This window comes from Muscardinus avellanarius, assembly GCF_963383645.1.
Source record: "Muscardinus avellanarius genome assembly, chromosome: 2".
NCBI classification, from domain to species: domain Eukaryota; kingdom Metazoa; phylum Chordata; class Mammalia; order Rodentia; family Gliridae; genus Muscardinus; species Muscardinus avellanarius.
The window spans coordinates 173,381,551-173,525,729 of NC_137787.1; the positions used below are offsets into that span (position 1 = coordinate 173,381,551).

At 36.5% G+C, this 144,179-nt stretch overlaps 1 protein-coding gene across 6 annotated transcripts; it reads right to left on the minus strand.

Annotated features, from left to right (window-relative positions):
* Positions 1–12,460: 12,460 nt before the first annotated feature.
* RBM26 (RNA binding motif protein 26) lies at positions 12,461–92,596 on the minus strand (the record flags this gene model as incomplete). 6 transcript variants are annotated; one of them, XM_080688784.1, is made up of 22 exons in its annotated part: positions 12,461–12,550; positions 14,090–14,203; positions 22,466–22,552; positions 25,448–25,648; positions 29,472–29,576; positions 30,587–30,754; positions 32,928–33,002; positions 33,814–33,939; positions 40,526–40,597; positions 41,654–41,785; positions 42,432–42,596; positions 45,881–46,040; positions 47,336–47,447; positions 52,846–52,986; positions 53,557–53,697; positions 54,160–54,399; positions 55,154–55,414; positions 57,012–57,229; positions 58,245–58,333; positions 63,020–63,156; positions 63,804–63,922; positions 92,526–92,596. In XM_080688784.1, 22 exons carry the CDS (start codon positions 92,594–92,596, stop codon positions 12,461–12,463), a joined length of 3,024 nt encoding a protein of 1,007 aa, XP_080544910.1. The 6 variants fall into 6 exon arrangements, with proteins under 6 accessions (XP_080544910.1, XP_080544909.1, XP_080544908.1 ...); XM_080688783.1 differs by having other exon boundaries at positions 41,654–41,776; positions 52,846–53,001; XM_080688782.1 differs by having other exon boundaries at positions 52,846–53,001.
* Between the last annotated feature and the right edge of the window lie 51,583 nt (positions 92,597–144,179).

Genomic DNA, 144,179 nt, shown 5'->3' on the forward strand with positions numbered 1-144,179 from the left:
ATGAAGTTAATACACTAATACAAACCAGTATTACTCAAATTAGTAATACTCAAATTAGCACTCAGCAGTACTCAAATTAGTACACTAATACAAACCAGGTGTTTTGATTATATCCCAAGTAGGAAAACTCCCCTTCCCCCTTGTTAGGCACCGAACCTGGGGCAATGCTGTGGTATGGCATACCTAGGAACTGCATAGCCCTCAGTGTACAAATCTGAAAGTTGTCCATTTTAATTGGGTAAAAGTAGTCACAAGTAAGTTATGTAGCATAGCACAGCAAGTATCTCAGAACCTTGAATCTTGTCATTAGATCTGAAGGGACTTGAAACTTGACACGTGAAGGGTATTTAGATCTGGGGTATGGCTTATGTGTCAATATAAGTTGAGCGTAAGTGCTCTTGTGGCAGGCAAGATAAAAAGATAGCTGGGCACAGTGCCATACACCTATAGTCCAGGTATTCAGGTCGAGGCACTTGAGCCCAGAGCTCAAGACCAACATGGACAACTAGCGAGACCTGTCTTGAAACAAAACAGAGTATCTTGGAATCCACTCTGATTATCACCCGGAACTTGAATGTTTCCCGTGAGGGACACAAGAGGGACTCTAAACAGATACACTCTTGAATACAGTATGATTAGTCTTTTAATGGCCAGTAAAGATTATCAGTTGAGAAAAAAAAAATGACTAGTGGCTTCCAGGTAGCCTGGAATCTAAAATTAGAACTTTCACAAATGCATTCTATGTAACATAAGCTCCCTCTTTCCACTCTTGGCACCTCAGAGGGCTCTATTCTTTTGTGAGCAATCCCAAATTGGGTGCTCTCTTTTCTTCAATGATTATCATGACAAAACAAAAAGCTCCACTCCTTTAGGTTCACCAAAATATGGTTGGGTATGTTTCTATAAAATGTTCAACATTTGCAGTTTCTATCCATTTAGTTTATTATGACAAATATGGATGGCATATATGGTGGCTATCATAATTAACCATATCAGTAGTCAAAGATATTTTTGCCAAGAGGTACCTTATTATTTTTTGCTGGCATTACCTCAGATATAATCACCATCAACTGCCAAAGACCATCCTATCATTCCTTAATTTTTGTTAACTTAATATTGTAAAAATATATATATAAGCCGGGCGTGGTGGCGCACGCTTGTAATCCCCACGCTTGGGAGGCAGAGACAGGAGGATCGCGCAGGTTCGAAGCCAGCTGCGCGCGCTGGCTTATGAGACCCTGTTTCCAAATAAAAAAGTATAAAAAATAGGTCTGGGAGTGTAGCCCGGAGGTAGAAGGGCTTCCAGGAACCCCAGGTACCACCAATATATATATATATATATATATATATATATATATATATATATATATATATATATTATATATATATAAAATTGGCATGTAACCCAACAGACTTGATAGTTTCCCATTTTTAACTTCAAAATCACAAAAACACTTGTAATTTCTAAGTGTTCCTTCATGCCACCTCTAGTATTATTTTTAAAATCAAGTCTGGCAATGGTTTTTGACATTATGAATATTCACCTGCACTTGACACCCTGTAAAAATTACTAAAAAAAAGTCTTTGGGATAAACATTTAAGAATGTATTAAGAATAGCAAAGGCCTTTAAAGGCTTTTTTTTCTTTTTGGTCTGTAATTTGTACTTTATTCTCATCAAGAAGTATCAGTTGGCCGGGCATAGTGGCACATGCTTCTAATCCCCGCGCTTGGGAAGCAGAGACAGGAGGATCGCGCAGGTTTGATGCCAGCCGCGCTGGCTTAAAGAGACCGTTTCCAAATAAAAAAGTATAAAAATAGTTCTGGGAGTGTAGCCAGGAGGTAGAAGGGTTTCCAGGAACCCCAGTACCATCACCAAAAAAAAAAAAAAAGTACTATCAGTTGACATTTCATTAACTAACCCAATGTCTTAAATTTGAGATCTCCCACACTGCATACCACATGTAAGAATCTTCAGAGCACTGAACACAAAATGTATTACTGTATGCTTCAATAACAATTTAGACTTATAAAAGTGAATGGAAAGACAGAATAACTTTGCAGTTAACATCACACACCCTCAAATAAAGAATTTGTGCCATACGTCATATCCAAAATGTTCCCATTTCCACTGAAGTAATAGCATTACCATCCACATGGAAAGATCAGGATATGCATTCATGGTTGGCAAGGAATTTTCTTTTCAGTAGGATGTATTTTGTTTACAAACTGGCTTGTGAAGAAAAATATAGAACTATTGTTTTCCATTATTTTTCTTCTTTCATAGTCTTTCAGCTTTCATGTTTACGTGTCAATGTGCACTTTGTAGGAAAAAAACAAATATTCTTTCTAGAGTTTGAAATTTAAAATATGGAGATTCTTTGGCTATGAATCCTTGTTTGGTAGTTCTAAGAATTCTTATACTTAATATGGCATTAAAAGTGGGAATGTCGCTGGGCATGGTGGTGCATGCTTGTAATCTCAGCACTTGGGAGGCTGAGATAGGAGGATGGCACAGGTCCAAAGCCAGCCTCAGCTACTTAGTGAGGCTCTCAGAAACTTAGTGAGACCCTGTTTCCAAATAAAGTATAAAATAGGTCTGAGAGTGTAGCCTGGGGGTGGAAAAGCCCCTGGGTTCCACCCCCAGTACCACAAAAAAAAGTAAAATTTACCATATCTTTCAATACAGACTAGTTCATAAACTTTCCCTTAAAAATGTATTAAAATGTCATAACAAAATTATTTTTAAAAATCTGCAATTCCAAGAAGAGGATTCTACTATGGTATACAAAATCGCAATGACTATGCGTTGTAGAAAGTATTTAACAGTATCACTGCCACATCAGAACTTACTTTACCAAGCATAATATAGCTCGTACCCATAATATGAACATGCAAAGAAAACTAAACTTAGGTTAAATAGTGAAATTACCTAGGTGTGTCTATGTAATCAGCTTTGTAGATCAAATGCAAAATGTATCACAAATTTTAAAGACGCATACACTTTTGACCAAGCAGTTCTAAGAATGTGTTAAATAACCAAAGGTACAAAGACCTCCAAGAATGCAACATTGCTTGAAAAAAAAAAAGGGCCTAACTGCCCCAAATGAAAACTGATCCATGACCTTATAATTCATACAAAAACAGAAGTACTCTCAAAAATGGTATAAACTTACATGTGAGAAAGGCTGCAAAATAGCATGAATATAATTCCATTTAAAAAATGTCCAGTGACCCTTTACAGATGGCTACCCCTTCTTATACTATTTTCTTAAAATTTTCTAGCTCACCTACAATGACACATTACATGTTATCTTTTTAAAGGAGTAAAAAGGGAAAAGTTCATTCTTTGTGAAGAAGTATTTTTTGGCTTGTATGTAAGCTAACAATATAATCTGAAAAATATTCCATATGGGTTGTCTGGGTGTGGGGTGTGAGGGAGGAAGATAGGCACTTTCAATGAAAATGTCTTTTAAAAAAAAATTTTAGCATAGTCTGTGTCACAAATAGAAGCCAGGTTACCACCAACATTTCTTAGCCTATGTAACAAACAGCAGAAAAACATATTTGTAATAAAATACAAAAGTATTTCATACTCATAATAAAATTAAATATGAAATGAACATGCCGAGTGCTGAAAGAGTAGAAGAAAATATCAGATGAAAATTGTATCTGAATATCTGAAAAGTTTAAATAGCTTTGGGATTTTCTGACACTGTAAGCACTTCATATTTAATTTCACTTCTATAATCCATGGCATTCCTTCTTTGACATCAGTGGTTCCTATTTATTACTCAACATGTTTTTTGGCTACCAAATGGAATAGAGAAAATGTCCAGCAGTAAAAAGGCAGGAATTAAGAATGAGTAATGAAGATTTGCCTAGATGTGAGGAGCCAATAAATCTGACTTAAAACTTAGAGAACAGAGGTGAAGAGGAGAGAGAAAACGTGGAGCCACTTCTTTGTATAAAACAATTTTCCAAATTCTCAACTGTAATGCATAACAGATGCACACCTTTCGTTAATATAATTGATGTGAAATGTAGGACAATTCTAAAACACTAACAACTGTTTTTAGTAAGACTATTTTATTTAAAAAATTTTCAAAATATAAAAATAATAAACATTATGATATTTAACAAACAAAACATAATTCAACTATAAATAAATAAAAATGTTGACAACCCACATAAACCATGTAATACTATAAACATTCTGAGCATACAAGAGAAGTTTTCTAGTTCAAGTTTTGCCCTTTTCAGTTCAAGTTTCATCACTTTTAAAAATAAACAAAAAGCTGCTACAGCTTAACCAGTTATTTTCGCTCCATTCAAAGAGCAGGGAATTTTCCCCCCATGCCAACACACATTCATGAAATGAGATACTTATGGGCACAGGTATTAAGCACTGAAACAATCCAGTCTTCAGACAAGAAAAGATTCCTTTGGTGTTTTTAGATTCAGTAGTCCACAGAAAATGAGTTAAACCACTTAATTAAAGGACATCTTGTGCCAGACACTATGTTTTGAAGTAGTTATCACACTCAAAACAGGTTCAGGATTCTGAGAATCAAAAGTAAACATCTATGAATGCTTTGCTGATACTTGAAAGTAGAATCTTAAGGACATTTACTAAGGTGCTGGAATAAAATTTTAGGGACAAAACAAAAACTTCAAAAAAAAATCAACGCAAAACTTATACAATGTAATAATTTACCTCTGGATAAATAACTCATCAAATATTCTGTAAATATTTAAGAATTACTGTGCCTCCTGTGACAGATGGAAATTTAAAGCAGAATAAGACCACATAATATTTTAGGACTAGAAAAGTTTCCTATTTTAACTATGAGGAAACAACCAAGCTTGAATATAACTATACCTTTTAGTGTCTTAGTCATTAATAACTTTCCTCTTATCAAAATAACATTTTTTCGTTTGGGAAGTTGGGCACATTTGTGTAATTCTGCATCATTTCCTTAAATTATGAGATGTTTCTAATAGACTGGGCTCATAACCTGACTCAGCACAGACCAGTTTTATAATTATGCTGCTAGATTAGAATAAATCACAAGCAATCACAGATTACCTAGCAAAGTCTACACGACAGGTTCAAAAATGATATTGAAAGGTTCTGTAGCACCGACTTTTTCCTAAGACACTTGAGGGGCCTGTATCACTTTAAAGTATTATTTATCTGTAAACAAGACCAAAAATATTCAGTTGATCTGTATTTTGAGCATAAATATTTATAAACTCTATTTAAAAAAACAAATATAGCATGACTAGAGTGGCTAAGAGTGTAAAATCTAATTATATTGAAAAATATAAAGATATATAAAAGGCTTCCATAATGCAATCATGCAGAGGTAAACTGCTTCGTTCAATTACACAAAATTGATTCTGTACAGTTATCTACACATAGCTCCATGAAAATGCTGCTTAGGAAATTTTTTTAAAAATGAGAACCTTATCTTTAATCAACATATGAGGACTTAAATATGTAACTGATCAACTGGATCTCAAAGCAAATTTTAACAAACACGATCTTAATGAGAATCAAATCAACTTGACTTTTGATTCTCAATAGCTTGTTGGATTTTGTGTGTAATTTAAAACCCAAAGGGGTAGAATCCAAAACAAAATAAAGTTGACTGTGGTAGCATATGTTCTACATCCATTAACTAAAACTGTTAACAGCAGGTAGGGTCTCTTCACACAGGGTCTCTTCACACATTTTGGGTTCTAACCTAGCAGCAAAACCACTATTGTAGGGGGGAAAAAAAAAAAAATCCTTCCTTTAAAACAAAGCATACCAAATAAGGGAAAATATTTATGAACTCCCTACAGCTATCTGCTTGTCTGCAAATATGGACCCTAAAAATAATAAGATCTAATAATAATAAAAAATGTCTTCTAGGCTACTAGGTAATAACTATATTAGAAGATCTTCCAAAATACGACTTTTCCTTTAAGCATACTGTAAATAACCAATGTGGATCAAGATAGTTAATTTACATAATGAGTGATATGTTCATTACATTCTTTTTATTTTTCATGAAGACAATCACAATGCATACTCAAGAGGAAAAAGTATAGTCGGCTTTGCACACAAAAAAAAGAGGGAAAAAAGGCTGGCTAGAATGAACAACAAAAACTAAAGTTGAATAGAATCATCAGTATTAACTTGGACTTTGCTATTCAAGAGCTGCTATGAGTGTAATTTCTGATTTCTCAAATACCTAATAAAACAATGAAGGAATGAATAGTCAAATTTATTTTGTGAAAACATTTTTATGGTCCCCTTTATGAAAAGGATTTTTTCAGTCAATATTTAAGATGAGGTTTAATTATATTATTTATAATTCTAAGCAATATTGCTCATAAATAATTTCTACATACACTTTTTAAAATAGGTGAAAATTAAAGTATTAACAATGTTACAATATAACACTATTCCCCCTTGCTTTTAAGATTGTCTTTGATGTCTTGATTACAAGTGAAGAAAACATAAAAAACTATAAATTGAGCATTTAATAGATTTTTTCAATATTTATAATCCACAGATTATCAATTATTACTTGGAAAAACCAAATTGTTGGTTCTGATAACCTAAGAACCTTTTAAAACGTTCATTTGGGTGTTCATTTGGGTTAGTGGCCTTGACAATGATATCAATAAGTATAATCGTAAGAGGCAAGCTGGTATAGTGTGTTAAAAATATTTTAACATCCGTTCAAATAAGTGGCTATCCTAATCTTAGAAACATATCCTAAAACCAAACCATGTTTAACTTATTAATTCATTTTCTTCATTCTAACTTGTTCACACTAATAAACACACTATCATGGCTTTATAGACTTCCCAGACACCCTTCTCAATTTGGCTTAAACTAAATGTGTTTCATATTAAGAAACTAAGTTTCTTCTTAAGGTGTTTAGAAAATAATGGCTCTAAAGTAAAGGGAGAAAACACTTATGAATAAGGTCACACAGAGCACAAATTCAGATATACTTTTGGACTCAGATGTATTCTTAGAGAACTGTAAAGATGAAATGCTAATTATAGTACATGTAAACATCTATTCAAATTGTTAAAGGGTAACACAAAATGATAGGATGGTATTATCATTAACAGTCATCTCCAGACAGGAACAGGTCTTGTTCTTGTAGTCACAAAGCTAAATTCAGGCAATGATGATTTCTCTCTGCTGGAAAAAGAGAAAACTATTAAAAAACAAACTAACAAAAAATTTCTTTGAAAGCAACAAATCTACAAATTAAATCATATAAACTACTGCCCAATTTTTTAAGCATTAAAATAATCTACTTGAGAAAGGAATCAAAAAGTTGCGCATAAATTACAAAAAGGATTAGCTTTGAACTAAAATGATTCTGACAAAAATTTCTCTGCACCTTGCTTCCTTGAAACATCAAGCTGCAAAAAAATCACAGCTCTGCAACATGGTTATAACTGAAATTCTCAGGAAATCTAGTAAATGATCAAATAGCATATTTTCATAAAGGTGTGGAAGAGGGAAAGAAATATTAAAAAATAATAAACTCAAGTCATTTTAAATAAAATTAAAGCAAAACCACTTTAATTTACCTAAGATTTCAAAGTAACCATTTAATTTCCTTAAACTCCAGATGATCATTTCATTCTTCATAAAATTCTATACTAAGCACTCATTTCAACAAAATAAAAATGCATTTAAACGAGGCAGTGTCTGGTGTGTAAAGGAAGGCTAACCTTGGAGGATGGAAAGGTTAAGTGGATGAGGAAATAAATGAGGGAAGGATTTAGGAAAGAGGAAACATAAAAAGCTGATACAAAAAAAGGAAAATTAAAAAATGCTTTGTTACAAAATGCTGTCAAACTGCAGAAAGTTTTCAAATTAGATGTTTTATCTAAATAAGTATGATATTTTCATTAGAAATTACTGAAAATGGCAGTCATTTTAATCAAATTTTTCTTCCTAGGACTTTTTAGGGAATTATGTTAAAAGACTGTTTCATCCATAAGCAAATAATGACCAGAGAAAAAAAATAAACTACTCTTTTCTAAAAAGTCTGTATACATACCTTAGAGCAACTAGTCAATATGAGGGTTAACAAAATAAATTCCTGATATCTGGGGAAAGATCATTTTTCTTTCTGCCTTATAAATCTTTTACACTGTCAATTCTACATTAAGTTTCCATTTTTAACTTATAGAATTTTAGAAGGAAAGTACTGAAAGACCAAAGAGTGAACTACTTTAGTGATCCAGAGTTTCATGTAGGATACTCTTGTTTTATAAGGCTAACCGACATCTGTAAGAGGAAAAAGCCTTACAAATATTTTATAAATTATACAAGGACTAAAACTAATTTCTACAAATAGATTATATTATGTGTAAGGAAAATATAGATTGATAAAATTTGTATGACACGCTAAAACAGCCATTGATACTTCAACATACCAAACCAGCAAGCGTACTTTTTATATGAACCCTATTACCCAATAGAAAGTGTTCCAAGATTGAAAATACAATACCCTCCCCTACTACACCCCCCCCCGAAAAACCAGTCAGTAACAAAATACTTCCTTGAATTTTGAAGTTTAGCCATACTTGCACAAGCAATCAGCTACATAATGAAACTAAATAATAAAGCCTTTTTTGTCTTTAAAGTACTGGTTATTACATGTGTTCATATTACAATAAAACGAAAGCTATGGAACATTCGCCCATTCCTGAAACACATTTTCATTAAATGTTTCGCTATGTGTTAAATGTTTAATTTTTAAAAGATTACAATTATCCAGTAACATTTAAGACAACACTGTTTAGAGACACACTGAGAGAAATATGTAAAATGACAATCATCCCTTGAGGTAATCCTAATCAATCTTTTAACCAGTTAATATGTAATTTCCTTCAATTTTTGTCCTGTAAGTAGATACCTACATTGTCTTTGATCCTTCTCCCAACTCAACCTGGACAACCCAGATGTGCCCAATATAGCAAGAAACTTGTTAGAGGAGTGACTGAATTAAAAATGTTTCTGCTTTAGCATACTTTATAAGGAAAAAGTAAACTGAAATGAAAAGAAGAATTTAAATCCATTTGTGGGAGAAGTGACTAACTGCATTATAGACAAAAACTTTCATTCTTGAACACTGGGATTAGAAGCAAAAATTCTAATTGGGAAGTAGGAAGCACTTGAATATAAAAATTAATCTATGATCTTAATAGGTTGAAAGAAATCTGTGCTGAAATACACAAGGATTGCAGATAAATCTTATATGAATTATCACAACCAAATCTAAGTTGTTTCTACTGATATGATAGAAACAACAGATAGGAAGAATTGATTTATATACATTGCTTTAGAGTAAATACTAATAGAACATCAGGGAAACTATAGATTTGAAAGGAGGAAAATCTAGTCCAATCCCCTTCATTTTATAGACAAGAAAACAGTCCTAGATAAGGTAAGAGACTTGTCAAAGGCTACAGTTAGGTGCAGAGCGAAGACCATAAGTTAAATCTCTTAAACCTTGTCCAGTTTTCTACACTAGGCCATCTTTGGTTAAAAAAAAAAAAAAAAAAACTGGGGGGATGGACTAGATTGACTACCAGCATTTCTAGTCACACACTCTAATAGAACCTAAGAGCTATTTTCTTTACCCTTGAAATTAGATTTAATACTTCAAAACATTTATGCTGTACTAATTATTAAGGAAATTCCCCCAAAACTACCTGTATATATCTCCATCAGTACTTGTAACCCCTCTGATGAGAAATTTTAACTATATCAATTGGTCCTAGTGTCTGAGGAGACCTTCATAAGAGATTCTTGTAAAATTGATAAGAATTAGCAAGGGAGGTAATTGTCACCCCACTACTGGAGATTTAAGTATGCATTCATTCATTATTTCATCCAACACACATCTGAGTGCCCACATGAGCCAGGCTTTATGATAAGCACAAGAGATAAAAATATGAATAAGACATGGTCCCCTTCCTAAAGGAGCTTGTAATCTATTGGGGAATAAAGACATATAGACCAGATAAATTATATTACAACATAAGTATTATAACAAGAGATATGAACAAAGTGCTGTATTAAAAGGGAGGATCAAAGTTTGAACTGCCTAATGACCAAAAATCAACTAATTTTGTGCAATAGCTCTTTGAGGCAAGAACTACTATGTTTACTATAAATATAACCTCATGTTAAATAATTTAAAAAGAGGCAGCAACATAGTTAAAAAGGAAAAAAAAAAGGCACCATAATCAGAATACCTGTATTCAAATCTAGTTGTTCCACTTGGAGCTATGATTATGGATAAGTTAACTCCATTTCTATTACCCTAGGTTTCCTTATCTGTAAAATGGGTTAAAACTACTTCAAAGGGTTAACTTAAGTCTTAAATAAGAACATATGAAAGTACAACATATAAAGTATGAGTATTTCTAAACATGAAAAATTAAAACATACTTGTGTTTTGACTCATTCAAAGCAACATGGCTTAAAACATTTTAAGTTCTAGCACACTAGAAAAATTTATGCTATATAAATTGATTAGGCTGTTTACAGACTGAAATAAACAAGGCAGGTAATTTCAGTTACATTTTATAGGAATATTACAATAATTTTTGAAATAGGCTAAAATTCACTATTCAAATTATAAAGCCAAAAATCAGCATGGAGATTTAACTGGCCTTTGAAAGATTTACTTTCTTTATAATACCTGTTTGGTGTAAAGAGAAGAAACGTGAGCCTCTGCCAATTTGGCATCTTTCACGACTACTAAAAAGAAAAGAAAAAAAACTTACCTAATGAATCAGAATAGCACATAGTCAACATACAAGAGATTACATAAAATTACAGATCTAAGTAAAGTTTTGGGCTAAAATTAATATTTTGACAACTGAAATCTGAGTTTGAAATTTTAATTAAACATGTGGGCCAATTACGTATATTCCTATGAAACAACCATAATGAATATACAACTTTAACCCCAAATGTAGGGGGGATAAAAAGAAAAAGAATAGCAACCACAAGTTACTCCATTGGCAGCAGACCAGGACAGTGGTGGAATAAGTCTTACTGTGAGGACCTCAAAAGTGATTTTCCAAAAATATGATTTTTAATATTATCACTATAATCTCAAGAAAGGCAGAACTACTTGCAATAAAAATGATGAATTTTAAAACATAAATATTATCTCCCACCCCCTCATTCTACAAAAAATATAATTTTTCCTGAAAACTGCTATATCAACTTTCAATGATCATGTTCATTTGCCAGAGATAATCCACTTAAAAATCACAATATTATTGCAAATGTCAAAGGATTTTTATACAAGTATAAGAAATGCACACTTAAAATATCAGACTGGAACACTTACCAAACAGTGTATTCCTAGTATCTACAGTACATTTCTTTATTCATACATCTTCAAATGGTCAAGTTTTCTTTCATACATCCAAAATGTAATATGATGTTTTCTTATTCACCAAATGTTAGCTCTACTTGAAGTCTGGGTCCAAACTAAACAGCCTGCTTTTAAATTTTAAGACATCTGTTGAAAATTTATAGGATCAAACCAAATTGAAGTGGTATAAATTTTAAACATTGGATTGTACATTATTGTAACGGTACCAGTAACCATTATTAAGAATAAGTTAGTGATTATAGCTCCTTTTGTGATAATTGGGGGGAAGGGCAGATCACCATCTGGAATGGTCTATTTTTTTCTCTTTTTTTTTTCTCTTTTTTTTTCTTTTTTTTTAAATCAAGGAACATTGTCTTGGACTTTTTTGTCACTTTTTTTTCTTTTCTTTTCTTTTTTAAAGACCATTCCACTTTATTTTTAACATCCAGATGCATAAGGACTCATATGTAAAGCAGTCATACACCATTATCATTAAAACCCATGTGGTAAAATACATACACAAGTCCAACAAAAGGCTAATACATAGTAAAGCCTAAGCATACTACTATGTAATATTATGAATACATAACTTGGAGACTTTAGTTAGAGTACTATGTTATCTATTCATTTTTTTTAAAACATTCATTAAGATTTTAAATGCAAATTCATTCCTTATTTGGAGTAAAACAAAATCCTCTAAATTATAACAAGTATTGGGTCATAAGTTTTCAGAGCTATTCATTAAATTACAAAGAACCCAAGAATTCTGTAATGTTCAGTAAAAGTATGTAATAAAAACATTGCATATGTTCTAGTGTGATGTCTTTAGCAACTGTTTACTGAAATAAAATGCAAACATCAATCTTTCAAAATACAGGATCAGAAGGTAGTTTTCTTCTCTTTTTTTTCTATTTGTGAAATCCATCTTCATCACATTTTACCAAAAATTGTTTTTACAAATATGTAAAAGTACATTAGATAATACTAATGAAACACAGGTAGAGTTCTAGCATATGCCGATCAATGATCAGTCAAATCATCTTCTCCAAGAACGAGATTCATTGTCCTCTTCTTCTTCATCATCATCTTGAAGTAATGAGTCATCCACCAAAGACTCTTCCTGAAACTTTAGGTTAAAATGTATTTAGGAATTTACCCAAAAAAAAGAAAAGAAAAGAAAAAAGGTGACACTTTTAAATACTGATCTGAGTTGAATACAAAGGTATTTCTATAGCTACAACATTAGAGAAACAAAAAAAAGCAACCTTTATTCATCATTTCTCTATAGTATCTAATCCACTGCGTGCATGAAACAGGCACTAAAAAAAAACCAAACGAAGACTCTGAACATGCCACTTCTGTTATCTTTGATGGCCTCAAAATACTAAATACTTATTTAAAAAAACAAAACAATTTCTCTGACCCTGTTTAACTCTGAACACTAAGTCAATTAATGGTTTGTATAAACTTCTACCAAGATTTATACTTTTCTGCTATATGTAACAAACATTTTCTTTTATAGCATATTTTTCTTTTTTTACATTCCCTTCATAAGTTTCTCAGACTGCTTTTCCAAACTTTTCAAAATACCTAATACCAGGAGCTCTCCTCCTTTTCTCCCCATTCAATTCAAACTCATTGAAGGACAAAGGTATAATCTAAAACATAAAATGACAAATCATGTATATGAGTTTCAAATATACATTTTATTTTTGCATTAGACTATGGATATGAATAACATCCTTGAAATCCTCTTCAAACAAAATGAAAAGCCATTATGAAAATCTAACAAAGGTAAAAGAATCATTTAGTTTCCTCGCCTTACCTTTATTTAACTTCTTACTTTTCCCTGCAGTTTTCTTCATGATTAACCAACACAGACTTGCTTACTTACAAGGTTTTCATTTTGAAGGGCTCTCTCACTACTGTTCTGTATGCCCACATCTTTCAGCAGACTAACTGCTGTTACCCAAGAAAAATGAACTCCTCAAAACCTAACCTGAAACTTAATAGTTTGCCTAAAATACCTCTCTTAACTGTATTCCCAGCCCCGGAACTTTGTTGTGGCCCAGCCTCACTGTCAATTCCTCCCTTGAAGATCCTTCTGGATAGAACAGCACTCCTTTCTTAAGGTTCCCACAGCATGTTGTTCAAATCTTTATTCAGCAAATTAGCCTGCCTGTCACTCTAATTCATTTCTGATGTATCTGCTACCACTCTCTCCAAATTATAATATGCTCCTTGATGATAGGGACCGTGTCTTATTCATTTTTATTACTACGAAAGAATCTACCATATAGCAGGTATTCAATTCTAATGAACTAAAATGATAAGTAAAATTTTAAAAAGCTAGAATGTTAATACAGCAATTGAGTAGGATAAGCTAAAACTTAAAATTTCCTGTGGATAAAAATCTAGTGATAATTATTATCTTGTAAGAATAAATGAAAATTGACTTTCATATATTCTCTCTCTGGATTAGCAATCAGCACTTCTCATTAATCCAGAAAATTTGAAGTTGTCTGCATTTATCTGATATCCCTTGTCTGGAATATGGCTCAGGTCAGAAATAAAAGTTTTATGTTAAAATCACAGCCATAAAAAATAACATTTCATATGTAAACTATAAATAATTTAAAGGCAAAAACATGCGAAAAAAACATACTTCCTCTTCATCAGGCTCAATTTCTTCTGTTTCCACAGCTGAAATATTAGTTATTGGTTTATTCCATGCCAGTTTTAGATCCTGCCCTTTGAATCGAGCTCCATGAACTGCAGCCTAAAATAATTAAGAACATTCAAGTATAGAACATTAATAATTTCTAGAGAAATAATTTTAGTGTTAATATTGAAATTAAAATAGCCAAATTCAACTGGAGACAGCTATCCATTTGCTTTTTTGTCATTTACTTTTTGCTATTTGTTATAACTTACAATTTATTCTTTATGGTATTTTATTTCTAAAATAAGATTAGTGATTCAAAATACTTTTTTTTTTTTTTTTTTTTTGGGTGGTACTGGGGTTCCTGGAAACCTTCTACCTCCGGGCTACACTTCTAGACCTATTTATTTTATACTTTTTTATTTGGAAACAGGGTCTCTTAAGCCAGCGCGGCTGGCTTCGAACCTGCGTGATCCTCCTGTCTCTGCCTCCCAAGCGTGGGGATTACAAGCATGCACCACCATGCCTGGCTTAAAATACTTTTTTATTTTTTTTGGCGGTTTTGGGGGTGGAACCCAGGGGCATTCGACCTCCGAGCTACACCCCTGCCCTATTTTTTTTTTTTTTAATTATTTTGAAACCAGGTCTCACTGAGTTGCAGAGGGGCTCACTAAATAGCTGAGGCTGTCCGCGAACCGCGATCCTCTGGTCTCAGCCTCCTGAATGCTGGGATTATAAGCATGCGCCACCACGCCTGGCTCAAAATACTTTTAAAAAGACAATTTCTTATAATTGAATAAAGCTGTTTTTTCTATTGGCCAATATTTGACTAGAAGAAACATGTCTATATGTTTACAATATAATGAAAGCTACTATTTAAGGCAACAATCCCAAGGCATTTCAATATCTTGGCTTAGTTTCTGAAGAAATGTTTCAATTAGGACCAAATGACAAAACGTACTGTATTTTGTTAATTTACAAATAACAATACAGTAAATATTAACTAGAAACCTCTAACAAAATTGTGTGTGTGTGTGTGTGTGTGTGTGTGTGTGTGTGTGTGTGTGTGTGTTACTGGGGTTCCTGGAAGCCCTTCTACCTCTGGACTACACTCCCAGACCTATTTTATATTTTATTTGGAAACAGGGTCTCTTAAGCCAGCGAGGCTGGCTCCAAACCAGAACAATCCTCCTGTCTCTGTCTCCCAAGTGCAGGGATTACAAGCGTGCACCACCATGCCCGACCTCTAACAAAACTTTTGCATCCAAAATGCCATACTATTTTCAAATTACATCAAATCTTCATAACTATCATAAAAAGTCTAAAGTATAACTGACACAAAATATAAATATCTCAGTAGAGGGAAGGAAGTACCCTGAACTCTTCTATTTAAAGCATATTATTATCTACAGTGCTTTTATAATAAGAAATGAAAAGAACTTAATTGAAGAAGTAGCCACATTGTCTGGTTTGGAAACAGAGCATTTAAATTAAGGTAACATGAATGATCATAAATCAATGTTTGCAACATACTGAAATAACTCATTGGTTACAGAAGATTTAGAGTACAATCTCAAAGCTCAGCATAATGTGAAATGTAGAAACAATTATATATTCAGTGACATCTGAACATGACCTGAGTGATACTAAAGTCTCCAGGTATAAATTTATATCTGCTCATATAAATTTATAATAAATTTAAAAGATTTCATGCCTATTAAAATGCAGCTTGCTAGGCGTGGTGGCACACGCTTGTAATCCCTGCGCTTGGGAGGCGAAGACAGGAGGATCACACAGGTTTGAAGCCAGCCGTGCTGGGTTGAGAGACCCTGTTTCCAAATAAAATATAAAAAAATAAGTGTCTGGGAGTGTAGCTTGGAGGTAGAAGGATTTCCAGGAACCCCAGTACCACAAAAAAAAAAAAAAAAAAAAAATTGCAGCTTGGAGGTTTAGTTCATGGCCTCATCAAAATGTAACAAAAATAGAAATTTTTTTAAAAAAAAATTATGCACATTTAAGTTCAGAAACAACTTGTAATTTCTGAGCTATAACCATTACATAAAAATATATCATATTACTCTAATTAATTCATGCAAATGCCTACTCATAAAACTTTTCACTCAAGTAAAAAATTTAATTCAAAAGCAAAAAAGTTAAGACTTTTTCTACAATAAATTCTTAACATTTCTAACTATATACTTAATATTCAGCATACACTTCACACTTACAATGGGAGCCTACAACTTTCTACAGTTTCAATTTTTAAATGTTTTGCAAAACTAGGTATATTTAACTTAATTTTGTTCCATCTAAAACTTTTGACTATTAAGCTAGGTAAACTTATTAAGAAGCTTACTAAGAAACTGAGATTCTGCTTTTTGAAGATATAAATTTGAGAAAACTGCATATTTCTGATTTTATCAGAAACATTTACTTTCCATATTTACTTTCTTTTTAGTAAAAAGTGTTTTTAACAATTACTGAGGAGAAAGTTTTAAAAAAACAAAGTTCAAGCCGGGTGTGGTGGCGCATGATTGTAATCCCAGCATTTGGGAGGCTGAGACCAGAGGATCATGGTTCGCGGATAGCCTAAACTACTTAGTGAGGCCCTCTGCAACTCAGTGAGACCCTGTTTCAAAATTAAGAATAAAAACTTGGGCAGGGGTTGTAGCTCAGAGATAAAATGCCTCTGGGTTCCATCCCCAGACCTGTAAAACAAGAAAAGAAAAGAAAAAAAAAGTTCAAACAATTCCTTCTGCAACTCACCATTTTGTTATTGTAAAAATTCAAATTATAGGTCACATACTATAAAAACTATAATCCATGGTTATCCTATCCCTGAGAAAGATAACCATTCTATGAAGAGTTTGAATAAAGCTCTAGAAATACTTTTACACACACACACACACACAAACCTACACACACTAAAAGAATTTATGTACACAAGTATGTAAATATGAAAAAGTAGTTTACTGGCTTATAATTTATTTCACTAACCCATTTACAGATAGTTTTTGATACCCATACCAATAAATCCATCACATTCCCTGACTATTTATATACCATACTTTTTTTTTTTTTTTTTTTTTGGTGGTACTGGCGTGGAACTCAGAGGCTTTCTACCTCCAGGCTATACTCCCAGACCTACTTTATATTTTATTTAGAAACAGGGTCTCACTAAGTTGCTGAAAGCCTCACCAAGTAGCTGGGGCTGGCTTTGAACCTAAGCAATCCTCCTTTCTCAGCTTCCCAAGCATGGGGATTACAAGCATGCACCACCAAGCCCGGCTTATATATCATACATTTAATATATAACTAAAGGAATTTCTATAAGCATGAACAAGTCTGTGTAGTAGTTGTATATTCTGTGTGACATTCCATGGGAATAAAATATTTATTCTTATTAAAGATCTAGCCTGTTCTCTTTTTCACATGGAAAATTCATATTCATGGCAACATTTCTAACTAGATTTTTGTTTATAATACATGTTTTTATTACAAAGAAAAGAGTGGTGGTTGTTTTTCTCTTTGGTTTTTACCATAAAGAAGCTCTAAGTTTTCTTGTAATGAAATTGATTAGCATTTTCCCTTATGAATAGTGTACCATGACTTAAAAAGCTCACCATACAAGGTTATGTTCAGAAGTCCTATACTCTTTTACTAGAAGGCGGGGGGGGGGGGGGGTTAGCCAATTTAAATTCATTTAAATATTTAAAAATTAGATGTAATCCCTTATTTTTTTTCACACAGCTAATCAGTAATCCCAACACCATTTACTAAATATGATCTATTTTCTGATTTTAAACATCATCTTTGTGATTCTCTGAAATTTTTATATGTACTTACATCTGTTTCTGAATTCTACATTGTTTTCTTTGTCAGGTCTATATCATTAAACATTACTTTTAATTTCGTAATGAATACATTATTCTTCATACTTTTCAAAATATTCTTAGTTATTTTGATGTTATTTGTACTTGTAATCTTTGGAAAATTTTAGCCAAGTTCAGTATCATACTATCTTAAGTTGTTGATAATACAGTAGAGGAACCAGATCAGTTTTGTCTAAACAATATACTATGTTCTGTGGCAGTGCTTTGAGATCTGAATGCATTTCATTAAATTGTACTTTAAAATATAAAGTTCACGCCAGGCGTGGTAGCGCACACTTGTAATCCCCGTGCTTGGGAGGTGGAGACAAGAGGATCGCGCAGGTTCGAAGCCAGCCGCGCTGGCTTAAGAGACCCTGTTTCCAAATAAAACTATAAAAATAGGTTTGGGAGTGTAGCCCGGAGGTAGAAGGGTTTCCAGGAACCCCAGTACCACCAAAAAATTATATATATATATGTATATTTCATAATCCTTTGTAAAATGTTAACAAAGAATATTATTTCTGATGTGCTTTATAATATGGCTACTTAAGCAAAGTAGTGTTGTCATAAAGGTGCAAGTAAGGCTAAATATAAACATTAATAAAATAGAGGTAATAATCTTAGATGAAGATATTTTTTCCCATCTCAATGTAAATACAGTTAATCGAAGCCAGGTGTGATGGCACATGCTTGTAATCCCAGCATTTGGGAGGCTGAGATAGATCACGGTTTGAGAAAAGTCCCAGCTACTTAGTGAGGCCCTCTGCAACTTAATGAGACCCTGTTTCAAATAAAGAAGAAAAAATAGGGTTGGGAATGTCACTCAGAGGTAGAATGCCATTGGGTCCCATAGTCAGTACCTCAAAAATTAAATAAAAATTAAAAAGTTGGAAAAAAAAATAGGACTTTTAAAATAAACCACCAAAATACCAAACGGTCTTAGTAAAATTTCTTATCTAATCATTTCTACAAATAGGTTTTGGGGTAGACATTAAAAATCATTAAATCCTTATAGTTTCATGTTGATTTTATTAAGCTTTAGTATTTCTGATATAAAAAAAGATAAAAACTCTCCAATTACTCTTCATAAAAACATGCATTATTGCTGGACATAGTGGTGCACACTTGTAAACCCTATGCTTAGGAGGCTGAGACAGGAGAATTGCACAGGTTTGAAGCCAGGCTCAGCTACTTAGTGAGGCTCTCAGCAACTAAGACCCTGCTTCCAAATAAAATATAAAATAGGTCTAGGAGTATAGCCTGGAGGTAGAAAGCCTCTGGGTTTTGGTGGTACCCAATTCAATTCCCACAACACACACACACACACACACACACACACACACACACACACACACACACACAATGTGCACACGCGCGTGATCTAATTTTCTAATATGCAGTAGGATCTATGGTTTTGCTTTCCACAGATTGTCAACCTTGATCTGAAAACATTAACGGGAAATTCCAGAAATAAACAATTCCTAAGTTTTAAATCGATTATTCTAAATAACATGATGAAATCTAATGCTGTTCTACTTCAAACTATCTAGGATATGAATCACCCTTTAGTCCACAGTATCCACATGCTGTATAATACCTCCCCCATGAGAAATCACATTCATATAACCTTTCTTCCAGGGTGTTTTAATTGTTCTATTTTTTATTACTGCTGTTAATTATCTGTAATTTCAGGCATCTAAGGAGGGAGGGAAAGAAAGTGGTGTACTGGTATGTATCATTCCTTGATATGGGGGGCAACTGTATAAAAAGCTTAGAAAAAGTTAGGCACACACCCTAAGTATCTCACAGGGTTGTTTTTTTTTTGTTGTTGTTGTTGTTGTTGTTGTTGTTGTTTTGTGCTGCTGGGGATTGAACTCAGGGCATTCTACCTTTGAGCTACACACCCCCAGCCCTATTTTGTATTCTTTATTTTGAAACAGGTTCTCGCTAAGCTGCGGAGGGTTTAAGTAGCTGAAGCTGTCTGTGAACCTGCGATCCTCCTATCTTGGCCTCCTAAGTACTGGGATTACAAGTGTGTGCCACCTTGCCCGGCTTTCCTCACAGGTTTTGAATCACTAAAATCCTCATAACTACTGGAAATTGAGAGATTTGTGACAAAAGAATAAAATTCTTATCTTTTGGTATAAAGAAACAATACTCTCTTCGAGTTTGGGGCTATAGTTTTTATCTTTGGAACGATTCTTATAAAATAGAAACTTAACCATCCCTATTTTGAACAACAAAACCTATTTGGAACAACTTAACCATCCCCATCCTAACAACATACAGGGGAAATTAAGAGTAGACAAAGTAACACTCGTTATGGGTGTGACTACTTCTTTCTCTATTTGGGTACCTATTTATCTGTATTATGTTGATATAATAAGCAGACAAAAAAAACAAAAGAAAAGAATGAGTCATTTTCTAACTAACTACACTTAAATCATAACCATCTAGCTGAAATACTTTAACCTTTTCCCTGGGAAAAATTTCTCAAATATTGGTTAAAGAAAATAATTCACTCAATCATTTAGAACAATGATCCAGAAAATAAGAAGAACGTAGTAATTAAAAATAAAACCCTGGCAAAAGTTGACCTTTTCCCTGGGAAAAATTTCTCAAATATTGGTTAAGGAAAATAATTCACTCAATCATTTAGAACAATGATTCAGAAAATAAGAAGAATGTAGTAATTAAAAATAAAACCCTGGCAAAAGTTGGGGCTATAGGTTTTATCTTTGGAACGATTCTTATAAAATAGAAACTTAACCATCCCTATTTTGAACAACAAAACCTATTTGGAACAACTTAACCATCCCCATCCTAACAATATCAGGGGAAATTAAGAGTAGACAAAGTAACATTTGTTATGGGTGTTTGGGGCTATAGGTTTTATCTTTGGAACCCTTTTCAGAAAGGCATATTTCTATTTTATAATATAGCTATTTCTTAAAAGAGATATTACTAAAACTACCTATCTATAGACTGAAAATCATCATCACTGAAACTGCCATTGAAAGGAAGCCTATTCCATACTTGTACTTGCCAATACTTTTGAGACACAAGTATGATTAAGTTCAACTTTTTTCAATATAACATACATACAAGTTTATAAAAAAGTTTTCAACTCATACCAATTATAAATTAGTTTTTACTTTCATAAAAGATCTTTACATAAAAGATTACTCAAAACTAGATTTTAAGGCTGAGGTATATGTAGCTCAGTAACAAAATGTGTGCTTAGTATCCTTGAAGTGGTAAGTTCAAACCCCAGCAGCAAAAATAATTAAATCAAACACCTACCCCCCCATTCCTATTCTCTGAAATAATCCTCTTGCCACCCCCCTGTACCTCCTGAAATTAGATTGCTCTAGGGCTCCAGCTGAACAGTTTGTAAGACTTAACAGATTCACAGTCTCCTATTTGTTACAATGCCAGGAATCTCCTACCAGTTAAGCCTTTAGCAATGTTCCACTATGTGGGCAAAGTATTCACTACAAAGATGATAATTTAGAAAGGCACGGTAGTACATGCTTGTAATTCCAGTAATTGGAAAGCTGAGATAGAAAGATAGCAGGTTCGTGATCAGAGTCAGCAATTTAGTAAGATCCACCCTCAAAAAAATAAAAAATGGGGCTGGGGGTATAACTCGAAGGTAGAATGCTCCTGGTTCCAACCCCCAGAACTGCAAGAAGGAAAAAAGAAAAAAAAAGAAAGAAAAAAGAAAACATTTTTCAAAACTTACTTAGATCACCATCAATTTCAAATGTTTGAAAAGCCTCTTACTTTTCTATTTATGTAAGGATAACTGTCTGGAAAACTATTTTGTCCTTGGAGCAGTAAGAATGAATTAGTTATCTTGTTTCTATACAATTCCTTAAGAAAGAACATACAAGGCTACAGAGGCTCCCATGAATCCTGCACATCTCATTCCCATTTTCCCTTTTAAAGGTATTTTTAAACACAAATGAAGTCAACAAAGTACAGATATTTGTACTCGGTCTTTGGATCTCAAGATAAAAGGTTTAAAACATCTGTATTGAGAATACTCTTAAAAAGCTACAGCTAAATATCATATCATGGGTAGAAAGTAGTAGTGGTAGTGGTCTATTTAGAGGGGCATTTTCACGTATGGACATTTTCTTTTTTTCTTTTGCCTTAACCTTTACTAATCTATCTGCCAAAGAAGACTTTGTTCTGGGCCAGCAAAAAAGAGAAAAGTGGAAAAAGGAGTAGGCTTTATCTCCTATTTTAAAAAAAGAAAAGGCAAGGATTCCTAGTGTCCAAGTAATATATTTTGACATTTAACTTGGTGACTAATTATATACTTTCTAATATGTTATCCAGAGAACTGCCTAACTGCATCAAGACATTCCCTTGTAAGCATATTTTACTTCAAATAATCTACCTATTGTCAAGATAGTTATTCAATAATTTTTAAATTTACATTAAAACTTAAAATGTTATTAATCACTTAAATTTTTTGATAAATTATTTTAATACTTACTGCCTCTGCTTCTGCTCTTGTCTTGAATGTAATTACTGCATGAAGTGAAGAGTCATCAATCTGACAATCTTCAATTTCACCGTATTGCTTTAAATTAAAAAAAAGTATTTCCTCCAAATAAATATTTTGAAATATCCACAAATTCCAATCACATTAAAAACATTAAAATATTAATGGATATATATGACCCAAAATACATAATAATTCTTACTGGTTAGCAGAAAAGAATGGAGAATAACTCATTTCATTTTAGTACTTGATATTTCCAGAAGAGGGGGGGTGTCTTATCTTCTAATCTTAATTCTAATTCTGTATTTTCCAAAATTAGTAAACATAAGATTCAAATTAAGTATTTTTAAAATGAAGAAAACAATAGTCAAAGCCTGAGTTTCTTACTAACCGTTCTATTAGAAATACTGCTCCAATCCCAGGCATGCTAAGTTTACTCTTAGCACCAAAATGAATTCTCAAAACACAATGCATTTTTGGTATCATACCCAAAAGATGTGAGAAAAGATTCAGTTATTTGAGTAATTTCTACCAAACTAATTAAATGCATCACCAACATGAGACCCTTGGCTTTTTGATTAAAAAGTTTAACACTCATCATTTTTCGGGAAACACACACACACACACACACACACACACACACACACACCTACCTTTATAGACCATATGCTCTTTTAATTTATTTTATTTTATTTTATTTTTTTGGTGGTACTGGGGTTCCTGGAAGCCCTTCTATCTCCGGGCTACACTCCCAGACCTATTTTTACATTTTTATTTGGAAACAGGGTCTCCTAAGCCAGCGCGCGCAGCTAGCTTCGAACCTGCGCGATCCTCCTGTCTCTGCCTCCCAAGCGTGGGGATTACAAGCATGCGCCACCACGCCCGGCCCATATGCTCTTTTAAAACATTCAAAAGCTAAACACATTACCTTATGACTGTTTTTAGTTTGTTGTATTTTCCCCCAAGTGTTGGATTTTTCTACAACAGCAATTTTTTATCACATAAGATTTTAGTCCTTTATCAGTATTTTCTTACCCCAAAATTAACAATAACCATAATATTAAACACACACACACACACACACACACACACACACACACACACACGGAGAGGGAGAGGAAAAGGGAGAGGGAGAGGGAGGGAGAGAGAGAGAGAGAGAGAGAAAGGGAGAGAGAGATGGACAGACACAGAGACAGAAAGAAATGGACTATAGAGCCACTGAGATCTTCACTTTTCCAGTTATTGGTTATAGAAACCAAACAAGTTATATTTTACCTTCCTAATATCTAAAATAGGCATAATAAAGGTACCTACCTCACAAGAAAATTCAAATAATTTCTAATACAGTGAGTTATTTTTGAGGCAATTAGAATAACACATACCATAAAATAACTGTTTTGTTATGACTTTTACTATTATTACTGATCCCAATGAATAAATTATTTTGTTAATAATAATATGATTAACAAATAATCCTTTAATTAATGTTAGGGTTTTTCCTGATATCTCTCATGTGTTCATATCACAGGATGAGATATTTTAATCTATATTTTTATTTAAAACTGTTAATTTTAAAATATGACTTAACACTGCTAACTTTTAAGTAGAGTTCAAATCTCTATATGCATGTAAGGATTTCTATTTAGAGGCTGAAAATATTTCTCAAACCAAAGCAATCTTACTCTCACTGAAGCACAATCACAACAAACTCATCTTGTTTGTTTGAATTATTTTAGCATACTCATTTCTAGCTTCATGATTAGCTATCTGTGTAATTATATGCAAGGCAAAGTTATTTGGATCTCCTTTCCTTTGTAGAAGTTATGGAAGTGGGGTGCATAACTGAGCCAGATTATTTCCAAGCAAGTTCCTTTCTAGTTCTGATTCCTTTCTTTACCTCTTGAATCCATCAAGCACAGGACTTTCCAGATTCCTCATCCTTAAATATTAACCATTTCAGTTATTTTTTAAACATGAAGCATTTGTTTCAATATCTCCTTATGTCTTGATGAATTCTCTGTTAACTGCAGCAAGCCTGGAATATGATTGTAACGCTCACCTATCTGTCAAGATCCCAGCTCCAGTTTTACTACCTCATTAAGCTTTCCTAAATTGCTTTCTTTTCCAACATATACCAGTGTCAAAGATACTTCCCTAAGTTACGGAAGTGCCCATAGTGTCTAATAAACTAAAATTGACTCTAAATTATGTTTGCAGTTTACTTTAACTGTAATGTGCTAAACCAATACATATAAAAGTCTTAAGGATAAAGAAGTGGTTAGTTCCTTCTTAGGAGCAATTATATTACGGTATTGAGTGTAAAACAAATGCTTTGGGTGATACCACTAAGAATCGCAATATTTAAGATGAAAGTGCAGAAAGATGGGTGTAATCTTCTACATCTGCACATGAGACTGAAGTTCAAGTCAAATAATGAATAAGCAGGGATTAAATCTCCTTTTCCTTTCTTAACATCAACCTAGTACCATTAGATAGGCTCTCTAATTATATCCTTTCACTGATTATGGCAAATTTAAGATCATATCAATGGTTCTCCTGTTTCACTTCTAGTCAGTTAGATCAAAAATGCAATATTAACAAAATTCCATTTTAAGTTTTTAAAAATCTAAATTGGCTCATATCAACTGTTAAAACTTTTCCATAAAAGTAAATATCAAATAAAACTAAACTACAAGATGACCGTCTCTGAAATGAGTTTAAATCATTCATTTCACAATATCTGAAGGCCTACTAAGCCTAAGAATTTTTTAATTTCTTCCATAACTAAACAAAAAAAATCCTGTAGTTCTACTTTATAAATAGGTAACAACAGATTATAGATTAATAAATTCTTCTGTTCAGATCAACTAATTTAAATTACTCATGTCATTTTTATAATTTCCTCTAATTATATCAACTGTCATTTCCAACAATGATTATCAGTATTTGTTTTGTTGAGTAGTTAGAAAGTACCGCAAAATGAGGAAGAAGATCTTCTCGATCACTCTCTGTAAATGCAGAAATCTCCAATGCTCTGGGACGATGATCCACCACAGCATGACCAGGGACACCTCGCCCTCGCCCTCGCCCCCTGCCTCGGCCATGAGCTGCACCTCGCCCTCTTGAATGAATTCCTCTACCTCGACCAGATGAAAGAATGCCTCGTTTTGCAGCCTAGAAGAGATCAGAAAGACAGGTTAAATAATGGAATCACACACTTGCTGATATCTTTTATCTGAAATCCCTATGATCAAAAAGTGTTACAAATTTTTGAGTTTTTAAATTTTGAAATATTTTCACAGATTTTACTGGCTGAACATTCCTAACACAAAAACCCAAAATGGATTTTGAAGCATTTTGTATTTCATTATTTTCAAAGTAAGAATACTAATCCTACTTTAACACAAGTATTAAAAAGAGAAATCAAACTTTTATGCAATGTAACATCATATTCAAATAATGCCCTATGAAAAGATAACAAGTTAAACTGAGATTTTAAATTTTAAAGTGAAAAACTTAAGGTAGCTAGTGAATTTAGACAATAATATTAAGATTCTGAAAATACTAAACGTGTCTTTTTCTACCATGTTCCGGATATACCACAAAAAGAACACCACCCCTGAATTTCTTAAACAACATACAATGTTGAATGTTCCTTCTAAAACAAGGTTAATACAAACACATAATATTACACAATCAATTTACATACACAATAAATGCCATTTCCCTGTTACAACTTTCAAGTATAAGGTTTCTATTTCTATGCCTGGTAACTTCTAAACTGGTTGAGTTTAATGACTATAATCTTAGTACTTCAATGGATGAGACAGCACTGCAGGTTTAAGACCAGCCTCAATAACTTAGTGAGACTCTCTGTGATCTAGTAAGACCCTGTTTGAAAACAGAAAGTAAATAAACCTGGGGTATAAGAGGTAGATCACCTCTGAGGTTCAATCTCCGATACTCCCCCCCCCCCCCGAAAAAAAACTAAAAAGCTCTCAATAGGTCAATAACTGAGAAGTTAGGTAATGTTATCTTAAATTTATCATTTTGATCATTCATCACTAATATCATTATAGAAGCAAAGTAGCATATTAACTTATATTCCATCATATCACTCCATGAGTAATGCACTATTTCCTCTTTCCACTTGCTCCATGAAGAACTTTACTCTCAAGAAACTTGAATCCTAGAGGTTTGGAGATATCAAATCACTTAATTTATTTAACTATGAGAGATGACTCCAAAAGTGAGCAAATACTTTAAAGATTTGACCAGAACTTTAAAGATACACAGTGAATAACCAACTAGAATCAATGTTCTTTGGAGGTGTTTTTTGTTTTATTCTCAACACCTAGATTATTAGCTGGCAGATCTGTACTAAATATTTCAACAATAGATCAGATAATAATTGAAAAAGAAATAGATGTAGGTGTTTCTGCAAAACAAAGACACTAAAACTAAAAGGAACAAGGTTTTCCAAAGAATAGATAAATCCAATGCAGTTAGATGGCCTGATATATAACTTTAAGGACCAGGTTAAGGAGTTTTATTTTGAACCCAAGATCCATGAAAAGCAATGAAAAGATCATATACAGTAAAACAGAATGATATAATAAAATCTGTATTGAAAATTAGATTGTGGATACACTTAGGAAGAGAAGAACAAGATGAAAAGCCAATCAGTATAATACCTGGATATGGAAACTGAAAGAAAGGGATCAATTAAGACTTATTTCTGGTTTGGTTAACTAGATAGGAGCAAACTAAACACAATTTTGAACATGCTGGTGAGGATATCAGACATTCAAGTGAAGATGCTAAGTAATCTCTACTAGTATAAATATTTTAATATCTTCATTTCAAGACAGTTTTAACATTACTAAAACTAATCATCTAAGCTGGGTGTCACCCCAGTTACTGGGAAGCTGAAACAGGAGGGTCACGGGTTGGAAGTCAGCCTCAGCTATTTAGTAAGGCCCTCGGCAACTTAGTGAGATCCTGTTTCAGATGAAGAATAAAAATAGAATAGGGGTGTAGCTGAGAGGTAGAATGCCCCTAGTTCAATCTCCAGTATTGCAAAAAAAAAAAAAAAGGGAAAAAATCATCTAAAAGCCAAATAGCAATGCTTAATAAAATTTAAGCAAACAAACAAACAAAAAAATAACCAAACTCATCAAAGCAGAGAAAAGAATCATGGTTACTAAGAGCTGTGGTGGCATGGGGAATGAGATCAAAGCGTACAAAGTTTAAGTTAGAGGGGAGGAATAAGTTCTGGATTATCTATTATACAGCATGGTGACTACATTAGATAATCTATATATGAAAATTGCTAACTTGGCCAATTTAAAAAATAAAACAATAAAATCCAAATAAACTAACAGTCAAAGATTTATAACAGATCAACATATAATAAAGCATACTCTAAGAATTATATCTCAAATAGTTTTGAAAAATAAATTTGTGCAAGCCTGTATATTTACTTTGTATTTTTGGAGATTCACAAATTAAAAGCCTCTAAGAAACATTTTAAGTTTTATGTATTTATTTATTCTGTGGTGCTGGGGATAATATAATCCAGGGACCTTCTACCTCTGGGCTATACTCCCAGACCTATTTTATGTATTTTTTGGAAACAGGGTCTCACTAAGTTGCTGAGAACCTCACTAAGTAGCTGAGGCTGGCTAAGTAGCTGAGACCTCCTGTCTCAGCCTCCCAAGTGCTGGGATTATAAGCATGTGCGACCACACCCGGCTAAGAAACATTTTTAATGTAATGTAACCTTTCCCAAATTTATGGAACTTTGGCCACTAATCTCTATTAACAACTGAAGAAAATGCTGTGATGAATGAATACACTCTGGAAATTACTACATTACTGACTATCCTTGAACTAAGTAAACTAATCTTGAGCCATCATAAAAGAAAAACAGAAAATATCAATTTGGTGTTTTGCTTTATCACAATAAAGCAGCAAAACATGGATTAATAGAGTATTTGGGTAATGCTATTGGTTTATTTACTAAAACTACAGGCCAGAATTCTGTTTTTCATGCTACCAACAATGACATAGGAGAAAACAAAATTTGCATTTTAACATAAACGAAAACCCATTTAAAACTTAGTATCCTGGATAGTACACACAATGCAACCAGACCAAGGTTCTAGAGAATGCAAATGTATGCAGGTTCAGAACATCTATACCTTCCTGATTCTCAAACTAGAATCTTAAGTCCAGTCGCTACAAGTCAAGCCTAAAATTCCCACATAGCAGTACAGAAAGGACTGCTAATGAAAAATCAAAACAAAAACAAAAGCACACTGTTAAGAAACTGGAAAAAAAAAAAAAAACACATACTGAGACTAAGCAAAATAATCTAAAAAATTTAAATTGTCAATGATGAATATAGAAGGTACCTAATATACATTAATGCAGCTTTCCATTCTTCAAAATGTAATTCTAATTTTTAAATATATTTTTGCTAAATATTAAAAGTTCTCATGCCTTAATCTAGGGCTCCATTTTGCTAGTTTCTCTTAAATAGCAATGTAAATTATAAGAGTTTACCTGTTTCTGTTTTAGAAACATCCACAGCACCACCTATAGGCAAAACTTAAGTAAACATGTTTTTCAATATAGTTCACCACTAAAACTCTGATCTTTATAGCAAGTTAATAATTCCCTTATATATGTGAAGAGCATCCCTACAGAAATACTTAAAAAGCTTTCAGTCCTAGGGAGGGAGGGCGCACACACACACAAAATATCAGAAAGGGAATAAAATACAGTAGAAATGGATGCATTTGGGTGTATGGGTAGAGTCAAGAAATAAGATTTTCTATAGTAGTTTTGAAAATAATCTGTTAACCTCTTTCCTATATCAAACAAATGCATAGGGAAGTAAATAATGAATGACTAGAAGGAAGAATAAACATTTTCAAATTAACTACTACATTTGTTTTTTTAAAGTATATTATGTAGGTGTGATGAAACATACTTCCAGTTGTAATTCTGTATACTTTCTCCTAAGTTCAGTGACTTCCTCTCCAGCCTGCATCTTCTTATATAAATCAAGTTCTGTGTCAAGCAATTCTTTCTGCATCTAAAAAACAGAAATGAACGCTTTAGGCGACTACAGTATCTTGCACTGGTACAAAACTTTTCTTTTACCAAGAAATTCTATACAACCCCATTTAATCTATGTATTTATTTTCTATCTGTAGTACTTCTTCTCTAGACCAAGACATCAACCACCTCTGGGAAAGTGTTTCTTAACTTGATGTTATTTCCATTGATATCATTACTAGAATTCAACTCTACAGTAGCCAGAGTAAGATTTCTGTGGATTGATATGGAGTCATGTTTGTGAACATGTGTAGAAACAAGAATATAAGGTGGCTGTGGTGGCACATGCCTGTCATCCCAGTACTTGGGAGGCTGAGACAGAAGGATTACAGTTCATGGCTAGCTTCAGCTACTTAGCAAGGCCCTCTGCAACCTAGTAAGACCCTGTTCAAAATAAAAAATAAAATAGGGCAATCGGTGTAGCTCAGAGGTAGAATGTCCCAGGTTCAATCTCAGTACCACACATATACATGAAACACACACATGCACCCCCACATACATAAGTACTTTAGAAGGGTAAACCATCCAAACACCAACTATAAATATTGTATGACCCTGTATAATCTTTAATCACTGACCATCAGAAATTACCTTGCTCACTTATTTGTATCTAATAGATTATCTGCTTTTTCCCCTTTTCTAATCAATACATTCTGTACAATGCTGTTAGAAGGTTATCATTAACTATCTTTTGTATCACTACTTAATATAAAGCTCAAATCCCTCAAACACTCAAGTATATATATCATTTTGTCCTCAAGCAACCTTTTCAAAATATCCCTATTTAATTTCCAACTATAATTCTAATGGATTCAAAAAATTAGTGGTTTGTTTGTATTTATCTACAGAAGAATGATATATATATAATAGATTATATATATAATAGATTTTGAACAAATAGTGTTACTAAAATAAAACTGAATCTAAAAATATAGTGTTCAATGCTTTTTCAAAGTGGTATATGAATAACAACACAAATAAAAATACCTGAGTCTTGGTTTTTATACATTTTGGAAGACAGCGTCCAGGAGAAGTGGCTTTAACTTCATCTTTCAACTTGGTAATATTTTTTGTCAAAACCTCTAAAGTCTTCATTATTTCTGCTTTATCTTCAGACTTCATTGCTTTATTTTTCTCTAGTTTTGAAATTAACATCTGCCAAATTTTTAAACACAGAAAAATCTTAAATTATCTGCTTCAAAAAAGATTTCTGCTTCTACCCTTAAGGCAAATACAGAAAGTAAATATGAAAATAAACACTACTACTCTTAGCTAACAAGTACTACATATCTATAGAAAGCAGACAGGCTTAGTGATGCTAACTATATCTCAATTAAAGTCTTGATACTGGTTACTTTGAGAAGAATTCTACTACTTTGTGGCTTTCTTAGAACCTAAATTTAAAGCACACAACAAAAGAAACTGAATTTACTCCCTGAAAATTTAATTTGAATTAACTTTTTAATGTTCAATGCTTTTTCAAAGTGGTATATGAATAACAACACAAATAAAAATACCTGAGTCTTGGTTTTTATACATTTTGGAAGACAGCGTCCAGGAAAAGTGGCTTTAACCTCATCTTAAATTGCTAAATTGTTAATCTGAATCAACAATTTTATTTTCTAATTCATTTATTATGCTTTCTATGTATTCTCACTCCAAATGTAGTCATTAAGCAAGAGAAAAATTTTATGCCCACTTTCACATAGCAAGATGTTGTAAGTAATGAATATACAATTACTTTCTTTGTCATAGAGAACAATAATTAGCCTAAGAACAAAATCCTCAACATGGACAGGAAGCAAAAAGCAATGTAACATGGGGTGGGAGAAACCATACAGCATTACAGGTTTTCTAAATTAAGATGACTTTCTAAATTAAGATGGCTCTAGTTTTTGGTGTGAAGCATTGTGAGTTTTCTTTATAAAGTACATCCAAATTTAAATTAGAAAAGACATACATTTCTAGCCAAAAATGTATTTGAGTACTCTGCTATAAACCTTTGTTAATTACACATAATCATGAAGACTAATTGTTATAAATAACAGTACTATTGTCCAAAAAACATGTCAGCTGCATAATGTCTATCACTTAAATGAAGATATAAAGAAACAGTAAAATTAATTTCATAACATACTTTAAAATCTCAGTATTGTGACACACACTTGTAATCCCAGCATTTGGGAGGCTGAGACAAAAGCATCATGATTTGTGGATAGCACCCGCTACTTAGTGAGGCCCTTTGCAACTCACTGAGACCCTGTGTCAAAAATAAAGAATAAAATATGGGGCTGGGGGTGTAGCTTGGAGGTAGAATGGCCTTGGGTTCCATCCCCAGTACCACCAAAACACACACACACACACACACACACTTTACTTAGCCTAGTATATTCAAAATATATTTCAACAAATTGAGACATTTTGCAACATTTTCTTGTTTAAATTACTTTTTTTTTTTTTTTTTTTTTGGTGGTACTGGGGTTCCTGGAAGCCCTTCTACCTCCGGGCTACACTCCCAGACCTATTTTTTACATTTTTATTTGCAAACAGGGTCTCCTAAGCCAGCACGCGCAGCTGGTTTCGAACGTGCGCGATCCTCCTGACTCTGCCTTCCAAGCGCGGGGATTACAAGCATGCGACACCACGCCCGGCTAAATTACATTTTTAAAATTTGATGTGTAGCCTGGCATAGTGGCGCACGTTTGTAATCCCCGCGCTTGGGAGGTGGAGACAGGAGGATCGTGCAGGTTCGAAGCCAGCCGTGCTGACATAAAAGACACTGTTTCCAAGTAAAAATATAAAATAGGTCTGGGAGTGTACCCGGAAGTAGAAGGGCTTCCAGGAACCCCAGTACCACCAAAAAAAAAAAAAAAAAAAAAAAAAATTTAAATTTGTATTTTACACCTATGTCTTAATTTGGACAAGATGCATTTCAATTCATGATTGTCAGCTGTAGCTACTGACTACTGTATAGCACAATACTAGAGCATCCCAAAACAGTAAAGAAAGGTACAGATCAACACAGAAAGGTTCCATTTATCACAGATCAAACTACTGTGTAGCAAACACAGTTTAATGAATACGATCTTATTTGCACTTCAGTTGATAACCAGAGTTCCATTTTAAAATATGCACATCACTTGATCCTCAATACAAAATGTTGATAATATGATAAAATACATAAAGTTGATGAGACAGTATCATGGTAACCACTTCACATTCACCATTATAAATTATAGTAAATATGCTTTTCAGGACTACTAGCTAAGTACCATAAGATTAAATTTTCTATTAATTAGATTTATGAATTCTAACTTTAATACTTTACCTTCTGAGTTTCAATGTGCTTTTCTAAAATTTCTTGTTTCCTCTTCCTTACATCCTGCTGAAGTTTTAGTGCCTCCTAGAGTAAGGGATCAAAAATACAAGAATATTACTAAAGTAATTAAATAATTCAAGAGTAACTGGTTGTAATATAGTTTAGCAACAAAAATTATATGCAAAATTAGCCTATGTAAAACATGTATGTATGTAAGTTTAAAAAATTATTCTGGAGCTGGGTGTAGTTGCCCAGGCATGTAATCCCCACAGTTGAGAGACAGAGACAGGAGGATCGCACAGGTTCAAAGCCAGCCTCACTGGCTTAAGAGACCCTGTTTTCAAATAAAAATATAAAATATGTCTGGGAGTGTAGCTCAGAGGTAGAAGGATTTCCAGGAACCCCAGTATCACCAAAAAAAAAAAAAAAAACCACACACACACACACACACACACACACACACACACACACACAAATATATATATATATATTCCAGAGCTGTGCATGGTGGTGTACACTCATAATCCTAGCATTTGGAAGGGAGACTGAGACCAGAGGATCATGGTTCACAGACAGCCTCAGCTACTCAGTGAGACCCTCTGCAACTTAGTGAAACCCTCCTGTTTCAAAGTAAAAAATAAAAAATAGGGCAGGGGATGTAGCTCAGAGGTCAAATGCCCCTGGGTTCCATCATCAGACCCTTAAAAAAAAAAAAATCACTCCGGGTAACTTTCTATTAAAAAAGTTAATATTTATTGCTGCACTATAAAAGATAAAAGTTCAATAGCATATAATATAAATCTTTTAAACTTAGTTTTACTTCGTGATAACTTACATGCACGTAAAAGAAAGCTTTTCTATAGCAAATGCTGTGCACTATACTACCTGCACTTACCTGTTTTTTTTTCTGTGCTTCATTATTATCAACTGCAGGAGAGGAAACAAGTAAGTTTTTTTGTGCAGCCTTCAAAGCAGCTGGATTATACACCGTTTTTGTTAGGCCAGTAGATGTAGACAATACCTATCAATACAAATTCAGTATCTTAAAAAATGTACCATGTGTTCATATTTTCCTACATTCTATATTTGATGGAATTTGGCAATAAAACACTTCTGACAAAATTTAGCACATTGAACTAAATTTATTAAATACTTCTAGTATAGTTACTAAATCACATTTGGTGATTTGATAGGGAGGATATGAATGGGAAGTAAGCCTTAAAATAAAAAATTCAAATTACCAAATACCTATGGGAAACAAAAAGCAAGCATAAACATACAAAAATATCAAATTAAGAATCAACATAGCCAGGCATGGTGACACACACCTGTAATCCCAGTACTGGGGAGGCTGAGACAAAAGAATCACAGGTTCAAGGCCAGCCTTGGCAATTTAGCAAGACAATGTCCCTAAACAAAAAATAAGATATGGCTGGTGTAGCACAGAATTAAAATATTCCTGGGCTCAATTCACAGTAACAAATGGACTCCTTCAAAAAGACCAAAAAAAAAAAAAAAAAAAAAAAAAAAAAGCTATTATTATCTCTTAGAAAATGCTAATTACTATCCATAAAAACTAAAGCAAAAATTACACCCCAAACCAAAAAGGATGTTGTCCTTTAAACAACTTAACACAATCATTTGCAATATTTGCAATTAGCAGTTCTGAAATAAGTATATTCAATCTCCATTCCTTTGCCAGTAGTGTTCCTTTTCTTAAAGGAACACTTTTCTTAAACTCAGCTCAAGTTCAGCATGACATAATCAAGATCTCCCCTAAAGCCCTAATCATTTCTCTCTTCTACCCAGGCCCTTACATGAAATTTTAACGCCTTCAGCTATTAGGTCAAAATGCCATTAGCTGTTTTTAGCTGGCATTAGCTATTTGGTAAGAATGACTTGATGATATATTACTGTATATTTCTTTCTCCCTATGCACACTATAAGGGCCTTGAAGAAAAGACCATGTCTTTTTCCTCTCTAATACAGCAAATTAGGACATTACAATAGGATCAAGTATCTTTTTGAGTTTCAGTGTGCTCATCTATAAAATGAAGAGGTTCAATTTGATGGCATCCTAAAGTCTTAAAAACCCCAAAGCTTTCTCCTTGAGATCAGAAACTTATTATTTTGTCTGTTCACAGATATATCATCTATACACTGCTAGAATAATGCCAGGGTACATGATAAATACTCAATAAACAATTTTGCACTAAATTTGAAATGCTTATAGGTCAGAGTAAACAGCCATATCTACAAAAGAGTTCATTTAAAATCAAATTTATATGCTGCATTTTACTTCATACAAAAACAAAGCAGTATTTAAAAGAAATGTATGGGGAGGGAAAGAAGGGGGTATAACCTGGAGGAAAGTGCTCTAAGAGTTGTCTGCATATATTTTTCTATTGCTCTATGCCTCCATATTATGTATGATTACAATGCACCAAATAAAAGTATTTTTAAAAAAAAACAAAAAAACAAAAAAAGTGGTTCCAAGGAGTGGTTGGTTACTGGTTCTTAGAACCGAGGGATCTCTTCAGAAAGATCTATAAATCTATAAAAAGTAAACATGAAACCATGTGTGTGAACACTGTCACTTTCCAAAGTAAAACACTGCTTCTAAAGTCTTACAGGAGTTCATGGACTAAAAACCAACTACACAATTGGAAGAGTATCAATGAAAGAAAAAATGCCCTACCTTTTAGCTACTTTAACATCTAAGAATATCAGATAAATAGCAATCGGAGACCACATCTTAACATTTTATCAAGAAACTAGAGAATAACACAAAGCTTAGGTCAGAATGTCTAAGCCTCTAAATGAAGTAAAAACTAGAAAACTCTAATTATAATTATACTACTTCCATACAGCACAACTGATGTTAGAAAAACAATGATTCTTAATGCACCAAAATTTGATTGGTAATCTCTTCTATGATGAAAACGAATAGTCAGTCAGGGATCACTAACAAACATAAAATTGTTGTATTCATTAAAATATGGAGTGAGCTGGGTGTGGTGACAGCCATATTACCAGTACTTAGAGAACTCAGACAGGAGGATCATAGGTCAAGGCCAGCCTCAGCAAATTAGCAAGATCTCAGCAACCTAAGGAGATCCTGTTTCAAAAAAAAAAATTAAAAGAAAATTAAAAAGGGCTGGGGATATGGCTCAGAGGTAGAATACCCCTAGGTTCAATCCTCATTACTACAGAGAAAAAAAAAAAAGTGAACACATTTACTTCACAATCTAACTTCAATCACCATTCTTCTACCCTAACTTAACCATACCACAAAATACAAAACTGTATGACTTAAAGCAGAGAGAATAGGCTGGCACAGGGGCAAACTGCCTGTACTTAGTCCTTGGGAGGCTGAGAGAGGAGGATCAAAGGTTTGAAGTCTAACTCAGCAGCTTAGTGAGGCTCTCCGAAATTTAGCAAGACACTGTTTCCAAATAAAAAATAAATAAGAGAGCCAGACATGGTGGCACATGCTTGTAATCCCAGCATTCGGGAGGCTGAGACAAGAGGATCCCGATTCGCAGCCAGCCTCAGCTACTTAGTGAGGCCCTCTGCGACTCAGTGAGACCCCGTTTCAAAATAAAGAATAAAAAATAGGGCTGGGGGTGTAGCTCAGAGGTAGAATGCCTCTGGGTTCCATCCCCAATACCGTAAACAAACAAACAAACAAACAAAACAGGGGGGCCTGAGGTGTAGTTTGGAAGTAGAATGCCCCTGGGTTCAAACGCAGATACATTCAGTCCCAAAGTAGACATGTGCTCTTTCTTATATGTAGAAGCTAGAAAGTAGATGCATGTTCTCTCTTATATGTATGTGGAAGCTGCTGAGATACTTGGCAGTAAAGGCAACATCAGATAGATTAACAGAGACTCTAGGGAAGTGACAGAAGGTTATTAGGAAAGGAGGAAAGGGGAAAGTCATAAAGAATGCAATAGTAGAAATAATGCTATGAACTTATACAAAATAGCCAATTCCAGTCCCAAGTTGGAGGGCAAATAAGTGTGCATGCATTTTTGTAGTAGTATGGATCCTATATGATGTAAAATTACAATGCACTCAAAAAGAGAGAGTAAAACATGTAAAGGAAGAAACACAAGATAATCTGTTGAAAAGAGATTTTGAGTGTACTGTTTTCTTCATGAGGAATTCATAGCAAAAGTTAAAAAGTGGTAGTGCAAGCCTGTAATCCCAGTACTTGGCGTTGCTGAAACAGGAGGACTGCATGTTACAGATTCAAAGCCAGTCTCAGCAATTTAGCAAGGCTTTCAGCAACTTAACAAGATCCTATTTCCAGAGAAAAATTAAAAAGGGCTACAGATGTGGCTCGAGAGGTAGAATAGGTTCAATCCCCAGCACCACACACACACACACACACACACACACACACACACACACACACACACACACACACAAAACTATTGGGACCAAAAAATATTTATAATCAAATTAAGTTGGAAACACTGAATATTACAACTGTCTTCCTGTGTCAAATATAATAATTGTAGTGAGAAACTCAGAAACAAAAAAAACCCCATGTAATCACTTTATTTATTTATTTATTTATTTATTTATTTATTTTTGTGGGTCTGGGGATGGAACCCAGGGGCATTTGACCTCTGAGCTACATATACCCCCTGCCCTGTTTTTTATTCTTTATTTTGAGACAGGGTCTCACTGACTTGCAAAGGGCCTCACTAAGTAGCTGAGGCTGTCCGCAAACTGTGATCCTCCTGTCTTAGCTTCCCGAATGCTGGGATTACAAGCGTGCAAAACCACGCCTGGCTTACATAATTTATTTAATTTAGCATTTCTCCAATTTCTGTGAATAGTTAACACTCCTTTTCAAAGGACCCTTAAGGTTTGGTATTAGACTAAGGAATGCTACTTCAAAATGAATAAAATTATCTAACAAGAATGAGATGACTCCTAATCTTAAAAATGCCATCAGAGCCCAGACAATGGCCTTTTCAAACAACCTTCTCTATTTTACAAATGGGCTTATGTGTGTGCTATAACTTTTACATACTAACTTTATTTCTAGAGACTTTACTACATTCACTTATTAATCCCTACTACTTGTGAATTCTTTTATATTGTCTACATACACAATCATATCACCTGTGAGTAAACAGGTTTTTTTCCTATGGTTTATTTCATTTCTTCATTTTATTGTATGTATTGGTTACACCCTCCAGACACAATCATATCACCTGTGAGTAAACAGGTTTTTTCCTATGGTTTATTTCATTTCTTCATTTTATTGTATGTATTGGTTACAACCTCCAGTGTAATAATAGGGAAAAAAGAAAAAAAGGGTGGACATCTTTTTTTCTTCTTGAGGAAGGATGCATCCAATGTTGTACCACTGAACAAAATTTTGGCTCTAGAGGAATTTTTGCATGTATTTTCCATTGAAGCAATGAAATTTTTCTCTTATCCTTACCAAATGTTTTTTACTGACGTGATCATACAGGGTTTTTTGTTTCCCCCTTTCCCTATTCCATTAATGTGGTCAATTAAACCAATTTTCTAATGGTAAGTTAACCTTGAATCTGTGGAATCAACGCTGTTTGGCCATGATATATTATGTCTTTTATATATCAATGAACACTTGCTAATACTGTATTTATGACATTTGTGCTCATGTTCATGAGAGATATTGGTCTGTAATTTTCTTCTCTTATCCTTGTTAGGTTTTGGTACCAAAACTCAGATGATGAATTGAAAAGTATCATATGCTATGCTATTAAAATGAATGTCACCAATACCTCTTAGTTTCCAGGATAAAATTATGATCCATTAACACTTTATTTTACTCCCTATGTAAAATATTACCAGACATAATTAATGAGTAAATGTAATAAAAAAGAAAAAACTTTTTCCTCATGGATAATAAAAGAAAAAGATATTTTGTAAGTTATTTATTACAAAGGTTATTACAAATTACACCATCCAAATATTACAAACTAAATATTTGATACTGCTACTGTAATCGCACAAACTAAGCCAAAGAAAAATTGAAAGATGGAGACGTATCACATGGACAAATTTGGTGGTTTCATGAGAGAATGAGATTTTCAATCTTTAAAGAATGACTAGAATTTAGTTAGGCAAGGAAAAATGCAATCCAAGAAATTACCACCAAAAATAAAAATGGAAAGAAAAGAAAGGGGAGGGAGGGAGGAAGATAGGAGGAGCAAGGGAAAATAAAGCAATAGAAAATACTCCCCATAGTAGAAAGGTAAAAGCAAAAGTAACAGAACCACAATAATAGAGGTATGACTGGACTGTGAATCAGGCAAAGTAATTTAGCTGAGAAATTCAAAAAGTTGCTATAATAAATTAACATTAAAATAAGTCTGACAGTAGGATGGTGACAATGTAAATAGACAAAAGGAATTTCAAACTGCCAGCTAAGACACTGTACCCAGAGGCCAGGGACCTGAAGGTTGGAGAGAAAAAGAAATGGACTAGACATACAAGTTCACGAGTTTGAGGTGTTTTGATTACACAACTTCGAGAATGATGGTACTACCTCCAGAGCTGGGGACTAGGAGAAGTTAATTTGTGTGGAAAATAATTCATTTCAGGCATGCTATAGCTAAAATGCTTAAGAGGAAGGTCTTATATACAGATTGGAATTCAGATTCAAGTTCAACAAAGCAAATAAGGAAAACAAAGTATACTGAAGAACAGTTATGACAGCAGGTCAGTTATATCACTGAATGTTTTGTTTACCTTCAATAGAAATTTCCTTTATAATCTTCAGAATATAAAGCACCAAGGACTAGAAATAGGAGACACAGATTCTAGTCTGGCTCAGCCACTCCCAGTATATAGAACAAACCATAAAACTATTTGTACCTTGGACTATTGAGGGTTTATGATTATCCAATTCTAGTATTCTGTGAATTCACAAAACTCAAATAATACTAAAGATCAAAAATAACACATCTACACAGAAGACAAATCTATAAATGGTCTTAACATAATCTGCATTTATCACCTCATTAAAAAAAATAACACAGCTGTTAGTAATTTTTTTTTAAAAAATCTTACTTTTACATCATCCCTTACCAGTTACAAAGTACTTTCAAATAAATAGTTTTATTTAATCCTCACAAAACCCCGTGGGCAAGACAAACATTACCATCACCATTTATCAATGAGTAAAGAGATTCAGAAAGGTTAAAAGCGCTGCCCAACATCATGCCGTTAGTAAGTGAAAAGCCAGGGCTCAAACTTAGGGAAAATTCCTAGTTCATGGCTCTTGCTGTCAGGCTGCCAGAGTTTTCAAACAAAAATATACAGTGTCTCTCAAGAACATAAATATAAAGGAAAAACTAACAAAAAGAATGGAGCACATAGAAATAAAGAGCCAAGTATTAAAATGCTGATGCAAAAAGTAAAAGAAAAATAAGCTAATATTTTTCATTATTAGCGAATGAAAAGTAAAAAGGGAAGAATAAGAGATACGGATACTATTAAGAAGCAGAAATTTGAAACTATGAAAAAAATTAAAAATTAAGATGCCACCTGAAAACATTTACGAAGCCAAGACAAACACATCATGCTATTCTTCTTACCTTTTCAGTTGCTGAAACAGATGGCTTTGATACAAAACCCAACCTGTCCTTCACAGATAATTTAGTTACATTCTAAAAAAATTAAAATGGACATATTCAGTGTTTCCCCAAACATTATATGTCTGTTGGGCTTTTGAACATTCTGATTTTACTAATATATAGTGAGTCTGAGTATAATTATGTTAATTACAGAATCTTGGGCCTTTTAAAAGAGAGGGAGGACAGAAAGGGAGGGAAGGATGTATGTGGAAAACCAAAAGTAAACAGCTTGCAATATTACTAAATCACAAAAATTACAATGAAGAAGTATGAATCAGGTGAAGTCCCTTTCACTATTAACAGGAAATCATAAATTCTTAGAATCCTATGTTAACAAATAGAAAGTTTGCATATTTTAATTTGGGTTTGAGTAATTATAATGTATGCCTGCTTCTAAGCTTAAAAGTAAGTGTCCCATATACCTAATAGGTAGCATCTATTAGCTACATTAAGATACTACATTCTAACTCTATTTTACACAGAAAATACTGATACATCGTAAGAAAAAGAAAAGCTAAGTTTTAGAAACTGAGAGTGTAGAAACAAGATACCACCACTCAATTGTGGAAGGAAGTGGGAAGGGAATCACACATGGAGAAGAGAATCCCAGAGTCAGGAATAAATAAGTGATGCAAAGTTCTGAGCAAGTTGCTAAAAAGTACCTGAAAAAGTACAATATCAAAGCACGTTTAAACTGATGTGTTAAGCCTTCTCTTCCCAAAAGATTTTGGTTCAGTCCACTACACAATTATCTCTGGAATAGAATTCTGACTAAATAAAAAGATGATGGGAAAGTGTACTGAACTTCACTCTTCACGCAGTTCTGCAGAAATATATCTCCTCTACACAGTAAAAAAAGAATTTTTCTCATAAACAAGATTAACTAGAAAGAAGAATTTAAGATTCAAATACTATACAGGAAAAGTAATGACAGTGAAAATGCTATGGTAAAACAGTAACTTATAGGTGGTGCTCAAATATGTAAAGGTCTTATTTCTGTGTAGAACATATATAATTAACTATGATTCAAGTCACCAAGAGAAACTAAATTACTAAGAATCTATTTGATGGGTAAGGACTTCCACTTACCTGAGGAAGATCTGAACTAGCACTCTGGGCTTCTGCCGGCTCAATAGTACTTGAAGGAACTGGACCCAATCGCTCTTTGACTGACTGCTTCACAACAGGTAAAATGGGCTGCTGGACTAAAGGCTGCATTACCTCAGAATGAGAAAAAAGAATTTAAACAAGCTGATTAGTTCAGGATCATGAAAAGTATCCTTTGTTATTTTGTATTGAATTGCCCATGCACAGAAAGTTTAAAACCTGTATCTTATAATAAAAACCCAACTGACTTCAAATACCTTCACACATATACATTTTATTTCCACGAAATGACTTAAAAAGTACACGAAAAAAATTGAAATCCATCCTTCATTACCTTATGTTTTAAAAATTCCTATGATATACCTCTTCAATCAATCAGTCTAATGTTAAACTGTTCACTGATTCACTGATCGGGAGTGCAGAGAAAGGGAAGAAGTGAGAGGGAGGGGACAAAGAATTTCAAGATGCAACTATAGTCTGAATTTATGGAAAATACATAACAACAATTTACTGAGCACCTTCATATCTGCCAGGGACTGTCCTCTATGCCTTACACTTATCTCACAATTCTCTAGAGTGGAGAGTAACTTCAAAAATTAAATGAGTGAATAGGGTAGAGAAGTAACTTTTTAAAGTTTATTCAGTTCATAGTAGTAATGCAGAATCTGAACTTGATCCCTCTGATTTCAATCCCCCTACTCTTAAACACTACTTTAAGAACTCTCTAAGAAAGCATTTAATTTCACAGAAATCTCTTTACCTTTGGGGAAGCAGTCTGCAACTGCTGGGTGCTTCCTTCTCTGTGCCAATAAACCTTAATAAAGCGATTGTTTAATACTGCTTCTGTACTTGATATTGCTTTCTTTGCTTCTTCATATGTTGCAAATTGTATGAGGGCACCTTCAGGATCACCATTAAAAGCAACCTAAGATTTAAAATATTAAGAACAGTAAATTTCTAAAAGAATCTGTTGCTTCACACAGTAAAATTCCCTAAGATGTAAAATAATGGTCTTTCAAAGTAATACCCATCATTCTGCTTTTATATCTCTACAGTCTACTTTTATCACAGGATAAACAGTAACCAAAGACTGTTCATGTTGTGAAAAGAGCCTCTTATATGCAAAGGAAGAGAATGCTGCCTGCATGAATGTTACATACAATTTTAATACTGACTTATGAGAAATAATTCCAATGTGTCAATGAGTGACATGGCCAAGATGGACACAGTAGGAAAGAAGTAGCAGACTACTTTGTATGGGGTAATCTACAATTAAAGTTACAGGGGAAAAAAGATATGTACACAAAATACATAAGTATCAATGACATTTCTGACACAAGAAAACAAATTCAATGAGGAGTATGCTTCTAGAAATTCATATAATAATTGAAAAACCAAGAGTTTTCACTCCAAATCCTTCAGTAATAGCAATGTATTCCAAACTGTAGCACAGAAACCACAGGTAGTATGCAATAAAGAATCGAGATTAATAGCACAGTCTGAATCTAACTGCCTGGCTCAAATCTTGACTCTCCATAAGCAGAAGCAAGTCTTTTAACTTTGCTATGTCTCAGTATCCTCTTCTAGAAATGAGAAAAACATTACCCACTCCTTAGCTGTGTTTTAAGAATCCAGTAATAATTCACATAAACAGAATAAGTATTCAATAAGCATTAGTTATAATTATAAGAGTAATTTTAGATTACATTATTTTTGGGGTGAGGATACTGGGAGTTGAACCCACAGGTACTCTAAAGGACTCAGCTACATCCACAGCCCTTTTTATTTTTAGAGACAAGATCTTGCTAAGTGGCCCAGATTGGCCTTGAATTTGCAATCCTTTTACCTGAGCCTCCCAGATCACTAGGATTATAGGCATGTGCCACTATGCCTAGATTACATAGCATCAATTATTCACCAATGTTTAATTAGAATGACACTAAAAGAATTTAATTTTGCAAAACATCTATTTTATAAATAATGCACGTATTATACAGATACAGCGAAAGAAGCAACAAATAGAATATAATCAACCTCAATTGTAACTGCATAAATGCAAACAGAAAATAACAGTTTCATCTCTAGCTTTGAAACATGTTTTAAATTAGTATTAGTTGTATAAGAAAAAGAATATTCAGAGATTTTTTTTTCTTAGCTATTGGGGATGGAACTCAGAGACATTCTACCTCCAAGTTACACTCCCAGCCCTGTTTTTTACTCTTTATTTTGAAACAGGGTCTCACTGAGTTGCAATGGGCCTCACTAAGTGGTAGCTGAGGTTTTCTGCGAACTGCGATCCTCCTGTCTCAGCCTTTCAAATGCTGGGATTACAAGCGTGCGCCAACACGTCTGGCTGAGAACACTTTTTATATATAGATATAAATGTAGTAGAGCAAAATGAACTCAAATAAAAAGATATTAAGAGATATTCAAGATTAATAACTACAGGGTAATATGCATACTGTTGGCCCATGATTGTTTTTAAGTTCATGTGTGTACACAAAAATGTGCAACAAAGAGACCAGCACATGGGAAATTATAACAATAATTTTATATGAGTAGAAGAATATAAGGAATACAGTAAACTGAAAAGAAAATATTTTCTCTATATTTTCTATACATCTTTATTGTCCTACATTAAATAATCATGCATTTTTCCCTCTCCATTACTTTTTGTTTTTGTGCATAGTACTAGAGATTGAAACCAGGGTATTGTACGTCCATGCTACTCTCAGCCTAATTTTACTTTTTTATTAGAAAACAGGGTCTTGCTAAGTACTAAGAGCCTTGCTAAGTTGATAAGGCTGGCTTCAAACCTACACTACTCCTGTCTCAACTTCCCAAGTACCACCTCCATTACTTTTTTAATGGCACTTTTTAAATTGCAAAAAATTTAACTACCATTCTAGGACATGCTATGTATCTTTAAATTTATTTTTATTAAATTATAAAGCCTAATTATTTTAGTTGAAAAGTAAACAGTAAGAAAAAAATTATTTAAACACTTTCTACATATCATAAAGAACCTCTCAATAAAAAGAACCTCTGGCCGGGTGTGGTGGCACACGCTTGTAATCCCCATGCTTCGGAGGCAGAGACAGGAGGATCACACAGGTTCAATGCCAGCCACGCTGGCTTAAGAGACCCTGTTTCCAAATTTTAAAAAAAGTATAAAAATAGGTCTGGGAGTGAAGCCCGGAGGTAGAAGGGTTTCCAGGAACCCCAGTACCACTTAAAATAAAGAACCTCTCAATTTTTATACAACTATGCCAAGACCTACTTTTATGTGAAATAAGTTACATTGCCATTTCTTTCCTGAAGAATGTTTAAATGTGGCAAAGAAAAAGTAAATGTTTGATTACAAATTATATAGTATTTAGACCCCCAAATTATCTGGTAAGTGCATCCCACATAGAAGCAGAAATAAATCTTACTTGAGAATTCTGCTGAAATGATCTTGAGAAATTCAGGAACTGAAAACTACTATTAGATTTTACCGATTTATTTGCTGTAACTTCACAATATTCTATTAGGTAAAAAGTTTATGTAGATATTATCTATCAAAGCCCTTGACTTTAGAAAGTAAACAAAATAATACAAAACAAAAAAATACATTTTTCTAGAAGGTAAAGTTTTGTTTCATGTCTGCCATGGGTAGGATATGGTTCTACTGAGTCCCCCAGGACTTCATATGTTGGAGATATATTACTGTGGTGATGCTAGGAGGTGGGGTAAATCCTTAAGAAGTAAGACCTAAGGGGAAGCTATTTAAGTCACTGCAGGATCGCCCTAGAAAGGACTAAGGGATCAGAGAGCTCTTTTAGACCCCTGAACTTTCACAAGAGTGAACTGACCTCTGCATTGCTTTCTGGCTTCCTGTTTTGAGATGTAAGAAGCCTTCTTCTACATGTACTCTCAACCCTTGTGACACTATCTCTACCTTTAGGCACTCACAGAGATTTAAACCAATGGCATCATCTGATTTGGACTTTCATCTCTTAAACCTATGAGTGAAATATACCTCTTCTATACTTAGCCTGCACCAGGTATTTCATCATTAGTAACAGCAAATGGGCTAATATAATGTCCAATTCCAACTTAGAAATATTAACAAACTTTCATAATATTTCTTAATAAAAGGGTTTTCTTATTACATTAAGTTCCCTAAATAATTAAGCAGAAATAAGAGAATCATTTTATCACTCTTACCTGTAAGTTAACCAATGTTCCAAATCGACTAAAATGTTCATTAAGCTTGCTGATATTATTTAATTCTGGAGGAACTTTTCTAAGCTCAAGTTTAGTATTTTCATTTCCAAATTGGACCTTCTTCTGGAAGCCTGGGCTGTTTGTCCTATTAAAATTTGGTCTGTAAACAAAAACAAGTTGACTCATACATTAAAAATAATGACCCCTCCCAAGAACAAGAGAGTAAAGTTTTACATGTAAAATGAAATGTCCAAATAAATCTAATTTCCCCCAAAAAACTCAAAGTACTACTAAATAGATAAAAAAGATATTTAATTTTTTTTTTGAAAACAAAGTATCCAAATACTCTAAGAATTCTTCATGAACACTGAGAAGACTTGTGTCATATCACTTGCTATCTTCCACATTTCCAATCTGCTTTTTTAGATAGAAAAGTACCCTCAGTTAGTCATTTGCACATACAGCTTTTGCTTCATCTGCAATAGTTACCATACTAAAATGTATTTTTACAACTTTGGTTAAAATTTTAAATTTAATTTTTTTGTGGGTCTGGGGATGGAATCCAGGGGGCATTCAACCCCCTGTCCTGTTTTTTATTCTGTATTTTGAAACAGGGTCTCACAAAGTTGCATAGGGCCTCACTAAGTAGCTGGGGCTGTCCACAAACCGCGATCCTGTGGTCTCAGCTTCCCCAATGCAGGGATTACAAGCATGTGCCACCACGCCCAGCTTAAATTTAATTATTTTTGATGCAAGGAATAACTACCTCAATCTCTTTCTAGCTTAAAAAAAGAAAAATGTATGCACCATACATTTGATAACTACAGAAAAGAACAAAGCTGGCCCAGGGAGGTTACACTGTTTGCAGAAATTAAATAATTAGTCTAAGAGCCAGAACGAAAAACTACTTTTATTAAATATTACAGCTCAAATGGGAACTTAGTTTCTCCTTTACACATGAAAATTAACAAATGAATCATCACATCCTCCAACATTCTGATTCCTTACCCTTTCTATAAAGCCCTCCTTCACAACTCAGTACTTGTCCAGCCTTTCCACTTGCCCCCAAAAGAGTCCTCTCTGGCTCCTAAACAGAAAACTGCCTACATGCTGAAGTCTCTTCCCAGATCAGATCCATTATCTTTTTCTCTAATGATAGGGGGCTCAAAACATGGCAAAGTTAAGCATTTGGTTGTTTCTTTTGAAGAATGAAGAAAAGGAAAGAGGAAAAATTAGGTCCTCAGCCGCTACAGTGTTTTTATAAGAAAATACCTTTCTAATATGAAACAATGAACTTACAAATTTCTAGAAAATGACTTTGATGTTAGTTGGGTATTACAGAACATAGTAATATAACTTTAAAAAAAAAAAAAAAAAAACACTATTAGGTCCTACTACAGTAACAATCCCCAAAACAGTATGCAATAAAATTCTTCAATTTCCCCGTCAGCTTACTTATCAAACCAAGTCTTCTTTGTAGGAGCTCCAGGTTCCCCAGAACCTATGGTTCTTTTCCTTGATTCGGAGTCCACTACTATCCTCATACTGCTTTTATTCGGAGGCTTTTCTGTGTCAAAAGAAAATATAGATTAATATTTTCTGTTTATCATAGCTATGGAAAAGCTTTGGCTTTTTATCCAGACGTGTGTATGTTAAAACAAATGAACATCCGAATATAATAATCCAAGAGATTTTTACTCTATTTCAAGTACATTCCTTCATTTTACACTCATATATATAAGAATCAATAATTCTCATGTATTCTTAAAAGAAATACAAATGGTCTTTAAACATTAAGTGTACATCATCATTAGCAATCAGGGAAATACAAATCAAAGCCACACCAAGGTTCCACCTAACTCTAGATAATCACCAAGAACACAAATAATAATAAACACATGAAGTATTGTGTACATGTATGTCCTATTATTCTATACCTCATTATGATGTGTAACTACAATGCATCAATAAGTCTATTAAAAATAAAAAAGCCAGATGGCAATCATCAGGAACACAATAATAAATACTGGTAGGGATGTAGGAAAACAGAAACTCTTATACACTGTTGCTGGAACTGCAAACTAGAACAGTCACTATGGAAATCAGCATAAAGGTTTTCTCAAAAGAGTGTAAATGGAACCTCTGTATGACCCAGCTGTACCTCTTCTGGACATCTTTCCAAGGGAACTGAAATCAGAATATTATAGCAATACATGCATTCCATGTTTACTTACAGCAGCACAATTCACAAAAGAGAAATTATGTCAACAAATGAATGGATAACAAAATTGTAGTATATACACATAATGGAATTTTATTTAGCTATAAAGAACAAAATTATGTCCTTTGCAAGAAAATGGATGAAACTTGAGAATATTGTGCTAAGCAAGATTAGCAAGTCTCAGAAAGAGAACAGTTATATGGTTTCTCTCATGTGTGGTAGCTAAACAGAAACTGGGAAACAAGAGAGACCTCAGAAAAGTAGAGATTCCAATGGAGTGACAGAAGAGCTTTAGGGGAGCAAGAATAGTGAAATAAAGAAAGTAATAGTTTAAATAATGCTAGTATAAGAAATTACCAATGCCAATCTCAAATGACATGTAAAGGGAAGGGGAAGGAGTGGGGTGGGATCTAGAATGAAATGTACCAAGGGTTGTGTGCACGCATATTCTCATTCTATACCTCAATATGATGTATAATTATAATGTACCAATAAAAGTATAAAAAAGATGTGATTTTGTAGGCTATTTCCATGTAACCATTCCAATCTGACATTACTCTCACCAAAATCAATATATAAATATACACTTGAGGCTTGAGTTCAGTTTTGAAAACAAACGCACAATCAATCTAAAGGATTCGCATTTACCACTAACTCAATGGCCTCTAAAACCTAATAAAGAGTTGTGAATAAAGTGAGCTGCTCATTATAACCGCAGTATGGTAACAGTGAAAGCATACTAGATTTGAAAAGAAAAAAATTCAAGACTAATGCAATACAAAATAACTATAAGTATCTCCTACTTTCAATATTTTACACATTTCACAATAAAATAGCCTTGGTACAAACTTGCTTTACTTTCACTTTCAAATTTTTCTAGGTGTTAATTATCTAGAGACATGGGCCCCAAATCAATGTCCTAAGGCCAGATGTTTTCCTCCATATTATATATTTCTATCACTAGTACTTCTCATCAACAAATAAAAGCTTAACATTATAGTTCAAAGTACTCCATTTTATTTTAAGAAAAGGAAAAGCTTATAAAGCCACTTCCCACTTCAGCTACCCCTTCTTCTCTCTTGCAACCCCATGGCCATTTCCTAAGAGATGTCTAATGTTTACATTTGGCTAACTGGTGGCTTCCTTACCATCCACTTCCTCAGGCACTCACCAATTCTCTAAAAATTGGCAACTGCTTCCATTACTGCACTAAACTACTCTTACTAATATCACTGATGTCATAGTTTGTTGCTTAAGCCTATGATTACTTAGGCCTTCTACTCGACCTCTAAGTATTTGCTGCTACTGATCTCCTTCATTTTTGCCAGTGATTTTCAGGAGTAGCAGACATTCATCATCATCATCATCAGGCTTCATTCATCTTTACCAGTGATTTTCAGGAGTAGCAGACATATGTGGGGAGGTGGTTATTAGAAATACACAAGGCAAAATGTTTTAGAACAGACTTGAATCAAGCCTACAAATTCTGGTATGGCTTCTACCTCCCTTTATCTCTACTGTTACTACTGTGACAAAAGAAAGCTAACATTCTACATATTTTTTATTCAAAAATTTTTATCTTCTAGTGTGCTATCATGGACCTGAGGCTTTTCTACTCAAATAATGAGACATTTCTACTCAAATGACTCATGGGCACAACAATTAAAAACTTCCAAAACTAAATGTATCTTCCTTCAGCTCTGTTGTTTTTTCCCAGTGAGTATTATTGCCTGCCCTAACTATTCAGGGCCCACAATTCAGTAAATTATAAATGTTGTAAGTTATTTCTCATGACCTTAAATCTTCACACTTTCCATTTATAAAACTGGTCCAGCTCTATCAACTTTGTTCTAGAATTCTTCAAATGCTTCAGCTGGTCTTTTCTACTCCCTCTACAGCCCTTTCTTTTTCTGTTCCAGAAAGAGAGTTCTTTTATTTTCTCAAAAGTATCATACAGTGTATGTGCTTTATCTACCCTTGCTCTGGCTAATTTATCCTACATCTTCACAGCATATCAGGTGGAAAAATTCTGTCTTAGCAACAGTGACATTCACTGTGCAAGGAGCAGTATCAATGAAACTTTCCCATGACCAGTTCTCCAACAAGATTTTTGACCTTATTCCTGTTTCCCAAGCCTGGTTCACTGGCCCTTTTTGGAGAATCTTTGAGCTATACAGTATCATTCTTTACTTTAGCATGGTGTGTATCTGAAGGCAAAGAGAGATAGTAATTATGTTTTTTCTCCAGTAATTGAGAAGAGTTTGTTGTAACTCTTCTTTAAAAACAAAGAAGCAACTTCCTCTTGGTATAGAAAAGCAAATGTATATAATAGTTACACATACTCTGTTTTCTCACCAATATCCTTTTAGTGAATTATTTCTCTGCTTAAAATTAAGAACTGGTTGTACTGACTGCAAATGGCAAACTATTTAACCTTTCCTCCTGCCTATATGCAATCATGGAAGCATCTCTCAAAATTCTGCACTTCAAAAATATAGAAAGAACTATCATAGATCCTACGTCATTTGTACATTAGTGACCCCAAAACATCAAAGAGCCTAAAAAAAAATTATTATTTACTTAATGTTAACTCTCCATCAAGACTTAAAGTATAACACATAAAAGCATACCACGCAGTAGTCTATGACAAAAAAATTTAATGTGCTACTGGAAATACCAGTCAGTGTCCAATCAACAATAGTAAAAGCTTTGAGTATATCTGTCACAATCCAGAACAGTAAATTTGAAATCTAAATAAGGAAGAAATGAGAATGTATGGAGGAAGAAGACTGAAAAAAAGATAGGAAAATAGAAGTATAGGTGATCCTCAATTTAAATAGGTTGCTAAATCAGATGTTCGGTACATTAAAGTCAAAATTAGTAATACAGAATAATTTCCAATTGGGTCACAAAAATAGTACATGATAAAGCCAGGTGTGGTGGCACGCGCTTGTAATCCCCGCGCTTGGGAGGCAGAGACAGGAGGATCGCGCAGGTTCAAAGCCAGACTTGCTGGCTTAAGAGACCCTGTTTCCAAATAAAAATATAAAAACAGGTCTGGGAGTGTAGCCCGGAGGTAGAAGGGTTTCCAAGAAGCCCAGTACCACCAAAACAAACAAACATCAACAACAAAAAATAGTACATGATATACCTAAAGAACAGTATGGCTCTGTAACACAATAATGCTATGAGAAAAGGCAATTCAAATTTCTAATAAGTTTAGTTTGGTTCAATTTTGTAAGTAAAAATAAAAACATAAAACAGTTTTTAAAAAAATCAACATAAAGACACCAGATATTTACCTCCCAATAAGATCACTTTTTTAACCTTGTAATTATATGCACAAAAAGTTGAAATTATCATAACTTTCAGCTCCCTTATGGTAAGAATTAAATGTAAGGGGTTTGAGCTCTCTCTTTTCAATCATAACTAGAAATCAGCATGGCATTGGAATAGGTCTAATAAATGCTAATCTGTAGTGGCATATGCCACTCCAGCAAGGTTATTAAGAGATGGGTTAAGGTCCGAGCTCTTTGTAAGAGCAAGTAGTATTATTATGATAAAAAGGAAGTAATTGATAAGAGTGACCTAAGGAACAAAAAAGATTCATAAACTAGACAGGTGGGAGACATGCAAAGGAAGGGTAAATATCACAAACAGCAACAGTCTTCAGTGACTAGTGTTCAATTACTGCAAGAAATTTTTACAAGTCTTTTTCCTACTCTTGCTAATGGTAATTCCAAGAAAGCATCGAAGTGAATTTAAGATATATGTGAAGGAAGAGGTATACACATTAGATGTCCTGTGATCTCAAAAAGGATATAAATTTGAATTAAAATATTCCATACATTCACATCACAGAAAATCAATTCAAATATTCAAAGATGCTCAAACTAAAAAAAAAAAAACGCAAAATATTAGTCATCATAAGTTTAATAAATTCACATTATGCCCTGTTACGTAAATTAGATTTTTATTCACAATCAATGAGCCTGGATTTTTAATCTGGCTAGGGAAGACATCAAGAAAAGACTGGAATACAAATGGATTTTTAAAGATAATTGAGTTCATTAAGGAAAAGGACATATTTTTACTAGGCCCCATCATAGTCTGTTATGTCTGAAAATCCCTCATTTCTCTGTATTGAATGTTATCTGAGGCAAATGCTTCATCTTTCAAATTAATGTAAACTCTCTCCCCTTCTAAACCTTAACTAGTTTATATCTCTAGCATAGCCCTTTTGCTGTCCTGGTTATGTCATCAGTCTAAACTATTTAAAATTTTAACAAAAAAGGTAATTAATCACTTCCTAATAAATAATTCCTTTCATTTCAAAATACTAAAGGCAAGCCAATATCAGCTTTTAACATGTCAAAAGTAAACAAAAATAATGTGTCAAGCAAGTCTGCTAATAATTTCATTAATAAAAGTAGGGCATACTTTAGAAATTAAAACATTAATCCTAAATTTTACATTAGCCAATTAAGACTAAAAGGAACAAAATATAAACATACACAAACACACACACATACACACAGAGATACCTGAGAAAAACATACTTTTGAGAAATTTCCCTCTTGAATAGTAGAATAAAGTATCTTAGTACCACAAATATGAAACTATAATTTTTCTCTCATGAGAGTAAAGAACTTAGAGAGCAAACAAAATCACTAACCCTTACATGACCACAATAAAACACATATCATGAAAGTGGTAAAAAGAAAAAACACACCACAGTACCTACCTCTTGGTGGCAAATCCATATCCCCTGATGTTAGTCCTATCAAATTCGGCCTTTGTGCATGCACTCTGTGTCTATACATAGGTCTAGAAGTGTTCGTTATGCTTGGGGCTTCAGGATTGTAGCCATCTGTATCATATGTATCTGGTAATACAAAAACTGTAATTATAAAACTCTAGTTGGCAATTTTTTAATACTAGTAAAAAAATAAATCATAAAACATTACTAATAACAAGTTTTATGTGCACTAAAAGTTTTAAAAATAAAGAAATGTTATTAAAAGTAACAGTTCTCTTAACCAGAACTGAAGGATTATTTAATGTTCATCAAGGCTACATTGTATTCTATGTAATTTTAGTAAGGAAAAATTAGTTCTAACAAAGAATTCTCTAAATATCTTTAAAATTCTTCATCTAATACCGTGCTTTAAAACTGTATTACAAACTGGGTGTGGTGGTGCACACTTGTAATCCTAGCATTTGGAAGGCTGAGACAGGAGGATTGCGGTTCGAGGACAGCCTCAGCTACTTAGTGAGGCCCTTTGCAACTCAGTGAGACCCTGGTTCAAAATAAAGAATAAAAAAAATAGGGCTGGGGATGTAGTTCAGAGGTAGAATGCCCCTGGATTCCATCTCTAGTACCGCAAAAAATAAAAATTAAAAGTTAAAAAAAAAAAAACAGTGTTACATTAATAACATAGGGCTAAAACTGCACCTGCAGTAAAAAGAGAGGGTGGAGCAGGAGGAGGCTGATGATGAATGCCAGTTGTTACTACAGTAGGAACAGAACTGGTTGCAGAGTTTGGGGGCGCATCCATGCCAGATGGCTGCAGAGGAGGAAGTGGAGGTGGTGGTCCTGTCAAAACCAAAGAATAAGAAATATCATCTGAAAGCAAACAAATAAAATAAATTATTATACATCAAAACATGATATTGTCATTTACCAAACTATAATATATTCTACAAATGCCATGCTTTTATAACTAAATTAGTTTTCTCTGGTACGTTATCCTCTTAACGTATTCCAAAAAAGGTTTCCTTAAGCTGTAAAGAACTATGGGCAGATGGGACACATTGGTGATGTACATAATTCACAGGGCCATTCCAATCCATAGTATCTGGTTTGGCATAGGCTGCAAGATATAAGTATATTCCAAATTGGAGTATATTGCTTAGCTCTGTCAGCATTTATGAGACTGATTTAGGTATTTTTTTTTAAAAAAAAAAAGCAAGCATCAAATTATCAATTTTATAAAAAAAAAAAAAGACTATGAATGGGCACATAATTAGACACAGGTAAACAAACATATATACTGACCTGTGACAGGTGGGAGACTGGGTGGTAATGGACCTGGAGGTGGCACTGGGGGTCTGAGATTCACCGGTGGAGGTGTAAGAATTGGTGGAGGTGGGGGGAGTCCAGGAGGAGGCGGTCCTTCAACAACAGGAGGCTGTGCTGGGAAAGGCAACATGCCAGGAAGATTCACATCTTCTACAACTACTGGATCACTTCCATGATCAAAAGGGCACATGTCTCCTCTCATGCAAAAACCCTTTTCTAGGAAGAAAGAAGAATTAGAAAGAAATGTGAAAAGCATTAAAAATATATATTGCCTCTAAGCTAACAAAACTAAGATGTTTAAAAATATTAATCTTTTGAATACTGGACAAAAATATAACTATTTTGCAAGAGTCGCCTGTTCATCTCCAGTAACATAAATTCTAATCAAGTGATCATATATATCTTAACACACACCCAGCAAAGTATCACCAAATTATAGTAAGTATACCCACAGCTATCAAATGTCATAAAATTTACATATAATTTTTGGCAACCTTTTCTCATTAAAAATGTATCCTTCATTTCAATCTCTCAAAACTAAAAAATTATAATTATGGCTTTAGTACTACTTTTAAGACTTTTACAGTAATCCCTTAACTTTTCAATTCTCTTATAAAAGTCTTACATAAGTAACATTTATATTTCTAGGTCCTAGTTAACATTCCAATAATTATTCATTTCTAAAGAAATTTTGTCAAGAATGTTTTAGAAGCAAGATTCCTTCAGAAATAACTTAGGTATTTACTCTTATTGAACAAACTCCAACAAGACTTACATGCAAATAAATACTTTTAAGTTGATAATGAATATATAGTGGTGACTAATGAAAGTATTACAGAATTCATGAAATGATAACTTATTTTTCACTATTTCTAGTATCAGAAGTCTTGAATAACTGTAAAACCTAAATTTATAGGACTTAAGCTGAAAATGTTAATTCACTGATTCCTGAAATAGTTCAAAGACTTACCATCATAGTCTCTACACCGTTTCTTTGGCATGGGTGGTCTTACATAGGAGTTATGGTCCACCTGGTCTTCATGAAATTCAGACCAACTTTCAGTAGTGTTATTACCATGATGAGTAGGCGCAATTACAGTAATGGTGCTACTCAATGTAGGTACAGGATAGTGGCCAGAAGAAATATTAGGTACCGAAGAGACTGGAGTATAATTATTTTCTAATGGATCTGTTCTATCCAGGTCATATTTCGGTTTTACCAGATCTCTTTCTACAACAAAATATAAATGATTATCAAATTATCTCTATTTGAAAAAAAAAGTCCTAGACCTAAGAAAGAATATTTTTGAAAGAGAAACAATTTAATTTTACACAATCCTTTTATTTTAAAAAACTATGCAATAGATTATTTCAAGATAAGCTGTCTTTTTAATATGAATTATAAAACTAAACATGAAGCTGCTATACTTAATGAGTTTTTCCATAGTGTTTTATTTATAGAAAATAGAAATAATCTTCTTCACTGTAATCCTAGTGTGTATAATTGCAGCCCACAAAACAGAACATTCAATAAAAGTATGGTTATTGTTCCTGTGGTGAATATTTTGTGGTCATCATTCTAAATGTGTAATGTTTTATAATAAACACTATGAATAAGAAAATGGATAAGCAAAAAGAAATAAAAGGAATTCATAGTAAATTTTAAAAAACTAGGCTATATATAGTTCCAAGAAAGAGAGAATATAAAGATTAGGTAAGTATTATGTGAAGACCAATATAGTACATCACAGTGGAGAAAAATACTGTAAGAAAAGAATATAAAAAGAAAAAGAATATAGGACTTACACAAGCACCATCAACAGAATTAAGAGTAGCAAAACTCTTAAGTTTGAGTAAATGTGTTTTACTAAAGATGATTTAGTTGCTTTGCTCTAATATCTACTTTCAATAGTATATAGCAGAAGTAAAATTATGTATGTTGGAAATGATATGCTCTTGCAAATATCCATAACTGAAATAAAAATTTAAAACTTTTTGTAGTTTCAAAGCACTGGATGATGTCAGAATCTGAATAACAAGTGTATAATGCAGCAAGCTATGATATATGTATCTACTTGTGAAACTACTACCGCAATCAAGATGATGAATATACCTATTACCACAAAAGTATCTAATATCCCTTCTTATCCATTTTCCTTCACTTCATTTCTGGCAACCAATGATTTGCCTTATGTCACCAGTTTATATTTTCTAAAATTTTACTTGCATGTGATTTTTTATATTCATGTAAACTTTAATCTGGCTTCTTTCATTCAGTATTAATATTTAGGAAACTGATCCACTGTTTACATGTATCAACAGTTCTTTCTCTTTTATTTATGTTACAGTATATACCACAATGTGTTTATCTACCTATTGAAGACTTGGGTTGTTTCTAGCTTCTGGCTATTACAAATAAATCTGAAATGAACATTTGTATGAATCTCTATGTGAGCATATGCTTTCAGTTCTTTTAGACAAATATCTAGGTATGAAAAAGGTGGGTCATTTGCTAGATTAGATACAGGTTTAACATTTTAAGACTCTGCCAAAGTGTTTCCTGAAGAGATCCTTTATCTATATTCTCTCCAACACTTGAATATAGTCTTTCACTATAGCTATCCTTCTAAATGTACAGTGGCAATTATAGTTTTTCATAAAATAAATTTTTAAGAGATCTAAAAAAAATTACTGACCACAGAACACATAAAAATAGAAAAAAATTAAGATAACATTGGCAAAATGTTAATTTCTAAAAACACTTATATATGAAAGTTTAAAGAATGTGAACAAAAACATATATATATATATAACACACACATACTTACCCCTGCTTCGTGTTCTGCTTCTGCTTCTAGTCCTGCTTCTGTCTCTATCCCTGTCACGAAGCCTCTCTTTACTCCAACTTCGACTCCGACTCCTGCTGTAACTGCGACTTCGCCCGCGTCTTCTATTGTACCGGTCTCTGTATGAATCTCTCCGAGGAGGGTTTCGATCATAATCTCTTTTGCGAGAACGATCATCTTTTTTCCTTTCATCACGACTTCTAAGAAAAGACATGATCACTTTTATGTAAATAATGCTAAAGCTGATGGGGGAAGAAAATCACTAAATACAAAAGTTGTATTTAATTCTTATGATGCCATGGGTTCTTTATCCCTGTCAGAATAGAAATATCAGAATACATCAGATTTTTATTTTTTGTGGCCCTGGGTATGGAACCCAGGTGCATTCTACCCCTGAGCTATACCCCCAGCTTTTTCTTTTACTTTTTTATTTTGAAACAGGGTGTCATTGAGTTTCAGAGGGCCTAAGTAGCTGACGCTGTCCATAAACTGCGATCCTCCTGTCTCAGCCTCCCAAATGCTGGGATTACAAATGTGCACCACCACACCGGGCTAGAAAAATTTTTAAAAAATTATCTTAATCCTTTGTCTTACACACAATGACATCTATATAACTGGAGAGGTATAAAGACAACCATCTCTTCCTATATATTACATACAGCACATATAGTTTTATTGGCCTATATCACATAGATTATACCCTAAACACTTTAGAAAGCCCTAATGAAAAAATAATTTAATCACACTAAAGGTAATCTTCAAGCAAAAAAAAAAAAAAAAAAAAACCATGATTCCACCGGAATTAAAACTTAGAAATAAAAATAAGAAGTAATATATTTCAAATATTCTCTCATTCTCAAGTCATACCAATCTGATCTACATTTTCTTTGTAGAAAAGGACCTATAAAAGAGTAGATTTTACTTGCCCCTATGCAAAAGGTGCATGCTTGTAATCCCAGCATTTGGGAGGCTGAGACGAGGATCGCACAGATTCGAAGTCAGCCTCTGCTACTTAGTGAGGCCCTTTGCAACTCAGTGAGATCCTGTTTCAAAAATAAAGAATAAAAAATAGGGCTGGGGGTATAGCTCAGAGGTAAAATGCCCCTGGGTTCCATCCCCGGTACAAAAAAAAAAAAATAATAATAATAAAATATATATATTCATATAAAAAACAACCAAATTCTAAACATAAGTAAGGATCAATGAATCACTCACCTATTTTCTCTGTATCGAGAGCTTGACTGGGGAGGGCTGTGATTTAGCCTTCTAGAAAACTTTTTCTCCCGTTCTTCCTCTTTTGTGATCTGATACACAAGACAAAATGTGTACTAGTTAAATAAGAGGTATACCTTGCCATGTTACTATTTCAGTAATTTTAATACTGATTTACATAACAAGATCAAAAGTATCATCTTTTATAGTTACAATAATCAAATTCTCTACCAAATTTAATCATTTAATTTAATATAATGGAGAGCTTAGTGAAAAATAAAGTGAATAGTAAAATTCATAAATGTTTGCTTTAGATAATAGTGGTGGAAAAACGTTTAAGTAGGTGTTCTCATTTTGACATAATAGAAAGACAATTTTATTCTGACTTCCCAAAGGCTAACATACATTCATGTCTTGATTTACATAGTTCATCTCACACCAAGTCACTTTTCTAAAAAAGTACTTGAGGGCTGTGTATCTAGCTCAGTGGTAGAGTACTTGCTTAGCATGCATGCAGCACTGAGTTAGCATGCATGCAGCACTGAGTTCTAACCTCAGCACCTCAAAAAAGAAAAAAGATACAGAAAAAAAATATTTAAGAAAACAGCATATACTGTAAAATAGTTCTCAAGTTTCTCAGCATCCCATCAGCTATATATTTCTGTCTCCTACAGGAGATCTTCATTTATATTATAGAATAGAATGCAACATTAGGACACATTCCCTTGATTAGTGCTAATTTTTCCAGATTGTACCACCCAGACCTGGTTCAATAGAACATTAATAAATGATTTTAAAAACTAGAAGTTAAGCAAACACAGGCAATACCAAATAATAACTCCCATAAATATGCTATGGCTTAAGATTATGAATTTCATATAAAAGTCCTGTTCCAAAGCAGATCATTTAGAAACAGGGTACACATGTTTCAGTTTACACCTACATTTCCATCATCCCTTTTTTAAGAGGCCTCTCAATGTAAAAGGTGTGGCATTTGAATAAATTAAATGGAAATTCAATCAAAAGACCAAACTAGGAAAAATACTCTATAAAGCCTTCTTTCAACAGTTTGCCCTCCCCACTCCTGCTTCTTTTTAGTAAAGTATTTTTTCTCTTCTCACTCCAATTCTCCTCCCAACCTAGACAAAAAATTGGGTACTAATATAACCCTCTTGATGTACTTTTTCCTTTCTATTTACCTCAATATATTCTTGAGAGCAATTTATGTTAACAGCCACCTTCCACAGTACATGCCCAAAATTCCACCACAGTATTTTAAACGTAGACTGGCACCTGGGATTTTGACAATCTTCTTTGTTCTTAGCTTATTTTTTAAGGGGTTCTTTCTTTTGTCTTTTTGGAACCAGGAATCGAACCCAGAGGGCTGAACCTGAAACGCAGGCATTTTGCCACTGAACTATATCCCGGCTCCGCATGCATTTTGAAAATTCTAAAAGATAATCAATATCCTCCAAAATTGGTCAAGAAAACTGTGAACTACACTGTACAAATAGATATAAGACTAAGACTTTACCACTAACTTGCTTTGGGGAAACAGTTCTTCTCAAGGCACATACTCATTTACTCAGTAATATCCAATCAGGCATGACAGCACATACATCTAGTCACAGCTACTGGGGAGGCTGAGGCATAAGAATCACCTAAGCTAGCAAGTTTATAACCAGATTGGATGACATAGTGGTACCAACTTTTCTTTTTTTGTGTGATATTGGGGATTGAACTTAAGAGCATTCTACCTCAAAAGCTGTATCGCCAGTTTGTTTTATTATTTGAAAACAGGGTCTCACTAAGTTACCGACAGCCTCACTAAGTTGTTGAGGCTAGCTTTGAATCTACAGTCCTCCTATATCAGCATCCTAAGTATTAGGATTGCAAGCGTGTGCTACTACACCTGGCTAGTGATGCCTATTTCAAAAGCCTTTTTGAAGAAAAATCTCGAATTGATGAAAACTTCAATGAAAAAAGCTTACATAAGTTACTATACATCTCTATGTGTCACAAGCAATTGCTAACACAGCATCTACTGTCTTTTCCTAAAACATTACCTATACTGTTATGTATGAAACATGCTCATTTATAAAATTACATGAGTTTTCCCCTAAAGATAAAACTGACTGGGATGTCATATGTGTGGAGATCATAGTTAGGTATAAGAAATATACCTATATATACGTAAATATATTCAGAAACATAAAAATACATTTGGAAATTATTACAAAATATTTTAACATCTACATACAATTTCATAATAAACGATACTGCTTATATAATCTGGGAAAATAGGAAGGAAAAAATACTACTGAGAGCCATCCATGGGCCATATACTATGCCAAGTACTATATATACATTATTTTACTTATTCTTCACTACAACCCTGTAATATTCCCATTTCACAGCTAAATAAATGTTCAGAGAAGAAATGTTTTCAACATCACGAAGCAGTGACCGAGAGAACCAAGACCAGTTTAACCCAAAGTCTGATCAAATGCCAGTGATGCAACTTAACTCTCAGTGATTATTTTCTCTGAAATCACAATCTTCAAACACCAAATTGAGAAAAAATGAACTACTATACAACTACTACATAAGAGAAAACTGGGCATGGTGGCACACGCTTGTAATCCCAGTACTTGGGAAGCTGAAACAGGAGGATTGCAGGTTCGTAGACAGTCTTAGCAACACAGCAAGACAATGATTCAAAAAATAAATATAAAGAGGTGAGGCTCAGAGGCAGAACAACTCTGGATTCAAACTTCAGTATTACACACACACACACACACACACACACACACACACACACGATAAATGGAGAATAAAATGCAGATAAAAATTCTTAAAACTTTTACAATATTAAGTTATTTCCATGGCCCTGTGAAGGTCCATGGCTTGAGTACCTTAAAAATATTTGACTAGCTGGGTGTGGTGGTACACGCTTGTAATTCCCGCGCTTGGGAGGCGGGAATGTAGCCTGGAGGTAGAAGGGTTTCCAGAAACTCTAGTACCATCAAATAAATAAATAAATAAAAATGTTTGACTACCTTAAAAATTGTCCCCCACTAAATGCACAAAAGATAGAAGCAAACAAATCTACTATCTAGTTATTTTCATAAAACACAGTAAGAGTCCATGCCTATACAATACGGTGCAGAAGCCAGGCACACTTATTATCTCAGTGCTTGGGAGGCTGAGACAGAAGGTTTAAGGCTAGCCTATACTAAGACACTGTTTCAATAGAAAATAGGACTAAAGGTGTAATTGGAGGTAAAATGACCCTGGATTCAATCCCATATATCACATACACACGCGGTTACTGTGCAGAAGAGTTAAAAGTTAGGCGTGGCTGGTGTTATAGTTTGGATGTGGAAATGCCCCCAAAGGCTCCTGTGTTGAAGACTTGGTTCTCAATGCAACAGTGTTCAGGAATGGGGCTTGAGGAAAGTGATTGGAACATTAGGGCTCTGCACTCTTCAGTGGACTAATCATTTCTGGCTTCATAATTTACATGGGCTATGGAGGTGGTAGAAACTGAAGAAAGCCCACCTTTCAATGAAGGAGTGGTACTGGAGCACATGCCCTTGGGAACTATATTCTGCCCTCAGCCCCTTCCTCATGCTCTCTGTGCTTCCTAGCTACTCTGTCACTCCCTTCCACCATGTTTTCTCTCACCTTGGGCCCAAACACCCAGTCAGACAACATGAGCTAAAACCTTTGAAACCATGAGCCAAAATTACCTTTCCTCTTCTCAGCTGTTTTTCTCATGTATTTTATCTCATAGACAAAAAGCTAACGTAAACTAGCTTCTACCATCCCTGATTTCTTTAGGATTCCCACCATTTCCTGATTAAGAATGGCTGGGCCAGGCATGGTGTTGCATGCTTGTAACCACAGCATTCAGGAAGCAGAGACTGGAAGGTCTCAGTTTGTGGACCGCCTCAGCTACCTAGCAAGGCCCTTCACCACGCAGTGGATCCTGTTTCAAAAATAAAAAGACTAAATACGAGGGCTGGGGGTGTAGCTCAGAGGTACAAAAAACAAAAACAAAAAAGGACTATGTCTGAATTGTTTGTGAACACAATATGGTTTATGCTAAATATTTGCTTTCTTCTTCAAAGTCCGGAATTTGGTACATTCCAGGCAGAGAGTGCCTACCCCAAATAAATGTTCTTAGCACTGAGTCTCTAAGATGTTTCTCTGAGTCATGTATTCAGTAGGGGAATTACTGTATCACAAGTGACTCCAAGAAGTTTGGAAGCTAGTATGTATTTTCTGATAGATTTCACCTTGTACCTTTTCCCTTTGCTAACTTTGATTTGCATCCTTTTATGTTAACAAGTCACAGCCATGAATATGAGTACATGCTGTATTATTATGATTTTTTTTTTTTTTGCGGTACTGGGGATGGAACCCAGGAGCATTCTACTTCTGAGCTGCACCACCAGCCCTATTTTTTATTCTTTATTTTGAAACAGGGTCTCACTGAGTTGCAAAGGGTCTCACCAAGTAGGTAAGGCTGTCCGCCAACCTGGATCCTCCGTCTCAGCCTCTCAAATGCTAGGATTACAAGCGTGTGCTACCACACCCGGCTTACATGCTGTATTCTATGTGTACTCCTATGAAGATCAACAAACTAGGAGTGAGTCTTGAGGACTCCAAACACAAAGAGAGAGAAGAGAAAAGAAGTCTCAGTTTAGTTATTCTTTGTATGTGTTTAAAGATCCTGCTAAGGTAGACCTAGAAGGTCTACAACAAGTTCTTACCTCTTCTTTTTTTACATCTTTTTCTTGGTGCTGAAAAAATTCTACCTTCAGGCTTCCTGATGATGGCTGCTCTGGAGGAGGTAGATAACTTTTTGTATTCACAGCATCAAAAAGTTTTTCCACAAATATCTGTGTTTCTAAATACAAAACCAAACAAACCAGATCAAAGAAATTTGTTGATATTAATTCTCTAACCTCTAGTGATCAGACCTCTAATGATGAAATATACCTTCACTTTTATAAATCTAGAAATTATACTAAAACTAATTAGTAGCTTTCCAACCAGTGTACAATGGTATTAATTTCATCATAATAATAAATTAATTCAATTAATAACAATAATTCATTCGATTTTCAAGTAGTAGAGACTGGATGGCAGAGCCTCTCAGTCAGTTATTTCTAGACAAAACTAGTCTTTTTTTATATAGCCCACCCAGGATATATTATTATCTAGATGTGGGCAAAGTACAAAAATGTTGAAGAGCAATATGCCTAAAACAAGATTCAAAGTAGTTTCTTACACGGTACTATCTTTAAATAAATAATCGGTCATTTTATCTTTATTAACTTATGTAAGAAAAAATATCAGCATGCTTTAAGAATGAGCATAAGGATACTAACAAAAAGAAGCTTCCATTTTAAATAAGATATGGATATAATCAGTAATAACACTCTTCAACTTTGATATAATTATAATCTATCTCATATGGAGGTCCTTTAGTACTCTGGAAAATCTTATTTTAAATAACTTATTAAAATAGTATTTTAAAATCAAAGATCTTACCTTTCTGAAGAAACACATCCAGCTGATCGATACATAATGCCTTTAATTCTTTTTCACTTTTGTCTTTCTTTACCAAAGCCAGAACATATTTTGCTAGGGCTGATGGGTCTGCATCACAGCTAAAAAAAAAAAAACAAAAAACAAAAGCAGTGTTAACAGAAATTTAGCTATAAATAACTGAATTGGACATCCTTTAACTACCAGTTACAAATGGACTTAGAAGGAAAGGCAATGTAATGAATTAATAAATGTAAAAAGCCTCTGGTTCAAGGAAATAATTCTTCTCCTTATGTTAATATATCTTGCATGCTATACATAGCGAATCATTTCTTAAAAACATATCAAGTCGGGCGTGGTGACGCACGCTTGTAATCCCAGCATTTGGGAGGCTGAGACTAGAGGATCAGAGTTTGAGGACAACCTCAGCTACTTAGTGAGACCCCCTGCAACTTGAGACCCTGTTTCAAAATAAAGAATAAAAAATAGGGCAGGGGGTGTAGCTCGGAAGTAGAATGGCCCTGAGTTCCATCCCCAGACCCACAAAAAACCCCCACAAAACTGTATATTAAACAAAATAAATTCTAAAAATAGACCAATATATTAGGAATTTAAATTTTATAAAGCTGTCATCCAAATCAACAAAGGAGAGATGTTTTGAGGTCAGCCTCAGCAGCAGGAAGACCCTCAACAACCTAGTGAGACCTTATTTCCAAAATGAATAAATAAATAAATAGATAGATAGATAGGGCTAGGGGTATAACTCAGATGTAGTAAAATTCCCCTGTGTTCAATTCCCAGTACCACAGGAGGAGGAAGAGACTTGAATTCATAATTTATTCCATTATTTCAAAATAAATATAAAACTCTAAGAACATGAAATCATTAATTAGAGGAAAAGGAGACTTTGTATTGTGCCACAAAATCCCTATCAAATAATTTGATTGTATAAGACAAAATCAAAACTTTAGAATGAAAAGTCAAAAGACAAATTAAAAAATAAGCTTCATTAACTCATCACAAAAAAGCAAACCTCTGCTGGGTGTGATGGCAAATGCCTTAAGCCCAATACTTGGGAGGCTAAGACAGGAAGAAGACAGGTTTGAGGAGAGCCTCTGCAAGTAGTATGACTTTCATCAACCTAGTGAGACCCTGTTTCAAAATAAAAATAAAATAGGACTGGAAGTGTAACTCAAAGGTAGAGTGTCCCTGGGTTCAAACCCTAGCACCACATACACACACACACATAAAGCAAATTCCTCTGATAATTTCTATCAAGACCAACTATATAACAGAAAGTACACAGACTTCAAATTATAAAAAAGTTAAATGAATTAAGTATATAAATACTAAAAAGAAAAAAGTGACTATTAAATGAGTAAAAATTCAACCTAATCCATTACAGACAGGCAAACTTCGGCTACACTTAAATAACATTTGTCATGCATCGAGTAGGTAAAATCTAAAAGTCTTAAAATATATGCTGGTGGCAAGACTGAGGAAACAAGGTGGAAAAAAAACTGGTAGGCCATAAGGAGACTATTCTGGCAGTATTAAGGTGATAAATGCAATCTGACTCAACATTTCTACTTCTATAACTTTATTCTACAAATATACCTAACATGTTTAAATGACATGTTATATCACAAAAACAAAATGTGCAAGTATACACTTAAAGAGGACTAGAAAAATATATTAAATTTACAAAACAAAATGACACTCAGCAAAAGGACTCAAAGAAATCTGCTAAGATATTAATTCTCTAACACATCAGACCTCTAATGATGAAATATACATGATATATATATAAAATTACAAAAGTTCTCCCAGCTGCCAGTGCTACTGACAGGTCTGTGATTTGAATGACACAAAATCTGAAGAGCTAGACCCTATCCTCTGCTGAAAAGTAAGACTAAAACTTCCTTACAGATCACAAAGAGAGGGAGGAAAACAAAAGAATCAAGTTTTGAATATGTTAAAGATGAAGAAATAATACTGAAAGAATGACATATACCTTCCTACTTAGAAACCACACCTGGCCGGGCGTGGTGGCGCACGCTTGTAATCCCCGCGCTTGGGAGGCAGAGACAGGAGGATCGCGCAGGTTCAAAGCCAGCCCCGCTGCTCGCTGGCTTAGGAGACCCTGTTTCCAAATACAAATGTAAAAATAGGTCTGGGAGTGCAGCCCGGAGGTAGAAGGGCTTCCAGGAACCCCAGTACCACCAAAAAAAAAAAAAAAAAAAAGAAACCACACCTAATTTTATTTTCTGTATTTCTTAGCCACTCTTTTCCTAAAAAAAAAAAAAAAAAAAAAAAAAAGCCAGGCGTGGTTGCGCACGCTTGTAATCCCAGCATTTCCGGAGGCTGAAACCGGAGGATCATGGTTCATGGACAGCCTCAGCTACACGCATTAAGGGGGGGGGGGGAGAACCAAACAAAAACAAAGGAAACCAGAAACTATAAAATAAAAGGATAGGAACCGAGTTACCAACAGCATTTGTTGGAAAGCTGGCAGAAAAGCAGCATCTTAAGTATTTTAGTGAATAGACTAAAGTGTGAACTGGGAAAAATACAAATCATGATGAAGCAATAAAATGGAAAATTGAGAATTAAAGAGAAAATAGTGCTGTTCTCCCATGCAGCAGAGCATGCCACTTTGGTTAAATATATAATCAAACATATTCTTAGAAAATTACCAGAAAGATAAATAGATGTCATTATTAGATGGCTTACTATGGAATGTCAGTCTGGAGAACTCAAATGTTAGAGAACTCAGTAAATCTTCAAATAACTGAAGGGTTACCACATTTACTCACTATGTCCTTCATGGTATGTAATTAAAATCGATAATATGGATATTTTTAGCAAAAATTTTTAGCAAAATAGATGGACTTTTTTTCCCTAATAATCAAAGGTCTCCCAAAAGGAGGAATAAACTGCATGAAAGAGAGTTTTTCATCATTAGAATGATTTCAAGCATTGGCTGAACAGCCCTTGGCAGATAAATAATGGACGGATAATCCTCACAAACACTTAGGAAAGAGTAAAATCCTTAGGCTTGCCGGGTGTGGTGGTGCACACTTGTAATCCCCGCTACTTGGGAGGCGGAGACAGGAGGATCACACAGGTTCAAAGCCAGCCGCACCCTGTTTCCAAATTAAAAAAAAAAAAATAGGTCTGGGAGTGTAGCCCAGAAGTAGAAGGGTTTCCAGGAATCCCAGAACCACCCAAAAAAAAAAAAAAAAAAAATCCTTAGGCTTAATTTTGTTCACAAGATATTGTGCAAATAGAGGAAATGCAATACTCTTTTCCATCACTGATATACTTGTAATTGAATAATTTTTTATTTTTTGTGCTACTGGGGATTGAAGCCAGGGCATTCTACCTCGAGCTACACCCCCAGCCTTATTTTTATTCTTTATTTTGAAACAGGGTCTAAGTTGCAGAGGCTCTCACTAAGTAGCTAAGGCTGGCCATGAATCTGCAATCTATTTAGGCCCCCAATACTGGGATTACAAGTGTGTACCATCATGCCTGGCAAATAATTTTTAATTATGCTACTCTACAGATAAATTACATATGATGAAAAGACAGTTTTACTGAAAACAAAGAATCCAAAAGTGTGCAGAATCTGGCCCAACAGTTCATGTGTGTAGAATCTGGGCCCAACAGTACCTGAAAATGAAGAAAATGAAAAAGAAAACACAGTTTTACTGAAAAAGAAATTCAAAAGTGTGTAGAATCTGGGCCCAACAGTTTAAGTGTGTAGAATCTGGGCGCAACAGCACCTGAGACAAAAGTATTGACAGAGAAAATATATGTACAATTCTATAAACCAAGAGCTCACTTCTGTTAGGGACCCTACTCCATCTTCCTAAAGATTGGTGGATAAAATAAGAAAATAATTATTTTGGGCTTGATGATTCTTTTCCAGCATCACATTCAATATTCAATATTAGTTAATACATATTCAGTATGTCAGACATTGTTCTAGATCCTGAGAATGTAACTGAAAAAAATAAAGTCCCTTATCTCCACAGAATTTACATTGAGGTAGAGGAGATGGATACACACATAAATAAAATGTCACAAAGATAAGTAAACAAGAATAATCTAGGGTGAATGAAGATATAGAGTGTACAGAAGAAAGAAAGGGGGGGGGAGGAGAGAACAAGTGAAAAGTTATTGTTTTAGATAAGATCTTAGGGAAGGATGCTGATAAAACAACATTTGCTTTCAACGGAGATCTAAAGTTAAATAGAGATGGGAATGGCTACCTGAAAAAAGGACAGCCCAGGCCAAGGAAACCCAAAGGAAGGAACCCAAAGAACTGAGGTGGGAGCCTACTTAACACAAATAAGGGAAAGGATTCCACTAAAAAGAAGCAAAGTAAACTAGCATTCATGACCATTTGGATTTCCAAACTCACCTCTTTCCAAGGATTTCAAATAAACTGCTTTGGCAAATTAAATGCCCAAATCCCTATAAAGCCATTCACATAATGATTTAAAAGCATGAAAATAAAACATTATTGGGTCTCTAAGTGCATTATGCTAAGAACACAACTAAAAAAGTGCATTTTTATTTCTAAAAAATATATTAACTAGAGAGGTACAGCTTCATGGATACCCCTTTAAAAGCACAGGGTGACAGATTAGTCTAAAACATTATGTGAAGATGGAAGTGCACAAACTTAAGTTAGAGAAGCCAAAGTATGCAGAAAGTCAATGTTTTATCATAAAAATGTTTTATAATAAAAGATTCCCAAAGAACTGAATTTTCTTAAGTAATAGCCGCACATGAGCCAGGCGTGGTGGCGCACGCTTGTAATCCTCGCACTTGGGAGGCGGAGACAGGAGGATCGCGCAGGTTCGAAGTCAGCCACGCTGGTGTAAGAGACCCTGTTTCAAAAATATAAAATAGGTCTGGGAGTGTAGCCCAGAGGTATAAGGGCTTCCAGGAACCCCAGTACCACCAAAAAAAAAAAAAAAAAAAAAAAAAATAGCTGCACATGGTGTTGCATGCCTATAATCCTACTCCTACTACTTGGGAAGCTGAGACTGAAGGATCACAAGGCCAGGTCAATCTCAGCAACTTAGTAAGATCTGTCACAACTTAATGAGACTCTGTCTTAAATTTTAAAAAGTAAGACTCAGGGTGTAACTCAGAGGCAGAATGCCCGCTGTTCAATCCCTAGTATAAAACACACACACACACACACACACACACACACACACACACACACACACACACTTTATATAAGAATGAAATTGCTCCTATAAATACAGGTTATAATTAATCCTCCATAACACACTCATCACATTAGCATGTTTTCTTTATAATTTAAGATTTTCAAAGTATGAAAAAAAAAGAAAGAAAAAAAAGAAAACAGCAAAGCAAGGGAAACTATTAACACTTTAGCATTTTTTTTTTTTTTTTGCGGGTCTGGGGGTGGAACCTGGGGGGCGTTGGACCTCCGAGCTACACCCCACCCCCTGCAATTTTTTTTATTCTTTATTTTGAAACCTGGTCTCACTGAGTTGGGAAGGGCCTAAGTAGGTGAGGATGTCGGCGAACCACGATCTTCTGGTCTCAGCCTCCCAAATGCTGGGATTACAAGCGTAGGCCACCACCCCCGACTAGTATAGCATTTTAAAAAGAAGTTTAAGCCTGTGTGGTGGCGCACGCTAGTAATCCCCACTTGGGAGGCGGAGACAGGAGTATGGCACAGATTCGAAACCAACTGGAGACCCTTTTACCAAATAAAAAAGTATAAAGTAGGTCTTGGAGTGTAGCCCAGAGGTAGAAGGGGTTCCAGGAACCCCAGTAACCACCACCAGAAGGAGGAGGAGGAGGCGGCAGCGGCGTTATTTTGCTCAAGTTTCTTGGAGACTTTAATAATTTAGTGGAGGAGCTGGACATGGTGGCACAAGCTTATTAATCCTCGTACTTGGAAGGCTGAGACAAAAGGATCACAGATGGAAGGACAGCCTCAGCAACTCAGTGAGGTCCTCCAGAACTTAATGAGACTTTGTTTCAAATTTAAAAAATGAAACAAAACTGGGGGTATAGCTTAGAAGTAGAATGCATATGGGTTCAATCCCCAGTATCACACGCAAAAAAGGAAAGAAATTCAGTGGAAGATAATAGAGGATATTTAACCCCAGCTTCCATTTTCAGTAATCTCAAAGAGGAGCCGGAGGTGGTAGTGGGAATTAAAAATTAAATTTAAATATGTTAACTCAGTAACTTTAGAACACGGATATACGCCCACATCTGTTCCACCAAATTTTAATTGTATATTCATGAAAAATATCTAATTTGCTTAAAAGTCATGCTTCTGTAGTCTGTGCTTAGGGTTACTCTTAAAAACCCAAATTTCACTGCAATGAATATAATATATACACTGAAATGTTTAACAACCAGTTTATTGTGTCGCTTCATTCAAGTAAACAAAAATAGGGCATTTGTATATGGTAACTTTTACAGCACAGGCTAAGAGCACGTACCCAATTCATTCTACAAAGTAAAATTGCCAACAAAATACTTAAACATGATCTGTACATGATCACACAATCTACTTCTTAATCACTACCAAAGCTAATCACAATGTGTATAGTTATTAATAGTTCTTCCTTTCTAAAATCATTCCAAAAAACTGTGATTGCTTCTTACCTTTATAAAAGTGGTTCTCAAAGGTTTTCTCCATATCCCATTGTTTTAAAAATGAGACCTTCAAAGAGGTCTTAAATTTACCACATTAAAGATTTAAACAGAAAATTTTAAATTAGTGTAAGATAAAATATTACAACCTAAAAAGAAGTTTTTGGAATTTAAAAAAAAAAAAAAAGGAGGAGCCAGGCATTATGGAGCACGCCTTTAATCCCAGCGCTTGGGAGGCTGAGACAGGAGGGTCGCACAGGTTCAAAGCCAGCCTCAGATACTTAGTGAGGCTCTCAATAACTCAGTGAGACCCTGTTTCCAAATAAAATATAAAATAGGTCTGGGAGTAGAGCCCAGAGGTAGAAAGCCCCTGGGTTCCACCCCCAGTACCACCAAATTAAATAAATAAATAAATACTAATAATGATAAATAAATAAAATAAAAAAGGAATGTACTACTGCAAGTAAATGAGAAGTCTAAAGACTTCTTTTAGTCATAGCTGAATCTAAGAATTCAAGTGATGTCACCATAAGCTTATTTTTATTTCCTTTTAGTTCATTTTTAGGCCATGTGTTAACAGCAACAGCCCCCAATCCAGCTCTAAACTTATACTACTTTCATAGCTAGTGAAACCGGGAAAGGAGGCTACATTTCTCTCTCTCAGTATCTACATTGGTCTCTGAAAATGACTCGATCTCTCCTAGCGTGGATCACATTGCTATACAGATCAGAGATGAGCAGGACTCCATAACAGACCACCCCACTTGAAATCAATTATGGTATTTTTATGGAGGGGGTGGGGCCTATATTTTATAAAACAAAATAAAAAGTTTGAAACAAAAGTGACAATGTTTCACATATTTTTGTAAATACCTTTAAATGTTTGGCTTAATAGAAGATAGACCAATTCTTTTATCTGCTCTTCTACGTGTTGTGATGTATTTTAGTTGAAATATATTAAGAAAATCTGGCCCTACAAAGAGATATGGTTGGAAAAGAAGAAAAGTGGTGACCTCACAGGTACCTTAAAATCCCAGGAGTTCTCTAATCACACTTACTTGTTTCACATGTTAATAAGAAATTGTCTAATTCCAAGACAAGACAATCTTCATACTTTCAAAGATCAAATATTCAGATGAAAAATTAAAGTGAAAAGAGTGGCAATTCCAATGGCAAATTAAGTAGAGAGAGATGTGGTTATAACATCACACTTTTCTTTAAATAAATATTAAAAAAAAAAAGCTGGGTATGGTGGTGCACGCTTGTAATCCCCGCGCTTGGGAGGCGGAGAGAGGAGGATCACGCAGATTTGAAGCCAGTCTCTCTGGCTTACGAGACCCCGTTTCCAAATTAAAAAAAAAAAAAAATATATATATATATATATATATATATGCATATACATATATAAAATAGGTCTGGGAGTGTAGCCTGGAGGCAGAAGGGTTTCCAGGAACCCCAATACCACAAAAACAACAAAAAAAAAAAACAAAAAAAAAAACTGGAAGTCTGGCATGGTGGCACACACTTATAATCCCAACACTTGGGAGGCTGAGACAGGAGGATGACAGGTTCACAGCCAGCCTCAGATACTTAGTGAGGCCCTCTGCAACTTAGTGAGATCCTATTTCAAAATAAAGAATAAAAATAGGGTTGGGGATGTAGCTTAGAGGAGGCAGAATATCCCTAAATTCAATCCCCAGTACCACAAGAAAGAGAGAAACAAAGAAAGAAAGGAAGGAAGGGAGAGATGGAGGAAATTGGAATAGCAAAACAGAAACCCATAACAAAACTCCATATTTAAGTACATGTTATTGTTTCATTCAATTTATAATTGAAGAAGAGATCAGTTTTCCAGGGGAAAAAGGATAGTCAACAAAGGTTATTACTTTAGTTACATTCTACCTACTTACAAAACAGACCTGAAGTAACCTATCCCTTCAGTAACTAAAAGGGAAGAGAAAAGGTGAGAAAAGATTTTCTTTCATGACAAGAAAAGGTAGAATTATCCAAGAGAAATAGTAGTAAGGACTACAAATATAAAAAACTTAGTTCTGTCATCCTATTGTAAAAGTTTGGCTGAGTCAAACTTAAGGCTTTTTTATATATTTAAAAACAAAACAATAGTCTGATTAATGCTGTCTAGCAGGTTGAACATGGTAGGCATTGCTTCTAAGCCTATTTCTAATATTGCTGCCAAAAAATTCAAATACTGGTATCACAGTCATGCTAAGTATATTTTCAATAAAAAGAATAGAAACTATAGACAGTTTGTGACTGACAAATCTCAGGGATCAGGATATTAATTTTTAGTTTCACATAAGAAAAAAAGCTGAGCTGTTCTACAAGATAAAAATAATTACAAATACATGAAATTACAAATAAATAAAAATATTTTATTAACACCGTAACAAATGTTAAGGAATACTAAAGAATGAAATATGATAAAATTTAAAACTTTTAAGATGTTTATACTCACTTCAAAGAATATGCTTTAGTAAAATTCTCGTGCTAAATTTTAAGCATTATATCCCTTTTCACAATTTAGTCATAAGCCATACTCTCTTCCCCTGAAGCTGCCTGGTGCCATAAAAATAAGCAATAGATGGAAGCCCCAAACCCTAGCTTTCTAGGTTTCTAATCTGATGTTATTTCAACTTTATTCACTAGTTATGTAATCCTAAATTAGCATTTGACTTCTCTAGGCTTCAGTTTACTTTGTGTGTGTGTGTGGGGGGGGGGTATTGGGGATGAAACCCAGGGGCCCTCTACATACTCCCAGACCTATTTTATATTTTATTTGGAAACAGGGCCTCACTAAGTTCTGAGAGCCTAAGTAGCTAAGGCTGGTTTCGAATCTGCAGGGTCCCTCCTGTCTTAGCCTCCCAAATACTAAGATTACAAGCCTATGGCTAGTTTATACGTGTTTTAAACAAAGATAGTACACCATAGCATTGGAGAAAGTAAGCTATCTTTGGAAAATGCTAAGCTCTCACAGTCACAGCATCTTCTCTCTTCTCATTCTCAACAACTTTTAGTTAGATGAACTTCAAAATAATTCAGTTTGTAGAATGTTAAAATCTGTAGAGGAAGAAAAGTTTTCGGTTTTTTTCAAGAGCTATAGAAATCCCATTTTCTCCGCACTAAGGAACAAATTTTAAGGCTCTGGGAGATATACATTATAACTAAATTCTACTAAACAGTAACATTTGATATAGTTCTCCTAAATTTCCAGACCTAAAGAAATCTACTAACACAATTAAATTTTAACTGTTAGCCTGGCGTGGCCACACCTATAATCCCAGCATTTGGGAAGCTGAGACAAGAGGATTGCACTTTGCAGACAGCCTCTGCTACTTAGTGAGGTCCTTTGCAACTCAGTGAGACCCTGTTTTAAAATAAAGAATAAAAAATAGGACTTCCGGGAATATAGCTTAAAGGTAGAATGTCCCTGGGTTCCATCCCCAGTACCGGAAAAAAAAAAAAAATCATAACTGTTGGTGTGTTTCTGTTTCCTCTCCAGATTCAGGGTAACCAAGACTTTTGTTTCCAGAACAAACCTCAATGTATGGAGAAATATCAATTACCAATATTATACAAGAACATACGAGGCAGGGCCATAGCAACCAAATAGCCAGTCTCAGTTTATGTCACAATCAGAAAAAATACACAGGGGTACAAACAAGTTAACGGATCTGGCACAGATTTAAAAAAAAAAAAAAGAGCCAACAGAAATGCCTCCAGCATTGCAACAAGCTTCCTTTTTTTGACAAAATCTTTTCTTCCCATATTCTGACTATTCAGACTATCACATATCCAGCACATATTTTCCAAGAATATTACCACCTTCTCTTGCTGTCTCCTAGACTAAATAGTACCATCTGCTAAAGTCCAAGTTCAGTCATTTCACCACATACTTCTAAATGAGAATAATCTTATCTGCAAAATTCTACAAGCTAATTAAATCTCTACATACCATAAGCAACATAAAAGATCTGATGAATTTGCTCCCCTACTTTAATATTTTCCAATATCCCAAAATGTAGCCCCCAAAATGTCCACACTCCAACACAGCAATAAAACCTCCCTTACTCTAAACCAACAAAGGCCAAGTGGATTAAAAAAAATCTTCTTAATCATAATGAATACTCATGATTTCTCAAAACCTCACATATTCTCATAAAAGTGTTCTTCCAATTTGAGCTATTTTGTGTAAAAGTAGGTAAAAAAAAAAAAACTTTATAGTATAGTAACAAGTTTATGAAGCACTTTTAAAAATGAGCTCTAAAGTAGTGGTGCATGCTTGTAACCCCCCTACTTGGGAGGCAGAAACAGGAGGATTGTAGGCTCACAGCCATCCTCAGCTACTTAAGTGAGCCCTTCAGCAACTTAGACCCTTTTTCAAAATAAAAGAATAAAAATAGGGCTGGGGATATAGTTTGGAGGTAGAATGCCCCTGGATTCCATCTCATTCCCAATACCACATCAAAGTCTGTCTACTGTAACAAAGAATTAAACTTTTTTGAAAGGTCACCTAAGTACTTGATATATCACTAAAGAAAATAACATAACCATGATAAGAGTCATTATGTGAAGTCAGTTTTTCATTACTATAATAAATATCCAAAATGTTTATAAAGAGGCTTATTTTAGCTCACAGTTTTAGGAGTTTGGGACTATGGCAAGGCAGCACATCACTGTTAAAGGATGCAGTAGAACAAAAGCACTCTCCTCATGACCAGGAAGTGAACAGGAAGGAGAATTGGGAACTGAGGTCTTACCTACCATCCACTCCTTCAAGGGCACACCCTCAATGACCAAGATTTCACACAAGGACCCACCTATTTAAAGTTTCACCAACTCCCAATAACACCAAATCTGGAAACACCTTTAACACATGAGCCTTTCAGGGACATTCAAGATCTAAACAATAGTCACATTGACAATTTCTTATAAAATATTCTCTGAAAAGTTATTAAGTGGTAGGCTTCAAAGTACATGTTAATGCATTTAAAACTGTTAGAAGGAACAATAAATGATCTGCTGAACTATATATTAATACTTATGTGAGATTTGTAATAAACATTTATAACTGACTTCATTTAAAATTTTATAGATGTCTTTTCACATCAACTTTTAAACTGCCAGTAAAGGATGGAATGTACCTGGAGAATATAGGTATAACAGCAAGTGTGAGAATAGCAGGATGCAGAAAAACAGAGAATTCAAAAGCAGACTAGAATTTATAACAAACACTATGCCCTATATCTTCTTTTAAAAGGGCTCTCTGAGACAAGAAAATGTGAGGCTGTAGAATGCAATCTACGATATAATAAGCAAGTCTATTTGAACTACTGGATTTAAAGAGCCAAGAAATACTTAGCCCAGCTTTCACATACGCACTTCTTTATCATAAGAAAGTCTCCAAGAGCAACATTATCTGATTTCTGGAAAACAATTCCTACTAATGAAAATAAAATAGGTACACACAGAAACTAAGGGATGACATTCACTGTATAATTATTCATAGAATCAAAAATAGGAAACTACCTAAATGACAAATAAGAAAACAATTATATAAACCATGGTATGTTTACACAATGACACCGAATTGCAGCCACTTTTTATTTTTATTTATTTATTTATTTTTGTGGCTCTGGGGATGGAACCCAGAGGCATCCGACCTCCAAGTACACCCCCTGTCCTATTTTTTATTCTTTATAATTTGAAACAAGGTCTAAATTGCGAAGGGCTTCTCTAAGTAGCTGAGGCTATCTGTGAACCCCGATCCTATGGTCTCAGCCTCCTGAATGCTGGGATTACAAGCATGTGCCACCACCACACCCGGCTGTTTCAGCCATTTCAAAAACATAAAAATTAGGTGGGTGTGATGGTGCACACCTGTAGTCTGAGTACTTTGGAAGCTGAAACAGGATCACAGGTTCACAATCAGCGTCAGAAACTTGGCCAGGCCCTCTACAATTTAGTGAGACCTTGTTTCAAAAATAAAAAGTAAAATACGGCTGGAGGTATAGCTCAGAGGTAAAGTGTCACTGGGTTCATTTCCCCAGTATTAATCTATCTATCTATCTATCTATCTATCTAACTCTCTCTTTCATACACATACACATAAATATAAATAAATTATATAATATATAACTTATATAAATATATAATATAAATATAAATAAGTTATATAATATACTAAAAGTGCAAAGCCTTCTAGTAAGTTTCCACTCTCAATTTTGCACAAAAATTAATTAAATAAATAAAATACAATAATTTATTGCCACTTAAAAATAATGGTCTGCTATGGTTTTAATGTCCCCATCAAAACTCGTGAAATAAAGTCCCATTAGCAATCAGCATGAGGCATTGAGAGGTGGAACCAGGAGAGACCTTTGGGAAGTAGTTAGGATTAGATGATGGGTGGGACCTTCATGGCTATATTCGTGGCTTCCTAAAAGGAAAGAATGCTCAATAAGCTTGCTCTGCCTTTGCCATGTGCATCTACCTTGGGATTTTAGAATCCTCACCAGAAAAAAGGCTCTCAGCCTTGTGGTGGCACACGCTTGTAATCCCAGCATTTGGGAAGCAGAGTTCACCGGAAGATCGGGGTTCACGGACAGCTTCAGCTATGGAGGCTGTCCCACATGGGTTTCATCCCCAGACACAAGAAAAAAAAAAAAAAAAAAAAAAGGCTCTCACCAGATGTGGCCAATCTCAGACTTTCCAAACTCCAGAATTGTGAGGAATAAATTTGTTTTCTTTATAATTATGTAATTTGTTATATTCAGTTATAGCAACAGAAAATGGGCTAAGGTTTTGACTGTTATAAATAAAGCACTATTAAAACAAATTGTAAGGTGGGTGTGGTAGCTAAAGCCTATAATTCCTGTACTTGAAGGCTGAGACAGGAGGATTGATCATAGGTTCAAGATCAGCCTAAATAACTTAATGAGACAGATCCTCAGCAACTTAGTGAGCACCTGTCAATAAAAAAATAAGATTGGGCTTAGGGTATAGCACATGTCCCTGGGGTTCAGCCTCTGGTACCAAAAAACATATTCAGTATATTCATTTAATAGGATATTATGGAGCTACTGGAAAGCTGGAAATAGGCTACTACTTAATAATACATCTTTATTGGAAAATGTACATTGTTATTTGAAACATCAGTTGCAATAACATAGGAATAATAATACATATTTGTTAATCTTTACAGGTAAATGTCTATGTGTCAGAAGGTGTTTGTAAATACAATATAAATAAATAAATATATCCCCCTCCCCTGTGAGACTGGGGATCAAGGCCAGTGGCATTCTAATTCTGAACTATACTCCAGCACTATTTTATTTTTATATTTTGTAACAGGGTCTTCCTAACTTAAGAGGGCTTCATGAGGTTGCAGAAGCTGGCCACAAACCTCCTATCTCAGCCTCTCAAATACTAGGATTACAGAATTGGGCCACAGTGCCCAGCTGGTATGTATTTTTATACTGCTTGAATTTAAATTTTTTGTTGTTTTTATTATTTATTTTTATTTTTTTATTGGTGCACTGTATTCATACATCATAATGGGATTAAAAAAAAAAAACTTGTGTAGATATACGTGCACACATCACCCAGTTAGCCCCTACCCCACACCATTCCCTCCCCCTCCCTCCTTCCCATGCTTGGCTTAGAGATTGACATCTAATATTACAGCAATTTATCCAAAATTAACAATGATAATCTCACATAACAGATTCATTTGTCTGATATCAAATTTTTGATCACTTAGAGATAACATTTCAATATTTCTTTTTGCTTCCTTTCTTACCAGAGGATATTTTTGTTCTTTTTTAAGGTGAAACTATCATACATTTTTTACATAAAAAATCTATCCTAACATGAAATATGAACTCTAAATACCCAAAACAATCTCGAAAAAGAACAAAGCTAGAAGATGTACATTTTCTGATTTCAAACCTTATAAAGCTGCATTAATTGAAACAGTGTAGTACTGCTATAAAGGCAGATATATAAACTAGTGGAGTAAAATAAAAAGCCTAGAAATAAATTCTTCCATATATGGTCAAGTTATTTTTGACAAGGTTTCCAAGAACATTTGGTGAAGGAAATAATGATCCTTTCACTAAATATTGTTGAAAAATAATAATTACATGAAAAAGAATAAAGTTGGACCCTTACCTAACACCATATACAAATATTAACTCAAAATAGATAAAAGACTTAAATGTAAATCTTAAGACTATAAACTTTTAGAAGAAAACATGGGTCATAACACTTCACAACACTGAAATTGGCAGTGATTTCTTGGATATGATTTCAAAGGCACAGGCAACAACAGAATAAACAAACTTTCTAAAAATAAAAAATATTGTACAGCCAAAGACAATGTCAACAGAGTTAAAAGTTACTGATAGAATGGGGTAAAATATTTCCAAATACTCTATCTGAAGGTATATTAATACTCCAAATAGAAATCCTAAAAATTAGCAACAATAACAGCAAACATTACAATTCAGAAATAGGTAAAAGACTAAAATAAATAATGAATCGCCAAAGATTTTAACCATTAAACACATGAATATATTCCTCTTTGCTTAGGTGTCTGCTGGATGGAAAATCTTGTTTCTCTGGTTCTGGTGTGTATTACCTATTTCTTCTTTGTAGTTAATCTCTGAGTATTTTCTCTAGTGCTGGTTTTGAAGACATAAATTCCTTCAGTTTCTGTTTGTCATGGAAGCTTCTTATTACCCCAAGTAATTGATAGTTTTGCTAGGTAGGAAATTTGGGGCTGGAAGTTGTTTTCTTTCAGAGTTTGGAATATGTTACTCCATGCCCTTCTGGCTTTCATGACTTGGTTTGGGAAGTCTGGAGTGATTCTAATTGATTTGCCTCTGAATGTCACTTGGCCTTTTGTTTTTGTTGCCTTTAAGATTCTCTGCTTGGCTTCCACATTGGTCATTTTGACCATTATGTGGCGTGGGGAACCTCTTCTCTGATCCTGTCTAAAGGGAGTTCTATAAGTTTCCTGGACCTGGGTATTGATCTCTTGCTCTATGTTTGAAATTTTTTTTTGCTATTATTTCTTTGAAGATATTATTGATCCCTTTGGTTTCACCTTCTTTTCCCTCCTCTATTCCGATTATTCTTAGGTTAGCTCTCTTAAAAGGGGCCCATATTTCTTCAATGTCAGATTCCTGCTGTTCTGATATTTTTTTCTAAGTTATAAATTATGCGTTCATTTTTGGAGTGATCCTCTTCTAGGAGTGAGATTCTATTCTCCATGTGGTCTAATCGATTGTTTATACTTTGAATTGAGGCCTTTACCTCAATGATTGCATCCTTTATGTCTTTTAGACTCAATTCTTTTCGAAGGTGCTGTATTACTTCTACAGTTATATTCCTGATTTGATCTTCTGAAGATTTCTAAATTTCTTTGTTATCAGGTTCTGATAATATGGGGTTGTGGGCATTCATTGCTCTATTGTTATTCCTCTTTCCCATGATTTCAGAAGTTTGTGCCTTCCCTGGATTACTATGATTTCACTTCAGGTGCTCTGTATCTCGAGTCTGTGGAAATCTCAGCTGCCACTACTCCTTTACTGGGTTATATCACAAAGTCTCAGACCCAGGGAGTTAATCAAGGCTCCGCAAGACCATGGGGGTGCCAGGCTGGGCGTTTTCCTACAGGGAGCTGTGACTAAGGCATGGTATCTCTGCCACCGCTACTCCTTCACTGGGTTGGACTGCAAAATCTCAGACCCACGGAGATTATCAAAGTCCCTGGGCATGCAGTACAGGGATTTCTCCTTTAAGGGCCGCAATTTCACTCACAGTTATTGTGTGTGTTGATCAGGAGCTGTCGAGGGTGCCGTGAACTCCCTGTCGCTGCTGGCAATATGGCGCTGCTGCCACGCCCTCGGCTGTGAGGCTGGCATATTTCTTTTCTGGTTTTGAGCTCTGTTCTCAGTCCCTGGAAGGCGTGATGAGCTTGACCACTGGGAGTTTTAGGCGTTCTTTGCACTGAAAGAACTACTGAATTACACCCGAATGATCCGCAGCTGATCACTTCAGCTCCTTGTTTACCTTTCCTCTCTGGATCCTCTTAAATTTTAATTAAAACAAGCACGTATTATTTTCAGCTCAAAAGAGTTAACAAGAAACTGTATTGATCTGAACTAAAAATAGTGCTTGCATTATAATTATATAGAATAACTAGCAATGGAATGCTACTCAACAAAAAGAAACAAACTACATGTATAAGCAATAGAAATAAATCTCAAGAACACTATAATAAAAACCCTTACTCAAAAGAATACACACTCATGATTCCATTTATATGAAGTTCTATAACAGGTAGTATTGATGGACAAATATTGAGAAAATATCAGAACAGTGCTTTCTTTTAGAGATCGGTGGGAGCATGAGAAGTGCCATGATGAGCTGGGCATGGTGGCACACTCTTGTAATCCCAGCATTCGGGAGGCTGAGACCTGAGGATCGTGATTCGTGGACAGCCTCAACTACTTAGCAAAGCCCTTCGCAACTCAGTGAGGCCCTGTTTCAAAAATAAAGAAACTAAAAATTGGGCCCTGGGTTCAAACACAATGCCCCTGGGTTCCATCCCCAGTACCGAAAAAAAAAAAAAAAAAAAAGGAAAAAAAAGAGGAATAATAAAACTTTCCGGGGTGATGGAATTGTCCTTTACCTTAACAAGTGACTGAATTACAAAAATGAATGCATCTGTCAAACTCATCAAATAGTAAACTTGGATATCAGAATTTGTACATATGATTGCATGGACACTCTAAAATTAAGGAAAAATACTAAACCAATACTGAACTCTACTAATATTCAAAAAGCTAAATCGAATAAAATTTGTAAACTATTAGAATTGAAGAAAATGAAAACAAAGTTATCAATGACCAATTTAACTAAAACAGGAAGACAAACATCCCAATAATCTTATAGTTGTAAAATAAATAATACAGCTGGGCGTGGTGGCGCACGCTTGTAATCCCAGCATTCGGGAGGCTGAGACCGGAGGATCACGGTTTGCGGACAGCCTCAGCTACTTAGTGAGGCCTTCTACAATTCAGTGAGACCCAGTTTCAAAAAAAAGAATAAAAAATAGGGCAGGGGCTATAGCTCAGAGGTCAAATGCCTCTGGGTTCCATCCCCAGACCCACAAAAAAAATTAATAAATAAAATAAAATAAATAATACAATGTAAACAATTTTATGCCAATAATTTCTACAACTGAAGGGGAAATTGCTTGAAAAAGACACATAAACAGAATGCCTACAAGGCCTACAAAATGCCCACAAAACAACCTTATCACAACAGCAACAAAAACAACTTCAGTCCTAGGTGGCTTCATTAAGAATACAAAAAATAAAATGCTGGGATTACACCTGTAAATCCCAGCATTTGGGAGGCTAAGATAGGAAGGTAACACGTTTTAGGATGGTCTCAGAAAACAGTGAGATGCTCATCAACCTAGTGAGACCCTGTTTCAAAATTAAAATAGGGCTGGGGGTATAGCTTGGATGTAGAATGCCTATGGGTTTAATTCCCCATGCCACACACTCAAATCCAGCAATCTGATTTTTAAAATAATACATCAAGACCAAGGATTTATCACAGTAATGCAAGGTTGGCTTAACATCTGAAAATAAATACCATATTAAAGAGGAGAGAAAAATCAATATGATCATTTCAGCAGGTGCAAAAAAATAATTTAACAAATTCAATTCTCTTTTAGGACAAAAAAAGAAAATTAAGAAAAAAGTTTCCTCAATCTGGTAAAAGTAATTACAAAAAAGAGTTACTATTTTAAAAAATTAAAATAGTTAATTTTAAAAGATAGTGATGTTACTATCAGTTAATGTTAAATCTCCTAACCTTAAAACTAGGAAGAAGACAAGGATGTCAACTTTAACCACTTCAATTCAACACTGTGCTGTTGCTTCTAACCAACAGCATAAAATCAGCAAAGCAAAGCTATCGTTATTCAGACATAAATTAGTAAAAGAAATACCACATGTTAGCTTTCTATTACTATAACAAATGCTGAGATAAGTTATAAAGAGAAGAGGTTAATTTTGCTCACAATTTGGAGGTTCCAGACCATGACAGTTGGCCCCACTGCTTTTGGGTTGTTGCAAGGCAGTGTTATCATGGCTGGCCCAGCTGACAAGAACCAAAGTGCTTACCTCATGGCTAGGACGGGAACAAGAAAGAAGAAAAGGCAGGCACCAGGGTCCCACTATTCCCTTCCAAGACACACTGCTAAAGACCTCTCACTAGGCCTTACTTCTAAGAGTTTCTACCACCTCTCAACAGTGTCACATAGGGGACCAAGCTTTTACCACATGGACTTCTGAAAAACACTTCAGACCTAAGCTACAACACCAGAGAATCTACAAAATTGCTACTAGAATTAGTAAGGGTACTTAGTAAATTTTCAGAAAACAAGGCCAATATACAAATAGCAATGATCTTGTTTTTACATATTAACCATTAAAAATTTTTCAGCTGGGCTTGGTAGTGGACTCTTGTAATACCAGCATTTTAGGAGGCAGAGACAGGAGGATCGTGGTTGGAGGACAGCCTCAGCTACCTAGTGAGGCCCCTTGAAACTCAGTGAGACCCTGTTTCAAAATAAATAATAAAAAACAGGGCTAGTGATGCAGCTCCAAGGTAGAATGCCCCTGGGTTCCATCCCCAGTATTGAAAAAAAAAAAATTTAAACTACTTACAAAATATCATGTGCCAGGAAAAATTATATTAACCAAATTATTTTTAAGTCCTAGACAGTGAAAAATGTAAAACTTTGCCTATTTATTAGTAAAGTGTCTCAGGAAGAATCAATAATAGATCTTAAATTTATTCCATTGTTTACATGCATAAAAGTTACTAAGTATAATCCCAAATTAAAAATAAATTTCTATCTGGTTCAGAAGTTACTATGTATAAAGTAAAAGAAAATCTTTTTTCTTTTTCTCTCAGAAATAAGGTAGTAAGATAGTAATACCTGGCAGAAAGGGTTTACTACCATAATTCATTCATTCATGCTCTTTTTTTCTGGGTCAAAGTAGGAGGAAGAAAAAAAAAAAACCTAGAAGCCATTTTGCTCACCTGAATTAGTTATTCTTAATATATATACACCAAACACGGGGATATCTTATTTTCCATTTTGTTCATAATACTATCCCTGTCTTTTGGTTTATGCTTATAAGATTATTTTATTTGAGAAGTACTATAAGCCAAAATGCCAAAACATAAAAATGCTAAATTTAATTTTAATGTAATTATTCAGCACTCAGATGGAAAAGCCAAATAAGACTCCAGTAGTAAGTCAGGTGTGGTGGCGCACGCCTGTAATCCCAGTGTTTGGGAGGCTGAGACAGGAGATCACACAAGTTCAAAGCCAGCCTCAACTACTTAGTGAAACTCTCAGCAACTTAGTGAGACCCTGTTTCCAAATAAACTATAATACAGATCTGGGAGGATAGCCCGGAGGTAGAAAAGTCCCTGCATTCCACCCCCAGTACCACAAAAAAAAAAAAAAAAAAAATGATTGCAGTAGTAAATGTGGTCATAAAAGCCAACCTATCAAAAGTAAAGGGAACGCAGGGTGTGGTGGTACACGCTTGCTCTTGGGAGGCAGAGACAGGAGGATCGTGCAGGTTCGAAGCCAGCAGCACTGGCTTAAGAGACCCTGCTTCCAAATAAAAATATAAAATAGGTCTGGGAGCGTAGCCTGGAGAAGGGTTCCATTCCCACTACCACCAAAAAAAAAGGGGGGGGGGAGTAATGAGAAGTATTTGGCCAATAATTAAATTATAAAATAATAAAATATTAACTTTTCTACCAACTATAAAAATCATCAGATACAGCAATCTTGCACATATCCGCATTTAATGATACTTCAATGAATAATGTCCTTTCCCAAAAATATTACGAATATTACCTTAATAAATTTTGTTTTTAATTTCTTTTTTGGGGGGGGGGGTACTGGGGTTCCTGGAAACCCTTCTACCTCTGGGCTACACTCCCAGACCTATTTTTTATATTTTTATTTGGAAGCAGGGTCTCAAGCCAGAGTGGCTGACTTGAAACCTGCGTGATCCTCCTGTCTCCACGTCCCAAGCACGGGGATTACAAGTGTGCGCCACCACGCCTGGCGAGTTTTTAATTTCTAATAAGCATTCATTGAATACTTACCATGTGTTGGCACTGTGCATTCAGTGCTATGAAATAAAAAGAGAAAGAGACCCAAAGATTACCTAATCTTCAAATTGCTCATCTACCTGCTTCTCTGAAATGAAATCAATGAGTGGATTTTATATGTTTATCCAAAAATTGCCTTTTCCTTGTACTTAGGTTATGAGTACACAAAGCAGGAATTTCAAATTCTTCTGTAAAAATTTGATATTTAGGTAGGTACCACAGAAAAGGCATTATGTGAGGTGCTATACAGAACACCTCAACCCGCAACCTACCCCATGTTGGTTTTTTGCTTTTCGTTTTTGTTTTTGCTTTGAAACAGGGTCTGTTTCAAACAGGTTTGAAACAGGTTGCTGAGAGTCTCACTAAGGGACTGAGCCTGGTCTTTAACCTGTGATCTTCCAAAGTACTGAGATTACAAGTGTGCACCATCACACCAGGATTATGCTACTTAATCCTAACACTCAGTTGTTTCACTGAATGCACAATACTAATATGTAATAACTACTCAACGAATGCTAATACTACATACAGTTGGAGAGGAGTCAGTATAATAAATGAGAAAAGAGAATCACAATGGAAGTTCAGCTTTGCTAAAATTTGGGACTCAAAATAAGTAAAGACCAGGAATGGTAGTGCACATCTGTAATTTCAGTACTTGGGAGGATACAGGAGAATGCAGGTTTGTGGAAAACCTCAACAACTTATTAAGACCCTGCTTCAAGAAAAAAATATATATATTTTTTTTAAAGTCCGGGGGGGGGGGGCTCACAGGTCCAATTCCGGAGTTCAATCCCCCGTACCAAAATATAAAGTAGAAAGATATAAATGATGAGCTAATTTGAAGCAGATAATCCCAGTACTTGGGAGGCTGAGACAGGAGGATCCAGGTTCCCGGATAGCCTCAGCTACTTAGCCCTCCTCGACTTAGTGAGACCCTGTTTCAAAAATAAAGAATAAAAAATCGGGCTAGGGGTATAGCTTGGAGGTAGAACGCCCCTGGGTTCAATCCCCAGCACCACAGGGGGGGGGGGGATTCAGATAAATCCAGACAGAGAGACAATTAGCAACTGGAAATAAGGGCTTAAAGCTCTGAGGAGTGGTTTACTATGCATATTTATGTGAAAAATAATTGCACAGCGAAAAAATTCTCACATGGAGTCCATTAAGAAACTCTGTAATTCAAGGGAAATGTTTAAGTATATCTATGCTTAGGGAAGGCACAAATTTTGAATAGATCTTAAGGATCAGTGGCATGGATTATTTACAAAACAGGGCATGTTGATATATGCCTACAGTCTCAGTACTTGGGAGACTGAGACAGGAGAATCACAGGTTTGAGAACAATCTCAGCCTGACAGTAAGACTCCTAGCATCCTAGTGAGACCCTGTTCAAAATAAAAAATGAAATAGATCTTGGAGGTAGAACACCACTGGGTTCAATCCAGTACCAAAACAAAACAAAACAAAACACCACACAGGAATTGTCTTTTCCACAAGGAAATATCTCTTAGTCTATATGTATTGCAATAACACAATACCACAGGCTGGATAGTTTATCATGAACACAGATTTTCAGCTCCCAGTTTTAAATGCTGAGAAGTCCAATATCAAGGTAACAGCAAGTTTAACAATTTTGACCTCAAGATGAAAGCTTGAAAGACAGAACACTTCTTCATATGATGAAAGACAGAAAGGCAAAGAGGTTAAAAAAAAACAACAATGTGCCCTTTTATAAGGCATTAATCCCACCCATGAGGGATTTATGATCTAATCACTGCATAAAAGGTCCTACCTGTTAATACTATTACACCAGCAATTAAATTTTAACATGAATTTTGAAGAAAAAACATTAAAACTACAGAATAAATTATTGAGATGTTAGGAGTACAAATTACTGAGGGAGAAAACCGTCACCATAATGATTTTGAAAAATACAATTAAGCGTCTGATTTGAAAAGCAATAAAACCTTCCATCAGGGATCCAAGGTGAACAAATTAAAAAGGCAAAAAAGGCTTGAATTATAGTATAGTAATACAGTGACTACCTAATCCCCAGTGCCAAAGGGGGCCGGGCCGGGGGAAGGGAGCACCATTAACATTGTCTGATGCTCCACATATAGGTTAAGACTATAAAACCAATATAGAGGCTTTACATTTGGTAAACACAAGTTCATTGGTAACAGTGAGGTAAGTGGTTTGAGTTGAATACATATGGGAAGAAACTACTATGAGGCATTAAGAAATAGTCACGGAAAAATGAGTACGTTGAGTACAAGAAAATAAAACTGACTACTGGATTTCATGACTTACCAGTGAAAGAAAATAAAGATGGCAAGAAAGTGACTAAAAAAGTATAATTTTATTTTTTGCTGCTATTCCCGCTGAGTTTTTCTTCCTTAAGGAATGGGAAAGTGACTCACTATGCCAACAAAAGGAGCCAACAAAAAAGGAAAACTCAATAAACAACTAAAAGTTCAGAGGTAAAAAGATCACTTTGCAAATTCAAAAGAACAAGTATTCCTATAAGTCACAAACAAAAAATAAATTTTAGTGTGGTAAGAAAGGTATACCTATGGTAAAGTCTGTTAAGAATAAAGAACAATAATGCTTTCAGAACACTGTTCCTTTTCAGCAAAGTTACTATGAAAACGTAACAGTAAAAAAAAAAGTGTATACAGAAATAGAAGTCACTATTGCGTAGTAATAAATGCATGCTATAATGTAGTAAGTAATGAATTAGGAACATACATAGAGCCAAATGCTCTATGTATAATGTAGTAAGTAATAAATTAGGAACATACTCTAGAGCCAAAATGCATAAGTTTAAATCACTGTGAGCAAATATCTTGGTGTTTCACTGCCTTGAAGTCAACACCTAGGAAACAGAGATAGTAACACCTAATAGAACCTTGGAATAGAAAAAGAAAACACTTAACATTGATACATGCAAATGTTTGGCAGTAGTGGTAGTGGCAACAGTAACAGTACCAACTATAATTTAACTGATTTGTTTAAACAACCAATATTTAAGAAAGGAGGGAAGTTAGACTTGTAAGTATGTTTCATTCACTACTTTCAGCTACAAATGGATACTAGTAAAATTCTATTACACCTTTGCCTAGTACTCAACTAATAAAGGGCAAAACCGAGATTTGAATGCTAATTTAATGTGGACAAAAAGCTTTTCTTTCCACTACATAACACCATCTCCACAGCACTACACACTATCAGAAGCAAAAACAAACTAGGTACTCTCTTCTTCACAACTAAACTCCAAAATTTCAAATCATTGTCTGCCTCTCAACTTTTTCAAAAATTAAAGGGTTAGTTCAGTGCATCTTGAGGTGTCCATAACAAGAGCTTAATTTTTTTTCCCCTGAGGACTTCATATTACTAAAAAAAAAAAAAAATTGAGCCAGAAGTGAGGGCACAGGTCAGCAATCCCAGTACTTAGGAGGCTGAGACAGGAGGATCAAAGGTTCCAGGCCAGCCTCAGCAAACTGAGTGAGGGTAACTGAGCAACTTAGTAAGGCTGTTTCAATTTAAAAAAAAAAAAAAATTAAAAAGCCAGGTTCAGTGGCACACACTTGTAATTCTAGTACTGGAGTGGCTGAAAAAGGATCATAGGTTCAAGGTCAGCCTCAGCAATTTAGTGAGACCCTGTTTCAAAATAAAATAATAAAAAGGGCTGGAATAATAGTTCAGAGGTAGAATGCCTTTGGATTAAACTTCCAGTACAAAAAAAAAAATTTATCAAAAATATTTTTAAAGGGATGGGAGTGTAGCTCAAAGGTAGAATGCCCCTGAGTTCAATCTCCAAAGCCAAAACACACACACACACACACACACACACACACACACACACACACACACACAGAAAAAATGTTAGAAAAAAGATCAAGATCTGGTTTAATATTACTAGCAAGTATGACTACGCAAAAAATTTGAGAGAACATCAACCTTAATATTTCAAGATGACAATTTTAATACCTACATTTTCAATAATTTATGAAAAAACACAAAATTTTAATATAGCTACAGAACTCATAATAAAATACAGACTTATTTCATGATGAAAATGCAACCAAGCTTTCCCACCTCAACAAACCCTGCTGCCCTCTTTAGGCAGTCTGAAAACAACTACCCTAAAATCATTCACTGGCTTCCTTCTATCCTTTGGTAACATCCAAAATGCTTAACACAACTCAATACAGTCCTATGTGCTCTGGCTTCTCTCTCTGGAACCCTCCACTGCCATTGCTCTTTTTTCCTGTATCTTTCAATTCCTCCAAGACACCTTTTTTTTTTTTTCATTTTTAGGATCTTCGTACAGTCTTTCTTCAAAACTTAGCTATCAAATGTCTCCATTCCCATCCTTTTGCCCCAGCAAACCGCCTTTCATCTTTCCAAGTTGAGATCAAAATGTTACACCAGAGAACCCTTTCCTGGCCTCCCCAGACAAACATTTTCACAGCATTCTGAACTTTTTCTTACAACCCACAACCATATAATCACTTGTTTAACAACTGTCTTCCCAGCCAAATAGTAAATGAGATGAAGATTGTCATTTCATGTTTTTTTTTTCCTACTACTGTCCCAATATCAGGCACATTGATTTGCACAAAGTAAAGTATTAAATAAAATTTTTGCTAAGCCCAGAGTGGTGATGCATGCTTGTAATCCCAGTATTTGGGAGGCTAAGACAGAAGGATTTCAGGCTCAAGGCCAGCCTCAGCTATTTAGGCCCTTCACAACTCAGTGGACCCTGTTTCAAGACAAAGAAAAAAAACAGGGGAAGGGGTATAGCTCTAAGGTAGAATGCCCCTGGGTTCCATCCCCAGTTCTTTAAAAAAAAAAAAAAAAAAAAAAACTAAATTAATAAATCTAAATTTGGAGTAAGTCCAAAATCACAATATACTTTACTGGCACAAGTAGGTAAAAGTTCTACATAAATTTCAAGTTGTGTCTTACCCTTGGTCTTTTACATGTTTCTCTCTCAAAGAAGTATAGTGTTAAAGCAAAATACCCCCTTAGATAACAAAACCAAGATTAGAAACCACTGGTCTTAAACTGGGGCCAGTTTTTATAAGTCATTATCTAAAAGAATCCACCTGAAATGCCATTAAAAGGAAAGGAATGAAAACAAGGCTCAATTTTACAATGGCAGTGTACATTAAAAGGGATACAATTATACTGTAACAGCTATGACCACAGTGCTACAATCATTGAGTAGGCTCTATGATCTATAAAAAAAAAAATTTTTTTTTTAAACAGTGTCTCACTAAGTTGTGGAAGTAAGTAGCTGAGGCTGCCACCAAGCTGGATCCTGTCTAGCCCCCCAAGTACCGGGATTACAATGTCGTACCACCACACCGGGCTCCAAAATATGTTTTAAAACTAAAAAAATAAAATACACACACTAGCTGTAAATAATCTTTTAGGTTAGTGGAAAATAAGGAAATGGCAGTAAAGTGAACACTTTTTAAACATTTTAAAACTGAACGCTTAAAAAAAAAATGAAAGCTATTTCAACCCAAAACATTTTCTAAAGTTAGAAAACAGGTTCACCTAATTCTTATCAAGTGCTAATTACACACAGTGTTCTAAGATGTTCTTAATATATTATTTTCCCATTTTGCAAATGAGGAAACACTGACATTAAGTAACTTTTATATAGGTGATAGTTAAATAGTAGACACCTGTCCTTAGAGAGTCCTTCTCTTCTACTATGCTATGTTCCCACTGGCTTTCCAATCAACCGAAACAGAGCTTTTAATTTTTGCTTATTTCTGGCTTTTTGGTGATGCTGGGAACTGAATCTTGGACCCTGCACATGCTAAAAAAACTCTTACATTAGGGTACACCCTCCAGCACCCTGAAAGAGAACTGAATCTGCACCAGGCACTCCAGGTGCAAGATCATTTACACCTCGCTAAATCTAAGGGCCACTTACCTGCTTCCATCCCTTTTTTATCCATTCAGCAGCTTCCAATCAAGATAATGACTCCCCTCTTCAGTTACACATTTTTTTAATTAACATATAGCCCAGTCTTCCTACATCAGTCCTGGCCCTCGTTTTCCTTACACATTGTTCCTAAACAACTTCTCTCAATTCCTTTGCTTTAAATACTATCTTCAGACTACACATTTCTCTAGTCCTGGGCTGCGTTCTAGACTCCTATCCAACTTCCTAACACCTCAGATATACAATACCTCATACTTATAATCAAAACCAACCACTTCTCCCTTCAACCTGTTAACTCAGCCTTTCTCTATTATCAGCCATCCAGTTTCTAGGACTAAAGTCTCAGGCATCATCCTTGATTTCCCTTTCCTTCAACTTCCACAGCAAATCTACCAGCAACTTTTTTACTGGATATATTTATAAAATATATTTGGTTCTTTGTGTCTCTGCTATCAGTCTCATGCAAATTACATACAACTCTGCTGACAATACCCTTCAGAACAGTCTGCCTTTCATTCCTGTCCCATTTCAGTCTCCAAAAAGCAGGCAAAGGTAAGAAACCAAATTAAGTCTTTGCCTGCTTTAAATCATCTAATATTTTTGCATTCTATTTTAGATAAAATCCTAATTGCTTAAGATCCTATTATTATGTGATGTGGACCTTGCCTAGGCTTCTCCAACTTCCTATCCTTCCACCTTCTCCCCCATCACAGGTTCTAGAAGCCACAATGGACTTTCTCTTCCTGGAACACACCGTGATCATGTCTGCTACCGGACCTTTGCATCTGCTCTTCATTCTGCAAACAACATTCTTTCTCCAGGCTGCCACACAGATGGTTCCTTCTTTTTAGGTGTTACTAAAATGTCAAGTACTCAGAGGTCTTCTCGATTCACATGTGAGATGGCTCTTAACACTAATCACTTTTTTTTTTTTCTACAAGATCCTCTATTATTACAATGATTACAGTTCTTCTAATGACACCAGAACTGGTTATTTTTTATTACATCTTGCCAACTTGGAAATTAAAACCTCTATTTCCCAAACCTCTCACATACACAAAAGTAGCTCAATAGGTACATTAAATGAATTAACTCTCCCCTTTGTATTTTGTTTGCCGTAAATCAACTAAGCGCTTAGTTCGTGACATATCTTTACATTAACAGATAAGTCATTAAAACACCTTAAATTTTCCAAACGAAGGTATTTCAGAACCCTAACCTCAGCCGTGTATCCCCTGTCCATCTACAGCATTATCCTTAAAACGACTAAATATTCCATATGGATAGAGATTGAATTTTCTTCCTCCTCTCCAAGAGAACGAACACGCAGGCGGGAAAAGGAAATTTTGCTGGGCACCTTAGCACCTGTTACATCTTCAATCAGTTATGAGGAGAAGTGAAGATGGGCCAGGGAGCACGTGGGAGATTGTGGCCTTTCTTTCAGGGACTGTCTTTTAAGTGAAACATGAGATCTTTGAACTCGAACCGTCTCAGTCCCTGAGAAGGGCCCTCCGCTTCATTGAAAGAAGCAAGGTAAATAGTCTGCAGGCAGATTACGCTCGGATCCTTTAAAGGGCAGAAACTGAGGATGAGGCCCTCGGAAAACGCCAGCGTATGGGGGGATCTAGGGGCCGGGCTGCACCTAACGGGAACCCGTGAACACACACACCGGCTCCGAGCGGCTCGGCGGCCCATCCAGCTCGGCGCCGGCGGGCACCGGGACGCGAAGGCGGGCGGGCGAGCGAGCACCGAGCCCGGGTACCTGCGCCCGGCCTCCGCCGCCGCTCCCGGGCACGCCGCGCCGGGCGCCCGCCTCCCCCGGCCCGCCGCCGACTCGGCCCCCGGGGACTCACATGGGCTCGAGAGTCTTGCTGAGCCAGGACTTGAGCGCCTCGAAGTTTTCAATGATCATCTTAGACACCATCCACCGCGGCCCGAGGCCCGTCGCACTCCGCCGCCCGCCCGGTCGCGGCCGCTACGGCCCCGCTGCCCCCGCCCTCCTCGCGCGCCGCCCGCGTGGGCCGCGGGGAGGCGCCGGCGGCAGGCCGCCGCGAGCCCGGGCCGGAGGGCGGCTCCGCGGGGCGGCCGAGCCCGCGAGTGCCCAGGCGCTGCCCTCCGGGACCCCGGCCTGGGCCGGCCGCAACGGTCCGCCCGGGCCCTCCCCCTGCCCCGCTCCCCAGCGAGTCCTCCCGCGCCGGGAGCGCGCCTAGGCCCGGGCTTCCTCTCAGCCTCGAGGCTGGGTGCTCGCGGGCAACGCGGGGGAGGCAAAAGTTTTCGGGGGGAAAAAAGGCGAGGGAGAAGGGAAATTCAATGGGAACGGATTCGGGGGTCTTCCCGGCTCCCAGCACCCCCAAGAAGATGGCTGCCGGCAAATCTCGCGAGAATTGGCGGAAGTCTCGCGGTGACTCCCGGCGCCTGCTGGGAAGAGACGTAAGTTGGGCGGAAAGCGCGCTGTGCAAATACGGTGTTGGTTCCATTTCTGTGCGTGTTTGCGTGGCTTGCGTGCCTGGGGCCGCTTTACCCTCCGGTTCTCTTAGAGAATAAAGGCACAAAGACTTGCGTTACGAGGACGGAAAGGCGGCTTACTTTAGAATCTCCGAGAGGGCTCGGGTTCTCGTGAGAGAGCCGTGGCTAGTGAGCTGGAGTCTGCGGGATGATGGAGAGCTCGAGAGGGCGGCCGGCGGGCTGCAGGTGTCTGGCGCTGTGCTTCCTCAGTTTACATCAGCACCCCGCCAGTGTTGCATTCTGTGTGTGCTGTGGTGTGAACAAGACTGGTAAAGACAGGCTAGTCTAATCTAAACCACTAGCCTTCCAGAAGATGAGTGCCCTGGTCAAAATCACTTGTTGGCAAAGCCCCAATGGCCCAGGGATGCCCCAAGACAAAGTTGACTTGCCCGCCCTGGTAGTTTTCAAACACCTGACAGATAAGTGTTGTTAAGTTACAGATTCTCTCCACGTAAAACAGATTCAGCTCTGTTCGGCATAAATTACCTTGTATCAAAGGAAAGCTTTCATGTGAGGATGCTCCTCCTCAAACTTCCCTTTCTTGAATGGTCCAATAAATTTGATTCCTGCCTGAATTCTACTTATCATTACGGTAATACCGTTAAAGCCCTGGGTGGAACTTCGCGAGGGATCTAAAATCCATGAACTATGGTAAGGTGAAAGTAATTTACAATATAAAGTCAGTAAGTAAAACAATAAAAACTTTGTATGGGACACACAGTGGTAGACTAAATTGTCCTTATGAACTCTGAGTTTATAACTTGCTACAGAGAAGTGTCTTTAAGTGGCAAGTGGAAAGATCGTCAAGTACAAAGTTAAACGTTTGTTCTCAAATACAGCATGTAAAGTAGGATGCAAATTAGAATCCAGCTACTGAATAATCAGAGTATTCATTTAAGTTATTTTGATAAGTGAAATAAGCCAAACACAAAAGGACATCTATGCTTCTACTTACTTGAGGTTTCTAGAGTAGCGCACAAAGTAAAACAATGATGCCAGAGTGAGAGGGAAGCAGGGAGAAAGGGAAGTGAGCTGCTTTTCAATGAGTATAGCCTTTCGGTTTGGGATGATTCAAAAGAGTTCTGGAGATGGATGGTGTGGATGGCTGCACAACAATTTGAATACATTAAATGCATTGGATTGTACACTTAAAATGGTAAATGTTACATATGTTACAATGAAATTTATAAGTTTAATATTGTTGGGAGAATGTTAAAAATCGTATTTTGTTGCAGAAGCTTGCCACAGGCCAACTCCATCAATATTTTTAACTTCATTGCCAGCTGTTCCATAACTGGTCTTCTATTCGAGCCTCCCAACGGGTCTATCAAATGCTTGTAGACTCCAGATAAATTGTTCTGCACATGCTATTCCCCACAGAGAACTCTGACTGCTCAAACGTTGTCTGACCTTCTATAATACCACTGATGCTGTATGTTTAAAATCTTCTTGTTCTTTTAAAACAATAGAAACAGCTTAATATGTGTGCATTATAGACTGCCCCTGTTGATGTTCATCAATTGCCATCATTATCATTGCCTTTCATAGCAATCATTCTAAAACTTGGATCCTATCATGTCACTGATAGCGTGGGATAAATACTTAAGTTTAAAGCTCAGCATGGTGGTTACAGTTGAGATTACAGATGTGTACCGCCATGCTGAGCTTTAAACCTAAGTATTTATCCCACATTATTTCACTACTTTCCTTGTCTGTGGCCCTGCCTTCAAAGGAGGAAGAATAGCTAGTATTATAATCAGTACATCGGCTTCCTACTTACATTTTCTATCACACCATGCCCTTTCATGGTTGTGTTAGGGTGACATGTGAACTGGCATGTCACCCAAAAGTTCATGTGTTGAAAGTATGGTCTCCAGTGTAGCAAGGTTCAGAGGTTGGGGGTGGGGGTATAAGGCAATGATTGGATCATGAAGGACTCTGTCCTTGTCTGTAGAGGAATCCATCAACAATTAGATGGACTGCTGGGAAGTAGGACCTGGTTGGAAGAAGTAGATCACTAGAGGTGTGCTTTGTGTTCTGGAAGGGTTTTTCTTCTTCCAGCATATACATACATGCATACATACATACATATATTTTTTCTTCTTTATCTTTATCATCATCTTCTAGCTGGCACAAACTAAGCAACTTTCTTCTGCCATTTCTTTCTGCTCTGATGTTTCTCTGCCTTGGAGCTGGCCACCCATGGACTGAACCTCTGAAACCATGAGCTAAAATACACTTTTTCTCCTCTACGTTGTTCTTGTCAGGTATTTTGGTCACACTGATGAGAAGCTAACCCAAAGTTTCTATGACTGTGTTAGTTCCTTTTGCCTGGAACTTTTCGTATTACTCAAATGCCAGTTCTTCACTGACAGCCTAGACAAAGCCTCTTGATTGCTGGCTATAAAAGTTAAAACATTTTATTTAGTTTTTTCATCTTTCTCAGCTCTGATTATGAGCTCCTTTAGGGACTGAAACTCAAGTTCATTCCTCTTTGTACTTCCTGCACTTACCAGTGTCTCAAATAAAAACAGAAAATGCTAATTGAAAAATACATGCACACAGAGTGGCACATGCCTGTAATAGGACTACTTGAGAGGCTTAGACAGGAGGATTGCAGGTTAAAAGCCAACCTCAGCAACTTATCAAAACTCAGCAACTTGGTGAGACCCTGTTTCCAAATAAAAACTAAAATAGGGCTGGGAATGTAGCTTGAAGTTAGAATGTCCCTGGATTCAATCCTTAGCACCACACATACACACACAAAAAGAGATAAATGTTTTATTTTGCATAGGAAGGAAGCAGAAGCAGGAAAAAATGTTTTTGGATAAGGTTTTTTTTTTTAATCTTTTTTCATTGCTGTTATCAAAACACTTGAAAAACACATTCTGAGAGGAGGAAAGCTTTCTTTAGGCTCAAAGTTTCACAGGTAACAAAGATTCTGCCTATGGCCAGACAGTTCCAAGGAAGAAACTGCTGCAGCAAGGCATGGTAGAAGAACACTCAAATAATGGAATCCAGGAGCAGAGAGGAGTGAGGAAATGGCCAAGGTCAAATAGAGTCCTTGGCCAGGTCCCCTGGGATCCACCCCTCCAGCCAGACCCAGGCTACAAACGTGGCTCCACTGTCTAACACATGAGCTTCTCGAGAACATTTTAAATCCTAAGCATAGCAAGGGGCAAGGTAATAATATCTAACGGACCTGTGTTCTCTTTATGGTCCTTTGCCCTGAGTTGCCTTCATTGTTTAGCTGCTCTAATCTCCAGAGTATTATTTATAGTGTACTTAACTCCTTAGGTTCTTCTTGGTCTTCCTTCTAGTGGATGGATATGGGTCTTATTACTCTCAATAGTGCTTTTGGAGTCTTGTTTAAAAATTCAGTCTGCATTTCAAGATCACAAAGATATCCTATATTTTCTTCAATTTGTTTTTATAGTTTCTTATTTTCTTCAGAGAATCACATTTAGGTCTTTATTCTCCTAGCATACATTCCTGCATGTGACGTAAGGCTGGAATCTAGCCTATTTTTTTTTTCTCAAAACAGTGATTCAGTTTTTTTCTAAATGTTGCTCAATAGTCTATCCCTTTCCACTGATTTGTGATACCATTCTATTTTTATATGGTTCTGGTTCTGACTCCTTTTTCAGTGAGTCTGTTTATCTATGACTACACCAGTACCATATTTTTTTCATTTACCCCTGTGTTACATAATATCTTAATATATAATAGGAAAAGTTCCTTCTTTATGCCCTTTTTTTCAAACCTAACCTCTAACTAAATGTGAAAATTTAGAAAAATATTGTTGAATTTGTCACCAAAAAAACCCTCCATTTAATTTATGGATTAACCTGAATTGAAATGGCATCCTACAATGTGTGGAGATACAGTGTTCAGTTCCACCTTCAAGAAAGGGCTCACTAAACTGGGTGTGGTGGCGCACGCTTGTAATCCCAGCTCTTGGGAGGGTGACAGGAGGATTGCACAGGTTTGAAGCCAGCCTCAGCTATTTAGTGAGATTCCCAGCAACTTAGTGAGACCCTGTTTCCAAATAAAGTATAAAATAGGTCTGGGAGTATAGCCTGGAGGTTGAAAAACCCCTGGGTTCTGGGTTCCACCCCCAGTACCACACACAAACACACACACACACACACACACACACACACAGGGCTCACTGATAGTCACCAGGTTTGTAGTCAGCTGACTGCCTCCAGCTATCAATACTTTGTAAGTCATCTCAGCCTTCAAGCTGAGGTTACATTATCATCTGGGCAGTCCCTCTTCCTGCTGTCCCATCCCCAGCCGAAGACTGAGCAAGACATTGCGTAAGGACCTTCTTAACACTGGGATTGCAGGGGATTTGTCAGACCTGCCTTGGTGATCTGATGACCACCGCCACCCCCATCCTGCTTCTCCTTGCCTTTCCCAGGGGCTGCTCTCCAGTAAACCTTTTGTACTTCTAACTCCATTTCAACATCAGACCCTACCCCCAAGAATCCAATCTGTAATACAAATTAAATTATCTGACTCAATTCTGTTTTTATAAATTAAATAGCTCCATAATAAAATCTAACCATCCTTCTAGCCCATTGACTTCTTTGAAATCATCTCTAACCACCTCAATTAAATACGGTCTCCTCTAAGACATCCATTTCCACAACCTTTGACTCCCTGTGGCTATCGTTGATTTAGCATTTATCTCTTTACTTTTCTGACCTACGCATACTTCATCTCCCACCGCATGCTCTAAACTTAATCTCTTCTGGCTGCCTTGGGCTCTTTGTTTCATTGGTAACTTCCCTTCTCTCCTATTTCCAAACTTGCATTCTTTTTAGTTTTTCCAACCCCTGCAACAACTGTTTACTGGTGGCCTACTCTATTACAAATGTACTACTACTTGTTGAGAACACAGTGGACAAAAAAGACACACTATCTGCCCAGTGGAACATACAGCCTAGTGGAGAAGGAGAATATTTAGCAAATAATCATATAAGAAAACATGTATAGTTAAACATTATGATAAGTATATTGCAGAAGACAGAAGAGAACATTGTGACCTAATATAGCAATTTAGACTGGAAAAGCTCGAGCATGGCCCCTCTAAGGATGTAATATATACATGGTTAAGAAAAGTAAGAATCGAAGTTAGCCATTTGAAATACAGTAGGAGACAAGAACTTTCCAGGTGCACATGAAAATTTGTGGGATTGTTACCAAGATCAAGAACCAGAATTCCTTTTTTTTTTTTTTTTTTTTTTTCAGTACTGGGGACTGAGCCCAGGGGCATTCTATCTCTGAGCGACGCTCCCAGCCCTATTTTTTTTATGATTTATTTTGAAACAGGATTTCACTAAGTTGCAGAGGGCCTAACTAAATAGCTGAAACTAGCCGTGAACCTGTGATTCTCCTGTCTCAGCCTGCCAAGCACTGGGATTACAGGTCTTTGCCACCATGTCCCATGAAGAGCCAGCATTCTTTAAGAAGGCCAGAGAGAAGAGGGGGTATCAAGTCGGAGGGTAGAATGTCTGTAGGTCAAGTTAGAGGGAAAAAACATAATTTTAAGATTTTTGGACTGAATTTTATGTAAAATATGATGAGAATTCATTGAATAGTTTTCAATGTGGCAGGATAAGTTAAAAGTATAAGTGTATCCTACATACTTCTAAGAGAGAGCTTAATTGGTGAGGATTTCAAAATAAAAACAGAAAGAAAGTAAATCATCCTTCAACATAATGACACCAGGGTTTGTCTTTCCCTAGAAGTAACATCAAGGCCATGTTAATAAAGAGAATATATTTTCTTATCTGAGACTGCCCACTATTTGAAAAAAAAAATAATGTTTGCCATGGTGAAGTATGTCATAGGTGATTCAAGAGGAAATACTTCAGCAATTATTGATTATATAAATTAGAAACAGAAAACATACTGTCTTCTCTCCCTCTTAGTGCTCTGGTATAAAAAGACTTGAGAGACAATCACCAACTCCTCAGTGGATACTGTGTCCATATCCATGAGTCCATCTCCAGTGAAGAGGTACTATGGAGTTCTTATGTATGGTTTGGTGGGTAGTAATCATAACAAAGAGGATACATGCATAGATACATATATTGCATTTTTTTGTGGTACTGGGGTTCCTGGAAACCCTTCTACCTCCAGGCTACACTCCCAGGCCTATTTTATATTTTTTATTTGGAAACAGGGTCTCTTAAGCCAGTGAGGCTGCCTTCGAACCTGCAGGATCCTCCTGTCTCCGCCACCCAAGCACAGGGATTGCAAGCATGTGCCACCACACCCGGCCATATATTGCATATTTATTGCACACATGCATGCCTATACAAAACCTCTTGTACGAAACAGCCACAAATGACAACAGATAAGTATAAATCTCAGTATCCCAAGGGGGAGAATGTAGAATTATTAAAAAAAACCATCTGTCAGTGAAATATGATGTCTGTGTCCAATATAATTTGAAAGTGGATAAAGGGAGAAATTATCAATGAGACAAAATTGGCTACAAACTCATTATTGTTGAAACTGGATGATGGGAAATATTGTACTCCTTTCAATTTTTGTATATGTTTGAAATTTTCCATAGTTAAAAAAGTTTTTTTCGCAAATGCATTAAGGCCAGGAGATTCAGAAAATAAAAAAATATCTCTGGGAAGGTCAAACAGTCTGGCTGGAATATAAATTTCATGTGAATTGAAACTTTGCCTGTTTTGTTTACATCTGGGTCTCCAGTGCCTAGAGAAGTTCATAGCACATAGTAGGCTCTCAATAAATAAACACTGAATGAATACACACTGAAGAATAAAACTAAGATTCTACATGAGAATTTGACTGCTTAGACTAAGGGTCAGGAATCCAGGGTTCACTCATCTGTCATATTACATATGGCCTTCTATTCGCTGTTTTAAGGGTAAATACCCCAGGAAACCCAACCTCCAGGAAAAAACGGACTCACAAACTTCCACCTTAGGATTTACAGTCTTATATACATTTGATTCTTACAGAGCTATTTGTAGAATCTCTGTCATATATCATTCATATGATTTGCAACAAATGTTTATTGTAGAAGTACCTCCGTTTAAGGTGAAATCAAAAGGAAAAAATTAAGGAGCCGGGTGTGGTGGCGCACACTTGTAATCCCAGCATTTGAGAGGCTGAGACAGGAGGACTGCGGTTCTAGGACAGCCTCAGCTACTTAGTAATGCCCTTTGCAATTCAGTGAGACCCTGTTTCAAAATAAGAATAAAAAATAGGGCTGGAGATATAACTCAGAGGTAGAATGCCCCTGGGTTCCTTCCCCGGTACTGCAAAAAAAAAAAAAAAAAAAAAAAAAGGGAAAAAATTAAGACAGCCTACGCCCTGTCCTTCCTTTCTCTTCCCTCTTTTTTTATATTAATTACATATTGAAATGATATTTTGAATATACTGGGATAAATAAAATATACAGTATTAATGAAATTAATTTCACCTGCTTATTTAGTTTTTTTTTATGTAGCCACTAGAGCCAGTTGTGGTGGGCACACACTTGTAATCCCACCATTCAAGTGGCAGAGACCAGAGGATTGAAGTTCGCCAACAGCTTTTGCTACTTAGTGAGGCCCTTCGCAACTCAGTGAGACCCTGTTTCAAAAATAAAAAAGACTAAAAAAAAAATAGGGCTTAGGGTATAGCTTGCAGGTAGAATGCCCCTGGGTTCCATCCCTGGTACCACAAAAATAAATAAATAAATAAATAAATAAATAAATAAATAAATAAATAAATAAATAAATAAATATTAAAATGCAGCCACTAGAAAACTTAAAATTACATATTTTGCACGTTATATTTTTATTATAATTTTCTTTTTTCTTTGTGTGTGTGTGTTTGTGTGTGTGTGTGTGTGTGTATGTATGTTTGAGGATTGGACTCAGGGGCATTCTACTTTTAAGCTACACCCCCCAGTCCTTTCTATTTTCTTTTTTTTTTTTTTCATTTTGAAACAGCATCTCACTAAATTGCTGAGGGCCTCACTAAATTGTGAGGCTGGCCTCGAACTTATGATCCTCCTGTCTCTGCCTCCCAAGTCCTGGAATTATAGGCATGGGCCACCATGCCCAGTCTAGATAACACTTTTCCTAAATTGTAGAAACTTTTTTCTCTCTTTATGTGGAATAAAATTAAGGGCTCAGTTACTAATAGCATGATTGCTAGTCTTACTCTGTACTGCTTTGGTATGTTTTGGAACCCTTCTAAAAAGTATTGCTAAAAACACCATTGCCATTTATTCATTGTGGAAAGTTCAGGCATGGTAGGACTCAGGAGAGGAAGAATATGTGCACGAGAACCAGCCACTACTGAAGGCTAAGTGTGAGTGTGTGTGTGTGTGTGTGTGTGAGGGGGTGCTACCCAATCCCCTTTTATGAATTATTAAATGACAATGGATACTCACAGCCAATGAATTATTGCATGGAGAAGAACATTCACCATCAGTGTGAGGCCCCATACCTTCCCTGATTTCTCCTGCCAATTGGATATTGAAAGGTATGCACCCTCTGGTTCAAACTACAACTGGCTTGCATGCGTAAGGAAGGGCCATAATCGCATTTCTTTGGAGAACTTATGGTGCTGAGAATGTGGAGGGAAATGTATGGGGCTGATGAGAGCGGTGGAAGATGGGGACAGTGTGGGTGAGGGCGGAAGGGGACATGATAGACAGTGGCGAGTGAAGGAAGGACAATCAGGAGGATGTCGTAATGGTCCATGTGAGATATTCAGAGCAGACCAGAGTGTTGAGGGTATTGATGATTTTAAAACGATAGGCCTAATGTGTCTATCAAACAAACAAAACTCTTCACCACTCCATCGACTGTAGATCTGCCTTCAGCTGCCATTCATTTCTCTTTCCCGGCAAACTCTGTGCTCACCATCTTTGCTTTCTTTTCTCTTTGCTTTCTTTTATCTCGCTATTCCAATTAAACATTAACCAGATTTTGTCTCTTATCATTTTACCAAAACACTTCCTGCCAAGGTTCTTTAGAACCTGCTTGTCACCTACATTGACTGACTGTAGTGTCCACATTCACCCCTCTATTTTTTTAAACAATTGCAGCATCTGACATGTTTGCATCTGTTCCTTTTTCAGATTTTTTATTGGTGCATTATAGTCATATATCTTAATAGAGTACAAGATGGTAGAGGCATACATGCTCACATCACTCATTTAGCCCTTCCGCAATTCCCAGCCCATTTCCTCCCCTTCCCTCTTTCTCATGTTTGGCTTACTGATTGACTTTGGTATGTTTGTGTATGAATATTGTTTTCCCACAATTTTCATTGAACTGTATTCTTCTCATCGGCCTCCCTCCTCTTTCTCTGAATTCTCCATAGTTTCTTTCGTGAATTTCAACCATACTTCTTATTCATTAAATGGCAATGTGCATTGGAATTCCACTCTTGGTCCTTTTCTCAGTATAAACATTACCCCTGGCCGATCTCATCTATTCCTATTTCAACTATGTACATGATGATGATGATCATATATATATGATATATATAGTACCTGTGTATGTATATATATATATATATATATATCCTATACTTTTGCATATCCTATACCTTTTCATAAGTTTATTTATATATGTCTAATTGCTTACTAAATGTTCTTATTTGGATTTCCTCCAGAAATTGCAAAGTCTTTCCAAAATAGAACTCTTTATATTCACTAACTAAATTTTCTTCTTTCCTGTAATACTTAACTCATAGAAAGTCACCATTACACGACCAGTTGCATAAGTTAAAAAATCTAAGTATCAATCCGGAAGGATGACACATGCCTGTAATCCCAGTACTTGGGAGGGGAGGCTGAGATAGGAGGATCACAGGCCAGTATCAGCAGTGTCAACAACTTAGTTGGCACTCAATTAGCGCTTAATGAGACCCTATTTCAAAACAAAAAATAAAATAGGGCTGGGGGTGCAGCTCAGAGGTAGAATGCTCCTGGGTTCAATCCCTAGCACCAAAAACGAAAAACAAAATAGGTATCATTCTTCTTCAGCCTTCAACCAACCAATCATTAATATCTATTGAGTATTTCACTTAAAAACACTGAATATCAAGTTGTCATTCAACTTAGACTATATAGTGCCGTCAAAGAAATCTACTAAAGCTCACTCTAATCATGTCAGTATCTATTTAAAACCCTTCACTGTGTCCTGTTTTCTAAAGTACAAATTTACTAATAACATCTAATCAAAATAAGTGTGTTTTATGTTATTAAGCTTTGTGCTAAGTGTTTTATACATATATATGTATATATATACATATATATGTATGTATATCCTCACAATTTATGCTGATCCTCACAATTTAGCATTCCAATTTTACAGCTAAAAAAAAAATAAAGGCTTGAATTGCCTTAGAGTATATGAGGAGTAAGTGACTGAGAACAAACTCAGGTCAGTAAACAAAAACCACAACCATATCTGGGTGTGGTGGTGCACGCTTGTAATCCCAGCATTTGAGAGACTGAGACAGGAGGATCGCGGTTTGTGGACAACCTCAGCTAACTTAATGAGGCCCTTTGCAGCTCTGTGAGACTCTGTTTCAAAATAAAAAAATAAAAAATAGGACTGGGGGTGTAGCTCAAAGGTAGAATGCCCCTGGGTTCCATGCCCAGTAGTGCAAAATAAGCAAATAAATAAATATAGGGCTGAGGGTACAGATCAGAGGTAGAATGCCCCTGGGTTCCATCCCCAGTACTGCAAAAACAAAACAAAAACCACAACCATAAACATATGCTTTACTAGGTCTTCGGGTGCTAGATTCATCTCCTGTATTCCACATTTCACACTCTACAGTGCTGCCAAGCAAAAGTATTTGCAGATATCCAAACAGTAGTGCATCTTGTAGCAATAAATAAATGAATATATACTAAAAAAAAAAAACCTGGAACATAATTGTATTTGGATAATTAAGTGGGGTGTGTGTGTGTGTGTGTGTGTGTGTGTGTGTGTGTGTGTGTGTGTGTGTTCAGTACTAGGGATTAAACCAAAATTCTATCTCCAAGCTATACCCCCAAACCTTTTTTTTTTAAATTTGGAAACAGGGTCTCATTAAGTTTCTGAGAGTCTCACTATGTTGCTAAGGCTGGCTCTGAACCTGTGATCCTCCTGTCTCAGCCTCCCAAGTACTGGAATTACAGGTTATGTGCCACCATGCCCAGTGAATTAAGTATTTTTAAAGTATCAAGCTAAACATGGTAAGAACTACAGTTTCCCGCTTGTGTTTTATAATTAACATTATTTTTGTTTTTAAATTAAAATGGGAGTACATTAGAATATTTTGGTGTGTAAGTTCTATGAAATCCTTTGTCTATACTACAAATAGGTAATGCTGTCCTCCATTCTATTCTTTATACAAGAAGCCTCTCTGTGTAGAACATTTACCATCCCTATCCCCATCCTTCCCCTAATTCTTGAGCCTTGAGAACTTACCTTAAAAAAAAAATTCAGCCGGGCGTGGTGGCGCACGCTTGCAATCCCTGTGCTTGGGAGGCGGAGACAGGAGGATCGCGTTGGTTCGGAGCCAGCCTCGCTGGCTTAAGAGACTCTGTTTCCACATAAAAATGTTAAAAAATAGGTCTGGGAGTATAGCCCGTGGGAGTGTATACCGGAGGTAGAAGGGCTTCCAGGAACCCCAGTACCACCAAAAAAAAAAAAAAAAAAAAAAAATCAGTTTCTACAGGAAGCCTTTCCTGACTGGGCTGAGTATTGAGAATGTTTATCCCTATATAATGATATCACAGGGTATTGTTAATATTTGTCTATCTACCATATTAAAAGATTACCTTTTTTTTTTTGGTGGTGGTGGTACTGGGGATTGAACCCAGGGGCTTTCTACCTCTGAGCTACACTCCCAGACCTTTATTTATTTATTTATTTATTTTTTGGTGGTACTGGGGTTCCTGGAAGCCCTTCTACCTCCGGGCTACACTCCCAAACCTATTTTATATTTTTGAAACAGGGTCTCTTACACCAGCGCGGCTGGCTTTGAACCTGTGTGATCCTCCTGTCTCAGCCTCCCAAGCGCGGGGATTACAAGCATGCATCACCACGCCCAGCTAAAAGATTACCTTTTTGAAGGCAAAAGATTTTTTCCTTACACTTTTATTTCTAGAATCTAATATGTAATAGATAATACATTTTTAAAAACTCATCACCTTTTCCTTCGGATAGTAATCATGTATGTCACATTAATTGGTACTTGTCTGTCTTTCAAGATGCCATAAAATGAAAGAGTCTGCAAAAGACATTATCTTTCAAATGGCCTTTCTTTTTAACTTGTCATTTCTACCAAACAAGAGGGAAAATAAGCCTGGCATTGTGGCTCATGCTTGTAATCCCAGCATTCGGGAGGCTGAGACCAGAGGATCACAGTTCGCAGACAGCCTCAGCTACTTAGTGAGATCCTTTGCAACTCAGTGAGACCCTATTTCAAAATAAGGAAAGAGAAAAAATAAAATGAACTGGTTTAAAATTAATAAAGTTTTTGTTTTATTTGTATTTTGTTTTGTTTAGTGTGTGTGTGTGTGTGTGTGTGTGTGTGTGTGTGTGCGTGTGTGTTTGTATGTGTGTATAGTACTGAGATTTGAACCCAGGGGTGTTCTGCCTCTGAGATACACCCCTAGCCCTATTTTATTTTTATTTTGAATAGGTTCTCACTAAGTTGTGAAGTACCTAAGTTGCTGAAGCTGGCTATGAACCTGCAATCCTCCTGTCTCACGCTCCAAGTGCTAGGATTATGAGTATGTGCCACCATGCCTGACTTGATTTGTATTTTAAGGATGTAGAAAGGTAGAGGAATTTAAAGGCTGTCTCTACTCAGAAACCGGGTAAATTGCTACAGTAATAGCCTTCAAATTTGTTCACATTTCCCATATCCATATCTTTCAGCAGTTTCCTCCCACACTGATTCTAGACTTAGCCAAGTGATTTGCTTTGGCTAATGAGATTAAAGTAAATATGATAAGATAAAAATAAATGTGATGGGCCGGGCGTGGTGGCGCACGCTTGTAATCCCCGCGCTTGGGAGGCGGAGACAGGAGGATCGCGCAGGTTCGAAGCCAGCGCTGGCGTAAGAGACCCTGTTTCAAAAATATAGGTCTGGGAGTGTAGCCCGGAGGTAGAAGGGTTTCCAGGAACCCCAGTACCACCAAAAATAATAATAATAATAATAAATAAATAAATAAATAAATAAATAAAATTAAAAAAATAAATAAAAAATAAATGTGATGCAAGCCACATCTTAAAAGTGATTGCACACTGGGGATTGCCCTCTCTGCAGCTCAGTGGGATCCTGAGAACCCTGAGGCTGCCCTGTGAAGGAGTCCCAGCAGAGCCCATCATTACCACCAGGCATGTGTCTGAGAACCCATATCACCCGGCCAGTCTAAACCAAAAGAACTTCCCAGCAACTCATGGAATGGTGAGAAGAGTCAAAATGTTTTTTAAGCCACTACATTTGGGATAGTTTTATAGTGAACATTAATGGCTACATAGAGCAACCAACACAGACTGACCCTTGTGGTGTCTGTCAGCATATATTCTTGTGACAAGTTTTCACTTTCACTCCATTATTTAAAACAATTCTCATAGTTGATTTGAAAAGTAATCTCTTTTGTGGACTGTTTAATTTCATGGCATCTTGAAAGACAGATAAGTATCAATTATAAATTGATTTGCTTATATGAAAAGAGATTCTTTTTTGAACAAAAGGAAGGTAGCTCATAATGTCAAAGGAAATACTGAACAAGCCTTCAAGTCAACAGGAACCAACAAACCTCGAGGAATCACAGCCTGTACTCATGCTTCCCTCTCCTGAGCTCTTCCGACTGTCTGCTCATAATTATATGAATTTATTATTTTTTTCAGTACTGGGAATGGAACCCAGAGGCATTCTTCCTCCAAGCTACCCCAACATCATTTTTTTTAATTTATATTTTGCAGTACTGGGGATGCAATCCAGGGGCATTCTATTTCTGAGCTACACCTCCAGGCCTATTTTGATTCGTTATTTTCAAACAGGATCCCACTGAGTTGCAAAGGGCCTCACTGAGTCACTGAGGTTGTCCGTGAACCCGGCTCCTCCTGTTTCAGCCTCCCAAATGGTGGGATTACAAGCGTGCGCCACCACGCCTGGACTTATTCTTTATTTTGAAACAGGGTCTCACTAAGTTGCAGAGAGCTTCACTGCGTAGCTGAGGCTGTCCACAAACTGCGATCCTCCTGTCTCAGCATCTCATGTACTGGGATTACAAGCGTGCTCCACCACGCCTGGCTATATGAATTTATTTTTGCCGAATAAATTTTAATCAGTTTCAAGAATAAACATTGAGTTTTTAATTTTTAATATTCTTTCATATAATTAGCAATTTACTCAGTAAATATTTAAGATTACAGGAACTGAATAAGAGGATAGAGAAAAACTAGCTTAAGGTCTTCACATTTTGCGATGATAAAATTGGGGTGTATGCAGGTGGAATGACCTTTCAAAGGTCACTTCAAAAGGTAATAGAATAAACTAGTTGACTTCCTGTTGGATCCAGGGATAGATTTAATTTAGGATTTATTAACTAATAGAATGCAATTGCTATTTAATTAAAAATAAGCTGAAATAAAATATTAACATAAAAACTAACCTCACTGACAGGCATGATGATGCATGCTTGTCATTCCCGCTGAGGCAAGACAATATCAAGTTCAGGGTCAGCCTGAGAAACTTACAAGACCCTATCTTGAAATAAAAAATAAAAGGGCTGGGATGTAGCTCAGTGGTAGAGTGTCCTCGGGTTCAATTTCCAATACCCCCCCCACATAACTTCATGAAATAAAGGTATTAAATCATATTACTATTTATGGATTAGTTGGTCTTCTCAATATTTTGGCTACAAAAAATTGAATATATAGTAACAAGAAGATTTTAAAAGAATGCTTCTAATGATGGATACAAATAGCTCAATAAAGTGCCCCTTGGTTCAATCTTAGAACTCCCTCCCTCCTACACACACAAAAAAAAAATGTATCAAAGGTCTTGGATATTTTGGTAATAATGATTTAGTAGGTATGAAAGGCAAAATATCCAAGAATTCTGGTCCTTTCTTTTTATATTTTTCTACAAATTTAAAGTTGGGATAAATGTCTTAAGATGTTGATTATAGCCCAAAAGCATTTTATAAGAAATGTTGGCCATTCTTTATACTTTATTCAGGAAAAATATTTAAACTGGAAAAAAATCACATGAGATTTGTTGTTCTGCAATTTTCTCATTTACTGTATGCTTTTAAATTTTTCCAACTTTTGGGCATGGTTGTGCATGCTTGTAGTTCCAGTACTTGGGAAGCTGAGACAGGAGGATTGCTCAGTTTCAAAGCCAGCCTCAGCTACTTAGTGAGGCTCTCATCAACTTAGCAAGACCCTGTTTCCAAATAAAAATAAAAATAGGTCTAGGAGTATAGCCGGGAGGGAGATGGTCCCTAGGTTCCATGCCCAGTACAAAAACAAAATAAAACAAAACAAAAAACCTTTCTATCTAACTTTTATTAACTTTATTTTTAAAATGTATACCATGCAGGAGATTCTTTTCTTTTTTTCCCCCCCTTTGGTGGTACTGGGGGTGGAACCCAGGGGCTTTCTACCTCCAGACTATACTTCCAGACCTATTTTCTATTTTATTGGAAACAGGGTCTCACTAAGTTGCTGAAAGCCTCGCTAAGTAGCTGGGGTTGGCTTCGAACCTGTGCGATCCTCCTGTCTCAGCCTCCCAAGCACAGGGATTACAAGCATGAGCCACCACACCCGGAGGAGATTCTTGACACATGGCCACTTGACGTCCCTCCCTCACTCTTAACTCTGAGATGAGGGCCTCCTTTGAGTAAGTCCATGCCAAGGAAGCTAGAAAAAAGTGATCATGAGCTACGTTGCAGAATCTGATACGGGAAATTGATCCAGGATGTGCCCTCCTCCCCATGGACTACGAAAATAAGTGAAGAATAGTGGTGTTGGTTTCTGAGAAGAAATAGAGTTTAGCTTTTAGAGATCTCTAAGAGACACTCTGTCTTCAGTAAAGTTACTATGTGTACCACATGAGACTCTTAAGGCTCACTGACCCCACACTCCAAGAAGTTTAATGGGAACAATGAGCACTTCTTGCTTCTCTTAGTTATCTATTGCCATCTAATCATTCCAAAAGCTAGTGGCTTAAAGCAACCAACATTTATTATGTCACAGTTTGTGCACATCAGGAATTCAGGAGCTGCTTAGCTCAGAGGTTCTCGTCCAAAGTTTCTTGTGAAGTTGCAGTCAAGATGTCTGCTGATAGCTTTGCCCGGGACTGGAGGGTAAGCTTCCAAATGGCTGTTGGCGAAGTCTTCAGTTCCACAGTACGTGGACCTCATCATAGGTGGTGAGTATTCTTATGATGGTCACAGGCATCTTCCAAAGCAAGCAGTTCAAGAGAGAGCAAGTCAAAAGCCACCGTGTCATTTATGAATTAGCCTTGGAAGTCTAACACAGTCATTCCACATCTCTAGAAGTCACATTTTATTCATTAGGGTCATTAGGTAGAACTCACATTTACAAGCAGGAAAATTAGGCCTCGATATTTCAGTTGATTTTTTCTCAAATGCCTATATCCATAACATTTTCTGTATCACCTTCTTACAAGTCTAGCTCTGTAGCATTTGCCAATTTTTGTGGCATAAATGTTCTCACCATAGCTGATTTCAAGTTACAATATGTCACCATTGAGTGCAGGGTTGGAAAGAGATTCACAGTAGCACACTGTTAAGCTATATTTGTATCATTCAGATACAATAGATATAAACCTGAGGAGCATAAATAATAAAATGAAGTAAAGTAATTTGGAAATGAAGCCAGGCATGGTAGCACATGCCTGTAATCCCAATACTTGAGAGGCTAAGACAGGAGGATCAAAGGTACAAGGCCAGTGTGCAATAACTTAATAAGACAGTGTCTCAAAATAAGAAATAGTCAAAGGCTACTGGGGGTTCAGGTCAATGGTAGAATGCCCCTGGATTCAATTTCCTGTCACACACACACACACACACACACACACACACACACACACACACGGAAACAGTGATATTTCAGTATTTATTGTTTATTTTTAATGTAAGTAATGCCATTTTAAGTTTATAGAAGTAAGTTTTTAATTAAGGCTAGGTGTAACAACTTGCTTGCAAAATTCTTAAAAAAATAACAATTAGCTCCTATAAACTGGTAATAACTGGCTCTCACACAGCACTAACTAAAAAGTTTATCTTTCCACCACATGTGGAAATTCCAGTATTTTATAATCAGATTTGAACTCATCAATCAACCAAAAAAAATAACATCTATATAAGAGGTATTAGCAGTTTGAGAGAGGAGAATCAGACTGAACAAAAGGAACAGCAAAGAGGAAAATAAAACTTACAAAAGAGAGAGAGAGAGAGAGATTAATAATCCAAATTTAGTTAGGCAGGGTGATGCACACCAGAAATCACAGTACTTGGGAGGCAAAAAAGGAAGATTGCAGATTTGAGGCCAGCCTCAGAAACTTAGACCCTCAGCAACTTGGTGAGACGCCATTTCAAAGTAAAAAATAAAAAATGAGTGGGGTGTAGGTGTAGCTCAGAGGTAGAATGTCCCTGGATTTGATCCCCAGTACCAAAACAAAACAAAAACCTGAATTTATTTTTATTTATTTATTTTTGTGTGTGTACTACTGGGGATGGAACCCAGGGGCCTTCTACCTCCAGGCTACCCTCCCAGACCAATTTTAGATTTTGTTTGGAAACAGTGTCTAAATTGTAAAGGGTCTCACTAAGTAGTTGAGGCTGGCTGTGAACCTGCAATCCTCATGTCTCAGCCTCCCAAGTACTGGAATTACAAGCGTCTGCCACCACGCCCTGCTCTCAACTGATTTTTAAAAGGCATCCTTAAAGAGGTTTAAATGCAAAACAAAAAAAAGTTAAACATTTAATAAATGTTTGGGATGTTTCTGAGACAAAAACCAATGGAACATAAAAATAAAAATCATAACAAGAAAACAGTATGAAATTTTACAAGGCATATTATTAAGTCAATATAGCATAGATTATGCTGCCATGACAAAAATAAAAGATATGATCACAACACTTAGATCTTATATAGATCTTATGGTTCCTGCAATTTAAGTGATAATCAATTTACTGGGTGTGGTGGTGCACACTTGTAATCCCAGCATTTGAGAGGCTCAGACAGGAAGATCGAAGTTCGCAAACAGCCTCAGCTACTTAGTGAGATCCTGTTTCTAAATAAAGAACAAAAATAGGGCTGGGGTGTTTGCTTGGAAGTAGAATGCCCCTGGGTTCCATCCCCAGTACTGAAAAAAAAAAATCATAATTGACTTAAAAACTAAAATCCTCAGCCAAGTTTGGAGGCACATGCCTCTAATTCTAGAACTGTGGAGGGTAAGACAGGAGGATCACAGCTGTGAGTCCAGTCTTAGCAACTTAGCGAGACTGTTTCCAAAAAATTTTTTTCATAAAATAAGGCTGGGGGTGTGGCTCAGAGGTAGAATGTCCCTGGGGTCCAATTCCCAGTACCAAAAACAAACAAAAAAAACTAAAATCTTCTATACATATTGTGGTGCGTGCAGGTCATTTCCTTGTATAACATACTTATGTGATACTACATTTAAGGATATATAAAATAGGTTCTGGTACATACTGAATAAAACTGTTATATTGAAATGCTTATCTTTAATGGCATATTAGCATAATGTATGTATTTATTTATTTATTTATTTATTTATCATGAAACTTTTTTGTGGTACTGGGGGTAGAACCCAGGGGCTTTTCTACCTTCGGGCTATACTCCCAGACCCATTTCATACTTTATTTAGAAACAGGGTCTCACTAAATTTCTGAGAGCTTCACTCAGTAGCTGAAGCTGGCTTTGAAATTGTGTGATCCTCCTCTCTCAGCCTCCCAAACGCTGGGATTACAAGCATGTACCACCACACCAGCATAATAGTATAATTTAAAACCTATTATGGAAAATAGTTTTAAACTGTCCTTTCTGATTTTATTTATTTGGAATCAAGGTCTCACTAGTTTGATGGGAATCTTGCTACTTGCTGAAGTTGTCCTCAAACCTGCAATCCTCCTGTCTCACCCTTCAAAGTACTGAGATTACAAGCATGCACCACCACGTCCAGCTAAACTGTTCTTTTTGAATATTGGCAAATTGAATTAATGGCATGAAACATTTGCCCATTTGTTTCCAAATAAAAACAAAATACATTTTAATATGCTACTTCAGAGCCAGGAGAGGGCGCTCTTACTTTTTTGTTTTGCTTTTTAAGTTAGTAAAGAAAATCCCTTAGAAGGTATAAGATTTGGAGACATAATGTCATTATTATTTAAGTAATAAAATGTATGTAAACAAAAAGAATACACTGTTGGTTAAAAGAATAAGGTAATTCCTATATAAAGTATATCAATGTTCCTTATTTTAAAGGGGTTTTACACTGAAAAAAAATTTTAACCAAAATTTCTAGTTCTAGAAAGATGCACCAAACTAAAATAGAAACTGCTGCTCCAGGCCTGAAACATGATGGGTAAAATAAAACAAATGAGGGATGACTTATTTCAAATTTAATTCTTATATTTAAACCTAAACACATAATGTGTGTGTGTGTGTGTGTGTGTGTGTGTGTGTGTGTGTGTGGTGTTGGGGATTGAACCCAGGGGCATTCTACCTCTGAGCTATACCCCCAGCCTTATTTTGCATTTTTTATTTTGAAACAGGGTCTCACTAAATTTCAGAGAGCCTCACTAAGTAGCTGAAGCTGGCCTCAAACCTGTGATCTTCCTATCTCGGCCTCCCAAGTGTTGGGATTACAAGCCATCACACCTGGCTCTCAACACATAATTTATACATGATATTTTTACTGCCTTCATAATATTTTCCTTTTCCAGAATTTTATATAGTGGGAATCAATAAAGTACATTGCCTTTTCAGATAGACTTTTCTTACGGAAACATACGCAGTGAAGGGCTGAAGGTATAGCTCAGTGGTAGAGCTCTTGCCCAACACACAGGATGCCCCGAGATTGATCCCTAGCTCTGCAAACAAACAAAGTAACGCACACTTCATACTTAAGTACCCCCGTGTCTTTTCAGGACTCCATGGCTCATTTCTTTCTGGTTGCATTCCTCATCTCTTGCTATTCTCTTTCTTCAAGTGTTGACCTCTCTCCAGCTTCTGCATGCTTTGGGTTACTTTCTGGTTCTTTTAGATAGTTGTTTTCTAAGCATTTTTTAAATCCCAAAAGTATACCGAATGGTTATCGTGATGCCTGCACAGAGAACTGGGTTCAGTGAACAAAGATGGGACACAAGAAGTTCTGAGTAACAGACTGAATGACAGCGGCCTAAAATGGGGCAATGAGAGTAAGAATAAAGAGAAGGCAAAAAGCTGAGAACATCTGCAGGTTCCTATTGATACGGCTTTGTGACTGAACTACTGCAGTTGATACATCCGAAATACTCTTCACTGTGTGGGAGAAAGAGAAAGAAGTTATAGTAGTCATGGCCAGCATTATATATCACCTAAAATGCATAAACAAGGCAAAAATGAAGAAAAGTACCTGTATTTCCTTCCTTGCTTCCCTCTCCCTTCCTTCCCTCTGATAAGTTCTTATTATGTTACCCAGTCTGGCCAGGAACTCTATCTTTTAAGCAAAATATTTCAGTCCTTGTTATCCTCATATTGCATTCATACAAAATAAACCCAGGCATTTCCTGACATACCGCTGGTGTTTCAATGCCTAGATAGACATCAGCTAGGAATTTTGTTAGCTACTAGCACTAGAGAACTTTTTTTGGGGGGGGGAAGTACTGGAATGGAACCCAGGGTTATTTACCGCCGAGCTATACCCCCAGACCTATTTTTCATTATATATCTACTTTTTAAAAATTATTATTTTTTTGGTGGTACTGGGGATGGAACCCTTCTACCTCTGGGCTACACTCCCAGACCTATTTTATATTTTATTTGGAAACAGGGTCTCTTAAGCCAGCAAGGGTGGCTTCGAACCTGCGCAATCCTCCTGTCTCAGCCTCCCAAACGTGGGGATTACAAGCGTGTGCCATCACACCCAGCTTGTTCTATATTTTGAAACAGGGTCTCACTGAGTTGCAAAGAACCTCATTAAGTAGTTGATGCTGTACTTGAACCATGATCCTCCTGTCTCAGCCTTCCAAGTACTGGGATTACAAGCATGTGCCACCATGCCCAGCTACTAAAGAACTATTTACAATGGCTTGAACAATCTTTTCCATGACGGAAGTTCAGAAGTGAATGATCTACACTGTTAGAGGTTCCAAAAGGCAACATGAATCCAGACCTGTCTATCTTTCTGTTATACCTTTCTTAGTACATGGCTTCCATCCGCAAGGACACAAAATGGCCACTGGGATTGAGAACATCATCTGTCCATTCCAAGCAAGAATAAGTGGAAGGGCAGGGAGAAAATGTACTCATCCAAGATTTCTGTTAATAAAAACCTCATAAATTCCACCTTATAACTTCTGCCTATATTTAGTTATGTGGACACACCTCTCTACATAAAAGGCTGAGATGTACAATTTTTAAACTGAAACCACTAAATGAAATTGAGATTGTGCTAAGAATGAAGATAAAAATCCATATAAAATAAGCAAACACGGCCTCTGCCACACACATCAAATGATTTTGCCAGAACTCTTTCAACTGACTTACAGGGGGAAAAAGGAGAAAAAGAAAATGTAAAGAAAAGGAGGTATGTTAACTCACATTAGCAAACTCAAATATCGGTAGGCATGCCCAGTATAGGTGATGGGATGATCATTTAGAAATAGCTTCCTTTTCTCTCTCAGCTCTGCTTAAACATGGGATGCAAACAGGACATGGTAGAGCACACCTCTAATCCCAGTATTTGGGAGGCTGAGACAGAAGGATTACAGGTTAAGGCCAGCCTCAGCAATTTAGCAAGACCCTTAATCCCAGTACTTGGGAAGCTGAGACAGGAAGATTACAGGTTTGCGGCTCGTCTCAGCTACTTAGCAAGGCCCTCCACAGTTTAGTGAGATCCTGTTTAATTTTTTTTTTTTTTTTTTGGTGGTACTGGGGTTCCTGGAAGCCCTTTAAGAGACCCTGTTTCCAAATAAAAATATAAAATAGGTCTGGGAGTATAGCCCGGAGGTAGAAGGGTTCCATCCTGAGTACCACCAAAATAAATATAAATAAATAAATAAATAAATAAAGTAAATAAATAAAAATAGGGCTGGGGGTGTAGCTTGGAAGTAGAATGCCCCTGGATTCAATTTCCAGTACTGCAAGAAAAAGAAGAAAGAAAGAAAGAAAGAAAGAAAGAAAGAAAGAAAGAAAGAAAGAAAGAAAGGGGAAAGAAAGACTAGGAGAAGTAGAATGCCCCTGGTGAGAGACCAAGCTTCCTTTCCCCTACTTTAACAAGCCCAGTGGAAAGAGATCACTTGTATTACATGGCAATTTCTGAGCGGAAGCCTAAAGATAAGATGTGCTATTCCAACTGGTCAGATTTTCCTCATGGACCTCATCCTCCTGGGTCAGCCCCAACGGAATCATGTGAACTCAGAGGAGGGAGGCAGGCAGGCATGTTTTTCTAAAGGAAACTCAGCTTTCTAATGCCATAAAAATGGTGAATAGATGTTAAGCAGGCAAAGGTGGTATACCTGGGACAGAGTACAAAAACTTAAAAGAAAAAGAAAAAAACATTTAGGCATTTCTAGTCTTTTAGAAATGAGAAGACAAAATAGGAAAAATACTAGAGGTTTAGTGAATCCCTTGCATGAGATCCTATTATCTTCAATAATATTCAGTAATACAGTGTTCACAGTGAGAAAGCATACCACACACCAATGCTGGTAATACTTTGAGCTTCGTTAAAAGCATTTATAATTCTAACACAACAACCAAAATACTGAGGGGAGGATTTGCATAAGTGTACTATTTATAGGGCTATTTATTTGTGGTAACGTCTTTAATACCTGAATCATGGAGATTCAAAGAGATGCACAATCATAAATGAATCCTTTCAACACTCAGTGATATAAACCCCGGGGGAAAGATTAGGAGGAGAATAGGGCACAAAGCAATGACGTGGTTTTTTCCAAGGTCGTGAATCGAATCAGCGGCCAACCCAAGCTGCTGACTCCCCAAAATATATGACTCATCCTCTTTCACATTTCCATGCCTTATTTTAGTTGATCACAACGATTGGTCTTTTTTAGCTTATTCTTTGGTAGGTGATTGGCAGTAAATGAAAATGGCCATATGTTTGAAACTCAGCATCTCATGCCCAAGGGAAATAACAAACAATAGCACAGAGCTCGAATGAGAAAGCAAGTAGGACAGGGAAAAAATATCTATGGAGGAAAAATTACCAGTGGTCAAAAATAACTGATAGTGGGGTATAAACTGAGGTATGAGAACTTTCAGTGTTCACTGTCACAGTGAATACACTCAAGACTCAATTCTATGTATTTTTTTCTCTTAAGAATGTTGTACTTATGGAAAAGTTTCAAGAACAATATAAAGAATTACAGAATGGCTTGTACCTAGATTCTCCAAATGTTACTTTTTGTTGTACTCACATTTGTCTCTGTCTGTCTGTCTGTCTCCTCCTCTCTTTCTCTCTCCACACATAAACAAATCCTAAACCATTTTAAGAGAGAATTTGTAGACATGATACTTTTTTCCCCTGCCACACACTCCAGCATGCATTTCCTAAAACCAAAAATATTTTCTTACCAAACCACAGCAAAGCCATCAACATGAGGAAGTGAACAGTAATACAATACTCTTAGGGCATCCACCTGATGTCCCATGTTGTTGTTGTTGTTTACAAGTGTTAACAATCTAGAATCTCAAAAATATATTACCCTAAATGTAATTAAAGTTCCATACCTTGCTGAAAACAAGAAATTGGATAGGTTGTCCCAAGTAATAGTGTTTTAGTTGGCTTGGGCTGCTGTAACAAATTAACACAAAGTGAGTGACTTTAACAACAAAAATATATGTAATACAGTTCTAGAGCCTGGAGGTCAAGGTTGAGGGTGCTAGCAGGGTCAGGATCCAGTGAGGAGCTTATTCAGCATTGCAGATTGCTGGATTCTAGATGTTTCCTGCCATGAACGCAGAAAGCAGAAAGGAGGAAGGAGGAAGCAAATGCTCTTGTGTCTTTTTTTTTTCTAAGGGCGTGAATCCCATTCATGTGGGCTTCATCCTCACGACCCAATCAATCTCCAAAGGACTCTTCCTTAAATACCGTCACATTAGTGGTTAGAAATTCAACAGTAAAATTTTAGGCAGGGAGACACAAACATTCCATCCATTACCAATACCAAAGTTGTCCAGAAGTCTCCAAATCTGTTTGAGTTTGTTTGTTTGTTTAGGGATCAAATTCAGGGGAATTCTACCTCTGAGCTATACACCCCAGCAATTTTTTATTATTTTTTAGCACTTTTTTTTTCGGTAGTACTGGGAATTAAACTCAATTAGGCTTCTACCTCTGAGCTATTTCTTTAGCCAGCCTTTAAAAAAAATTTTTTTTCTTGTGGTACAGGGGATGGAACCCAGGATCATTGTATCTCTGCGCTACACCTCCAGCCCTATTTTTTATTCTTTATTTTGAAACATGGTCTCACTGAATTGCAAAGGGCCTCACTAAGCAGCTGAGGATGTCTGAGAACCAGGATCCTTATGGCTCTGCCTCCCTAATGCTGGGATTACAAGCTTGTGCCACCATACCCAGCTAGCCCTTTTTATTTTTTCTTAGGTTGCTGAGAATCTCCCTAAATCACTGAGGCTAGTCTCAAACTTTTAATCCTTCTGTCTTAGCTTCCCAAGTACTGGGATTACGAATGTGTACACCACATCCAATTTTTTTTTTTGAAACAGGGTCTTACTTGGTTTCTGAGGGGCTCACTAAGTTGCTAAGGCTGGCTTTGAACCAATGATTCTCCTATCTTACCCTCCTAAATACTGGGAAAACAGTACTGGGATAACAGCATGCGCCACCATGCCTGGCTTGAGTTAAATTTTTATTATGAGGTCATACAGTTTGGAAGCTCCAAATTGTACTCTAGTTGGCCAGTTTTAGTGCATGAGTAGTCTGTAGATAAGGAGGCTAAAGACAAATAAGATTTTTTTTCCCCCCTGTTACTAAGGATTGAACCCAGGGGCATTCTTTCTCTAAGCTATACCTTAAGCCCTATTTTTCATTTTTTTTTTTAAAAAAACTGGGGGTTGAACCCTAGGGCACTCTACCTCCAAGGTACAACCTCATCCCTATTTTTTAAATTTATTTTTTGTTTTGTTTTTTTCTTTTTGGTACTGGGGATTGAACCTAAAGACATTCTACCTCCAAGCTACACCCCCAGCCTGATTTTATTTCTTTATTTGGAAACAGGGTCTCACTAGGCTTCTGAGAGCCTTGCTACATTGCCAACGCTAGCTTTGAACCCAGGATCCTCCTGTCTCAGCCTCCTTATTTTTTTATTTTGAAATATAGTCTCACTAAGTTGTGGAGGGCCTCACTAAGTAGCCGAAGTTGGATACCAACCTGTGATCCTCCTGTCTTAGCCTCCCAAGTACTGAGATTACAGACTCAATTAATATTCAGTGTTTTTTAGGGAATGACCAGCTTAAATAATATTTTGAGATATCACCAATAGTTTCACTGTGATGTAAAGTCTTTGTGATATCTACTGGTAGCAAAGTCAAAGGGTCTATGATTTTTGTCAAAACTCATATCTAAAAGACTTTCAAAACTTCAGTTAAATGTTACTGAAGCTGGGTGTGGTGGCGCACACTTGTAATCCCTGCGCTTGGGAGGCGGAGGCAGGAGGATTGCGCAGGTTCGAAGCCAGCCGCGCTGGCTTAAGAGACCCTGTTTCCAAATAAAAAGTATAAAATAGGTCTGGGAGTGTAGAGCTGAAGTAGAAGGGTTTCCAGGAACTCCAGTACCACCCCCAAAATTAATGATAATAAAAAATAAATGTTAATGAAAATAATGTAATTTTAAAAATCTATTCAAGCCCAAGAACCTTCTCAGTTCTATTAATCCATTGTGCATCAAAGGGATCCAGGTTAAGAATTCCTTAAATTACAAAAAAGCCAGGTGTGATGGTGCATACCTGTAATTCCAGCACTTGGGAAGCCGAGACAGGAGGTTTATAGGTTAAAGACCAGCTTCAGCAATTCAGTGATGCTCTAAGCAACCCAGCAAAGCCCTGTTTCAAAATCAAAAATAAAACAGGACTGAGGGCATAGCTCAGAGATAGAATGCCTTTGGGTTCAATCCCCAGCACCATGCACACAAATTACAAATATGTCATGTTCGTACTTGAAGGTATCAGTGACATGTACAGGGGAGGGAAGAGAGGGGAGTAGGGTGGGATATATAGGGAAACAAACCGAGTGTGTATTAATGTATCACTTTAATTTCACTATGATGTATAATTATAATGTACCAATAAAAGTATAAATGAAAAATAATTTCTAGCCAGGCCTGGTGGCCCACACTTGTAATCCCAGCATTTGGGAGGTTGAATGTGGTTCACCGACAGCCTCAGATACTTGGTGGGACCCTATGCAACTCAGTGAGACCCTGTTTCAAAATAAAGAATAAAAGACTAGAGCTGGGAGGTAGCTCAGAGGTAGAATGCCCCTGGGTTCCACCCCCAGTACCACAAAAATAAATAAAAATAAATAAAATGTAGTTTAGCCGGGCGTGGTGGCGCACGTTTGTAATTCCCGAGCTTGGGAGGCTGAGACAGGAGGATCGCACAGGTTCGAAGCCAGGCTCAGTTACTTAGTGAGGTTCTCAGCAACTTAGTGAGACACTGTTTCCAAATAAAATATAAAATAGGTCTGGGAGTAAAATATAAAAATATAAAATATAAATATAAAAATATAAAATATAAAAATATAAAATAGGTCTGGGAGGTAGAAGCCCCTGGGTTCCACCCCTAGTATCACCAAAAATGTAGTTTAAAGCCAGGCATGATGGTGTATGCCCATAATCCCAGTACTTGGGAGAGTGAGACAGGAAGATCACAGGTTTGAAGACAGCCTTAGAGCCTGGCGTGGTGGCACACGCTTGTAATTCCAGTATTTGGAAGGCTGAGACCAGAGGATGGCAGTTTGGGGACAGCCTCAGCTACTTAGTAAGGCTCTTTGCAACTCAGTGAGACCCTGTTTTAAAATAAAGAATAAAAAATAGGACAAGGGGTGTAGCTCGGAGGTCGGATGCCCCTGGGTTCCATCCCCAGACCCGCAAAAAAAAGAAAGAAAGAAAGAAAGAAAGAAAGAAAGAAAGAAAGAAAGAAAGAAAGAAAAAAGCCTTAGATTGTAGGGAGACTCTCATTAACATAGTGAGACCCTGTTTCAAATTTTTAAAAAGCCAGGTGTGGTGGCACACACTTATAATCCCAGTACTCGAGAGGCTAAGACAGGAAGATCATGCAGGTTCGAAGCCAGCCTTACCTACTTAGTGAGGACCTCAGCAACCAGCAACATAGTGAGAACTTGTTTCCAAATAAAAATGTAAAATAGGTCTGGGAGTGTAGCCCGGAGATAGGAGGACACTGAGTTCTACCCCTAATACCACCAAAAATAAAAATAAAATAAAAAATAAATACAATAAAAATAAATTAGGCTGGGAGAGTAGCTCAGAGGCAGGATGCCCCTGGATTCAATCCCCAGTACCAAAAAAGAAAAAAAGAAAAAAAATGTGGCCTAAATACTTAGTGCTATTTAAAAAATAATGGTGGTGAGACATCTCTTTCAGCTCTCTCATTTCTAGGCTGTATTCCAATCTGGGTTTTTTATTGTGATAGGAAGAAATTGATCTCTCATTTCTTATACTTATGTCCAGTTTGGGGCTTGCTTGCTTGCTTGCTTTTTTCTTTCTTTCTTTCTTTTGCATTATCATCCAGATTTGGATATCAATTTCTTCTTAAATTTATTGCAAGAAAAAGTCACCTAATTACCTGTTCTTGAGCAGTTAATTCTTTCTTATTACAATACTTTAGCCTCAAAATATGTTATGAAGTCCTTTATTCTCTGAAAAGGAACAAAAAGGATATCAGAGATAAGATTTCTGCTTAACTAATCAAAAGAATAGTTGCTGAAAGTAAACAGGAATTATGATATAATAAATGTGACACCTGCTGGAAGTCATTTGTGCAAAATTCAAATTTTGCCAAATTGGGTGCTTGTGCTTCTGAGCCCTGTGTGGAAAGTGAGTCACTGTCTCTCATGATCACTCAGGGACTTTTACCTCTAAACACTAAGTCATGAGAGCAGCCAACACAGTCACCTAGTGGGCAGTGAACACCGTAGCTGTCCCACCCCACCTTGACTTGGCTGGTTTTCCAATTCTCGAGCTGTTATGAGCACCCAGTGTTAACAGCTCGAAGCTGTCCTCCATCTCAGGAATTAATCTCTTCCTCTCAACAGAACCCAAGACTGGAGCAGACAAACATGAGGATTACAGCTCCTAATAATTGACTGACATGGGCACAAAGGTTGACTCCTTTTCCTTAAGGAAACCAGTTTCCCCATGGATGGGCTTTGAAAGTAAATGTCCTAATGAGAGTACATCCTCACTGATCTCCCCTTGTGCTTCTCTTGAGTGCATTCCCTCAACCAATCAATTCAACAGTCCCCATCTCAACCTCTGCTTCTCAAGGGTTTGATGGATACTCATCCATCAAAATACTGGACAAGATTTGATAAGTAATGTCTTACAGTTGGCATCTAGTAAATCTTCATAGACCGACTGACCGAATAAATAAGTTAGTCTGTTGAATGGTAATCATAAAACAAATAGCCTAAGAATGAATAACATAGTTTCCAGCAATAACTATGTATTGGGAATATTTCATAGCAAGAATGATAAATATGTCTGTAAATCTGCCTGTGTACCTTTCTGATAGAATTAATCCATTTATTTCCAAAAAGATCTGCTCCCAAATGCTTATTTAATGTTCAGTGGAGGATAGCCAACCCCAACCACTGGCCCAAGCAATCAAAGTAATGAGGAAGTATTTAGGAAGGAAAGGAAGAATGACAACTCAAATTCCCAGAGTTCAGCACCTTGGATTAATCATTTATTTCTAATATAAGGGGATACATTATCAACTTAATAGCAATACAATATTAAGAATGTATGAGAAGACAGTGTAGTAAGTGCTCAAATGTGAGGCTTACTTTCAATTATTCAGTGACAAAGATGAGTAATGTAGATGAGTGGGTCGAAACGGATTATACAGCTTGTACCAAACCACAGAGATCAGACAAAACTCTCATTTATTAACTTTTCTTCTTTTCACTAATAGCCAGAATTTTTTAAGTGGAAAAAGCAGTTGTGTAATTTTAAAAACTTTTTACTGGAGAGAAATTCTCTGTAATTACTACTCAGAACAATCACAAATCAAGAACTGCTCCTGTTTTTCAAGAGAAGTAAAATCCTGGGTATCACAGATGGGGTATGAGTTATTTTGGTGGTTGCACCCTGTTTTTCACTCAACTCTGGTTATCAGAGCACCTATTGCTATGATTACATGGGTGCTTAGGTGGTAATGAACACCCATTTGGAGATCACTAGGGTGTTCCTAATGAAATGTCTTGTTAAGTTTCACTATTTTTGCCACTGTACTTTTTTGTGATTTCAGTGCAGTTGAATTGGAAAAAAATATTTTCTATTAATATTCTGTTTGAGATTAAACTACATTAATTGAGAAGGTCTCCATATTATAGGCCAGACACTGTAAAATCTGTTTTAGTCCTCAGAAGTAAAAATTTCATTTTCTCTTCTGTTTACTACAGGATATAAGAAACTATATTCATTTCCCCCTTAACTATAAAATCTATAAAAGTTGTCCTCAGCCCAGTTAAATTTGAATGTTCTAAACTTGAATGAAACAAATTTTTCTGAAAATGTTTGTCTTCCTCACAGTGCTTAGCATATTGTAAGCATTTTTCAACACAATGAAAAAAATACTGAAAACTGCTGGTATTAGTTTGTGATAGCTGCTATAATAGGCTGATATAAGCTTCTTGTTTTGATCTCACATAGTCTTTCCTCTCTGTGTGCCCAGCATCTATCTCCTAACCTCTTTTCATAAGGACAATATTTACATCAGATAAGGACCCACCTTATGACCTTGTTTTATCTTAAACACCTCTTTAGAGCTAGAGTTTCAACATTTGAATTCTGGGGGAAAGCACAATTCAGCAAATAACATTCCATTGTTTTCTTATAATTTTGACTATTATCAAGTTGATATACTAAAAAAATGAATACTTAAATTATTGTTATTGCTTCTATTTTTATTATTTTTTCACAATACTGAGGATAGAGCCCAGGACCTCTCACATGCTACACACTCACTCTACTACTAGGCTATATCCATAGCTCTTTGTTTAATTTTATTTTGGGACAAGGTCTCACTGGTGGCCCAGGCAGGTGTTGAACTTACAACCCTCCTGCCTCAGCCTCCCTCATAGCTAGGATTATGGTCATGTGCCTGTAATTAAGTGTGTGTGTGTGTGTGTGTGTGTGTGTGTGTGTGTGAAACTGGGGACTGACTACTCAGGGGCATTCTACCTCTGAGCTACATCCCCAGCCCTATTTTGTTTTTATTTTGAAACAGAGTTTCATTAGGTTGATGAGAGTCTTACTATTTGCTGAGGCTGTCCTTGAACCTAAAGTCCTTTTATTTCAGCTTCAGAAGTACTGGGATTACAAGCATGGACCACCATGCCTGGCTGCAAATTATTTTTAAATAGGAGATGGAAACTATAAAATCACTCTTTTCCTGGTCATTTGTTTGGAAAATTGTGTTTACTAATTACAATTTAGCAGTTGTTACAAGCCATATTAAGATTCCATCTGAGTAGAAGCAAATTAATTAGTGGGATTAATAAGGCTGATGAGACCAATTGAGCTTCCATTTCCCAAACTTTCTATATAAATAGAATATAGAACTCTCTGGTTAAAACAAATCTCAACTTTTTCATTGCTATCCCTTTCATGAAAGGTGAACTTAATGCCCAAAATAGATATTTGGAATTGCAATGCATCCTTTGTTGTGTTTCATTAATAAGATAATTACATTATCTTTTGAGTATGCATATTAAATTATAAAATTACCAGAATATAAGTGAGAAAAAACTTGGGAGTATTTTTAGACAACTACTTTTCTTTGTTGTAATTATAATTAAAGCCATTTCACTGAGAAACTTTTGCTTTGTAACTAGTGAAAAGATAAAAAGGCAGAACAAACTGTACTTTGGACCTTTGGCATTTCTTACAAGGTCCTGGGTAAATGGAAATAAGGGAAAAGATTTATCTCAACGCATTATGTATGCAGACTGCACACAGAATATCAAATATACATATTTGATATTGAAGGCTAGATAACCTTGAAGGTTAGCTACAGGCTAACCTTATCAGGCTGAGGAAGTTCCTGCCCATTCTAGTTTGTTGAGAGTTTTTATCATGAAAAGATGTTGAATTTTGTCAAATGCTTTTTTCTGCATCAATCGATAATGATCATGTAGTTCTTTTTCTTCAGACTATTAAGATGGTGACTTAAAATTATTGAATTTTAAAAACTGATCCAGTCCTGCATTTCTAGGATAAATTTTACTTTGTTGTCATGTATTTTTCTTTTGATATAATCTTGAATCTTATTTGCTAATATTTTTTCTCAAAGAGATTGTATAGAATTATAGTTATTTCCTCTTTGCTGTTTGATAGAATTCTCTAGTAAAATAATCTATATTATTAAAAGATTTTAGAGCCGGGCGTGGTGGCACACTCTTGTAATCCCTGTGCTTGGGAGGTGGAGACAGGAAGATCGTGCAGGTTTGAAGCCAGCCTCTCTGGCTTAAGAGACCCTGTTTCCAAAAATTAAAAAAAAGTATATTTTTAGAAGATTTTAAACTACGAATTCAGCTTCTTGAATAGTTAAAGGACTATTCAGGTTATCTACTTAAACTTAAATGCCTTTGTGTGTGTGTGTCTGTGAGATACTAGAGATTGAAATCAGGGGCATTCTACCTCTATGCTACACCCCCAACCCCTTTTTAATTTTTTTTTTTTCAAAAAGTGTCTGGCTACATTGCTGGGAGTCTCTCTACATTGCTAAGGCTGTCTTGAAATCTGTGATCCTCCTGTCTCAATTAATGGAATTAGAAGCATGAGCCTGCCAGGTTTGCTGGCACAAGTTTGTAATCCCAGTACTTTGGAGGATGAGACAGGAGGATTATAGCCTCAGCTACTTAGTGAGGATTAAAGAATTCAATTCAAAGAATTTAATTCAAGCATGGGAGGATCGCCAGTCTACTCCTGGGTCGATATCTCTACTGGCCGATCCCGGGTTTATTTCTCTTGTGATATTTATACGGTTTCTCACTTCAGGTTATTTCAATTCTGGTCTTTGGGTATCTTCTCTCAGACCTTAATTCCTTTGAACTCTCCATGACCCCAAACCTTGTTGACTCTGGGCAAAGGACAGTCAGCTGATCAAAGGACAATCAGAAGTATTCTTTTAGTAAAGAAAGGGGAAAACCTTAATACGCCCCCACATATATATAGCCAAAAATAAATAATTAATGTATATATCTTTTTCTCTTTTCCTTTCTCCATCCCCCTTTGGCATCCCTAGATGGTCCCAAAATTGCCTTTGGATTTTGAGTTATAATTAGAGGTCTTTCATTATACCAAGGTTAAAGAGGAATTCACCCACATTTTCTTCTAAGATTTCTAATCTACTTGGAACTGATTTTTGTATATGGTTACATTAATCTAATTTTATCTTTTTATAAATCTTCACTCAGTTGTTTCATTACCATTTATTAAAACTAACTTCATGTTTATAGTCCCAGTACTTGGGAGGCAGAGACAGGTTCAAGTGCAGCCTCAGCAACTTAGCAAGACTCTGTTTCTAAATAAAATAGGACTGGAGTTATAGCCCAGAGGTAGAAGAACCATGGGTCCCATACACACAAATCCTATCTTCAATTCATTGTTTTAAGATGTCACTTTTATTATATACTAAATTTCTTTTAAGTATTTGGGTCTAACTTTGGACATTCTACTGTGTATGTGAATGTGTGTTACTGGGGATTGAGCCCAGAAGTGTTCTACCTCTGAGCTACACCCTCAGTCTCTTTCTTTTCTTTTTTTATTTTGAAACAAGGGTTTCACTAAGTTGTCAAGGGTTTTGCGAAGTTGCTGAATGTCTCACTAAGTCGCTGAGGCTGTCCTTGATCATCTGATCCTCCTGTGTCAGCCTCCTAAGTACTGGGATTATATGTGTGAGTCACCATGCCCAGCTCTATTCTGTCTTACTATTGTACTCATGTTCCAGTACTGTCTAGTTTTAATCATTAAAGACTTACATGTATTATGCTTTAGGGTCGTCTGGTAATGCCAGTTCTTTTCTTAAGTTTTTTCCTGTTCAGTGTTTTCCTGCGTACCTTTTTGTTTTGCCATGTGCACTTTAACATCAGCTTCCTCTAACTCTTTAATTGCTTGCTAATCTTTGTGTTGGTTCTGCATTAAATTTAAATTATTAAATTACGTTCCAAATTTAAGTTTCGTAAATATTTTAATACCCTTGTGCTTTTCCAGTTTATTCTTTATCGCTTCTATTTTTGGGTGATTCACAGATTCAAAGAGTATGCCCACAAAACAGCATGAGCCACATCATCTATCGGAATGTGACACATTAGCAGGCCAAGGAGAGTCTTCTGCATCCGTACACTAGACATGTCCCTCCCAGGCAACACTGACCCATGGATATACTGGGAACAAATGTCCAACCATTCTCTAATGCAAACTACTCATTTTCCTATTTCCTTAAATGGGCCATAATTGTGTCATGATCTACCTTGGCAAATGTTGCACTGGGTATCAAGATACAGGACTCTAAACCATTTTCATCACCTACTCCCCAAACAAGCATATCAGTCCTTTCTTTTGGAAAAAAAAAATGTAGGAAATCAAAGGCCTGAAGCCACTGGCCTAATTAAATAACCCATGACCTACTGAAGAATCAATTATGATGCCAATTTGGGATTGTGCTTTAAAGATACAGAATTCTTTTTATGAACCACAGTGTACAGTTTGAATGAAAGACTGGTGTATGGTGCTCTCTCCCTCATAACATCCGGGAATGGGAATAAAAAAGTAGACATGGGAGTGGCTTCTCCTTACTGCTGTGTCTAATAACTCACCTGCAGAATTTTTTTTTTACTGTCTTAGAAATGTTGAGCTTTAGAGCTTTGAAGGTCTTTGTTCCCAAGAGCAAATACTCAGCAGAAATCAAATAATGGTTCATTTAGTTGAAAAATAAGATTGCTACCTGGTCATTGATGCTCTTCTCCCACAAAACAGGAAGAAAAATTTATTGAATTGGCTGATATAATGGATATTATATCATACTTGATCCAAGTATCAAGAAGAAATAAAGTCGCTATTACATGTGCAAGAAGTGCTATGTCTAGACCTCAGGAACTTTTCTGTACTGTGTTGGAGGAGGCAGGCACTGGGGATTTAACCCAGGGATATTTTACCTCTGAGATACACTCCCAGTCCAATTTATTTATTTATTTATTTATTTATTTATTTATTTATTTATTTATTTATTGGTGGTACTGGGGGTGGAACCCAGGGACTTTTCTACCTCCTGGCTATACTCCCAGACCTATTTTATATTTTACTTGGAAACAGGATCTCACTAAGTTGCTGAGAGCCTCACTAAGTAACTGAGGCTGGCTTTGAACCTGCTGATCCTCCTGTCTCAGCCGCCCAAGTGCTGGGATTACAAGCATGCGCCACCATGCTCAGCTGCTTATTTTTTATTTTTAAACAGGGTCTTGCTGAGTTGCTGAGAATCTTGCTACTTGCTGAGGCTATCCTCAAACCTGTGATCCTCCTGTCTCAACCTACCAAGTACTGGGAATACCAGCATCTACCTCCAGGCCTGGCTTATACTTTTTAAAAAATACTTCTGTTTTCTATAGTCAATGAAAAACTCAACAACACTGTCCTTAAGTCTAAAAGGACAGACTTAAAAAATAAGATAGAAAAAGGGCAAGATTATTGAGAATACAAATCCTCCAGAAATTAAATTTAAATTTATCCCACCAGTAAAGAGCCCCAGAAAGCTCATGTTTCTCTGAGAGCAATGGAAATAGACAAAGCTAGCTGAAGAAGTCAGTGATATCAGTTACAGTCTCAAAGTCAACAACAGAAACAAAGACTGTAATATCTTTGCCTGTTTTCAATTTGCTGGCTAATACATGATTTTATCCCTGATTTATTATTTTTAAGGTTAAATTTATAACTTAAAATTTAGGAAACAGAATATTTAGCAGTACTATGATTGAATTACAGTATTATGATTGGATTACAGCTTTTACAATAACTCTTTTTTGGTATCAGAGATTGAACCCAGGGGCATTCTATCTCTGAGCTACACTACCAGCCCTTTTATTTTGAAACTGAGTCTTGCTAAGTTGCTGAGGGTACCCTTGAACTGTGATTCTCCTGTCTCAGCCTCTGGAGTACAGGGATTACAGGTATGTGTCACCATGCCCAGCTTAAAATAATTTATAATAACCTTTCAAACTGTATATCTCCTCATTTGAGGAAGAATATAAGAACTTCTTCACTTTGAAAAGATAGATGCACTTTTGCAAAGTCTAAATGTGTGTAGAAAGGTATTTATGGAAGTTGAGTGACCAAAGGGTGAGCTGTGCAGTCTCCAGTTTATTGTGTCTCTGCTCCAATGCATAATCTTTCTTCGTCCTGCTTTGCAATGCTGCAGGTGCATGCTGCCAACAGTTATTTGCCCTCTAGGGGAATGCTCCACTTTGCCAGTAGGGGGCACTAGTGTGGAAATAGCAGGAAGACACTTCTTCCAGATTCCCTTCCTTAGATATTATTATTTAGAGCCGATCAGTAATCAGACGTGCATGTGTGCTCTAGCTATGCCTGAGACCATGGCCTCCTTGCCAGAAGCCACTTCTGAACAACTCTGGCCTGATGACACATTCTGGAGATGATAGATGACGACCTCCTCCCCCTCCTCCTCCCCCTCCTCCTCCTCCCATCCTCCTCCTCTTCCTCCTTCTTCTTCTCTTCCCCAGCCCTATTTTAATTTATTTTTAATTTTTGAAACAGGGTCTCACTAGGTTGATGAGTCTCACTACTTGCTGAGGCTGTCCTTGAACCTACGATCCTCGCATCTCTGGGATTACAGGTGTACACCACCATGCCTGGCTGGTGGGCCTCTTCTATAGACCAGTGCCAATGTGGACTCTGGCAGTCCCCACACTCACCACTGATTGCTTATGTGTTACTTCTCTCTCTCTCTCTCTCTCTCTCTCTCTCTCTCTCTCTCTCTCTCTCTCTCTCTCTGGGTGGTACTGGGGTTCCTGGAAACCCTTTTACCACCGGGCTACATGCCCAGACCTATTTTTTTTTTAATAATTTTTTTTAAATTTGAAAACAGGGTCTCTTAAACCAGCGTGGCTGGCTTAGAACCTGCGCCATCCTCCTGTCTCCGCCTCCCAAGTGTGGGGATTACAAGCTTGGGCCACCATGCCCGGCTATGTGTTACTATTCTAAACAGGTCACATTCTTGGCCTAGGGTTAAGTATCAGCCTTCTCCTGGTTCTTAGCTCTTTGATAGCCTCTGTTTTCACAGTCTAGAGGAGGTAGCTGCTATTTTACCCATGCTTGGTTGATGACTACAACCTTCTGCTATCAAACGACTCTGTATATTGACTTTTCCTGTTCTAATAACTAGTGTGGTTCTGTCTCCTGACTGGACCTAGATGCATAAACCCTGTGTCTTAGTACACCCATGCTGTTATCACAAAATACCTGGGGCTTGGTAGTTTATAAATAATAGAAATGCATTTCCCACAGTTCTAGAGCCTAGGAAATCCATAGTCATGGCACTAGTTGTATTCGTATCTGACAAGGGCCCTTTCCTCTTAGATGGGACTCTTTAGTTGCCCTCATGCATGGAAGGTTAGAAAGGCAAGCACTAACAGCTCTATCATACTTTTTTTTTTTTTCAGTACTGGGAATGGAACCCAAGGGCATTCTACCTCTGAGCTACACCCTCAGCCCTATTTTTTAATTCCTTATTTTGAAACAAAGTCTTACTAAGTTGCTAATGGTCTTGCTATGTTGGCTAAGGCTGGCCTCAAACCTGCCATCTTCCTGTCTCAGCCTCCCAAGAACTAGGATTACAAATGTGTGCCATTACGCCTGGCCCTCGGACTTCTTTTTAAAAATAAGAGCATTAGCCTGGTGTGATGGTACACACCTGTAATTCTAGTACTTGGAAGTCTGAGACAGGAAGATGGCAGGTTTTAGGCCAGCCTTAGCCAACATAGCAAGACCCTTAGCAATCTAGTGAGACCCATTTAAAAATAAAATAGAGATGGAAGTGTAGCTCAGAGGTAGAATGCCTCTGGCTTCAATCCCTAGCACCACAAGGGTGGGGGGATTAACCACAGCCATAAGTGCTCTGCTCTCATAACTTAGCACACCCCAAGCTTTCTTCTCTTCATATGATCTCCTCAGCCACTAAGTTTCAACATATAAAATTTGAAAAGCCACATTCAGACCATAGCATCCTGTAAGAAGGAAGCCATGTAGTGTTTTTTTTTTAATCAAGTAATTTGCCCTTTGCTCACTGAATTTATTAGGACACGAAAAAAGCCCTAAATCAGATTACATGTTTATAGTGTACACTCTGTTCTCTTAAGCTCTGTCCCCAAGTAGAACATGTGCTATGGAACTTGATGTTATCTATTATGAAAAACACAAAAGGAACCTCAATACTTGATTTAGCATTAAGATTTTAAGAAGCATTGTTGCAAGTAATTGCTCAAAGTCATGATAGAAAAGCTGGAGTAAAAAATGGATGATGGTTCATAAATTTTATCAGTCGGTACAAATGAATCAGTGGCAAGTTCACTAATTTTTTTTTTCTTTTTAGGTCTTTATTTTCAGAGCTATAAAAAGCTCATTGTACTTCCTGGTAGTTAGAAAAAAAATGACATTCTTTTCTGCAGAATATCGTTTTAACAAAGATTTTTATTGATGATCCCTGAAATCTAAATGCTATACAAAGATTTTTGGATGGCTTAAAAATATAAGAACTAGCCAGGCGTGGTGGCTCACACTTGTAATCCCCGCGCTTGGGAGGCTGAGACAGGAGGATCACACAGGTTCGAAGCCAGCCTCAGCTACTTAGTGAGGCTCTCAGCAACTTAGTGAGACCCTGTTTCCAATTAAATATAAAATGGGTCTGGGAGTATAGCCCAGAGGTAGAAAGCCCCTGGGTTCCACCCCCAGTACCACCAAAAAAAAAAATTATATATATATATATATATATATATATATATATGAACTTTTACTCATAACAGTCAAGATAGAAAGGTATTTTTTCTCCTTTTAGGCTAAAAATTGAACCTGGAACATTCTATCTGATCTACACCCCAAGTCCTTTTTAACCTTTATTTTGAAATAGGGTCTCACTAAGTTGCTGAGAGCTTTTCTAAGTTGCTCAGGCTGGCCTCAAGCCTGAGATCCACCTGTCTCAGCTTCCCAAGTACTGGGATTACAGGCATGCACCACTCCACCAGGCCAGAAGGATTCTTAGAGTTAGACTGAGTTTTCTACTCCCGTTAGAGCAATGTTCAAGACGTTGCTGATACTCCAAAGGAAGTGATTCTCAAAATTCAGTGTGTGCCAGAATCACCTAGTAGAATGGATCTCACCTTAAAAGTTTATAACTCCAGCTGGGTGTGATAGCTTTAATCTATCTATGCTGGTAATCAGAAGATCTTAAAGCATTCTTTAATAATCCCATCCAGAATCTCCCTTGGGAAAATTTTGAAATGATCTCTTATCTCTTCTGAATGTTGGAAACTTAATTCCGCTTCTGTCCTACATCCATCCTTCACAGCCCTTCAAGCACACTGATGCCTGGCCAAGTTCTTGGTCACACTTCTCTGCCTCTTTACTCTGTCTCGTCCACCCTGTAATGTTCTGTTCATCTCTGAGAGAGAGTCTTAAATATTGCTTTTTAATCTGAGTCCTTCTTGAATGCCCTTCTCCCACTGGCATAGCTAATATGTAACCATATAGCCCAGAATAGACATGGAACTTGCCCATGTTATCACACTTTATTGACATGTTCTTTGTAATCTTTCAGCTGTGGATTTCTATTCACTAAAATTTACTTCAAAATTGTCCATGAAAAGGTTGTTCTCCTTGAGGGAAATCATGAGAAGAAGTAGGAAATTAACAGTATCAATTTTTTAAGTGTGGTACTGGGGATTGAACCCAGGGGCATTCTATCTCTGAGATATACACTCAGCCCTATTTATTTGTTTGTTTGTTTATTTATTTATTTATTTATTTTATGGTACTGGGGGTGGAACACAGGGGGGTTTCTACCTGCGGGCTATACTTCCAGACCTATTTTATACTTTATTTGGAAACAGGGTCTCACTAAGTTGCTGAGAGCCTCACTAAGTAGCTGAGGCTGGCTTCCAACCTGTGCGATCCTCCTGTCCCAGCCTCCCAAGCGCGGGGATTACAAGTGTGCGCCACCACGCCCGGCTTTATTTTTTGTTTTGAAATAGAGTCTCTCTAGGTTGCTGAGAGTTTTGCTATGTTGTCGAGGCTGTCTTCAAACCCGCGATCTTCCTGACTCAGCCTGTTAAGTACTGCAATTCCAGGTGTGCGTCACCATGACTCGCTAGGAGTACCCTTTTTTTATGAGTCATCTGCACACCACTGGCTCTCACTCTGGACCCATCCTGTTACGCTCCTCTTTGTGTCATGTGGTCATCAACTTAATATTCTCTTTCCTGACCACCACACTTCTTACTGCTATTCCTCATTCCTATTAATGGCCTCGGACTCTAATGATTGATATTCCTTCTCTGGTACCTACCAGAGGATCATACCTGCCTAAAATGTATCGACTGCAAGTAACCCCTAATTCTGGGACCATCGGGTGATGAATTAGTCTCAGAAATTGGCTAGGAAAAGTACTAAAAGTGAGTGCTCTGACATACATATTTATAGATTTTTCTTTTATATAACCTCCAGTGATACATTTTTCAATAAAGAATAACAAGATGCTAGAGCCACTGTTCTCAGCTAGTTCCATAATAAAATTATACTTGATTGCATTAACACATCCATTGTATGCAATGAATTAACTCCTCCTCTATTCATTTGTAGGGGTATTAATTATGTAACCATTTGGGGAGAATTGAGAAAATCTTCAAGTTATTTTGGCATGTTCTGCAGCTCAGATGAGCAGAGAATGTGACTTTATTTCTCCAGAGAACATGCATTTCAGTGGTGCCATGGTCTGAATGTTTGTAACCCCCTCCCCCAGAATGTATTGATGCGTTGTAATCTCACATCTTCATGAAGTTCAGAGGGACATACATGCACACGGCACTTGGTGGGCTTTCCCCCAGCTCCCGTCTCATCCCCTCCGCTTCCCCATACATGATATTAAAATTGGCATCGACAGTTTTGTATATGTAGATAGCATCAATGTTCACCGTGAATTGCACTGTATCTTTTGCTATCTCCTTATTCACCCACATATACTACACCAATAACACCCTTGTACGTGCTATGCTAATAACACCCTCATATCTAGTAGTACATTTTCTCAGTACTAATGCTCTTATAATATAATTTGAATTGTACAATGGAAAATATATTTCCAGAGTTTTCCACTCTCTTGAATTATATAGGAATCATACTTTTTTCCTCTGAGCTTTTTGAAATATACATTCTTAAATTTGGGAAATTTCATCTAACTTTGGTTTCAGATTTACTAAAATTAGATCCTGCCCAGGCTTTCTCTCCAGACCTATTGCAAACTCTAAAATGACAAAATTCAAGCTCTGTAGTGCTGCCTCTCCTACATCATCTCCTGCCGTTCCCACCTTCACACCTTATGTTCCAGCAAAACTGAGCTACTTATAATTCTGTAATTCAGTTGACTCCAGGGCTAGCAATAGAAATTAAAAACATACATAAAGTTATATCTTCCATAACCCATCTATATGGGTTCTCCATCTTAAGAAAGGTTAAATTGCTAATAAGTAGGCTAAAAATTCTAACTTATAAAATATTGGCAAGAGATTTTCAATTTTAAAAGGTGGAAAATGTGAGCCCCTCCACAACTTAGTGAGACCGTGTTTCAAAATAAAGAATAAAGCTGGGTGTGGTGGCACATTCTTATAATCCCTGTACTTGGGAGGCTGAAACAGGAGGACCACAAATTCAAGGAGAGCCGCAGCAAGTAGTGAGACTCTCATCAACCTAGTGAGACTCTGTTTCCAAATAAGAAATAGAACCAAGCTGTGAGTGTAACTTAACGGTAGAATGACTCTGGATGCAATCCCCAGTACCACAAAAAGTAAACATTAAAAACTTTTTAAAAACATGGAGTATATTCAATTATGATAAGAGTTTAAAACTATAACAATAAAATAAAAAGAAACAAATATACTAGGATTAAGTTTTTCTTTTAAATCCCTTACCATTGCAGAATTATTTAGAGGTCAGAAGCTTTGACTTTGCTTGCTCTGGCAATCCTTATTCCAGGAAAGCTATTGTATGTAAAGCTACAAATAAATAGATCCTAAGTGGGAGTCAACTCCCAGGACTGCAGCTCTGTACCTTATTTTAGACAACCACTGATAACATTATTGGAAATATAATCTTGAGTATCCCATGAGAAATAAAATCCTCCTACATTGCTTTTTCCCAAATGGAGAGGAAATGTTTTAGCTAGGAAGCAGAATTGAGAGCCAACTTTCTATATATGGTATGCAAAACAAAAATTTATTGATTTTAAATTTAGTTACAGTGTATGGTCAAGTAAATAAATAAAAAGACCAACAAGAGAAATTACCAAACAAAACAAAATGAAACAGACAAAAAAAAAAGGAATAAAAATAGAGGTGATGACTGTCCCTTTAAAATGTCACTAAAGAGAAAACAGGATGAGCAGTAAACCACTTCAGGAGAGCTGCAGACTGGGGCAGTTCCCCAGAACTCTGTGCGTGGGTGGGTGGGGGAAGAGTCACTACTCAGCAAACCAGCACCTGGCAGCCACAGGGCGAGACTCAGGACAGGCAAGTTCCTGCACCAGAGAGGAGGCAACTCGGCCATCGTGAACACAGGCCTGAAATCTGTGTCTCTGTTGCCAACACGTGATGGTATCGTCTCCAAAAGAAGGGTCAGACCGTCTCTCTCTTATTCGTCTTTAACAACACTCCAGTTGCCCCCAGTTTTCTCATCAATGCAATTCCCCCTGTATAAAAATGTCATTTTGTTATCTGGAAGGAGGATGAGGCTGTGATATTTATCCCAGCCAAAACTGTTCTAGAAACTCATAAAGGGACAAGAATAGATTTAGGTCACTTGGGGGGTGGGAGAAGAGAAATACTAATCTGAGGCTTTTTTGGGGGAGGTACCAGGGGCATTCTACCTTCAAGCTATACCCCTAGTCTTTGTTATTTTTGAAACAAGGCCTCACTAGGTTACTAAGAGTCTTGCTAAGTTGCTAAGGCTGGCTTCGAACCTGTGATTCTCCTGTCTCAGACTCTCTAATACTGGAATTATAGGTGTGCACTACCACATCTGTTTATGTGATACTAATTTGAAAACTAGATAAGGTCCAAAGATTTTTGGTTATATGGCTGCTTTTTGAGAAATGATCTACAAACAAACCCAAATGAAAAAACAAAACAAAAACAAAACCCACAAAAACCTAAGAGAACTATAGTGTAAGTTTTGCTCAATTAAGAAAGAGCTCTAAGCTGGGTATGGTGACGCATGCTTATAAGCCCTGCATTTGGGAAGCTGAGACAGGAGCATCAGGGTTCGAGGACAGCCTCGGCTACTTAGTGAGGCCCTCTGCAGCTCAGTGAGATCCTGTTTCAAAATAAAGAATAATAATAAAAAAAATTGGGCTGGGGGTGTAGCTCGGAGGTCAAATGCCCCTGCCTGGGTTCGATCCCTAGTACTGCAAAAACAAACAAACAAACAAAACAAAAAAAGCTATCGCCAGACATGGTGGCACACACTTGTAATCCCAGCATTTTGGAGGCTGAGATAGGAGGATCTCAATTCATAGACAGCCTCAGCTACTTAGTGAGGCCCTTTGCAACTTAGTGAGACCCTGTTTCAAAATAAAGAACAAAAAATAGGGCTGAGGGTGTCGATTGGAGATAGAATGCCCCTGGGTTCTATCCCCAGTACCGCAAAAGGAAGGGAGGAAGGAAGGAAGGAAGGGAGGGAGGAAGGAAGGGGCAATAAACAAGAAAAAAAGTGAGAGAAGTAATGAAGTTTGTTTATCTCCATTATTGTGCATTTAGGTGCCTCTTGAAACATAAAAGGGTGCAAATACCTATCATCTCTGTGAAGCAATTTGAGTTATTTCTGTACCTACAGAGTCTTGTAGTCAGAAAGTTAGAACCAAAATTAAATTTGACTGGATCTTTTGGTATTAGCGAGGACTCAGTAATAGGAAAATAATCTTATTTTGTTAGAAATAATGCTCCAATTTTCCAGAACAATAGAGTGCAACTCAATCCACTTATTTGTGTTTGAATTTTAAAAACGTTCTATAGATTTAGACAAGGGCTGTCCTGAAGTCACCCCAGAAGTAAGAAGTACACTTCTGTGTTATTCCTGATGATCTTCTTACAAAGCTTTTAGTGTATTAACTCTTAATATTTTCCCCAAAGAAGGCTGCCAACCATATTTTCCTGACCTGATCCCCAAATTAACATGTTATATAATGTGTAACTTTCTTGGAGAAAGAGGAATTCCACAAAAAGAACAGAAAGACCAGTTGGAAGTGAATCCACGTATCTTTGGATTAAAAGGAATATATTGAGGACCAGTAGAATAAATGAGAAAGCATCCATATTGAGGAGGATTGACATGAAATTTCAGATCAGGGATCTGCCTCCCTCAGCCTCCCAAGTAGCTGGGATTACAGGTATGTATCACAACACCTTGCCCTAGAGTGGTGTAGTTTTTAAACTGATATTACTTAACTAAAGTTCTCCTTCACCCTCAACTCATATACTCCTTTGAAGTAAGAGTTTGAGTCTCCAAGTATGTCTTCACAAGAAAAGAAATCAAGAACGTAGGCTAATTCCGTGTGTGTGTGTGTGTGTGTGTGTGTGTGTGTGTGTGTGTGTGTGTGTGTTGCTGGGGAATGAACCCGGAACATTTTACCCCCAAGATATACCCTCAGCCCTATTTTTATTTGGGTCTTGCTAAATTGCTGAGAGCCTCACTAAGTTGCTGAGGCTGTCCTTGAATCTAGAATCCTCCTGTCTAATCCTCCCAAGTACTGCGATTACAAGGGTACAACATCATGCCCAGCTAATTTCTTGTGTGTGTGTGTGTGTGTGTGTGTGTGTGTGTGTGTGTGTGTGAGAGAGAGAGAGAGAGAGAGAGAGAGACAGACAGACAGACAGACAGACAGACAGACAGACATAGACTAGGAATTGAGTTCAGGGATATTCTACCTCTGAGCTATACCCCCAGTCCTGTTTTTTTCTTAATTTTGAAACAGGTTCTCACTAAGTTGTGGAGAGCCTCACTAGACTGCTGGGGCTGGCCATGAACCTATTATCCTCCTTTTTTATGCCAGTTTACTGCCATTAGCCAAAAGTTATAAAAGTTAGTGGTAAAATACCAAAAAGCAGTGATGAAGACTGATGGAAGCAGGGACCCCTGGAATCCTGCATTGCATGATCTTTTGCAACTGTATGCAGTGACCGTGCCTCTAACTAGAGGTGCAGAAAGAACCAGTGGGGATTTCCAGGGCTCTGAAGGAAAACACCCCCTGTCTTATGATTGACTTAAGATTACTAAAACACATGAAAAAGGATTTTCTGGGGGTAGTGTTGATCTAAGAAAGATTTCCCCAACCATTCTTCTCCCCTACACCAAGAGCTATAAAGATGGGATATGTATCCAGTTCACATCAATACAATTAGCCCCTATTAATGAAACACTCAATGACATTGAACATTCTTAAGAGATGCTCAATGACAATTTCACAAATAAGTGACTGCCTCTATTAAGTATTTTTAAAACTCCTTTGATTTCTCTCAGTAGGAATGTTACTCCTTCCACCTTTGAGAAGTTCAGAACTCGAGTTTTCATGATAGTTCACGTGGGTTTGAGTCTCAGAGCCACTGCTTCCTAGGTACCTGACCCAGAGCTAGTTACCTAATATTCCCAAGCTCGGTGTCCTCCTATGGAAGAAGAGTTGTGTATAATGCCCACTTAATAGAGTAATTGTGAGAATTTAATAATGTAGATGGATGTTGTGGTGCACACCTGTAATCCCAGAACTGGGGAGGCTGAGACAGGAGGACCACAGGTTTGAGACTAGCCTCAGCAGCTTAGCACAGTCCCTTAGCAACTTATTGAGACCTGTTTTCAACATAAATAATAAAATAGGGTGGGTGGAGGAGTGTAGATTGAAGGTAGCTTGAAGTGTAGCTTGAAGGTTGAACACCTCTGGGTTCAACCTCCAGTATCATTCGCTGCCAAATGAGATTGTTTTGAAAGCACTTTAGTAATTGGCATATAGTAAGCACCCAGTAAGCTTTTTTTAATTATTACTAATCCAAGCTATAGTCATCTTCACTTATATTAACAAGTAATAGTTCTATCAACCACAATTTATATCCGGTATCTACTAACAACAAAAATAACACAATCATAGGGTGGCATCATGATATTCAGAGACCCAGCTTCTTATATCCTGTTGTGCCATTTGTAGCCACAGTTGCTATCTTCAAGATTTTCTTATGGTTCAATATTGCTGCTGGAGCTCCAACCCCCAATTTAATTAAGTTCTGGGAAAAAAGCAAGAGAGAGGTAGACATAGAAAAGTAATAATGTAAAAAAAAAAGGTTTATACAAGCTGTCTCTCTCCTTTCCTTCCTTCCCTTTATCCTAGAGATTGAACCCAGGGGCATTTTACCTCTGAGATACACCCCCAGGCCTATTTTATATTTTATTTGGAAACAAGGTCACACTGAGTTGCTGAGGGCTTCGCTAAGTTTCGAACCTGTGATCCTACTGTCTCAGCCTCTCAAGTACTGGGATTACAGGCATATGCCACCATGCCCAGCTTCTCTTAAGAAGTCTCTTTTCCATGTCCAGCTGTATTGGAGACCACAAAAAGGAATGTTTTAGCAGGTGACGTTTCTACTTGGGATAAAAATGAAAGTTTTGTTATTAAGTAAAAGAGTATCAAGCTGGGCATGGTGGTGCAGGCTTGTGATCCCAGTACTTGCAAGGCTGATGGGAGGATCACAGGTTCATGGCCAGCTACTTAGTGAGGCCCTCTGCAACTTAGTGAGACGCTGTTTCAAAATAAAGAATAAAAATAGGGCTGAAGGTGTAGATTGGAGGTAGAGAAGCCTGTGTCTTTCATAACTGTAAACCAGGCCACAAACACTTCCATCATAATGAAGGTTCTAGTTGATCAAAGTATGACTCCAAAATTAAATGTGTTTGTTTCTCTCCTGTGAAATGCAGGCTTCCTGGATGTTTGTTTGTATGAGGAAAATTCACTTCAAAGTACAAAACTAAAGGCTTTGAATTTTGAAAATAAGATGGGTTGCCAGTCATTTATGTCTTGGATTTCATCCACAAGCATGTACAAATCCATATTCTGCATATTATAAAATATCCCAACTTAGTATTTAAGGGATGGAGTCAGCCTATATATATATATGGATCAACTCTTTCCTCCGACCAGTCACTTAAAAATAGCCTTAAATAATGTGAGCTTGTAATAGACATACTTTTCCTATGAGGATGTTCTAAGAACTGAAAAGTGATGTGACATGAAGTAAGACAGAGGTGTCTTTGGGAAGTCTTACCTTTTATATAACAGGGAGGGAGAATTTAATATTGAGGATGAGGTGTTTTGAAGGGAAATGCAGTTCTCTTGTGAGAACAAGCTTGACGAATGCAGGGCTTGAAGGACTGCTGGTTTAAAGGACTTCTTGTGGTCAAAGCAGACAGGAAACACGGACGCTCCAGACAGAGGGGGAGGTGAGCATCTCAGGCAACAAAATAGGAGCGTGTAGCAAAGAAACAACTCTGTGGTCACGATCTAATCCCCTTGCTTATAGTTGTTGCCATGTTATGAGTGTGTGTTCACAGCCCTGTCTGAAGATAACAGTGAGTCATGCTTGCAAGTAGAATAAATATTAATAAATGGAGATGGTTTGCAAAGTAAACTCTAAACTTCAATTTCAGTATGATCTCATAATCCTCATATCTGTTTCTTTTCTTTTTTCATGTTTTCTGGCCATATAAAATACATGATGCTTAATTAAATTTGAACTTCAAATAACCAGTGGGTAATTTCTTAACATATGTCCAATATTGCATACGACATCCTTATCCTAAAAATTTACTCCTTATTTGAAATTAGCTGGGTTCCTATATTTTTATTTGCTCAACCTGGCAGCCTTTAATAAAGAAAAATCCAACAGCTTCACCCACTGATACCAGTAAGGAAACACAGTTTGTTAATTTATTAGGGCACCCCAAGAGGCAACAGCAATTTCATCTTTCCTGAGCCTCTCTCATCCTTCCACAGTCCTATGATTCCTCTCAAGCACCTGAGCTTTCTCTAAAATGGTCTTGACTACTCGCCACCTGATTCACTTAAGAAAAGGGGACGAGAAGAAGAGGATAGGTGGAATTCCCTGAACAACATCCCTATTCCTGTCTCCAAGGGTCTGCCTGCCTTTTGTTTCCATCTGGGAATCCAGATTCCCTTCCAGTTGAAAGATCTTTCCTCTGCTCTAATCCCGGCTCTCTGTTCCTGGGGAGTCCAGCTCCATCCCTCCTTGTCACTGTCTCAGTCTCCAGCTTCTCACTGGTTGCTGGCTCTTTCCTTGGCACTCAGGGACACTCCCCTTTTTATCTGCCATCCTCTCCCTTTTTCATTGGCATTCAGGCTCTTTCAGAAACGTCTGTACTGATGGGTCCCAAACCTAACCAATCATTAGCTTTACCTGGGACATTTTATTTAAATGATGGGTTTCAGGATCCCTTGCTAGGTGTTACTAAATCCTGGAGTAGGACCCTTGCAGTGTCTAACCTGTTCTGTTTCATCCAGATCCCTGCATTCTTCTTGCTTCTCTCTCTGGCTCTGAGTGTCCAGTCATTGCCTCTGCTTTGGTCCAGGCAAGACTCCTGGTGGGAATACTGCAGCTCTCTTTAGTTGCCCTCCGTGCTTCTAATCTGCTACGACATGCATCCGCCTACCTCGGATCGACTGATGTAAGTGCATATCATATCTTGCCACCTTCCTGACTGGAGTTCTTAAATGACTTCTCCTTGCCTTCAGGATAAAATCCAAATTTCTCAGCTTGCTGAACAGAGCTGTGGTCACTTCTAACTATGCAGCCAGTACTCATCCTCCTTTCCCCCAAGGATATTTAACTACCTACAATCTCTCCAGCCACTGCTCGTTCTTATTTCCCAGGTTTTAGTTGTGCAACTTCAAAGCTCCTTCTCCTTGGAACACCTTTGGTGTTCACCTCTTAACCTTCCCCTCTTTATCCTGTTAAGGTATAGGACTTACCTGTATGCCTATCTATCCTTGTGAGCTACAGCCACCAGCCCTTTTTTAAAAAGCTTTACATTTTGAAACAGGGTTTCACAAAGTTGCTGAGACTGGCCTCAAATGTGTGAGCCTCCTGCCTCAGCCTTCCAGGTACTGAAACTATAGCCATATGGCTTCATTTCTGGCTCTGCCCTTCCTATTGATAATGAGTTCCTTGAGTGTAGATGGTGTATCTGAATCATCTCTGTGGCCCACTGAATACCATGGGATCATAAGAGATTGTTGTAAGTGCTTGTTTAAAGAAACAAATGCCTAGATAAACCATGAATGATTGAGTTAAAAATATTTAAAAGTCAACAAGTTATTTCCTGGAGAAGCAATGTTGGGATGCAAATGAAAATTTCAAAAGGAAACTGAAATTAGAATATTGGTCTTATAGACTGGAGATGTGGCTCAGTGGGAGAGCACTTGCTTAGCCTGTGCAATACCTGGGCTGGAGCCCCAACATGACAAAACAACAACAACAACAACAACAACAACAAACCTTAAGTGTAGATCAAACTTTCAGAGTCCATTTTACAAATGTCTGAAGATTTATAAAATTGAAATATAAGATGTAACTCAGATTGGCTCATATACTTCAACAAAACCAAGTGGCTCTATATTCACTTGTTTTTGTTTCATTTTTTATCCTTGGCTCTGTGGACTTTTATCTTTCTCTTCCTTATAAAATCCTCAAATAGCTACCAAATTTCCAAATGCTACAAGTAAACAATTTCAAGGCTAGTACATCCTGCCTACTCCTCCCTGTTTCTGAACCTCTGTGCTAAGTAGGTCAGATGTATCACAGTCCATTGTCCATCCCTCATTTCTCGCCTGGGAGGAGGATGTTTTAATTTGAGTGAAACAGTTTTAACTTGAATGAATCTCCTCCCACCAGTGCAGATATTCATCATCAACCTTTTATGTTTTCATAATCATTTTTACTTTTAATCATTTTTTCCACATAGAAATGATAACATCTTCATGCAAAAAGTGATGTGAAAAATCTTGTAAGCAGCGTAATGATGTCAATAACTTGTGTATACATGTCAGCTATGCAAACACATGCAAAGTGTTTATGAATCTATCCATCCTGTCTTACCCTTTATGCACAAGGTTTTTGTTTTGTTTTGTTTTTACTACAAATAGGATAGTGCTAATTTTCCCCTCCAATTCTTTTTTTCTATTGTGATAAAAATACATGCAACAAAGAATTTGCTTTTTTTTTTTTTTTTTTTTTTTTTGGTGGTACTGGGGTTCCTGGAAATCCTTCTACCTCTGGGCTACTCCCAGGCCTATTTTTATACTTTTTTAAAAAATTTGGAAACAGGGTGTCTTAAGCCAGCACTGCTGGCTTTGAATCTGCGCGATCCTCCTGTCTCTGCCTCCCAAGTGCGGGGATTACAAGCGTGTACCACCATGCCCGGCTAGAATTTGTTATTTTAAGTGTATAGTTTAGTGGTATCAGGTACATTCATGTTGTTGTGCAACCGTCATCAACATCCTTCTCTACAACTCTTTACAGCTGAAACTCTATACCTATTAAACAACCACTCTCCATTTCTCCTTCCCTGCAGTTCTGGGCAGCCCTAATTCTATTTATTTTTCTTTGATTATCACTACTCTAACTACCTCCTATTTGTAGAATCACAGCATTTGTTGTTTTGTGATTGACTTATTTTACTTAGTGTTATGTTTTCAGTGTTCATCTGTGTTGTAGCATGTGGTAGAATTTCCTTCCTTCTTAAGGCTCAGTAGTATCTCATTGTATACACTTACCATATTTTGATTATTCATTCATTAATGATGGGCATTTGGATTGCTTCAACATTTTATTTATTTATTGGTACTAGGGATTGAAGCCAGGGGCTACCTCTGAGCTACATAACCAGCCCTATTTTATTTTTTATTTTGAAACTAGGTTTTGCTAAGTTGCTGAGAGCTTTGCTAAATTGCTGGGGCTGGCTCTGAATCTGTGATCTTCCTGTCTCATCCTCCCAAGTACTGGGATTACAGACAAGCACTACGGTGCCTTACTCATTTTAGTTACTTAAATCTGCTGCTATGAGCCGATGGAGTGGCACATGCTTATAATCCTAGTACTAAGGAAGCAGAGACAAGAAGATCACAGGTTCAA